This window comes from Oncorhynchus kisutch, linkage group LG23, assembly GCF_002021735.2.
Source record: "Oncorhynchus kisutch isolate 150728-3 linkage group LG23, Okis_V2, whole genome shotgun sequence".
NCBI lineage: Eukaryota > Metazoa > Chordata > Actinopteri > Salmoniformes > Salmonidae > Oncorhynchus > Oncorhynchus kisutch.
The window spans coordinates 1793834-1938012 of record NC_034196.2 but is presented as its reverse complement, the minus strand read 5'-3'; the positions used below and the strand labels follow the sequence as shown (position 1 = coordinate 1938012).

General features: G+C 43.8%; 3 protein-coding genes and 1 long non-coding RNA gene across 15 annotated transcripts in view; 1 reads left to right on the top strand and 3 right to left on the bottom strand.

Annotated features, from left to right (window-relative positions):
- The window catches only part of LOC109868209 (band 4.1-like protein 4), a 105942-nt gene extending 47511 nt beyond the window's left edge, over positions 1 to 58431 (top strand). Inside the window, exons 4-24 of one of the 2 annotated variants that reach the window (XM_031802690.1) lie at positions 9411 to 9462; positions 9609 to 9687; positions 17439 to 17536; positions 19346 to 19466; positions 41938 to 42025; positions 42281 to 42369; positions 43325 to 43388; positions 44535 to 44626; positions 46234 to 46311; positions 47001 to 47116; positions 47725 to 47815; positions 48210 to 48296; positions 50672 to 50782; positions 53943 to 54002; positions 54319 to 54396; positions 54984 to 55103; positions 55579 to 55626; positions 55886 to 55957; positions 56303 to 56413; positions 56843 to 56921; positions 57145 to 58431. In XM_031802690.1, the coding sequence (XP_031658550.1) occupies positions 9411 to 9462; positions 9609 to 9687; positions 17439 to 17536; positions 19346 to 19466; positions 41938 to 42025; positions 42281 to 42369; positions 43325 to 43388; positions 44535 to 44626; positions 46234 to 46311; positions 47001 to 47116; positions 47725 to 47815; positions 48210 to 48296; positions 50672 to 50782; positions 53943 to 54002; positions 54319 to 54396; positions 54984 to 55103; positions 55579 to 55626; positions 55886 to 55957; positions 56303 to 56413; positions 56843 to 56921; positions 57145 to 57258 (1848 nt within the window). In that variant the 3' untranslated portion in view covers positions 57259 to 58431. The remainder of the gene's footprint in view (positions 1 to 9410; positions 9463 to 9608; positions 9688 to 17438; positions 17537 to 19345; positions 19467 to 41937; positions 42026 to 42280; positions 42370 to 43324; positions 43389 to 44534; positions 44627 to 46233; positions 46312 to 47000; positions 47117 to 47724; positions 47816 to 48209; positions 48297 to 50671; positions 50783 to 53942; positions 54003 to 54318; positions 54397 to 54983; positions 55104 to 55578; positions 55627 to 55885; positions 55958 to 56302; positions 56414 to 56842; positions 56922 to 57144) is intronic. The other variant, XM_031802691.1, reaches the window with a different exon arrangement.
- Positions 58432 to 73618: 15187 nt separating this feature from the next.
- On the bottom strand, positions 73619 to 82952 carry LOC109867979 (uncharacterized). Its single transcript, XR_002251869.2, has 3 exons — positions 82601 to 82952; positions 78692 to 78746; positions 73619 to 76821 (listed from the first exon to the last, which is right to left on the bottom strand). It is a non-coding gene; the product is annotated as an uncharacterized LOC109867979 (long non-coding RNA).
- Positions 82953 to 86175: 3223 nt separating this feature from the next.
- On the bottom strand, positions 86176 to 109445 carry zgc:162472 (transcription factor TFIIIB component B'' homolog). Of its 6 annotated transcripts, none has more exons than XM_020457644.2 (27): positions 109324 to 109445; positions 108581 to 108818; positions 106876 to 107566; positions 104227 to 104330; positions 104048 to 104113; positions 103752 to 103895; positions 103469 to 103602; positions 103225 to 103319; positions 99495 to 99549; positions 99184 to 99315; positions 98710 to 98949; positions 98534 to 98579; positions 96743 to 96956; positions 96489 to 96604; positions 95990 to 96404; positions 95408 to 95542; positions 94129 to 94165; positions 92517 to 93991; positions 91352 to 92326; positions 90346 to 91167; positions 89384 to 90205; positions 89226 to 89285; positions 88877 to 89130; positions 88440 to 88702; positions 87954 to 88284; positions 87392 to 87719; positions 86176 to 87215 (listed from the first exon to the last, which is right to left on the bottom strand). In XM_020457644.2, the coding sequence occupies exons 2-27, from the start codon at positions 108796 to 108798 to the stop codon at positions 87081 to 87083; spliced, it is 8307 nt and encodes a 2768-aa protein (XP_020313233.2). In that variant the 5' UTR covers positions 108799 to 108818; positions 109324 to 109445; the 3' UTR covers positions 86176 to 87080. The 6 variants fall into 6 exon arrangements, with proteins under 6 accessions (XP_020313233.2, XP_031658544.1, XP_031658545.1 ...); XM_031802684.1 differs by having other exon boundaries at positions 86182 to 87215; positions 87954 to 88281; XM_031802685.1 differs by having other exon boundaries at positions 86182 to 87215; positions 88440 to 88699.
- A 765-nt stretch (positions 109446 to 110210) lies between these two features.
- Positions 110211 to 124987, bottom strand: LOC109867988 (disabled homolog 2-like). 6 transcript variants are annotated; one of them, XM_031802680.1, is made up of 15 exons: positions 124721 to 124942; positions 123893 to 124060; positions 117760 to 118021; positions 117384 to 117523; positions 117126 to 117224; positions 116767 to 116898; positions 116599 to 116676; positions 116271 to 116297; positions 116132 to 116182; positions 115916 to 115978; positions 114409 to 115023; positions 113638 to 113761; positions 112746 to 113414; positions 110956 to 111155; positions 110212 to 110864 (listed from the first exon to the last, which is right to left on the bottom strand). In XM_031802680.1, exons 3-15 carry the CDS (start codon positions 117893 to 117895, stop codon positions 110793 to 110795), a joined length of 2406 nt encoding a protein of 801 aa, XP_031658540.1. In that variant the 5' UTR covers positions 117896 to 118021; positions 123893 to 124060; positions 124721 to 124942; the 3' UTR covers positions 110212 to 110792. The 6 variants fall into 6 exon arrangements, with proteins under 6 accessions (XP_020312922.1, XP_020312924.1, XP_031658540.1 ...); XM_020457333.2 differs by lacking the exon at positions 123893 to 124060 and having other exon boundaries at positions 110211 to 110864; positions 124721 to 124981; XM_031802683.1 differs by lacking the exon at positions 114409 to 115023 and having other exon boundaries at positions 124721 to 124888.
- Positions 124988 to 144179: the final 19192 nt, after the last annotated feature.

The window sequence follows — 144179 nt, the reverse complement described above, 5'->3', positions numbered from 1 at the left end:
GCTAAAGTTATACTGCATCTACATTCAATCTGGCGACATCATGATCAAAGGTTTTCCTACTAATTATTTGTCTCCTTTTTCAATGTTATCGTATTTCCATGCCAAATCCGAGTTGTATTGATGTACGCTATCATTAGCCAGCTAGCTAGGTAGCTAGCTATTTAAGTATATAGCTAGGTAGCTAGCTATTTAAGTATATAGCTAGGTAGCTAGCTATTTAAGTATATAGCTAGGTAGCTAGCTAATGTCAGCTATGCTAGCAATGATAGTAGGGCTGGGCGATGTGGACTAGAAATCATATCTCCATTTTTATTTATTTTTTATGGGCGATTCACAATATATATTGTATCTTGATTTTTTTTTTATTCTCTAAATAAGCGTTGTTGCACAATTAAAAGTCAATACACTGCATTTCAAACAGTCGGGAATAATCTAATTAATTCAGAGCTTGTAAAATTATACCTAGGCTAAATATAAGCCTTCAAGCATAAGACCCACTAATAATCAAAATAGTTTAACCTGCTTTAATGATCTGTCTTTCAAGTCTAAATAACCATGCACATTCACTGAATGACCAACTTCTGGTCGCAGGCAATATAGAAAATTAACAAAGGTTTCATAAGCAATCTCTCAAGCATAACTGCTAGTGAGTAGCCAGCTAGTCTTTTATATTTTAAGCCTAGTCAACTTGGATCTATTTGCTTGCAGAACAGAACAGTTGAACTGCTATGAATACACCATTCTGTCTGTCTCCAACTGTTTGAACAACATAGTGTATGTAGCGAATTCGGGAGGTGTAGCCCCAACCGGGACTCGAACCCGGGTCCAGTGGCTCTCAAGCTAACACTTTAGCTGTTACACCAAGGTGTTTTACTGTCGCTACAATAGCCTGTTCACTTTGATGAGATGTTGAAATCAAGTGGCCTACCTGGATAAGATGATTATTATATTTTCCTTATTTAACTAGGCAAGTCAGTTAATTAAGGACATATTCTTATTTACAATGACGGCCTACCCCGGACAAACCCCGACTACGCTGGGCCAGTTGTGCGCCGCCCTATGGGACTCCCAATCACGGCCAGATGGGTTCACGGCCGGATGCTTACTTCTCAGAATGAGAACGAGTTGCCAATTCCTTATGTAAATGCAACTTTTTTAATGCTCATTGCACATTTATAAAACACAGACTAGACAGTTTGGCTAAAATTCTGCTAGTGGTACTGCAATGCTGCGCACGATAGAAACTGAAAATGAATTCATACTCCCGTTTTAGTAGGGTCTGCTCGGTTCAAACTTTTGGGAGTTGAGACATAAAAAGGGAATCATTGCAAAGGTTACGTTCTCCTCTATTACAGTCAAATAATGTCTCAATGTTTTTTGGTGTCCATATGACCGATTATGTTGTACTAAACCTAAAATGGAAATAGCGAGTTGAAACTGCTTGTCAGAGATGAAGAAGATTATATTTCGTCTTTGTTGTGAGTGGCACGGGAGGCGCTTGGTGTCTGTGGGAATGGGAAGATGCGCAATGTACACAGCACAGAAGGAGCAAAGGAGACGAAACCAAAAAAGACAAACACTCATAAAAACAACACTCGTAAAAACAGACAAAAATTCTAACTTGATTCTTGAGATGCAGGCATTTGGAACCTCGTGCTAAAACATACATTCTAATCTAGATGATAGTGATAATAATTATCAAAATATACATAAACATATGCATATTTGGTCTAGCTACCGGTATACTCACCACCACTGGTGACCAACGAACTCCAACCACCTATTCCGCATGATACGGTCATGCGGAATAGGCAGGGCATGCAAACCATAGATTTTGGCTGTGCATCTTGCTGGAAGCATGCATTGCATGGTTGATCCGTATAGGGCTTTTCAGTCTCAACTGGCCGTGATCTTTTGAACATGTTGGTTTTGTGCAATGAAAAGAATGAGCCCAATTCAATGAAGGGAAGCGGAAAGGGAATTTGAACGTAGAGCTTGGCAAAAGGGGGCATGATTTTTTGACATAACTGTAATCCAAACGCAACCGATATTTACTTGTGACAAGTAAAGTTCCAAATTCCATTTTAGACCAAAATTATCCTATTTACACTTTGTAGTACATTTTGACACTAGAGTAAATGTTTCTGACTCGTATTGATGCCATATAGGCCATTTTCAAAGGGATTAGTTGTTTTTAAGGGGCAGTCACTCTTTAATTCAGGGTTAGGTTTAAAATCGTATTTTATGACTTTATGGCTGTGCCAGTTAGTGACCACTCTGCAGCGCTGCCTCCTGGGAAAGATTTATGACAATAAATCCCAACCTCAGCACACCTATAATCAAAACCTATCAATTAAAATAGACATCTCTGTAATTTATATGGGACTGCCTGGGGCCATAACAGTGTTAATTTCGGGAACTATTTTAGATTTGGTCTTTTGACTAAAATAACAATTTTAGTCTCAGTCAGATTTACATTTTTATAATTTCATCCTTTTTTAGTTTGAGGTAATATCAGTTAACTAAAACCCTGGACAATTTTAGGCGAGTTTTAGTAAGTCATCTTAGTCACACAGTCACCATTTTTTAATTGATGAAATAATGAATATTTACCTTGAACTTCCATCATGTTCACATTAAGATAGCCTTGTCCTACTATCCCCTCCTATAGCTGGCACATTTCTATTGTGGCAGATTATAAACAATGCCAGCCATGATTTACCATATAGGCTTCGCCTTTGTAACAGGTTAAACAATTTAGGCATACAGTTTTTTCCCCCTCCAGTTATAACCTTGGGATGGGAGTAAATAACAGTGAGATTCAGAGCCTGGGCCTCTCAGTATTGGCCTATTGGAACAGAGTATGGGCCTCTCAGTCAGACCTATCAATCAAACTGTCCTAACTTAACTTCCTATTGAAGTGGTGCATGGTCCGGGCAGCCTCGCCCCATGATGACAGAACATTTTAATTTATTTATTATCTATCTAATATGAATTAGTTCCATTCACTGGGGGACTGAGCAGTGCTGAAGGGAAGAGAGACATAAACTCTCTCATAATTCTCATACAGAACAAGCTCTGATCCCATGTTTTTAAAATCCTTGAGGTGCGTTTGAACAGATATAAATAGATCTAGCGGGGCTTTGTGCAGGTGCCATGAAAGCTGATAGACATAACCCATTAACTGGCCGTACTACACATATACACTACCTGCTTTAATAGATAAGGTTACTGGATAACTAAGGCTAGCATATTCCTTCATGTGCACACCATGATTAGATTTTTCTGTATAACAAAAGAATATTCTTCAGTACATTTTTTTTATTATAACTGCATTATACTGCATTATACCTGCAGGCTATAAAGTATTACAAAAGGTTAATAAGTAGTAGGTTGTTGCTCAGGCTATCTTTCTAAGTGGAACTCCTCTGTCTTTGTCTGGTTGTCCATAGCGATACCGCCTTGTCACTGTCAGCCACTGCTCTATCCCCAACCTCTCATTTGCATTAATTAGCATGCACTGGAACACACCAGCTGCAGTGATGTGATTATTGTAAATTAGATAAGATTAACCAATTCAATTAACTTATTCTAATTCAGTCACAGACACAGCTCTAATCACGTTCCCCTGGTCACCAACATCTGTTCCGGTGTGTTCTGGGTCGTTCATTAGGCACCAAGCGGAAGAAAATGTAGGGAAACCGAGAGGGACTACCTTTCCTGAACATGTCAAATAAGACATTTTCATTTTTAATAGACAAATATAGCAACATGTTTTTCTATGATGTGCCCTAGTGAATATGACCCTGGGCCCATCTTTGGTGTGGTGAGGGTTTAGGTAGAAGGAAATGGGGATGGTGCACATCATCTGTCAGTGGCATATTTAAGTCTGAAATAGGTTATTCAAGGCTAACCTACCTCATTACACTAACATTTATTCATCTCCATGCCCCAAAAATGCCCCAGAATCAAAAGATTGAGCTCACAGACACCTCCCTTCCTCAAACATCCCATGAATTTCCATCTTCATCTTGGCTAGTAGCTACATCTCCAGAAATTCACATTAAATATGTGGAATGCATATAAAACAGAACTTGAAGCTGTTTCTTCATGCAAGGGGTGCGGTTATATCAGACATGTAAGCAGTTTCAATAACATCAGCTCCATGATCTACAGTCATCTTAAAGCATAAAACAGTGGATAATGCTATTTATTGTAGTCTCATTTTAAAACAGTTGAATCCTGTTGCTAAGTTATCACGTTTGTTTTTAAAGTTTGATGCCAATGAGACTTGTTTGTACAGCACTTTGAGATATCAGCTGATGTACGAAGGGCTATATAAATACATTTGATTTGATTTGTTTACCCTCTCTGCGCACCGAACCCGTTAGCGGGATTAAATTCAACAACATACGATGATCGCTACATAAATAGTCATATTAAACATTCATGAAAATACAAGTGTCTCACATGGGTCGAAAGCCTAGAATCTTGCTAATCCAACTGCGTTGTCAGATTTAAAAAAGGATTTACTGCGAAAGAATATGATGCGATTATCTGAGAACAAAGCCCCATTAAAAAACAACTATTTCAACCAGCACAGGCGTAACATCACAAATTGCAATAAAATAAACCGTTTACCTTTGACGATCTTCCTCTGTTTGCAATCCCAATGCTGATTGTTACACAATGAATGGTCTTTTGTTTGATAAAATAAATTTCTATAGCCTAACACGAAACATTTTGTGAACCGCTTGTCGTGAATTCCGTCTCATTCCATTTTCGACGACATTCGATGTAAATACACACACTAAACTTGACTTTTCCAGTCATGTTTGGTTTCATTGCAATCAACTGGTTTGTTTGTAACACAACAAACCAGTTGTTTGTAACACAACCAAACCTGATGGGTCATTTCGCGGGACGTATTGACTGAAATAAACCAATTTGAAGACAACAAGTAATGACATCATTGTGCACCAATGATATGACCGCTGTTTCGTTGATTGACTGTATTTTAACCCAATGACCACTGATCGTCTTGAAATCTAGCTGGGTAGATAGCCAATGAGCTGAGGTAAACGGCAATATGTAAAGTGTATGTGTTGGAAGACCAACCCATGTAGTAAACTCCGGCGTAAAGAGGGTCATTCGCCATTGAAGATTCATACCGGAAGGAGCAACGCATGTTACGCACAGCACTATTTTGGTAAAGCGCATCTTCAGCTGTTTATATATCAATCAGTATGGCGACTAAGTCAGGGAAAGCTAAATCTAAGTCTAGATATACAGATGTACACACAATTTTAGAAGAAATTGATCAGGAAAATGAGACAGAGATTGTTGGAGGATGATTAATTTAGCGATTCCCAAATGGAGGAATATTTTTTGAACGGAGAGGACATCGTTTTGGACTGGTAAGTTCTTCTCATGCTTAATGCTGTTGTTTGAAATTAATAATATAAAATATTAGTTGTGATTTTTAAACATTCTTTAGTAGCAATATATAAAAATGTAATGAAATGTGTAAAGTACACGTTGGCTATACATTGTGGGTATGTTTGTATGTATGTATGACCCATAGTCTGTTTGTGTGTGTATATATACATATTGTGGATTAGAGGGAGCATGGCCGAGATGCGTGTGTCTGCCGCTCCACCCCACCCCCACATGAAATAGCCTATTTGAGGCTGTTGAGGGGAGGGCAGGCCCACAACAATGGCCAAAGTGAAATGGAGACAGTAGATACAGCTGGTCTGTTGTAATATAATAAAGACAGTAGATCTAGCAGGTCTATAATAATATATTCAATCTTATGTTCCCTGTACTCTATATATATCTGTTTATTATACCTGTTGATACAGGGCTCATATGTGAAACTATTCTAACTGAACATTTTATTTCACAGTGACACTGACTCCGAATGGGAGCCCCCAGGGCCAAGGTGTCCATCCCCCACTGAAGCTGGTTCATCCAGCTCCTGCCACAAGTGATGTTCATCTGCCCAAATGTATTTCTGCAGGCATGGATGTGCCTCAGGGCCAAAAGGGCACAGCATGGAGGCGTCGCTGTGTTCTTTGAAAAATGAAGTCCCCCATCACCTGTACCACATGCTTGGTGACCCTCTGCTTTACAGCAGAAAGAGACTGCTATGGCACCTGGCATCAGCAGCACAATATTGTGTAGAGGACTGAGGGTCTTCCAAATATTGAAAGTGTTATTTTGTAAATGTACATATATATTTTTTCATGTTTTTTCTCCATTTTTGGGGGGTGTGTGTTAGAATACCATTTTGGTATTTTGTATATAGTTATTCCATTCAAAATGTATAACTTCACCAATTTGGCCACTTGGGTACATTTGGGCTACTTGTGTGGGACACCTGGGTGACTTCATGATAAATGTCATGTTGCACACTCATTTTGGAAGTTATCATTCTGAAACTTTGCACAAGTACTGTTGCCCTCTTATGTTTTTCACTGAAATTGTCCCCATCATCCTATCTGAATGTTTGTTTTGTCTTGTTCATTTTAAAGATGATGATACAACAATTAAAAAAAACATATGTTTTTTAAATTGTATTATCTAAACCAGATCTATTGTGTTATATTCTCCTACATTCAATTCACATTTACACAAACCTCAGTGTTTTCTTTCAAATGAAACCAAGAATATGCATATCCTTGGTTCTGGGCCTGAGCTACAGGCTGTTAGATTTCGGTATGTCTTCAGGCGGAAATTGAAAAAAGTAGGGGGGGTAGCTGTAAGAGGTTTTTAAGGTCCAATGCAGCCATTTTTATCTCTATCAAATCATTTCTGGGTAACAATTAAGTGCCTAATTGTGATGGTTTTCAATTAAAATGGTCAATAAGTCTCAAGCAAGACTTTTGCTAGGACTGTCTGGGAGTGGTCTGAGTGAGGTGCCTAAATGGTTGAACCTATGGGAGGGATATGTAACCTGAGAACTAGCGGTTATTGAGAGGTTTGAAACTCATTGGTCTATTAATTTATACCATGTAGTGATGTCTCCAGGCAGGCCAGAACCCCATCCCCCCCAAAATATGCTGAAATTTAAGGCAGTCTTTTCAAACAGATCTTACACTAATTGGTCATTATCATAATTTAGCATTAAGTTATTAAAAGAACAGAGGAAGAGAAACAGTGTGGTCTGTTTTCCTCCTTACGATGGTTCCCAAGAGAAGCCTAAGCTGCAGTGACATGAGCTCTGACACAAAATCATAGCAAAGCATGGGCTCACTTTGACCACAATGCAAATAATCATTTTGCAATAGAAGTTTGCAGTCATGATCATAAGAAGAAGCTCGACAACATCCCATCAGATAGACACCACTGCGCCTTAGCTGCTATAACCAATGATAAACACATGAATATATTTATGTCTTTATGAGAAGAAAATATATATAATGTTGTGACATACACTGGATAGATGCAGTGAAATGTGTTGTTTTAGACATACTAGTATGGCACCCAATTAGAGTTAAGTGCCTTGCACATTAACAGATTTTTCACCTTGTCAGGTATTTGAACCAGCAACTTTTCAGTTACTGGCCCAACACTCTAACCACTAGGCTACCTGCCACCCAGTGAATAGACTATATAACCAGTGAACATGTCGATGTGGATTGTTATGTTTGAGGTGAAGACATGATCCAATATCCACACTAGCATACTACTTTGAATGCATACCTTTCCTTCAAAGTCATACATTAATGTGGGTGTTGGAACATATCTAGTTAGCTTCATGTACTGTAGGTTATTCTTGTTTGAGACCTCCACAGTGTTTATATTACACATTGTTACGTAGGGTAATTGTACATTGTGTTCAGAGCGGCATTGAACATGCTCAATGATTAGCCACTGAAAAGGCTGTTTAAAGCAGGATGTTCTATTGTAAACCCACTGCTGAGGTATGTTGGGAGGGATGTCCCTGTACTCTGCTAGAAGAAATGTTTCTATATAGAGCCAAAAAGCACCCTTATTTTAGAAGTGTACTCTGCTTTTCTTTCAACCACTTATGCTATGTCACATTATACAACAGGGTTCCCCAACTGGTGGGCCGCGGGACTAATTTGGCCCGGGGGTGGCTTTGTTTGGACCCCAAATTTTCTGAGCAAAGCAATCTTTTTAGAATTGTCATTGTTGGTCATAAAAGACTGTAAAAACACCAGGAAATCTGTTGCCTATTACTCATAATAGAGAGACACGTGATCATATACAAATGTTAGCAAGGTTTTAGTCAAATATTGTCTCTGTTTGGGCTTCTTAAGGTCAATTTTCAGTCTACACATTTTTGTAATTATGTTCCTGCCCCGTGGCCATCTGCTCAACAGCAGAATCTAGTTGATGATCTCAGTTGTATTTTGCCGAATCAGACATAAGGACATTGTGCAGGCCAAGCAGTCTTGCAGGAGGTACTGTGCTTTTATTTGATTTCGAGCACTTATGTCACATTATAAAGCATTGTAAGGCTGTTGGTTGTAGGTCTTGTAGTTGACAAACGCTGACAATGCGTCATCAGTGCATTCGACTGCAAACTTTAATGCTGAGACTCTGCATAACGGGGTATAAAATAAATAATATGGGGAGAGGGAATGGTGACACCTCCACACACTAGATCATGGCAGCTCTGACTGGTCTTCTAACCAGAAGCCTTTGCTTTAATACAGTAGCCAATTAGAACACAGGTATGGGTGGATCACAATAAAAGTCCTATACATATCACATCACATTCCTGTCCCACAGCATTATGCATCACCACCGTCCCATAAGGACTTTGTGCACAGAAATCCAGGCAGTTTTGCAGGAAGTTACCCAAATCAGATGTTCATTGATGTGGGACCTAGAGGCCCAACAAGATGAAAAAATATCCACCAAAGACTGTCTGCAAATCCAAAATGCCAGTACAGTCGGTATAAGATCGTTCACAAAAGCCAGCATGCTGTGACCTGTCCTAACTCCATGTTTTATTGATGCAGATTTTAATGACTCACACAGTCACGCTCCTTTTCAACAAGACAGTTTGGATAAAAGTTGGTTTTAATGTGGCTTCAGTATTACGCCAGAATTTGCATGACTGAACATCCCCCTCTGGAGCTGCCTGCATTCTGTCCAATACATTGACTGCACACTGCACACACACACACACATTGCACAGATCGCTCAGCCATGATTTGACAAAGTGCATCTTTTTCTTCCAGCCAATTACTGAATACTCATGCTCAAGGTAGCTTGTTACAGAACATACTGTAATTGTTACCGCACACATAGGCTACTAGTTACATATTGAATATTATGTATGGTACTACTTATGTAAACAAATAGTCATTATGGCAGTACTTTTTGTATGTAATTAAATGTCTTCTGTTTGTGTTTTTTTTGTTTGTTTGCAGTATTGGCTTGACCCCTCAAAAACCCTTTCGGAGCACAAAGATTTAATAACGAGTAAGTATCTCCTCTTCTCTCTGCGTTGAGTTGAATGTCTCTCAGCTGTTTGGATACAGTGATTTACAGTAGAAGGTTGCTGCAGTTAGTGAAATAGAAGCCTCTCTCTCCCTCTCTCTGACGTTCTCTCTCTCCCTTTCTCTCAGCGGGGCCTCCATACACACTCTATTTTGGGGTCAAGTTTTATGCTGAGGATCCCTGCAAGCTAAAAGAAGAAATAACAAGGTGTGCATTGTCAGGACTTTTCATGTCTCGCTATTGTGTACTTAATTGGCTAGCACCTCCACACATGCAAAATATGTAGCACGGCCTACATACATTCAAAGTAACGAAAGAAATCATGAAAAACCATTCAGTAAACTTTAATTTATTTTTATTTCACCTTTATTTAACCAGGTAGGCCAGTTGAGAACAAGTTCTCATTTACAACTGCGAAGTGGCCAAGATAAAGCAAAGTAGTGCGACAAAAACAACAACACAGAGTTACACAAATACAAGCGTACAGTCAATAACACAAAAGAAAAGAGAAATCGAAAAATCTGTGTACAGTGTGTGCAAATGTAGAAGAGTAGGGAGGTAGGCAATAAATAGGCCCTAGAGGTGAAAATAATTACATTTTAGCATTAACACTGGAGTGATAGATGTGCAGATGATGATGTGCAAGTAGAGATACTGGGGTGCAAAAGAGGAAGAAGGTAAGTAATAATAGGGGGATGAGGTAGTCAGGTGTGCGATTTACAGATTGGCTGTGTACAGGTACAGTGATCGGTAAGCTGCTCAGACAGCTGATGCTTAAAATTAGAGAGGGAGATATAAGACTCCAGCTTCAGAGATTTTTGCAATTCGTTTCAGTCATTGGCAGCAGAGAACTGTAAGGAAAGGCAGCCTTAGGAAGTGTTGGCTTTGGGGATGATCAGTGCAATATACCTGCTGGAGTGCCTGCTATGGGTGGGTGTTGCTATGGTGACCAGTGAGCAGAGATAAGGCAGGGCTTTACCTAGCAAAGACATATAGATGACCTGGAGCCAGTGGGTTTGGCGACGGATATATAGTGAGGGCCAGCCAACGAGATCATACAGGTCGCAGTGGTGGGTAGTATATGGGGCTTTGGTGACAAAACAGATGACACTGTGATAGACTACATCCAGTTTGCTGAGTAGAGTGCTGGGGGCTATTTTGTAAATGACATCGCCGAAGTCAAGAATCTGTAAAATAGTCAGTTTTACGAGGGTATGTTTGGTGGCATGAGTGAAGGAGGCTTTGTTGTGAAATAGGAAGCTGATTCTAGATTTAATTTTGGATTAGAGATGCTTAATGTGAGTCTGGAACAAGAGTTTATATTCTAACCAGACACCTAGGTATTTGTAGTTGTCCACATACTCTAGGTCAGAACCGTTCAGAGTAGTAATGCTAGTCGGAAGTGTGCAGGCAGCAATCGGTTGAGGAGCATGCATGTAGTTTTACTAGAATTTAAAAGCAGTCGGAGGCCACAGAAGGAGTGTTGTATGGCATTGAAGCTCGTTTGGAGGTTTGTTAGCACAGTGTCCAAAGAACTGCCAGATGTATACAGAATGGTGTCGTCTGTGTAGAGGTGGATCAGAGAATCACCAGCAGCATCATCATTGATATATACAGAGAAAAGAGTCGGCCCGAGAATTGAACCCTGTGGCACCCCCATAGAGACTGCCAGAGGTCTGGACAACAGGCCCTCCGATTTGACACACTGAACTCTATCTGAGAAGTAGTTGGTGAACCAGGCGAGGCAATCATTTGAGAAGCCAAGGCTATTGAGTCTACCGATAAGAATGCTCGGATACCAGATTGCATAGTGGAGAAGGTACAGTGGGATTCGAAATGGTCGGTGATCTGTTTATTAACTTGGCTTTCGAAGATTTTAGAAAGGCAGGGCAGGATGGATATAGGTTTATAACAGTTTGGGTCTAGAGTGTCTCCCCCTTTGAAGAGGGGGATGACCGTGGCAGCTTTCCAATCTTTGGGGATCTCAGACGATACGAAAGAGGTTGAATAGGCTAGTAATAGGGGTTGCATCAATTTCAGCGGATCATATTAGAAAGATAGGGTCCAGGTTGTCTAGCCAAGCTGATTTGTAGGGATCCAGATTTTGCAGTTCTTTCAGAACATCAGCTGGATTTGGGTGAAGGAGAAGCAGGGGATGGTTGGGCAAGTTGCTGCAGGGGGTGCTGAGATGTTGGCCATGGTAGGGGTAGCCAGGTGGAAAGCATGGCCAGTCGTTGGAAAAATGCTTATTGAAATTATCATAGATTTATCGGTGGTGACAGTGTTTCCTATCCTCAGTGCAGTGGGCAGCTGGGAGGAGGTGCTCTTATTCTCCATGGACTTTATAGTGTCCCAAAACTTTTTGGAATTAGTGCTAGCCTTAGCTTTCCTAACTGACTGAGTATATTGGTTCCTGACTTCCCTGAAAAGTTGCATATCGCGGGGGCTATTCGACGCTAATGCAGAACGCCACAGGATGTTTTTGTGCTGGTCGAGGGCAGTCAAGTCTGGGGTGAACCAAGGGCTGTATCTGTTCTTAGTTCTACGTTTTTTGAATGGGGCATGCTTATTTAAAATGGAGAGGAAAGCACTTTTGAAGAGCAACCAGGCATCCTCTATTGACTGGATGAGGTCAATATCCTTCCAGGATACCCGGGCCAGGTCGATTATTAAGGACTGCTCGCTGAAGTGATTTAGGGAGCGTTTGACAGGGATGAGGGGAGGTCGTTTGACCGCGAACCCAGTACGCACGCAGGCAATGAGGCAGTGATCGCTGAGATCCTGGTTGAAGACAGCAGAGGTGTATTTAGAGGGCAGGTTGGTCAGGATGATATCTAAGAGGGTGCCCATGGTTACGGATTTAGGGTTGTACCTGGTAGGTTCCTTGATGATTTGTGTGAGATTGAGGGCATCTAGCTTAGATTGTGGGACGGCCGGGGTGTTAAGCATATCCCAGTTTAGGTAATCTAACAGTACAAACTTGGAAGATAGATGGGGGAGATCAATTCACATATGGTGTCCAGGGCACAACTGGGGGCCAAGGGGGGTCTATAACAAGCGGCTACGGTGAGAGACTTGTTTCTGGAAAGGTGGATTTTAAAAGTAGAAGCTTGACTTGTTTGGGCACAGACCTGGATAGTAGGACAGAACTCTGCAGGCTATCTCTGCAGTAAATTACAACTCTGCCCCCTTTGGCAGTTCTATCTTGTCGGGAAATGTGATAGTTAGGGATGGAAATATCAGGATTTTTGGTGGCCTTCCTAAGCCAGGATTCAGACACGGCTAGGAGTGTGCTAAAGCAGTGAATAAAACAAACTTAGGGAGGAGGCTTCTAATGTTAACATGCAAAAGAATAGATTCAAGGCATAATGTACAGACAAGGGTATGGTAGGATGTGAGTACAGTGGAGGTAAGCCTAGGCATTGAGTGACGATGAGAGAGGTGTTGTCTCTAGAGGCACCATTTAAGCGAGGTGCAGTCACCGCATGTGTGGGGGGTGGAACATAAGGGCTAGCTAAGGCATATTGAGCAGGGCTGGAGGCTCTACTGTGAAATAAGACAACAATTACTCACCAAAACAGCAATAGACAAGGCATATTTACATTAGGGAGAGGCATGTGTAGCTGAGGGATCATAGGGTCCAGTGAGTAGCTAGGCGAGCTGGATGCACGGCGATTAACACAGTTAGCAGGCCGGGCTAACAGCAAGCTAGCAGATGGGCCTCAGGGGATGTCGCAACGGGAGAGTCTGTTGAAACCCCCTCGGATGGTTTCGTCGGCAGACCAGTCGTGATGGATCGGCGGGGCTCCATGTTGGCAGCAAAGGGTCCAGGCCAATTGGCAGATTAGGTATTGAAGCCCAGGAATTATCTGATTGATTCCTTCGGCTAGCCGGGAGAAAGGCCAAGCTCGAGGCTAGCTCCAGGCTAACTGGTGCTTGCTTTGGGACAGAACCCCCCTCAGACGGTTACGTCGGTAGACCAGTCGTGATGGATCGGCGGGGCTCCGTGTCGGCAGCAAATGGTCCAGGCCAATTTGCAAAGACGTAATTGAAGCCCAGGGACTGCTTGATGGAATCTCTTCGGCTAGCCGGGAGATGGGCCTAGTTCGAGGCTATCTCCAGGCTAACTGGTGCTTGCTTCGGGACAGCGACGTTAGACAGGAGTAGCCACTCGGATAGCAGTTAGCTAGCTGCGATGAACCGGAGTAAAGGTTCAGAGCTTGCGGTAGGAATCTGGAATGTGGTAGAGACTGTGGTAGAAACTGAAATAAAATCATTTTAAAAACCTGTTTGAAAAACTACAAGTATACTGAAACTATCTTTGACTCCAAAACAAACTAAAATTAAATAAAAAACATTGTGAATTATGTTCAGTTTAAGTTTTCTTATCTACATTTTCGTCAAAAATCTAATGGGGTTTTCAAGCTTCTGAATTTGGCAGGTCACATTGAGATTGGACGCGTTTGAGTGGTAAGGCTAAAGCACCTCAAGACTAAAGTTGAGGTCGGGGGAGGTGCGGCAGTCGAAAGTCAGGCACTATGTGGGTTTCCAGCAGCAAGGCTCAGAACAACATGGCAGTGTTGCTATTGTTTATAATAAACGTTTTTGTCTCTCTTTCTGTCTCCAACCCCCATATCATATACACTCAAAAGCTGAAATAATGTGGGTGTATGTTGTACAATCAATTTGTGAGAAGGAGATCTAAGAGGATTTGAATGGTATAAGCAACATGATACTTCCATATAGCAAGGGCCAGTCATTTTGCTGACCGTTATTCTTATCAGCAACCAATGCTTTAGCCTACTGCACCAAATTATTAGCCCATTTTAAGGACATTATCAACGTAAATATTTAACTTATTCATTGTCTGTTTTCATCATATGAAAATTATAGTCATTTTATTTAAGAAAATATAACCTATTTCTGAACAAAGTAGCCATTTTCATTCACTATTTCAAAAAAACGTAAACGCTGAAGATATGGCTTTTGCAAGTGCCAGCATCCCTCTCGAAAAGGTTGACAATCACAAAATGAGCGCATTCATTAAGACGCATGTAAAGAACGGAGGCTCAGGCAGAAAGCATCTTCATAACAACGACAAGACCAAAAGTTTCTTCATATTTTGTAGGAGAGCTGGGTGAAGACGTTAAATATGAAATATTTGAAATATTTTGTTGATTGATGTTATCTTGTTATGTAAGGATGAGACTGTAGAGGTAGAAGCATTCTTCTTTAGATGGCTGTCTATCCTGTCTTTCTGTTTATAATCTAATGCTAAATTCAGCTTTTGCTGAAAATATAGTTGTCTGCAAAGAGCGTCCCAGCGGGGTATTGGTTTTCAAGCGATATTGTGATTTTTCTGGTGGGAGTCATGATCTCTCCCCTTTAATTGTCCTAATTGCCTCATTTTTATAACCACAGATGATCAGGGATTGAGTCTTTTGGAGAGGATCAGAATGAGCAAAGTGAGGTGTAGAATTACTGATCTACAAATAGTAGTCCCTGCAATTAAGATTCTTATGCTACGCCTCCCCTGGTTTAAGCGATCCCCCCCCCCAAACATTCGTGCACAACCAGACCTTGAATGATTGATTGGAGACAGCTTGTGTCAATTAAAGAGCATTTATTAATTCTGGAAATACCGGTCAAAAAATTCTATAAATAAAATTAATCGAAATGTCTGGCCCTACACTGCCTATCAGAAGGCAAGTTGGCGCTATTACCATATTGCTTACCCCTGTTGAATTATCTCGGGATCTCCACAAGTGCATAAGGCTTATGGGTCAATTTTGGATGACCTTTGAGCACGTGATTTTTTTGTAAAGTTCATGCAGTTGGACCATGTTTATCCCCATAATGCAACACAATTTGAAAGGCGGTGACCATCGACTTGACAAAAGTGATCAGCTCGAACGCGCCCATTGACTTTAAATAATTTAAAGGTAGACAGCAAGATGACTCCAGCAGTACAGCAGATATTGGGCGCGTTCGAGCGGGTACATTTTGTCCAGTCGGTGACCACCTTTCAAAGTGTGTTGCATTATGGGGACAAAAATGTCCAACTTGCGCCTACATGTTGAATTTTTGATGAAGTTGGCTTCAAGTCGCTGCAGTTGCTTCTCACCAACAGCACCATGCAGCCAAACGCCTGGGTAGTGAGAGGCACTATTTGTGAACCATTAGGTGTCTTTGGTTGACCCATGCGAACGTGACCGACTACGTGACTGAAACAGGAACCAACTTAGCCACTATTATAAAGCTACAGGCAGAACAGAGGATACACATTAAAGTGATATTTGAGACCTCTCTGACCAATTCGTTCCTGTTTTGAGTTTGAGTGTGTGATATGGGAGTTTAGAAAAGTTTTCAACATGTAGAAAGAAACCTTTATTAACAATAGCAGCCATGTTGATCAGAGCCTTGCTGTTAGAAAACCTCAACAGTCAAACTCATTCCACGGAGTACCAATTGTCTGCAGGATTTCTCTCTTCCTTTGTACTTGATTGATGAATTCAGGTCACTCATTAGTAAGGAACTCCCTTCAGCTGGTTGTCTAGGTCTTAATTGAAAGGAAAAACCAAATACCAGCAGACAGTATGCCCTCCATGGAATGAGTTTGACACCCCTGCACTATAGTGTCTGACTTCACTCGTCGACTATCGTCTGCAGTGAGGCTTCGTTAGCCATACTACTACAAACACACCCAATGAGATGAGCGTAAGACTCTGCTCGCACACAGAGTATCTGCGCATGTGGGTACGGGTGCGCTTCAAGCTGCTGTACTGGTTGCTACGGGACCAAAAGATCAGGGAAGTGTATCCTCGCACCGTTGCGGAAATTGACCCACTCCTACTGTTTTCTTTATACATCTATATCATCTCACTGAGTCGACCTTTAAACCTAATTTAACCTATGCTATGACTCATCAGCTTATACATTACCGCCCCACAGTGGCAGGAAGGGATATCCCCAAAAACACAACAACTATACAACACCTAAATGGCTCCTAGCCTCCATGCATTGGCTGCTTTCTGTCCCTAACACTAAAACTGAAACTAAATAATATGAAAACTACAGTTTTTTTTTACATAAAACTTAATGAAATAAGTCAATCAGATCTGAAAACTGAAACTTTTTATTTCATGTTTGTGTATATATATATATACATACACATACAGTACCAGTCAAAAGTGTGGACACACCTACTCATTGCAGGGTTTTTCTTTCTTTTTACTATTTCCTACATTAATTGAAATGCATTCCAGGTTACTACCTCATGAAGATGGTTGAGAGAATGCCAAAAGTGTGAAAAGCTGTCATCAAGGCAAAGGGTGGCTCCTGTGAAGATTCTCAAATATAAAATACATTTTGATTTGTTTAACACTTTTTGCTTACTACATTATTCCATATTTGTTATTTAATAGTTTGTATGTCTTCACTATTATTCTACAATGTAGAAAATAGTAAAAATAAAGAATAACCATGCATTGCGTAGGTGTGTCCAAACTTTTGACTGGACCCGTATATAAATAAAAACAAATCTAAAACATCAAACTATAACCATATATATAACTATATATATAAGCACACACATATACTATATATATAAGCACAGTACACATATACTATATATATAAGCACAGTACACATATACTATATATATAAGCACAGTACACATATACTATATATATAAGCACAGTACACATATACTATATATATAAGCACAGTACACATATACTATATATATAAGCACAGTACACATATACTATATATATAAGCACAGTACACATATACTATATATATAAGCACAGTACACATATACTATATATATAAGCACAGTACACATATACTCTCCATGCTTGGTGGTTGTGTTGTTATTTGCATATTTAATGTGCTATGTGTGTGGGATTTAAGGATGTGTGTCTCACTTGGCCAGAGTCTGTGCCTTGGTACTGTAGGTACCAATTCTTCCTGCAGGTAAAGCAAGATGTACTACAAGGCAGAATTCCCTGTCCCCTTGATATCAGCGCACAGCTGGCAGCCCTGGCCATACAGTGTGAGTACCCATAAAGAGAGAGAGAGAGAGAGAGAGAGAGAGAGAGAGAAAGAGAGAGAGAGAGTCAATTGTGAATGAAAAGAGATTCAATAATTGTATTACAGTTGATGTCGGAAGTTTACATACACTTAGGTTGGAGTCATTAAAACTTGTTTTTCAACCACTCCACAAATTTCTTGTTAACAAACTATAGTTTGGCAAGTCGGTTAGGACATTTACTTTCTGCATGACACAAGTCATTTTTCGAACAATTGTTGACAGACAGATTATTTCACGTATAATTCACTATATAACAATTCCAGTGGGTCAGAAGTTTACATACACTAAGTTGACTGTGCCCTTAAACAGCTTAGAAAATTCCAGAAAATTATGTCATGGCTTTAGAAGCTTCTGATCGGCTAATTGACAACATTTGAGTCAATTGGAGGTGTACCTGTGGATGCATTTCAAGGCCTACCATCAAACTCAGTGCTTCTTTGCTTGACATCCTGGGAAAATCTAAAGAAATCAGCCTAGACCTCAGGAAACAAATTGCAGACCTCCACAACCCTGGTTCATCCTTGAGAGCAATTTCCAAATGCCTGAAGGTACCAAGTTCATCTGTACAAACAATCGTACGCAAGTATAAACACCAGGGGACCAAGCAGCCGTCATACCACTCAGCAAGGAGACATGTTTTGTCTCCTAGAGATTAACATACTTTGGTGGGAAAAGTGCAAATCAATCCTAGAATAACAGCAAAGGACCTTGTGAAGATGCTGGAGGAAAAAGGTACAAAATTATCTATATTCACAGTAAAACGAGTCCTATATCAACATCACCTGAAAGGCCGCTCAGCAAAAAAAAAGCCAGACTAGGGTTTGCAACTGCACATGGGGACAAAGATCATACTTTTTGGAGAAATATCCTCTGGTCTGATGAAGCAAAAATAAAACTGTTTGGCCATAATGTCCATTGTTATGTTTGGAGGAAAATGGGGATGCTTGCAAGCTGAATAACACCATCCCAACTGTGAAGCATGGGGGTGGCAGCATCTTGTGGGGGTGCTTTGCTGCAGGAGGGACTGGTGCACCTCACAAAATAGATGGCATCATGAGGGAGGAAAATTATGTGGATATATTGAAGCAACATCTCAAGACATCAGTCACGAAGTTAAAGCTTGGTCGCAAATGGGTCTTCCAAATGGACAATGACCACAAGCATACTTCCAAAGTTGTGTCAAAATGGCTTAAGGACAACAAAGTCAAGGTATTGGAGTGGTCATTACAAAGCCCTGACCACAATCCTGTAGAAAATTTGTGGGCAGAGCTGAAAAAGTGTGTGCGAGCAAGGAGGCCTACAAACCTGACTCAATTACACCAGCTCTGTCAGGAGGAATGGTCTAAAATTCATCCAACTTATTGAGGGAATCTTGTGGAAGGCTACCCAAAACGTTTGACCCAAGTTTAACAATTTAAAGGCAATGCTACCATATATTAATTGTGCGTATGTAAACTTCTGACCCTTTGGGAATGTGATGAAAGACATACAAGCTGAAATAAATCATTATCTCTACTATTATTCTGACTTGTCACATTCTTAAAATAAAGTGGTGATCCTAAATGACCTAAAACAGGTTATTTTTACTAGGATTAAATGTCAGGAATTGTGAAAAACTTAGTTTAAATGTATTTGGCTAAGGTGTATTTAAACTTCCAACTTCAACTGTATGCGATGTCAATGTTCATAGTGTTATATGATCTCTCACACAGTCAAAATGTGTGTGTTCGTGTTTGGGTACGTCATATGTCTTTCACTCTTTCTCTCCAGCTGAACTTGGCGACTACGACCCGTACAAACATGTGTCAGGCTACGTGTCAGAGTACCGTTTTGTCCCGGACCAGAAAGAGGAACTGGAAGACGCCATCGAGACGATTCACAAAACCGTAACGTAAGGAAGCCCTCTCCTCTTCCATCTCCTCTTCTCCCCCTCACTCCTCTGACAGCCAGTCTAATCCCAGTCTGATCCCCTCAAAACAGATTATACACTATGTGTGTGAAAGGGACCCGTCTCTCGCCACTGTTCTTTGCGTCAGATATCATGTTTGTTACTGTGACTGTACTGTTACAGTGGCTGGGTTATGTAGTCAGTTTCTGTTGGTGTATTTTTTGTCTCTCATAAGGGATTGGACAGGATACAGGATCTGATCTAATCTCAGAAAGCATTTAGAGCTCGCTGAGATATATCAGAGACTACTTGATCTGTAACTGTTTGCTAGTACTGGCACTGTAATACTAAACCCCAGTTGAGTCCTTCATTTATCTGTTCTGAAGCGTTCTGTTGGCTGTCAAAACAAGACTGTTGACATACTGGCACTGTAATACTAAACCCCAGTTGAGTCCTTCATTTATCTGTTCTGAAGCGTTCTGTTGGCTGTCAAAACAAGACTGTTGACATACTGGCACTGTAATACTAAACCCCAGTTGAGTCCTTCATTTATCTGTTCTGAAGCGTTCTGTTGGCTGTCAAAACAAGACTGTTGACATACTGGCACTGTAATACTAAACCCCAGTTGAGTCCTTCATTTATCTGTTCTGAAGCGTTCTGTTGGCTGTCAAAACAAGACTGTTGACATACTGTTATCTATGTTTATATATACAGTGCCTTCGGAAAGTATTCAGACCCCTGGACTTTTTCCACATTTTGTTTCGTTATAGCCTTATTCTAAAATGGATTCAATGAAGAAAAAAAATCCTCATCATCATCAAAAAAACACAATACCTGATAATGATGCTAAAACAGGTTTTTAGAAATACCTTATTTACAGTTGAAGTCGGAAGTTTACATACACTTAGGTTGGAGTCATTAAAACTTGTTTTTCAACCACTCCACAAATGTCTTGTTAACAAATTATAGTTTTGGCAAGTCAGTTAGAACATCTACTTTGTGCATGACAAGTAATTTTTTGAACAATTGTTTACAGGCAGATTATTTCACCTATAATTCACTCTATCACAATTCCAGTGGGTAAGATGTTTACATACACTAAGTTGACTGTGCCTTTAAACAGCTTGGAAAATTCCAGAAAATGATGTCATGGCTTTAGAAGCTTCTGAGAGGCTAATTGACATCATTTGAGTCCATTGGAGGTGTACCTGTGGATGTATTTCAAGGCCTACCTTTTTTCAAAAGAAACAGTTCACGTAACAGTAAAGTCATAGTGTAAAAGCAGGTTATACCTTTTTTTTTTGCCATTCTCTGGTTGACCTTAAAATGACAGAGGTTTTTTTGTAACTAAAAGGAATCACTAATCAAATTAAAATCACACAATAATCTACAGAAATGACCTTGTCAAAGCAACAAAAATAACTTCACAATGATGGTGAAAAGTTTGGGGGTTAAGAAGTCAGAGGGACATGCCAAAACGCAGAAATCTGAATTATACAATTTTACATGTGGTCTGTATTAAAGGGGACTTCATTTAATAAACCAGGATTTTAATGTTCAATATTGGTGCACAATTTCTACCTAAAATATAAGAGGTAAATATTAGAGGTAGTGAAAATGGCCTCATTTCGTGGAACGGCCGTGTGTGTGTGTGTGTGTGTGTGTGTGTGTGTGTGTGTGTGTGTGTGTGTGTGTGTGTGTGTGAGTGTGTGTGTGTGTGTGTGTGTGTGTGTGTGTGTGTGTGTAAGAACGTGAGGTGTGTTTCACTACCTCTCCTGTATCATCGAGAGCATCCTGATGGGTTGCATCACTGCCTGGTATGGAAACTGCTCGGCCTCCGACCCAGTACATCACCGGGGCCAAGCTTCCTGCCATCCAGGACCTCTATACCACGCAGTATCAGAGGAAGGCCCTAAAAATGGTCAAAGACTCCAGCCACCCTAGTCATAGACTGTTCTCTCTGCTACCACATAGCAAGAGTTCTAAACAGCTTGTACCCACAAGCCATAAGACTCCTGAACATCTAATCAAATGGCTATTTGACGATTTGCATTGCCCCCACCCCCCTCTATGCTGCTACTCTCTGTTATGATCTATACATAGTCACTTTAATAACTCTACCTACATGTACATATTACCTCAACTAACCGGTGTCCCCGCACATTGACTCTGTACCGGTACCCCCTGTATATAGCCTCCACATTGACTCTGTACTGGTACCCCCTGTATATAGCCTCCACATTGACTCTGTACCGGTACACCCTGTATATAGCCTCCACATTGACTCTGTACTGGTACCCCCTGTATATAGCCTCCACATTGACTCTGTACTGGTTGTACTGGTACCCCCTGTATATAGCCTCCACATTGACTCTGTACTGGTACCCCCTGTATATAGCCTCCACATTGACTCTGTACTGGTACCCCCTGTATATAGCCTCCACATTGACTCTGTACTGGTACCCCCTGTATATAGCCTCCACATTGACTCTGTACTGGTACCCCCTGTATATAGCCTCCACATTGACTCTGTACCGGTACCCCCTGTATATAGCCTCCACATTGACTCTGTACTGGTACCCCCTGTATATAGCCTCCACATTGACTCTGTACCGGTACCCCCTGTATATAGCCTCCACATTGACTCTGTACTGGTACCCCCTGTATATAGCCTCCACATTGACTCTGTACTGGTACCCCCTGTATATAGCCTCCACATTGACTCTGTACTGGTACCCCCTGTATATAGCCTCCACATTGACTCTGTACCGGTACCCCCTGTATATAGCCTCCACATTGACTCTGTACCGGTACCCCCTGTATATAGCCTCCACATTGACTCTGTACTGGTACCCCCTGTATATATCCTCCACATTGACTCTGTACCGGTACCCCCTGTATATAGCCTCCACATTGACTCTGTACTGGTACCCCCTGTATATAGCCTCCACATTGACTCTGTACCGGTACCCCCTGTATATAGCCTCCACATTGACTCTGTACCGGTACCCCCTGTATATAGCCTCCACATTGACTCTGTACTGGTACCCCCTGTATATATCCTCCACATTGACTCTGTACCGGTACCCCCTGTATATAGCCTCCACATTGACTCTGTACTGGTACCCCCTGTATATAGCCTCCACATTGACTCTGTACCGGTACCCCCTGTATATAGCCTCCACATTGACTCTGTACCGGTACCCCCTGTATATAGCCTCCACATTGACTCTGTACCGGTACCCCCTGTATATAGCCTCCACATTGACTCTGTACCGGTACCCCCTGTATATAGCCTCCACATTGACTCTGTACCGGTACCACCTGTATATAGCCTCCACATTGACTCTGTACCGGTACCCCCTGTATATAGCCTCCACATTGACTCTGTACCGGTACCCCCTGTATATAGCCTCCACATTGCCTCTGTACCGGTACCCCCTGTATATAGCCTCCACATTGACTCTGTACCGTAATACCCTGTATATATCCTCCACATTGACTCTGTACCGGTACCCCCTGTATATAGCCTCCACATTGACTCTGTACCGGTACCCCCTGTATATAGCCTCCACATTGACTCTGTACCAGTACCCCCTGTATATAGCCTCCACATTGACTCTGTACCAGTACCCCCTGTATATAGCCTCCACATTGACTCTGTACCAGTACCCCCTGTATATAGCCTCCACATTGACTCTGTACCGGTACGTCCTGTATATAGCCTCCACATTGACTCTGTACTGGTACCCCCTGTATATAGCCTCCACATTGACTCTGTACCAGTACCCCCTGTATATAGCCTCCACATTGACTCTGTACCAGTACCCCCTGTATATAGCCTCCACATTGACTCTGTACCAGTACCCCCTGTATATAGCCTCCACATTGACTCTGTACCAGTACCCCCTGTATATAGCCTCCACATTGACTCTGTACCAGTACCCCCTGTATATAGCCTCCACATTGACTCTGTACCAGTACCCCCTGTATATAGCCTCCACATTGACTCTGTACCAGTACCCCCTGTATATAGCCTCCACATTGACTCTGTACCAGTACCCCCTGTATATAGCCTCCACATTGACTCTGTACCAGTACCCCCTGTATATAGCCTCCACATTGACTCTGTACCAGTACCCCCTGTATATAGCCTCCACATTGACTCTGTACCAGTACCCCCTGTATATAGCCTCCACATTGACTCTGTACCAGTACCCCCTGTATATAGCCTCCACATTGACTCTGTACCAGTACCCCCTGTATATAGCCTCCACATTGACTCTGTACCGGTACCCTCTGTATATAGCCTCCACATTGACTCTGTACCAGTACCCCCTGTATATAGCCTCCACATTGACTCTGTACCAGTACCCCCTGTATATAGCCTCCACACTGACTCTGTACCCCCTGTATATAGCCTCCACATTGACTCTGTACCGGTACCCCCTGTATATAGCCTCCACATTGACTCTGTACCAGTACCCCCTGTATATAGCCTCCACATTGACTCTGTACCAGTACCCCCTGTATATAGCCTCCACATTGACTCTGTACCAGTACCCCCTGTATATAGCCTCCACATTGACTCTGTACCAGTACCCCCTGTATATAGCCTCCACATTGACTCTGTACCAGTACCCCCTGTATATAGCCTCCACATTGACTCTGTACCAGTACCCCCTGTATATAGCCTCCACATTGCCTCTGTACTGGTACCCCCTGTATATAGCCTCCACATTGACTCTGTACCAGTACCCCCTGTATATAGCCTCCACATTGACTCTGTACCAGTACCCCCTGTATATAGCCTCCACATTGCCTCTGTACCGGTACCTCCTGTATACAGCCTCCACATTGACTCTGTACCGGTACCTCCTGTATATAGCCTCCACATTGACTCTGTACCGGTACCCTCTGTATATAGCCTCCACATTGACTCTGTACCAGTACCCCCTGTATATAGCCTCCACATTGACTCTGTACCAGTACCCCCTGTATATAGCCTCCACATTGACTCTGTACCAGTACCCCCTGTATATAGCCTCCACATTGACTCTGTACCAGTACCCCCTGTATATAGCCTCCACATTGACTCTGTACCGGTACCCTCTGTATATAGCCTCCACATTGACTCTGTACCAGTACCCCCTGTATATAGCCTCCACATTGACTCTGTACCGGTACCCCCTGTATATAGCCTCCACATTGACTCTGTACCAGTACCCCCTGTATATAGCCTCCACATTGACTCTGTACCGGTACCTCCTGTATACAGCCTCCACATTGACTCTGTACCGGTACCCCCTCTATATAGCCTCCACATTGACTCTGTACCGGTACCCCCTCTATATAGCCTCCACATTGACTCTGTACCGGTACCCCCTCTATATAGCCTCCACATTGACTCTGTACCGGTACCCCCTGTATATAGCCTCCACATTGACTCTGTACCGGTACCCCCTGTATATAGCCTCAACATTGACTCTGTACTGGTACCTCCTGTATATAGCCTCCACATTGACTCTGTACCGGTACCCCCTGTATATAGCCTCCACATTGACTCTGTACTGGTACCTCCTGTATATAGCCTCCACATTGACTCTGTACTGGTACCTCCTGTATATAGCCTCCACATTGACTCTGTACTGGTACCCCCTGTATATAGCCTCCACATTGACTCTGTACTGGTACCTCCTGTATATAGCCTCCACATTGACTCTGTACCGGTACCCCCTGTATATAGCCTCCACATTGACTCTGTACCGGTACCCCCTGTATATAGCCTCCACATTGACTCTATACCGGTACCCCCTGTATATAGCCTCCACATTGACTCTGTACCGGTACCACCTGTATATAGCCTCCACATTGACTCTGTACCGGTACCCCCTGTATATAGCCTCCACATTGACTCTATACCGGTACCCCCTGTATATAGCCTCCACATTGACTCTGTACCGGTACCCCCTGTATATAGCCTCCACATTGACTCTGTACCGGTACCCCCTGTATATAGCCTCCACATTGACTCTGTACCGGTACCCCCTGTATATAGCCTCCACATTGACTCTGTACCGGTACCCCCTGTATATAGCCTCCACATTGACTCTATACCGGTACCCCCTGTATATAGCCTCCACATTGACTCTGTACCGGTACCCCCTGTATATAGCCTCCACATTGACTCTGTACCGGTACCCCCTGTATATAGCCTCCACATTGACTCTGTACCGGTACCCCCTGTATATAGCCTCCACATTGACTCTGTACCGGTACCCCCTGTATATAGCCTCCACATTGACTCTGTACCGGTACCCCCTGAATATAGCCTCCACATTGACTCTGTACTGGTACCCCCTGTATATAGCCTCCACATTGACTCTGTACCGGTACCCCCTGTATATAGCCTCCACATTGACTCTGTACTGGTACCCCCTGTATATAGCCTCCACATTGTTATTTTAATGCTGCTCTTTAATTATTTGTTACTTTTATTTATTTATTTATTTAATCTTAAAACAGCATTGTTTTAGTGTTACGTCAGATTGCACAGTGCTGCCAGGACCCCAACCCTATTGGGAGGATTATGGATTAATATAGAATGGAGAATAAACCCATTTTTCCAGAGGAATTTGACCACAGCACACCAAAGTTATCCATCCATCCATTCTCTGTTGTTGTTTGTGTGTTCCAAACAGTGGCTAGGTCCATGGTATTGTGACAGTGAACTGAGTGAAGTGATTATGTGGTTTAATCTCAGTGTGAAACACGAGAAACAGCCAGCTCCTCTTCACTAATGTCCACTACATTACACCAACACAATCTCCCCACGCAGCCCCCGGCAACCTGACACGCATCCACACACACGCACACATACATGTGCATGCACACACTCAGACACACATATTAACGTTCGAGACCCACCATACCCTCTGCAACCATGTCTGGTCCTCTGTCGCTCTGTGGGTAACAACATTCTCCTCGCAGTCAGAGTTTATTATTCTATAACAGAAACCTATCGGGTTGGTCTTCTAAAATTGAGACCGTAATGTGTATTACAGTACCTCTTCAGTGTCAACCCCATAAGTCCTGAAGGGTGTTAGTCAATGATCATATATCCTCTTACTGCTGCTGAAAAGACAACAGTACGCACAGTAAGAAGTGAAAAGGGTTCAGGCAACTATCAACGATTAAGAGACTCTGAGCATCATTGGGCTCTTAGCTCCTCTAGCAGCTCTCTCTCTGTCTGTCTGCTGCTGTGACTGACTGTAATACTGGAGGGAGTCTCAGCCCTCTGGCCTGCTGATGAGGCTCATGCCTCAGTCGTTATTTACGCAGTGAGCGAAGTGTCCCATGGAGAGAGGAAAGCGGAGCAGGCTGTTCTAATTGGAGATCAGCCACTAGAGGGTTCACCTATGCATCCTCCTTTCCTCCCACTGCTATCTGACTGACTGACTGGTCAGAGAAAGACTGGGGTAGGGGGACAAAAGAGAGGTAGCGGGTAGGCAGAGAGAGGAAGAGAGCGAAAGAGAGAGAGAGAAGAGGTGGGAGAAGATGCAGATAGACATAGAGAGAGGTTGTGAGAACAGAGGAGTTGCAGGGGGGAGGAAGAGAGAGAAATGTGTAGACAGAGGGAGTGGCACTCAGGAAGAGAGAGAGACAATGGGAGAGAGAGGGACATAGAGACACTGAAATATGAAAACAAGAAGGGACAGAGCTGAAGCAGAGGGATGAAAAGGGAGACAGGAGCAGGAGAAAGGGCAGAGTTATATGCAGAAAGACAGAAATAGAGAGAGAGTGATATGAGATCTGAGTGGGGATAGAGAGGAGGCAGAAGGCGGAAGAGAGAGACAAAGGGAGCTGGACTCAGATAAAGAGTGGGAGAGAGGGTAAGGGAGAAGTAGATGCAGAGAGACAGACGTAGCGGGCTGAGAATATGCCCTAGTTCTCCCCAGAGTCTGTGGATGTCATTCTCGCTGTGATCTGCTATATAGTCAGCACCAAGAACCCAGCAGCACACCCCCTGTCATATATCTACTGCTCTCTGACACTCTTCCACTTCCTATTCCTGCCTCGTCATACCAGGCGGTCCCGGTCCCATTTGTCCCACAGGCAACAGACAGGCCAGGTGGAGAGACATAGGGCTAACCACACACACCAACGGCACACACACACAGCCTGGCAGACCCGTCCCCGCCTGTCTCCCCCCGCCCACCCCAGAGCGTCCGTAAATAACTCCCCCAGTTCCAATACCATTCGCCACTCGCCGTATTTATACCAGCAATCATCTCAACCCAGTCCCCGGCCCTGGCCACCTATAAAGAACATGTGAACAGAATCCATAATGGACTCGTAAGGAATTCCGGGTGACATTGTGTCTTCAGGGTAGGGAATGAGAAGAGGTAGAGGGGGAGGAGAAGGAGGGGTGTGAGGAGCTCTAGGGGTCATGCTTGAACAGGCTGAATGAGCCTGAGTCTTTGTGTTGCTAATGTGTGTGATCAGAAGATCAATGATACGGCTCGAGAGCAGAGAGTGGAGAGCAGAGAGGAGAGGAGGGAAGGGAGGGGTTGCACCACTCCAAACACAACATAAGAGGGGAGATGTAGAGCACGGGATACTGTGTAGAGTTTACACTGCAGACACACTGCTTATAGTCCAGAGTTTATACTGCAGACACCCAGCTTATAGTCCAGAGTTTACACTGCAGACACCCTGCTTATAGTCCAGAGTTTACACTGCAGACACCCTGCTTATAGTCCAGAGTTTATACTGCAGACACACTGCTTATAGTCCAGAGTTTACACTGCAGACACACTGCTTATAATCCAGAGTTTACACTGCAGACACCCTGCTTATAGTCCAGAGTTTACACTGCAGACACCCTGCTTATAATCCAGAGTTTACACTGCAGACACCCTGCTTATAGTCCAGAGTTTACACTGCAGACACCCTGCTTATAGTCCAGAGTTTACACTGCTTATAGTCCAGAGTTTACACTGCAGACACCCTGCTTATAGTCCAGAGTTTACACTGCAGACACCCTGCTTATAGTCCAGAGTTTACACTGCAGACACCCTGCTTATAGTCCAGAGTTTACACTGCAGACACACTTCTTATAGTCCAGAGTTTACACTGCAGACACCCTGCTTATAGTCCAGAGTTTACACTGCAGACACCCTGTTTATAGTCCAGAGTTTACACTGCAGACACCCTGTTTATAGTCCAGAGTTTACACTGCAGACACCCTGCTTATAGTCCAGAGTTTACACTGCAGACTCCCTGCTTATAGTCCAGAGTTTACACTGCAGACACCCTGCTTATAGTCCAGAGTTTACACTGCAGACACACTGCTTATAGTCCAGAGTTTACACTGCAGACACCCTGCCTATAGTCCAGAGTTTACACTGCAGACACAATGCTTATAGTCCAGAGTTTACACTGCAGACACCCTGCTTATAGTCCAGAGTTTACACTGCAGACACCCTGCTTATAGTCCAGAGTTTATACTGCAGACACCCTGCTTATAGTCCAGAGTTTACACTGCAGACACCCTGCTTATAGTCCAGAGTTTACACTGCAGACACCATGCTTATAGTCCAGAGTTTACACTGCAGACACCCTGCTTATAGTCCAGAGTTTACACTGCAGACACACTGCTTATAGTCCAGAGTTTACACTGCAGACTCCCTGCTTATAGTCCAGAGTTTACACTGCAGACACACTGCTTATAGTCCAGAGTTTACACTGCAGACACCCTGCCTATAGTCCAGAGTTTACACTGCAGACACAATGCTTATAGTCCAGAGTTTACACTGCAGACACCCTGCTTATAGTCCAGAGTTTACACTGCAGACACCCTGCTTATAGTCCAGAGTTTATACTGCAGACACCCTGCTTATAGTCCAGAGTTTACACTGCAGACACCCTGCTTATAGTCCAGAGTTTACACTGCAGACACCCTGCTTATAGTCCAGAGTTTACACTGCAGACACCCTGCTTATAGTCCAGAGTTTACACTGCAGACACCCTGCTTATAGTCCAGAGTTTACACTGCAGACACCCTGCTTATAGTCCAGAGTTTACACTGCAGACACCCTGCTTATAGTCCAGAGTTTACACTGCAGACACCCTGCTTATAGTCCAGAGTTTACACTGCAGACACACTGCTTATAGTCCAGAGTTTACACTGCAGACACCCTGTTTATAGTCCAGAGTTTACACTGCAGACACCCTGCTTATAGTCCAGAGTTTACACTGCAGACACACTGCTTATAGTCCAGAGTTTATACTGCAGACACCCTGCGTATAGTCCAGAGTTTACACTGCAGACACCCTGCGTATAGTCCAGAGTTTACACTGCTTATAGTCCAGAGTTTATACTGCAGACACCCTGCGTATAGTCCAGAGTTTACACTGCTTATAGTCCAGAGTTTACACTGCAGACACACTGCTTATAGTCCAGAGTTTACACTGCAGACACCCTGCTTATAGTCCAGAGTTTACACTGCAGACACACTGCTTATAGTCCAGAGTTTACACTGCAGACACCCTGCTTATAGTCCAGAGTTTACACTGCAGACACACTGCTTATAGTCCAGAGTTTACACTGCAGACACCCTGCTTATAGTCCAGAGTTTACACTGCAGACACCCTGCTTATAGTCCAGAGTTTACACTGCAGACACCCTGCTTATAGTCCAGAGTTTACACTGCAGACACCCTGCTTATAGTCCAGAGTTTACACTGCAGACACCCTGCTTATAGTCCAGAGTTTACACTGCAGACACCCTGCTTATAGTCCAGAGTTTACACTGCAGACACCCTGCTTATAGTCCAGAGTTTACACTGCAGACACACTGCTTATAGTCCAGAGTTTACACTGCAGACTCCCTGCTTATAGTCCAGAGTTTACACTGCAGACACCCTGCTTATAGTCCAGAGTTTACACTGCAGACACACTGCTTATAGTCCAGAGTTTACACTGCAGACACCCTGCCTATAGTCCAGAGTTTACACTGCAGACACAATGCTTATAGTCCAGAGTTTACACTGCAGACACCCTGCTTATAGTCCAGAGTTTACACTGCAGACACCCTGCTTATAGTCCAGAGTTTATACTGCAGACACCCTGCTTATAGTCCAGAGTTTACACTGCAGACACCCTGCTTATAGTCCAGAGTTTACACTGCAGACACCCTGCTTATAGTCCAGAGTTTACACTGCAGACACCCTGCTTATAGTCCAGAGTTTACACTGCAGACACACTGCTTATAGTCCAGAGTTTACACTGCAGACACCCTGTTTATAGTCCAGAGTTTACACTGCAGACACCCTGCTTATAGTCCAGAGTTTACACTGCAGACACACTGCTTATAGTCCAGAGTTTACACTGCAGACACACTGCTTATAGTCCAGAGTTTACACTGCAGACACCCTGTTTATAGTCCAGAGTTTACACTGCAGACACCCTGCTTATAGTCCAGAGTTTACACTGCAGACACCCTGCTTATAGTCTAGAGTTTACACTGCTTATAGTCCAGAGTTTACACTGCTTATAGTCCAGAGTTTACACTGCAGACACACTGCTTATAGTCCAGAGTTTACACTGCAGACACACTGCTTATAGTCCAGAGTTTACACTGCAGACACCCTGCTTATAGTCTAGAGTTTACACTGCAGACACCCTGCTTATAGTCCAGAGTTTACACTGCTTATAGTCCAGAGTTTACACTGCTTATAGTCCAGAGTTTACACTGCAGACACACTGCTTATAGTCCAGAGTTTACACTGCAGACACCCTGTTTATAGTCCAGGGTTTACACTGCAGACACCCTGCTTATAGTCCAGAGTTTACACTGCAGACACACTGCTTATAGTCCAGAGTTTACACTGCAGACACCCTGTTTATAGTCCAGAGTTTACACTGCAGACACCCTGCTTATAGTCCAGAGTTTACACTGCAGACACACTGCTTATAGTCCAGAGTTTACACTGCAGACACACTGCTTATAGTCCAGAGTTTACACTGCAGACACCCTGCTTATAGTCCAGAGTTTACACTGCAGACACCCTGCTTATAGTCTAGAGTTTACACTGCAGACACACTGCTTATAGTCCAGAGTTTACACTGCAGACACCCTGCTTATAGTCCAGAGTTTATACTGCAGACACCCTGCGTATAGTCCAGAGTTTACACTGCAGACACCCTGCGTATAGTCCAGAGTTTACACTGCTTATAGTCCAGAGTTTATACTGCAGACACCCTGCGTATAGTCCAGAGTTTACACTGCTTATAGTCCAGAGTTTACACTGCAGACACACTGCTTATAGTCCAGAGTTTACACTGCAGACACCCTGCTTGTAGTCCAGAGTTTACACTGCAGACACACTGCTTATAGTCCAGAGTTTACACTGCAGACACCCTGCTTATAGTCCAGAGTTTACACTGCAGACACACTGCTTATAGTCCAGAGTTTACACTGCAGACACACTGCTTATAGTCCAGAGTTTATACTGCAGACACCCTGCTTATAGTCCAGAGTTTACACTGCAGACACCCTGCTTATAGTCCAGAGTTTACACTGCAGACACCCTGCTTATAGTCCAGAGTTTACACTGCAGACACCCTGCTTATAGTCCAGAGTTTACACTGCAGACACACTGCTTATAGTCCAGAGTTTACACTGCAGACACCCTGTTTATAGTCCAGAGTTTACACTGCAGACACCCTGCTTATAGTCCAGAGTTTACACTGCAGACACACTGCTTATAGTCCAGAGTTTACACTGCAGACACACTGCTTATAGTCCAGAGTTTACACTGCAGACACCCTGTTTATAGTCCAGAGTTTACACTGCAGACACCCTGCTTATAGTCCAGAGTTTACACTGCAGACACCCTGCTTATAGTCTAGAGTTTACACTGCAGACACACTGCTTATAGTCCAGAGTTTACACTGCAGACACACTGCTTATAGTCCAGAGTTTACACTGCAGACACCCTGCTTATAGTCCAGAGTTTACACTGCTTATAGTCCAGAGTTTACACTGCAGACACACTGCTTATAGTCCAGAGTTTACACTGCAGACACCCTGTTTATAGTCCAGAGTTTACACTGCAGACACCCTGCTTATAGTCGAGAGTTTACACTGCAGACACACTGCTTATAGTCCAGAGTTTACACTGCAGACACCCTGCTTATAGTCCAGAGTTTACACTGCAGACACCCTGCTTATAGTCCAGAGTTTACACTGCAGACACCCTGTTTATAGTCCAGAGTTTACACTGCAGACACCCTGCTTATAGTCCAGAGTTTACACTGCAGACACACTGCTTATAGTCCAGAGTTTATACTGCAGACACCCTGCGTATAGTCCAGAGTTTACACTGCAGACACCCTGCGTATAGTCCAGAGTTTACACTGCTTATAGTCCAGAGTTTACACTGCAGACACCCTGTTTATAGTCCAGAGTTTACACTGCAGACACCCTGCTTATAGTCCAGAGTTTACACTGCAGACACACTGCTTATAGTCCAGAGTTTACACTGCAGACACCCTGCGTATAGTCCAGAGTTTACACTGCTTATAGTCCAGAGTTTACACTGCAGACACCCTGCTTATAGTCCAGAGTTTACACTGCAGACTCCCTGCCTATAGTCCAGAGTTTACACTGCAGACACAATGCTTATAGTCCAGAGTTTACACTGCAGACACCCTGCATATAGTCCAGAGTTTACACTGCAGACACCCTGCTTATAGTCCAGAGTTTACACTGCAGACACACTTCTTATAGTCCAGAGTTTACACTGCAGACACCCTGTTTATAGTCCAGAGTTTACACTGCAGACACACTGCTTATAGTCCAGAGTTTACACTGCAGACACACTGCTTATAGTCCAGAGTTTACACTGCAGACACCCTGCTTATAGTCCAGAGTTTACACTGCAGACACCCTGCTTATAGTCCAGAGTTTACACTGCAGACACACTGCTTATAGTCCAGAGTTTACACTGCAGACACCCTGCTTATAGTCCAGAGTTTACACTGCTTATAGTCCAGAGTTTACACTGCAGACACACTGCTTATAGTCCAGAGTTTACACTGCAGACACCCTGCTTATAGTCCAGAGTTTACACTGCAGACACCCTGCTTATAGTCCAGAGTTTACACTGCAGACACACTGCTTATAGTCCAGAGTTTACACTGCAGACACCCTGTTTATAGTCCAGAGTTTACACTGCAGACACCCTGCTTATAGTCCAGAGTTTACACTGCAGACACACTGCTTATAGTCCAGAGTTTACACTGCAGACACCCTGTTTATAGTCCAGAGTTTACACTGCAGACACCCTGCTTATAGTCCAGAGTTTACACTGCAGACACACTGCTTATAGTCCAGAGTTTACACTGCAGACACACTGCTTATAGTCCAGAGTTTACACTGCAGACACCCTGTTTATAGTCCAGAGTTTACACTGCAGACACCCTGCTTATAGTCCAGAGTTTACACTGCAGACACCCTGCTTATAGTCTAGAGTTTACACTGCAGACACACTGCTTATAGTCCAGAGTTTACACTGCAGACACCCTGCTTATAGTCCAGAGTTTACACTGCTTATAGTCCAGAGTTTACACTGCAGACACACTGCTTATAGTCCAGAGTTTATACTGCAGACACCCTGCTTATAGTCCAGAGTTTACACTGCAGACACCCTGCTTATAGTCCAGAGTTTACACTGCAGACACCCTGCTTATAGTCCAGAGTTTACACTGCAGACACCCTGCTTATAGTCCAGAGTTTACACTGCAGACACACTGCTTATAGTCCAGAGTTTACACTGCAGACACCCTGTTTATAGTCCAGAGTTTACACTGCAGACACCCTGCTTATAGTCCAGAGTTTACACTGCAGACACACTGCTTATAGTCCAGAGTTTACACTGCAGACACACTGCTTATAGTCCAGAGTTTACACTGCAGACACCCTGTTTATAGTCCAGAGTTTACACTGCAGACACCCTGCTTATAGTCCAGAGTTTACACTGCAGACACCCTGCTTATAGTCTAGAGTTTACACTGCAGACACACTGCTTATAGTCCAGAGTTTACACTGCAGACACCCTGCTTATAGTCCAGAGTTTACACTGCTTATAGTCCAGAGTTTACACTGCAGACACACTGCTTATAGTCCAGAGTTTACACTGCAGACACCCTGTTTATAGTCCAGAGTTTACACTGCAGACACCCTGCTTATAGTCGAGAGTTTACACTGCAGACACACTGCTTATAGTCCAGAGTTTACACTGCAGACACCCTGCTTATAGTCCAGAGTTTACACTGCAGACACCCTGCTTATAGTCCAGAGTTTACACTGCAGACACCCTGTTTATAGTCCAGAGTTTACACTGCAGACACCCTGCTTATAGTCCAGAGTTTACACTGCAGACACACTGCTTATAGTCCAGAGTTTATACTGCAGACACCCTGCGTATAGTCCAGAGTTTACACTGCAGACACCCTGCGTATAGTCCAGAGTTTACACTGCTTATAGTCCAGAGTTTACACTGCAGACACCCTGTTTATAGTCCAGAGTTTACACTGCAGACACCCTGCTTATAGTCCAGAGTTTACACTGCAGACACACTGCTTATAGTCCAGAGTTTACACTGCAGACACCCTGCGTATAGTCCAGAGTTTACACTGCTTATAGTCCAGAGTTTACACTGCAGACACCCTGCTTATAGTCCAGAGTTTACACTGCAGACTCCCTGCCTATAGTCCAGAGTTTACACTGCAGACACAATGCTTATAGTCCAGAGTTTACACTGCAGACACCCTGCATATAGTCCAGAGTTTACACTGCAGACACCCTGCTTATAGTCCAGAGTTTACACTGCAGACACACTTCTTATAGTCCAGAGTTTACACTGCAGACACCCTGTTTATAGTCCAGAGTTTACACTGCAGACACACTGCTTATAGTCCAGAGTTTACACTGCAGACACACTGCTTATAGTCCAGAGTTTACACTGCAGACACCCTGCTTATAGTCCAGAGTTTACACTGCAGACACCCTGCTTATAGTCCAGAGTTTACACTGCAGACACACTGCTTATAGTCCAGAGTTTACACTGCAGACACCCTGCTTATAGTCCAGAGTTTACACTGCTTATAGTCCAGAGTTTACACTGCAGACACACTGCTTATAGTCCAGAGTTTACACTGCAGACACCCTGCTTATAGTCCAGAGTTTACACTGCAGACACCCTGCTTATAGTCCAGAGTTTACACTGCAGACACACTGCTTATAGTCCAGAGTTTACACTGCAGACACCCTGTTTATAGTCCAGAGTTTACACTGCAGACACCCTGCTTATAGTCCAGAGTTTACACTGCAGACACACTGCTTATAGTCCAGAGTTTACACTGCAGACACCCTGTTTATAGTCCAGAGTTTACACTGCAGACACCCTGCTTATAGTCCAGAGTTTACACTGCAGACACACTGCTTATAGTCCAGAGTTTACACTGCAGACACACTGCTTATAGTCCAGAGTTTACACTGCAGACACCCTGTTTATAGTCCAGAGTTTACACTGCAGACACCCTGCTTATAGTCCAGAGTTTACACTGCAGACACCCTGCTTATAGTCTAGAGTTTACACTGCAGACACACTGCTTATAGTCCAGAGTTTACACTGCAGACACCCTGCTTATAGTCCAGAGTTTACACTGCTTATAGTCCAGAGTTTACACTGCAGACACACTGCTTATAGTCCAGAGTTTACACTGCAGACACCCTGTTTATAGTCCAGAGTTTACACTGCAGACACCCTGCTTATAGTCGAGAGTTTACACTGCAGACACACTGCTTATAGTCCAGAGTTTACACTGCAGACACCCTGCTTATAGTCCAGAGTTTACACTGCAGACACCCTGCTTATAGTCCAGAGTTTACACTGCAGACACCCTGTTTATAGTCCAGAGTTTACACTGCAGACACCCTGCTTATAGTCCAGAGTTTACACTGCAGACACACTGCTTATAGTCCAGAGTTTATACTGCAGACACCCTGCGTATAGTCCAGAGTTTACACTGCAGACACCCTGCGTATAGTCCAGAGTTTACACTGCTTATAGTCCAGAGTTTACACTGCAGACACCCTGTTTATAGTCCAGAGTTTACACTGCAGACACCCTGCTTATAGTCCAGAGTTTACACTGCAGACACACTGCTTATAGTCCAGAGTTTACACTGCAGACACCCTGCGTATAGTCCAGAGTTTACACTGCTTATAGTCCAGAGTTTACACTGCAGACACCCTGCTTATAGTCCAGAGTTTACACTGCAGACACCCTGCTTATAGTCCAGAGTTTACACTGCAGACTCCCTGCCTATAGTCCAGAGTTTACACTGCAGACACAATGCTTATAGTCCAGAGTTTACACTGCAGACACCCTGCATATAGTCCAGAGTTTACACTGCAGACACCCTGCTTATAGTCCAGAGTTTACACTGCAGACTCCCTGCCTATAGTCCAGAGTTTACACTGCAGACACAATGCTTATAGTCCAGAGTTTACACTGCAGACACCCTGCATATAGTCCAGAGTTTATACTGCAGACACCCTGCTTATAGTCCAGAGTTTACACTGCAGACACCCTGCTTATAGTCCAGAGTTTACACTGCAGACACCCTGCTTATAGTCCAGAGTTTACACTGCAGACACCCTGCTTATAGTCCAGAGTTTACACTGCAGACACACTTCTTATAGTCCAGAGTTTACACTGCAGACACCCTGTTTATAGTCCAGAGTTTACACTGCAGACACACTGCTTATAGTCCAGAGTTTACACTGCAGACACACTGCTTATAGTCCAGAGTTTACACTGCAGACACCCTGCTTATAGTCCAGAGTTTACACTGCAGACACCCTGCTTATAGTCCAGAGTTTACACTGCAGACACACTGCTTATAGTCCAGAGTTTACACTGCAGACACCCTGCTTATAGTCCAGAGTTTACACTGCTTATAGTCCAGAGTTTACACTGCAGACACACTGCTTATAGTCCAGAGTTTACACTGCAGACACCCTGCTTATAGTCCAGAGTTTACACTGCAGACACCCTGCTTATAGTCCAGAGTTTACACTGCAGACACACTGCTTATAGTCCAGAGTTTACACTGCAGACACCCTGTTTATAGTCCAGAGTTTACACTGCAGACACCCTGCTTATAGTCCAGAGTTTACACTGCAGACACACTGCTTATAGTCCAGAGTTTATACTGCAGACACCCTGCGTATAGTCCATAGTTTACACTGCAGACACCCTGCGTATAGTCCAGAGTTTACACTGCTTATAGTCCAGAGTTTACACTGCTTATAGTCCAGAGTTTACACTGCAGACACACTGCTTATAGTCCAGAGTTTACACTGCAGACACCCTGCTTATAGTCCAGGGTTTACACTGCAGACACACTGCTTATAGTCCAGAGTTTACACTGCAGACACCCTGCTTATAGTCCAGAGTTTACACTGCAGACACACTGCTTATAGTCCAGAGTTTACACTGCAGACACCCTGCTTATAGTCCAGAGTTTATACTGCAGACACCCTGCGTATAGTCCAGAGTTTACACTGCAGACACCCTGCGTATAGTCCAGAGTTTACACTGCTTATAGTCCAGAGTTTACACTGCTTATAGTCCAGAGTTTACACTGCAGACACACTGCTTATAGTCCAGAGTTTACACTGCAGACACCCTGCTTATAGTCCAGGGTTTACACTGCAGACACCCTGCTTATAGTCCAGAGTTTACACTGCAGACACACTGCGTATAGTCCAGAGTTTACACTGCAGACACCCTGTTTATAGTCCAGAGTTTACACTGCAGACACCCTGCTTATAGTCCAGAGTTTACACTGCAGACACCCTGCTTATAGTCCAGAGTTTACACTGCAGACACCCTGCTTATAGTCCAGAGTTTACACTGCAGACACACTGCTTATAGTCCAGAGTTTACACTGCAGACACCCTGTTTATAGTCCAGAGTTTACACTGCAGACACCCTGCTTATAGTCCAGAGTTTACACTGCAGACACACTGCTTATAGTCCAGAGTTTATACTGCAGACACCCTGCGTATAGTCCAGAGTTTACACTGCAGACACCCTGCTTATAGTCCAGAGTTTACACTGCAGACACCCTGCTTATAGTCCAGAGCTTAGACTGTGGGCTTCATGATACATACACTAACACCTTATTGACCTAGGAATTCCATCACCCTTCATCCACATTCATGGATAATTGGTAGACTTAGTTGGCTGTTGGGATATGTTTCACCCTCAACAAACATACCGGGAAACCACAGGGAGTTGCTCCATAGCTGTGGTTTCCTTGACGGCATGCTTTTGGTTTTCAAACACGACCCTTTCTCTACGAGACTGTAGTTAATCAGTAATAGAAGATACGTAACCCAGACCACAACATTATCTCACATGGAATTTCAGGAACATGGAAAACCATTCCTGATTAGATGAGGAGGAGAGAAAGTGATGTTACGTTTTTAGTTCCTTTGAATTTATTTAATTGTATTATAATGTTTTCCCCACCTTTATTTAACCAGGTAGGCTAGTTGAGAACAAGTTCTCATTTGCAACTGCGACCTGGCCAAGATAAAGCATAGCAATTCGACACATACAACAGCATAGAGTTACACATGGAATAAACAAAACATAGTCAATGATACAGTAGAACAAAATAAACAAAAAGTCTATATACAGTGATTGCAAATTAGGTAAGGGAGTTAAGGCAATAAATAGGCCATGGTGGTGAAGCAATTACAATATAGCAATTAAACTCTGGAATGGTAGATGTGCAGAAGATGAATGTGCAAGTAGAGACACTGGGGTGCACCGGAGCAAGATAAATAAATAAATAAATACAGTATGGGGATGAGGTAGACAGATGGACTGTTTACAGATGGGCTATGTACAGGTGCAGTGATCTGTGAGCTGCTCTGACAGCTGGTGCTTAAAGCTAGTGAGGGAGGTATGAGTCTCCAGCTTCAGAGATTTTTGCAGTTCGTTCCAGTCATTGGCAGCAGAGAACTGGAAGGAAAGACGACCAAAGGAGGAATTGGCTTTGGGGGTGATCAGTGATATATACCTGCTGGAGCGTATGCTACTATGGTGACCAGTGAGCTGAGATAAGGCAGGGCTTTACCCAGCAGAGACTTGTCAATAACCTGTAGCCAGTGGGTTTGGCGACGAGTATGAAGCGAGGGCCAACCAACGAGGGCATACAGGTCGCAATGGTGAGTAGTGTATGGGGTTTTGGTGACATAACGGATAGCACTGTGATAGACTGCATCCAGTTTGTTGAGTAGAGTGGTGGAGGCAATTTTATAGATCACCGAAGTCGAGGATCGGTAGGATGGTCAGTTTTACGAGGGTGTTTGGCAGCATGAGTGAAGGATGCTTTGTTGCGATATAGGAAGCCAATTCTAGATTTCATTTGGTATTGGAGATGCTTAATGTAAGTCTGGAAGGAGAGTTTACAGTCTAACCAGACACCTAGGTATTTGTAGTTGTCCACGTATTCTAAGTCATAGCCACCCAGAGTAGTGATGCTACTCTGGGAAGGGAAGCTTGTGGAAGTCTACCCAAATCATTTGACCCAAGTTAAACAATTTAAAAGGCAATGCTACCGAATACTAATTGAGTGTATGTAAACGTCTGACCCACTGGGAATGTGATTAAAGAAATGAAAGCTTAAATAAATCATTCTCTACTATTATTCTGACATTTCACATTCTTACAATAAAGTGGTGATTCTAACTGACCTAAGACAGGGAATTCTTACTAGGATTAAATGTCAGGAATTGTGAAAAACTGAGTTTAAATGTATTTGGCTAAGGTGTATGTAAACTTCAGACTTCAACTGTAGATACACTGAGTGTACAAAACATTAATATTATTCACCCCCTCAATTCATTGGGACTCTACATGGTGTGCTGGCCCATGCTTCCCATAGTTGTGTCAAGTTGACTTGGGTGGTGGACCATTCTCGACACACATGGGAAACTGTGAGCGTGAAAAACCCCAGCAGCGTTGCAGTTCTTGACACACTCAAACCGGTGCGCCCTGGCACCTACTACCACACCCCATTCAAAGGCTCTTAAATATTTTGTCTTGGCCATTTCACCCTCTGAATGGCACACACACACACACACACACAATCCATGTCTCGAGGCTTAAAAATACTTCTTCAACCCGTCTCCTCCTCTTCATCTAGACTGATGGATTTCCCAAGTGACATCAATAAAGGATCATACAGTAACTTTCACCTGGTCAGTCTGTCATGGAAAGATCAGGCGTTCCTAATGTATTGTACCCTGTGTTTATGATATGATTTATTTGACAAAAAAAAAAAACACAAACAAGTTTAGAAACGTATTTACATTGTGGTCCTCTTAACAAAATACATCATCTATGAACAGTACAGCCAGGGAGAAAGTCAGCCTGTCAGTCTGTCAGACAAGCCAGGAGCTCTTCATCAGGGCCCATCGCTTTGTCCCAGTTCCCAGTTCCTCCATAGTAACCGCTCCTTTGTAGCTGATCCTCCGTGTGTGTAGCACCCACCTGGGTGATGCTTTGGCTGCAGTAGAGCACCAGAAAATCCACCACACCTCAGCGGTGGTCAGTAACAGTTCCCTCTTCCTCTCTGGCATCGCAGTCTCCACCTTCCAACCGGAGGGGGAAACAAAAAGATGGCGCTGCTGCTGCATTCTTGAAACGGCAACATTAGCCATCCAACTAGCTAGCTAGCCATGGCAAACAAACAGATTTAACATCAAAGTCCCGTAACAGGACATTGAAGACCATGTTTATGTGATGAAAACAGATTTGGAAGAGTAGGGGCAAAAAAAAAGTTCACATTTATATTTACTAAATGTACAGGAGCTCTCTGCCTAGGCGACCTCATGGGCACCGTGGCCATTGTAGTTTGTACCGTCTCTTTGTGTATCTCACGTCTTCAGAGTGAACCCATTGTCTTGTACCTGTCCGCTAGGACAATCACACCACAGTAACTCTAATACACTCCCTATAATGACCTCTGTTGTTGCCCAAGGTCAGGCAGGTCATCATGATAGCTTCACTGTTTATTAGACTGGGGTATTCCTGACGGTTAAACAACTCCCCAATCAATCCAATAAGAGTGAATTACAATGCAATATATATCAACTTTACATTCATGTTACATTTGTTACATGGCTGTTTCTAAACCCTTAGCTTTGGAATAGGTAAAAGCAACTTGACCAATGACGTAGTCTCTATTGTACACTAGATAATATTACACTATGTGTACTTGTAGATACACACTGGATAACACTACATTGTATGGGCTTTTCCGTGGACTGTAAAAGCCTTTCGTGATGCTTCGCTAACAAGATAACATCTCTGTGTTTCAGGGGTCAGGTTCCCTCCGAGGCTGAAGCCAATTATTTAGGAACAGCTAAAACACTGGATATGTATGGAGTCGACCTTCACCCTGTGTTCGTAAGTCGGTGCTGGACTCGCTGACTGTGGAGAAGACTGAGATGCTTGTTAGAGTTGTGTTCTGTGGTTTATCACAAATCACCTTGTTCCTTACCATTTCTCTCATGGCAGCCTAACGTTTGGTTCTGTTTACTGAGAGGACTTTTTTTTTCACCCTTTGACACATACTTTAGTATCCTTACTGTGTTATTTCTGGTTGGCAGTTATTATGTAAATTGTGTTTGGTATAATACCTGTTATTGTGGTGTTTTGCAGGGAGAGAATCAGTCTGAATACTTCCTGGGGCTGACCCCTATTGGAGTCGTTGTTTACAAAAACAAAACACAAGTTGGGAAGTATTTCTGGTAGGTATTGTGTTGTGGCAGTATTTCATGAGATTCATCCACTTTAATTTGCGATCATAACCATGAATACCCACTAAAAAGAAAGAAAACAAGGATCCTTTAAGGGTTCTTCAAATTGAAACCCCTAAGTTCTTCGACAAACCCTTTTTGATGGATCCTCAAAAATCCATTGGGGTAAATATTTGAACTACCCCCCCTCCCCCATATTGTTATTAAAAATACGCATAACAATAACACAATATTTTAAGTTGTCAGTGTTTGATTTAAGTAGAATCCTGATATGACAAACTCCCAGCAGAGCCTCAAGTCCAATGGCAAATGGGAATGGGGAAAACCTTTTATTTTGATAATGGTTTTCATATACATACCTTGTCCATAATGTAGAGGCCTATGGGATTTTCATTGAAGGGAGGAGGATGGTACATGTGATCTGCAAAACACCAATTGACATACCTTTGTATGCCTCTTCGTCTGTATACCTACAGATACAAAAATTGAGCAGTTCAGTCGTCATCTGCAACCAATCCAGCTAGCCTTCAACACGTTCTTATAGCCTACATATTCTTCTCTCTGTTGATTGATATCCATTGAATTGTGTCCATTTTCTGTTTTTAGAAAGATATAAATATCAAAAAGATAGATATTGTTTTTGGATGATACCATCTATTTAGATCATATTCGGGACAAACCTTACCTTAAATTGAGGAGACCTTTACTTTTTTTTTTTGTGCCTGCACCTGATGTCCTTTCAAATTCAAATCAAAATGTTTCAGTTGAGGAGGTTCCTCGGATGAACCTCACCTCCTCTTGGGGGCAAGTTTCAGTGCCAAGAACACGTAAGGTTCTTCAAAGAACTTTGAGGATCTTAGACGAACCCTGAGGATCTTAGAAGAACCCTTGTTAAACCCTGAATTTTTAGTGCACCTCATTTGTTTGATTACATTTATCGTTTCAGGCCAAGGATAACTAAAGTGCATTTCAAGGAAACACAATTTGAGCTTCGAGTTGTTGGAAAAGATGTAAGTTACCAGTTATCTTTCAGTAATTATCCGCATGAGGAATGTTTTGTGGAGTTATTGGACTGTATTTCTACCGTGGCTTTGTGATTCTTCAAGTCATTTTGGCATGTTTCATAAACTCAATAATGTGAGAGCATTCACACGAGCTAACTCGTAATTACTGAATGAATCAAAACCAATTTGTTTGGATTTCACAGGTGTGGAAAGCCTTGTTGTAAAAAATATTATGAGGTATAAAACTGACAATGTTTCCAGGAGTATCTGCAGTACTCCCATGTGAAACCTTGAAATATCCACTGTGGGTTTGATCTTGAGACATTTTGACAGGAACATTAGGAGGATGTAAGGAGAGGAATTAAAGAAACATGTTCAGCCTCGACTCTCCCATCTTCACCAATGTTCACTTCACGGGTGCAAATGAGAACAGATACGTTGGTGTGAAGTGCCTAACTTTCTCAAACAAACCCAGCTTCATACTGAACTTTTGAGTCCTTGGGGAATTTTCTAAGTACATTTTTGGGGAGGATAATGATCATTTGGATCGTTTTCAAAGTGATGGAAAAACTGAAGTGGTGTGGCCTACCCCTTCAGATATCACTAAAGCAGAACCACTTTCCTCTTCTCTCTGTTGAGATAGTTAGACTCATTGAGTCTTGCTGAATGATATGGTTTCCTTTATTCAACCTGAGAGTCTCACTAAGCCATGAATAGAGAGGCCTTGGAGCAGAGACCCATGATAACCCCATTATTGATCATGTCAGAGCAGCTCAGAACTGAGCTTTATTTGAATATAGGAGACCTATGGGCTTACAGTAGCTACCTCCTCTCTGAGACTAGCTGTAAGGGAGTCTAGAGAGTGCAAGTTGTCCTCTCTCGACAGTGATATCCATTTGCCTAATGACCCAACAGACTTCCCATCTAGGTTGAGAGATTACACACTACCTGTTCATTTACATAAACACTTAGATAAAACACATTTAATGGTACATTTGATATGAGTCCTTTCCACCACCACCAACAGAATTAAAGATGAAATGGCTCTTGTTATGATATACATCTTCTTGGTTTGTATTATTTGTTTGTATACGAGATGATGTTGTTGTTTATTATTTATATTTGCGAGTTATGTATGTTGTTTATTTGCAGTGTACAGAGACGTCGTTCTTCTTCGAGGCACCCAATAAGACGGCCTGTAAACATCTGTGGAAGTGCTGCGTAGAACATCACACTTTCTTTAGGTAAAAAACTACAAACGCACACACACAGTCAAGGGCAAATACTACGGTATACTATTGTAACTTTTCAGTTAGAAACTTCGACCACCTTCCACAGGTAAAACCCCAAACTATTTATGCTTCAGTGGAAAAATCGTTCCTTTTATCTACAACACGGTCACCCACACTAATTCCAACAAAAGCCCTTCTCTGTTATCCCCTCAGGTAGAAACACTATCACATACCTCTTAACATGAAGATCCCAGAGTCTCTCAGTCCTTAATCAAAGTGAACAAGGCCTCTGTCTGGCAGCACAGCTCAGTGCGGTCCCTTGTGCGTGTGCGTTGGCCTAATGAGAGCAGACTTACACGGACTGTGCCCTAAAGAGCAGGAGAGGCAGCAAGGCGCGCGAGGCTCTGGATTTACGCTGTTTAATCCGTGTGTGAACCCTGCAGTCTGCTGGGTCCCTGTGGCACAGACAGACCTGGAGCTGACAGGTTGACAGGAGGGGAGGGGGCTTGACAGGTTATAACCCCCCCCCCCCCCCCAGCATATAGTCCTCTGGGGGAGAGAAGGGTGGAGGGGTTGGGAGGTTGGGAGAGAATGTGTTATGCTGTGATGGGACTATGACACGAAGGTGGGAGAAGTGGGCATAAACCATCAGATGAGAATAGGCATGTATCTGCTGCAGTTTTAATGTGAGTGGATATATTATACAAGCCCTTTATAGACACCTGAAGAAAGAGTGAGAAAAACAATGGGAAGAGGTAAAAACATAGGTTCATTTTAGCTTCTGGTTGGGTGTACTGACTACATCCACCTACCTACCTTCAGTCCTTTTTCTCCATCTAACCTTCCATCTAAAGTGTTTTTCAACAGCGACTTGAGTTATCTGAAGTGTTACGGAGCCCTGTGAGCGAGGCCATAGTGGTAGTGGTGTATTAAAGCGGTGTTGGTTTTGAGAGAGGCCTTAGCGCAATGCTGTAGTGGTGACGGTTGTGTTAATAAACACATGGCTGGGTGAGAGACTACAAGAGGCTTTTATAATGGCCTTTTGCTTTACATCTATACGGTAATGGAGTAATGTACCACTAGTACCAGATACACTCACTCTCTCTGACTCGAGAGTTTTGAATTTTAATGAAGCCCGAAAGCTCTTAGAGTGGCGTTCGAGCAGCCATTATGTCATTAATGCAATGATCAGAACAAGAGAACTGCTTCTTTTGTGTGTGTGTGTGTGTGTGTGTGTGTGTGTGTGTGTGTGTGTGTGTGTGTGTGTGTGTGTGTGTGTGTGTGTGTGTGTGTGTGTGTGTGTGTGTGTGTGTGAGATCGCTTCTCTTCCTTTAAATGTATAAAAAGTACAAAGTGGATTCAGAATTCAAACACGCGTCGCCGGTCACCTTTGTGAAAGATGCCATTTTGTTTATTTTCCTTTCAGCCTGAGCATTTTATCCTATTTAACATGGGTTAGTCACATTCTAAACTCATAAAGAAAAAAAGACAAATGTATTACCTGTGGAATAATGTACTGTAGAAATGTGCACACCATAATGAGACTTTAGTGGAAGTAGAGTACTTTTAAATTCTACATCTAGGCCTGCTCCCTCATTGCTGTCGAATGCTTTTTCTAGAATGCCAGAAAATGATTCCAACACACTTACAAGAAAACTATCCAAATTTGGTTCCCTGGGATCTAAACATCGGTACAGGTGAGAGAACCTCAACTCTTTATTCCCTTCAAATGTAGTTCGCTCTGTTTGAAAAGTATTCTAGAAACTGTATAGAATATAATCCATTTGACAGATTATAGAAATGCAACTACACACATTTTTGTTTGGCAAAGCGGGGTGTAGGTAAATCCTAGAGAACTTCTCCCAGCATGCATTCATTCTAGAATCCACAACCTCATGAATAATGTAGACTGTTTTAGTAGAGGAGCTAAAGGGGGATACAGTGTTCAACAGACAGAGAGACTGTGTGTGTGACACCACAGACAAGTTGAAGACCTGAATAATTCAGAGATCACACAACATCCATCTCTCCTTTGTCTGCATTCGGTTGTCTACTTCCTGTATCTACTCAGAGACGACTGCCACTCTGTACACCAGTTGCAATATTTATGACATGATCTACAACTGACCTCTGCTAGGTTTAAGGTCACTTCAGTCACAACCGTGGCTGTGTTTTCTATGTTCATGTTGCTCTTCAACACCTCGTTGCTGCATCAGACTGTAACAGTGTGCCTGACAAAAGGGTTTGACATATGAAAAGGCCAAGACCAGATCATCTCTGTCTCACATAACTTGACAGGCCAGGAACATCTTCCCCTTAAAACCACGAAAAGACAAGATGGACTAAACAACTGTGTGTGTGTGTGTCTCTCTCTCTTTCCCTACAGTGGTAAGACAGCTATGCAGATGGGCAGGGATCCGTCTATCAGTCTGCCCCGGCCAGACCTGCAGGTGGTCAGGACCCGCAGCAAGACCTACCCCAAGAGACCACCACCGACCACAGGTCAGCTGGATGTGCAGCATACCTTGAGCATACACATCATCTACAGACACACTGCACAACACCTAACAAGCACAATGTCACTACGACAAGGGTGACGTATCAATGGTAACTAATGCCACACATCACAAAAAACATTTCCCCTCCTCTCTTCTGACACACAGTAGAACCTCTCAGGTTCCTAATGACAGTTTCTCTTATGTCGGGTGTAAAGCAGCTTAGTTGAGTCTCAGTCCCAGTAAGTTTAGTATTCACTTCCTCCTCCTGTTCCCCCATCAGGAACAACACAGGGCTTCAATTAGCTAATTATATTATATTCACTTCAGCAGTTCACACAGACAGATGCACAGTATGTTGGCATAGCGTGCTTGACTTAGCATTGTTGTTTTCACTGTGTGCAGTGGAAGAGTAATCTCTCTGACACATTCAGTGTTTGAATTCTCTATAATTACAACTGCAGGGCTCAGAAATAGACAAAGCTGTGTATAATATATTCGTAGGAAGGCCACACGTAGTTACGGACGGAGATTGTTCTCGTAATTGAAACGATGGAAAGAGAGAGGCAAATTGGTTCAGTATTCAATGTTACTGAACATCTCTTTTCCTTATAGGACTGAACAATGGGAATCGGTCAAACACAAAGACAGAGAATTCGGAAAAAGAAGGAACGGCTAAGATGACAGCACTGCCGTCTGTGAAGAGGTATCAGACACGAGCAAGACATGTAGAACATAGTGTATGAACGAGAGAGGCAGTAGGACCAACTGGAGAAAGGGAAAACAGATGGAAAGAGGGGGGGGGATTGAGAAGTTGAGGGGGGGGATTGAGAAGTTGAGGGGGGGGGGGATTGAGAAGTTGAGGGGGGGGGGGATTGAGAAGTTGAAGGGGGGGGGTTGAGAAGTTGAGGGGGGGGGGGATTGAGAAGTTGAGGGGGGGGGATTGAGAAGTTGAGGGGGGGGGATTGAGAAGTTGAGGGGGGGGGATTGAGAAGTTGAGGGGGGGGATTGAGAATGCTTCTCCAGTATAAAGTGACAGCTCTTCATAAAAATGCTTAGCCCAGACAAAATACTTTGTTGACCCGTTTGTTTATCTTTAGCGCCAAAGTGACCAAGGCGGAAAATGGTGGTCCAGAAGAACAGCGAGGGAAGCCCAATGCACCGTGGGATGAGAACGCCCCACAAAGGTACAGTACTGTCTGATTGGAGCCCGTGCTCTGTGATGGATCGGTCTTGTCTAATATGTTTCAATTACACTGTTGTCTTATAGACTAATCCTCCCTAATACGGTCTGTGTTACGTACATTATTTCTATTTAGTGGGTTAAGCATGTACACACTGCATGTACACACACGTTGACAACAACGGCAGAACAGAAAAAAGCCCTTCAGTAGTGAAGGAGGCTAAACATAGTACACACCAACTGATTCATGAAATGCACTACTGGAAGAAGTGTGGGAGAGCCCTTAGGAAGCAACACTGATTGACAATAAATTTCACATGCTGTTGTGCAAATGGAATAGACAACAGGTGGAAATTATAGGCAATTAGCAAGACACCCCCAATAAAGGAGTGGTTCTGCAGGTGGGGACCACAGACCACTTCTCAGTTCTATGCTTCCTGGCTGATGTTTTGGTTACTTTTGAATGCTGGCGGTGCTTTCACTCTAGTGGTAGCATGAGACGGAGTCTACAACCCACACAAGTGGCTCAGGTAGTGCAGCTCATCCAGGATGGCACAACAATGCGAGCTGTGGCAAGAAGGTTTGCTGTGTCTGTCAGCGTAGTGTCCAGAGCATGGAGGCGCTACCAGGAGACAGGCGAGTACATCAGGAGACGTGGAGGAGGCCGTAGGAGGGCAACAACCCAGCAGCAGGACCGCTACCTCTGCCTTTGTGCAATGAGGAGCATGAGGAGCACTGCCAGAGCCCTGCAAAATGACCTCCAGCAGGCCACAAATGTGCATGTGTCTGCTCAAACGGTCAGAAACAGACTCCATGAGGGTGGTATGAGGGCCCGACGTCCACAGGTGGGGGTTGTGCTTACAGCCCAACACCGTGCAGGATGTTTGGCATTTGCCAGAGAACACCAAGATTAGCAAATTCGCCACTGGCGCCCTGTGCTCTTCACAGATGAAAGCAGGTTCACACTGAGCACAAGTGACAGAGTCTGGAGACGGCGTGGAGAACGTTCTGCTGCCTGCAACATCCTCCAGCATGACCGGTTTGGCGGTGGGTCAGTCATGGTGTGGGGTGGCATTTCTTTGGGGGGCCGCACAGCCCTCCATGTGCTCGCCAGAGGTAGCCTGACTGCCATTAGGTACCGAGATGAGATCCTCAGACCCCTTGTGAGACCATATGCTGGTGCGGTTGGCCCTGGGTTCCTCCTAATGCAAGACAATGCTAGACCTCATGTGGCTGGAGTGTGTCAGCAGTTCCTGCAAGAGGAAGGCATTGATGCTATGGACTGGCCCGCCCATTCCCCAGACCTGAATCCAATTGAGCACATCTGGGACATCATGTCTTGCTCCATCCACCAATGCCACAGACTGTCCAGGAGTTGGCGCATGCTTTAGTCCAGGTTTGGGAGGAGATCCCTCAGGAGACCATCCGCCACCTCATCAGGAGCATGTCCAGGCATTGTAGGGAGGTCATACAGGCACGTGGAGGCCACACACTACTGAGCCTCATTTAGACTTGTTTTAAGGACATTACATCAAAGTTGGATCAGCCTGTAGTGTGGTTTTCCACTTTAATTTTGAGTGTGACTCCAAATCCAGACCTCCATGGGTTGATAAATTTGATTTCCATTGATAATTTGTGTGATTTTGTTGTCAGCACATTCAACTATGTAAAGAAAAAAGTATTTAATAAGAATATTTCATTCATTCAGATCTAGGATGTGTTATTTTAGTGTTCCCTTTATTTTTTTGAGCAGTGTATACATCTCCTCCAGTTCACAGTATAACCTGGTCCCAGATCGGTTCCCTGCTGTCTTGTCAAACGCTATAGTCATTGTCATGGGCTAAACAATGACCATAGGAGTTGGCAAGACGGCACAAGCAGATCTGGGACCAGGCTATTACAATGAAGTATCTTCTAGGGCCATTTGCATTTCAATAAGCTGTTTTCAACATGATTGAATCTACATATTGATTTGTGCTCCCTTGGTATGGGCTGTGTGTATGCGTGCGTTTGTTCCAGCTTGCGTAACTGTGTGTCGGAGGGGCCTTATCTGAAGCTAATGAATGCAGACAAGGTGTGTGTGTGTGTGTGTGTGTGTGTGTGAAGCCTGGGGTCACTTAGCAGCAGCCAGTGTTGCGACCTGCTACCCTCGGCATTTAGATTTATCCTCTGAGGCCATGTCGTCATCATCTTGGCACATCTGTGGCTAGGTGGACAAGAAAGTTATTGTTGTTTGCATAGGTAGGATGTCTTCATTCACACTAAAGACTGTACTGTGTAGGTCATTTTGTTTGGCAACAGACCACAAGTTAGTTTCATCATATGGCTCAATGTATGTTCAGTAGGAGTTGCCTTGAGCTGCCTTGTTTTTCTCCCCAGTGGACTGTACAACACGGCCAACAAGCGAACAAAGTCGCCTAAATTCCCCACGGCACGTGGACGCACCCCGTCAGGGGGCAGCGAGAACGAGCCGTCCCAGAACAGACGCAGGTGTGTACTCCTCACCTTTGTCCTTTTCACCTGTCAACCTATCTCAACTCTCCTCCCAATACCTTAGCTGACACTGGTATGACCGGTCCATAAATTGTCCAGGTGTCCCCATCACCTTCACTGGTATGACCGGTCCATAAATTGTCCAGGTGTCCCCTTCACCTAGGGCTAGATTCTATCAGTAAAATGTTCACTATGCTGTTTACACTCGAATAGGCGACGGTCTATTGTCTACACCTCGATTAGAATCTCAGTTTAAGCTAGAGAGATATTTTATTTTGCATGGGCTGCGTCTCAATCCGCCGCATCCTCCTATGACGTCCTTCCGCATCTGCCTTTGGAAGCTACAGCGGTGTTTGTCAGACCATGAGACATCAAAAAAAAGTCATTCATTTGAAAAATCCCGAAAACCTTTCCTTCAAAACCTTATTCATTATGTTCCTTTCGTCTTTTAATGGCTTTTTAAAAATCATTTATGAATGTTATTAAATGCGTGTTTAATATTTTTTATTTTATTATTTTGTTCATTTAGTTTTTTTATAGTATTTTTTTGTGTTTCATTTTTAAACATCCTTTTTTTTACCCCCAATTTCGTGGTGTGCAATTGGTATTTACAGTCTTGTCTCATTGCTGCAACTCCCGTACAGACTCGGGAGAGGCGAAGGTTGAGAGCCGTGCGTCCTCCGAAACACAACCCAACCAAGCCGCACTGCTTCTTGCCACAATGCCCACTTAACCCGGAAGCCAGCCGCACCAATGCGTCGGAGGAAACCCCGTACACCTGGCGACCGTGTCACCACAGGAGTCGCTAGTGTGCGATGGGATAAGGACATCCCTGCCGGCCAAACCCTCCCCTAACTCGGACGACGCTGGGCCAATGGTGCGCCGCCCCATGAGTCTCCCAGTCGTGGCCGGCTGCGACAGAGGCTGGACTCGAACCCCGAATCTCTAGTGGCACAGCTAGCACTGCGATGCAGTGCTTTAGACCACTGCGCCTATTCATAGTGTTTCTATGGGCTATAGTAAAGGTCAAATTCAATCTTTTTTTTTAAATGTTATATACACTACCATTCAAAAGTTTGGGGTCACTTAGAAATGTCCTTGTTTTCCATGAAAACATACATGAAATGGAGTTGCAAAGGAATAGGAAATACAGTCAAGACATTGACAAGTTTACAAATAACGATTTTTAATTGAAATAATAATTGTCAAATTCAAAATTTGCTTTCGTCAAAGAATCCTCCATTTGCAACAATTACAGCCTTGCAGACCTTTGGCATTCTAGTTGTCAATTTGTTGAGGTAATCTGAAGAGATTTCACCCCATGCTTCCTGAAGCACCTCTCACAAGTTGCTTTGGCTTGATGGGCACGTCTTACATACCATACGGTCAAGCTGCTCCCACAACAGCTCAATAGGGTTGAGATCCGGTGACTGTGCTGGCCACTCCATTATAGACAGAATACCAGCTGACTGCTTCTTCCCTAAATAGTTCTTGCATAGTTTGGAGCTGTGCTTTGGGTCATTTTCCTGTTGTAGGAGGAAATTGGCTCCAATTAAGCATCGTCCACAGGGTAGGGAATGGCATTGCAAAATGGAGTGATAGCCTTCCTTCCTCAAGATCCCTTTTACCCTGTACAAATCTCCCACTTTACCACCACCAAAGCATCCCCAGACCATCACATTGCCTCCACTATGATTGACAGATGGCGTCAAGCACTCCTCCAGCATCTTTTCATTTTTTTCTGCGTCTCACGAATGTTCTTTGTGATCCGAACACCTCAAACTTAGATTAGTCTGTCCATAACACTTTTTTCCAATCTCCCTCTGTCCAGTGTCTGTGTTCTTTGTCCATCTTAATATTTTATTGTTATTGGCCAGTCTGAGATATGGCTTTTTGTTTGCAACTCTGCCTAGAAGGCTAGCATCCCGGAGGAGCCTCTTCACTGTTGACGTTGAGACTGGTGTTTTGCGGGTACTATTTAATGAAGCTGCCAGTTGAGGACTTGTGAAGCGTCTGTTTCTAGCCAAGAACATTTCACCTGTCAACCAAAGTAACTGACAGTTATATGGGCTACCAATAGCCTTACTAGGTGTGTCCAGGTAGGTGTACCTGTTGCAGGTATAAAGTGAACCTCCGGTAGTGACAAGAGGGGAGAATACATCCACTGCTGTTGCTCCTTCAGTCTTTTCCCTGTTGACAAGTACATTCATAGATGTAGACAGATATTTCATCGGCTGTATAAATGTGAAGCATCCGTTTGGCGTTCCCACTCACTACCAAATATGGTAGTGAGAGGAAGCCTAGTGGCTAGCAGTGGGAGAAGATTGATTTTGGCAGACGTTCTGAATACAGTTTTCTGTTCTTAAAACTATAGGGTGAAGTTTGAAAAAAATGGTGTTGTTTAGGAGTGCAAAGGCGAATTTAGGTATTGCACATGTGCAGTGCACAGAGTTGGTGTTCCCGAACCGAAACATGCAAATATTTGCTAGAACGCGCCAATAGGATCTCGCTAGCTTGTGCTTGGCTCTGCCCACTATGACTCATTTGTTCCCATTGGAAATGACACACTGTGATCCGTCTTGGGTTATAAAAATCTTTGCTACATCTATGGGGTAATGTTGCCTTCTAGTGGTGTCATGTGGAACTGTCTGATTGCGTTTATATTGTGTGTGTATAACTAACATTTTAACCTTGCTGTAGCTCTTAAAATTGTTCCTATACGAGCAGTTCATTACAAAAAAAGATTGTGAAGACATTGTTTAAATTGCCTTGTAAATGCGACAATACTGTGTGGAAGCTACTGAAAGGGCGTAGTAGTATGTTTGTACTAGGCCATTGTAGTAATCAAATCAAATGTAATATGATGATTCATAAAGGTTAGTCTGGTCTGTCTGTTGTGCGGCAGAGATGCAGAGTTTCTGGGTAGAAACAGTGAATCAGGTTGCCCCGAGGGTGCGATGGAGTCATCTCTTTGAATAAAATGGATACTGATGGATAGGTTGGATAGATGCTCTCTGATTGTTAAAACATTTTAAACCTCCCTTTTAATAGTATTTTGTAACATGACAAGTGCCATTCCTCCGATGTCTTATAGTAAAAACATGACAGTGACAATAATATAACATGATCGTGACACTTCTGTGATCTGGTCCCTCAGGAAAGGCCAGGCCAGTGATCCAACAGCTCCCCAGCAGCAGAGCAAACAGCAGAGGAGAAGGTAGACATTGACTCGATGAGTGGAAACCCAGTGAACGGCCCACGTGGTCGTTGACGTGCTGTATTTTGATGTCCACCATCCCAGTTGTACACAGACAACGGTTTACTCATTGTGTGGTTCCCGTTTGTCAGTAGTTACATTAGTCCGGGAGTCATTCCTGTAAAAGTAAGCGTCAACCCCTCTCACTCATCGCCCTCTCCCGCGCACTTTTGTCCTCTCTCCCTGAAAAGGTCACGCACAAACAACATTCCGTCTCATTCTCTCTCTCTCCTCGTCAACCTTTGAACCCAGTTTTATTCACCCCTCCCACCTGCAGGTCACGTTCCCGCGGCAACACCAGTAGTGGCAGCGAGTCTGAGAACTCCACCCGGGATCATCGTAAAAAGAGGAACCGGTGAGTGATGTCACTGTGCTTCCTACAAGTAGACATTACATATTCAAAGCTCTATAGTAAACTACTACTACTTCACCCTCTTATGTTGTCTTGGGAGCAATTCCACCATGGGCTTAGGAAAATAGTTGTACGTGTCTGTCGTGGACGTTGTAAATGGAAGAGATAAATTATCAGGCTGCTATTGTTGTCTGAATGATACCATATCTTATTGAACAGCTATATCATATTGTAGGCCCACAATGGGCCCCCTCACCGGGTCATACGACACACATCAGACCCTCTAAATATCTGAGCGCGTGACGCAGCAAAACGAAAGAGTATATTTCATGGAAACCTGTTGTGACAGTGAAAATGGGGATGTATGTCATGTATCGGTTGGCGAGGTCCCTGAGGGTAGTGTTAGATGGATCATGTGTCATAGTAGTTGCAGCCGTACTGTCATCTCTGTGTTTGCCCGTGCAGATGGAATGAGGTTTTAGTGCATCTTCAGGTCTATCGTGTAGATATGCTTGTTTTGTATTGGTTCTACTGTATAATAACTCATATAACTGGTATTGATTATGATTGTATTATAACTTATCTTCCAGGTCTCGTCAAGAGAATGAGATGGTGGACTCTGGTCCTCAGTGGGAAGCTGTGCTCCGCCGTCAGAAGGAGAGGTCTCAGAACGACCCAAACCACCGCCGCTCACGACACCGCTCTCGATCGTAAGTTACGTAGATACACCTCACACACACGGGGCGGCAGGGTAGCCTCGTGGTTAGAGCGCTGGACTAGTAACCGAAAGGTTGCGAGATCGGATCCCCGAGCTGACAAGGTAAAAATCTGTCGTTTTGCCCCTGAACAGGCAGTTAACCCACCGTTCCTGGGCCGTCATTGAAAATAAGAATTTGTTCTTAACTGACTTGCCTAGTTAAATAAACCTAAAATAAATATATATTTTTTTTTAAAGCACACACACACACACAAACCCTCCTTCCCTGTCCTCCCTGCTCCAGAGACCCCCATCTCAGACCCGACCTGGGGAAATGATTTAAGCGCTTAGATACAACGTTATTGGGTACCGCCTCAATGCCAAGACAGAGAATAGTGTCCATTCATTTCAATACAACCTCCCTGTCAGATGGTCTTTAGAAATAACCCTTCAACTGTTAACCCCTGTAATTCTGTGACGTCCTCCAGGCGGAGTCCAGACGTGCAGGCTAAGGAACAACTGTGGAAACACATCCAGTAAGTCCCATGACTCCAGTTATGAGATTCAACAGTGGTCTTTTAGCAATGGGCCTCTTCATCGTGCGCTATGGAAAGTGAAACGTGTGACACTGTACTAACTTGACTAAGCATTCATTAACTATTTATATAAAATGTGTATACTACTGGAAAAAAAGGTGTACTTGCACAGCCTTCAAAAAGGCTGTTGACACAGCATTGTCTGTTTGGGTTATGGGAAGAGAGATATAACGTGCCCTTGGTGGTCTCGTCCCTCTAGGAAGGAGCTGGTGGACCCAGCGCCAGACCTCACAGAGGATCAGCTGAAGGAGATCCCCTACAAGAAAGTGGAGTGAGTGACTGCTCTTCCCTTCATCATTAGATAGATAAGGATGGAAAAAAAAATGGACAAATCACAGAATTGATCACGCGGAGTCGATATGTTGGGGGTAGGGTGTCTTGATCTGCATTTGGATAAGAAAAGAAGAGATCCAAAGCTCGGCTCATGCCTGAATGATTGAATCGTTGCTTCATCGTCGTCCACCCTGTAGAGATGCATTGTGCTCCAGACAGACCCCTATCTCACCGCCTCTGAAGTTGATGGATTCAGTAGAGAGAGGCCTTATCTCCCTAAGGCTGAATAAGAGGTACACATGAGATGAAGGGAATGATTTTATGTTCATCCTGTTCCTTCCAGAACCCAAGGAGACCCAATAAAAATCCGGCACTCTCATTCTCCCCGGAGCTTCCGTCAGTACCGGCGCTCCCAGTGCTCCGAAGGGGAGCGATCCGTGCTCTCGGAGGTCAAGTGAGTCTAAACTGGTCTCAGGCCAGATCGTATGGTTTTTCACTGTGCAGAGTCTTACTTAGAAATGCATCTCGGGTGGGATTCAATCCGAAGCGCGTTATTGAGGGCTGCCTATAATGCGCCTTTGAAAGCCAATTACCGACGTTCGTGGAGGTCGCATTCGCGGTAAACGCTGCAAATGACTGTCCAATTGGAAGTGACCTTTTCAAAAATGTCTAGCGTGCCGCAACGCGCCTCGAATTGAATCTCGGGCTCGAGCCTAGGTTATTTATTGTGCTGATGGTTCTTTTCTCTATTGTTCAACACCTTTAGACACGATAGTGGGAGTGACGGTACGCTTTATAAGTAATAGGCACTGTATCGTGTGATTCAAGTTTGATCCTGTTTATGTCTTCCAAGTTCTAACACATCCCTCTACCCACTCCACAGCGCCCGGACAGATCTTGTGCCCCCATTACCAGTGACACGAACAGCAGACATCCCAGGTTCCAGCTCCACCCCTGCTCAGGTCAGTGCCACACGTACTACCTCTGACAAAGGCTGTGAGGCAGGATTTTTTTTAGAAATGATTAAAAGTTATACTTTGCAAGCGCATTGTTGATCGCTTTCTTTCCTTTGAATGACAGCGCTACATGTCTAAAGTACAATACTAGATGTTATTACCAGATCCCCCAGGCAGTTGATTCATCTCCCAGCACTGATAATCGGTGTGTTTGTTGTGCGTTTTCCAGAAGAAGCACGGATCCAAAGACACCCTGCTCTCAGAGATCATAGAGCATGATGTGAAGAGCAGCGCTATGGTGGTGAAGACTGTCCACTCTCCCAGGACCAAGGTTGAGACGTGACCTGACCAAAACACAACCCCCACCGCAGAAACAATGCCACAATCTCCCACCAACACAAAACGTCAAGACCACCCTGATTTCTTGAAAGAAAAAAATAACTTGTGAAATACAATGGAGGGAGCTGTGTAGAGTACAATGGCTGTACAGTGCGCCAGTGACAAGCCCCACCTTGAAATAATCCTGTGTGTGTCTATGTACGGTAACGTTATGTGTTAGATAATGCATGGGCAAAAATGTCACTGGTCTTTGTGCCAGTATGCTGCGGTCTTTTGGAACACACCACACTGGGAACCCTGTACAGTATCTTCACATCATTTATACGAGCGCATTTCCGGCTTAAGTCCCTGTTGAGTAAGCCTGGTCTCAGATCTGTTTGTGCTGTATAGCCAACTCCACAACACAAACAGATCTGAGATCTGGCTACTCCTGAGTGGGGGGGGGGGGGATATATACTATATCACAGTTGGTCTGTGTCTAGAGCAAGTCATGGTCACCTGTTCATGCACGTAGCAACAACAGCTGATAATTAAGCGGCAAAAACCTTTTCAGTTATTTTAAACACTTTTTTTCAGTTATTTTAACACTGATAAGAGTTCTACAATAAAACAGAATTTCAGATGTTTTTCTTTAACTGATTTCAGTCCAATGCTCACATGAAGGCTGAGGATGAGACTATGAATTGCGTAGCGAACACTGCACAGTGAGGTCCGACAGATCAATCATGGTCTCCTATGCATTTGCCTCCGATTTGGTTTGCGTTATTATTATACAACACAGTATTAAAACAGTGTTTCACTCATACATGTTGAGCTCCATATGGACACTGAGTGTGCGTCTGAAATGGCACCCTATTCCAGATATAGTGCACTACTTTTGACCAGACCCTTATGGGCCCTGGTAAAACAATGATTTACTATAGGGGATAGGGTGCCATTTCAGATGCAGACTGGGTTATTGTATTATCAAGTCAGGTGTGTTTACTGTAAGTATTCTCTACTGTAGGAACCTTTGATCCTGGACCCCATTTTGTTTTGCATATCTCTGCTGTTTTAAGGTTAAAAACCTGTCACTTAGAACTGTGTAGCTACACTGTACAGTTGTTAAACTGGAATTTCAGTCCTTTTCAATAAATACATTCAATATGTGTCAAACAGCATTCTGTGTTGCCTGCTATTGTCAAACGCTCTGGAGGGGTGGTCCATGAGCTCCAATCTACCTTTTCTACTTGGGCCATCCGCTACTGACTCTGGTTTGGTTTGATTTTGTATCGTTTCGATGGTTAACCTGTCACCGCCAGAGGGAGCTATATGACCACGATTTGCTCTGGAATGGTTGACTGTTGTAAGACTACTTGAAGACTGGAAAACTCGAGAGCAAGATGATCCTGTGTAACATGATAACGCGTTGATAATGGACTGCATCTGTTTCTTGCTTTTTCCTTCTACGCTTTTCAGAAGGTCACTTAGTGTGACCTGATAGGTCAAGAAAAGGCTGACTGCCATGTCAATGTTCACCTATCCCAATAGTGTGCCGTTTGGTTCTTTAAATCTTTATATATTTTTTTAAGCGCATACTTGCAAACTTCCTCATAGTATTGCTGAGTCATTACTTCCTAACCTGGTTCTCTGTGGTGATAGCGTCTGGGATGACTCACTCTGCCTGGCTGGAATGACAAGATAGAAAGGCAGAGGTGAAGAAGTAGTTGTTTAGCAGCTGCTGCAGCAGGGGTAGGCAGCTAGATGCAGTAGTTTAGCAGCTGCTGCAGCAGGGGTAGACAGCTAGATGCAGTAGTTTAGCAGCTGCTACAGCAGGGGTAGGCAGCTAGATGCAGTAGTTTAGCAGCTGCTACAGCAGGGGTAGGCAGCTAGATGCAGTAGTTTAGCAGCTGCTACAGCAGGGGTAGGCAGCTAGATGCAGTAGTTTAGCAGCTGCTGCAGCAGGGGTAGGCAGCTAGATGCAGTAGTTTAGCAGCTGCTGCAGCAGGGGTAGACAGCTAGATGCAGTAGTTTAGCAGCTGCTGCAGCAGGGGTAGGCAGCTAGATGCAGTAGTTTAGCAGCTGCTACAGCAGGGGTAGGCAGCTAGATGCAGTAGTTTAGCAGCTATATGCAGTAGTTTAGCAGCTGCTACAGCAGGGGTAGGCAGCTAGATGCAGTAGTTTAGCAGCTGCTACAGCAGGGGTAGGCAGCTAGATGCAGTAGTTTAGCAGCTGCTGCAGCAGGGGTAGACAGCTAGATGCAGTAGTTTAGCAGCTGCTACAGCAGGGGTAGGCAGCTAGATGCAGTAGTTTAGCAGCTGCTACAGCAGGGGTAGGCAGCTAGATGCAGTAGTTTAGCAGCTGCTGCAGCAGGGGTAGGCAGCTAGATGCAGTAGTTTAGCAGCTGCTACAGCAGGGGTAGGCAGCTAGATGCAGTAGTTTAGCAGCTGCTGCAGCAGGGGTAGACAGCTAGATGCAGTAGTTTAGCAGCTGCTACAGCAGGGGTAGGCAGCTAGATGCAGTAGTTTAGCAGCTGCTACAGCAGGGGTAGGCAGCTAGATGCAGTAGTTTAGCAGCTGCTACAGCAGGGGTAGGCAGCTAGATGCAGTAGTTTAGCAGCTGCTACAGCAGGGGTAGGCAGCTAGATGCAGTAGTTTAGCAGCTGCTACAGCAGGGGTAGGCAGCTAGATGCAGTAGTTTAGCAGCTGCTGCAGCAGGGGTAGGCAGCTAGATGCAGTAGTTTAGCAGCTATATGCAGTAGTTTAGCAGCTGCTGCAGCAGGGGTAGGCAGCTAGATGCAGTAGTATAGCAGCTGCTGCAGCAGGGGTAGGCAGCTAGATGCAGTAGTTTAGCAGCTGCTACAGCAGGGGTAGACAGCTAGATGCAGTAGTTTAGCTGCAGCAGGGGTAGGCAGCTAGATGCAGTAGTTTAGCTGCAGCAGGGGTAGGCAGCTAGATGCAGTAGTTTAGCAGCTGCTACAGCAGGGGTAGGCAGCTAGATGCAGTAGTTTAGCAGCTGCTGCAGCAGGGATAGGCAGCTAGATGCAGTAGTTTAGCAGCTGCTACAGCAGAGGTAGGCAGCTAGATGCAGTAGTTTAGCAGCTGCTACAGCAGGGGTAGGCAGCTAGATGCAGTAGTATAGCAGCTGCTGCAGCAGGGGTAGGCAGCTAGATGCAGTAGTTTAGCAGCTGCTGCAGCAGGGGTAGGCAGCTAGATGCAGTAGTTTAGCAGCTGCTACAGCAGGGGTAGGCAGCTAGATGCAGTAGTTTAGCAGCTGCTACAGCAGGGGTAGGCAGCTAGATGCAGTAGTTTAGCAGCTGCTACAGCAGGGGTAGGCAGCTAGATGCAGTAGTTTAGCAGCTGCTACAGCAGGGGTAGACAGCTAGATGCAGTAGTTTAGCAGCTGCTACAGCAGGGGTAGACAGCTAGATGCAGTAGTTTAGCAGCTGCTACAGCAGGGGTAGGCAGCTAGATGCAGTAGTTTAGCTGCAGCAGGGGTAGGCAGCTAGATGCAGTAGTTTAGCAGCTGCTACAGCAGGGGTAGACAGCTAGATGCAGTAGTTTAGCAGCTGCTACAGCAGGGGTAGACAGCTAGATGCAGTAGTTTAGCAGCTGCTACAGCAGGGGTAGACAGCTAGATGCAGTAGTTTAGCAGCTGCTACAGCAGGGGTAGGCAGCTAGATGCAGTAGTATAGCAGCTGCTGCAGCAGGGGTAGGCAGCTAGATGCAGTAGTTTAGCAGCTGCTGCAGCAGGGGTAGGCAGCTAGATGCAGTAGTTTAGCAGCTGCTACAGCAGGGGTAGGCAGCTAGATGCAGTAGTTTAGCAGCTGCTACAGCAGGGGTAGGCAGCTAGATGCAGTAGTTTAGCAGCTGCTACAGCAGGGGTAGGCAGCTAGATGCAGTAGTTTAGCAGCTGCTACAGCAGGGGTAGACAGCTAGATGCAGTAGTTTAGCAGCTGCTACAGCAGGGGTAGACAGCTAGATGCAGTAGTTTAGCAGCTGCTACAGCAGGGGTAGGCAGCTAGATGCAGTAGTTTAGCTGCAGCAGGGGTAGGCAGCTAGATGCAGTAGTTTAGCAGCTGCTACAGCAGGGGTAGACAGCTAGATGCAGTAGTTTAGCAGCTGCTACAGCAGGGGTAGACAGCTAGATGCAGTAGTTTAGCAGCTGCTACAGCAGGGGTAGACAGCTAGATGCAGTAGTTTAGCAGCTGCTACAGCAGGGGTAGACAGCTAGATGCAGTAGTTTAGCAGCTGCTACAGCAGGGGTAGGCAGCTAGATGCAGTAGTTTAGCAGCTGCTACAGCAGGGGTAGGCAGCTAGATGCAGTAGTTTAGCAGCTGCTACAGCAGGGGTAGACAGCTAGATGCAGTAGTTTAGCAGCTGCTACAGCAGGGGTAGACAGCTAGATGCAGTAGTTTAGCAGCTGCTACAGCAGGGGTAGGCAGCTAGATGCAGTAGTTTAGCTGCAGCAGGGGTAGGCAGCTAGATGCAGTAGTTTAGCAGCTGCTACAGCAGGGGTAGACAGCTAGATGCAGTAGTTTAGCAGCTGCTACAGCAGGGGTAGACAGCTAGATGCAGTAGTTTAGCAGCTGCTACAGCAGGGGTAGACAGCTAGATGCAGTAGTTTAGCAGCTGCTACAGCAGGGGTAGACAGCTAGATGCAGTAGTTTAGCAGCTGCTACAGCAGGGGTAGGCAGCTAGATTCAGCAGTGCATTCCTGGTGATTTTACAACCCCCCATTTTTTTAAATGTTTAATTACTCAACTTGTGTCGAATCTGACCTGCCTATTGCCGACCCCTGTGCTACAGTATATTCCTACGGGGACGCCTTCTACCACACTACTGTTGGATGGAGAAGCAAGTCCCTAATCTAATCTAAGTCAATAGTTTGAAAACAGGCTTGTCTATGAAAAAGAGAAATGAAAAGGGATAACTACTTAAAAACGTGTTATTATGATGGTCAATTAATCCTTAAGAGTCTCTTGACGCACCCACGCAAGTAACAAACTCCCCATCAAAATCCATCAGTTTAAGCTAGATATCTTGAATGGGCTGCGTCTCAGTCCACCACATCCGCCTACAGTGTATATCAACCATTCGCATCTGCGGTGGAAGGTGGCCGAGCTACAGCGGTGTTTGTCAGACCATGAGACAACCCATCTGCGGTGGAAGGTGGCCGAGCTACAGCGGTGTTTGTCAGATCATGAGACAACCCATCTGCGGTGGAAGGTGGCCGAGCTACAGCTTTTGGTTTGTCAGACCATGAGACAACCCATCTGCGGTGGAAGGTGGCCGAGCTACAGCTTTTGGTTTGTCAGACCATGAGACAACCCATCTGCGGTGGAAGGTGGCCGAGCTACAGCAGTGTTTGTCAGACCATGAGACAACCCATCTGCGGTGGAAGGTGGCCGAGCTACAGCGGTGTTTGTCAGACCATGAGACAACCCATCTGCGGTGGAAGGTGGCCGAGCTACAGCGGTGTTTGTCAGACCATGAGACAACCCATCTGCGGTGGAAGGTGGCCGAGCTACAGCGGTGTTTGTCAGATCATGAGACAACCCATCTGCGGTGGAAGGTGGCCGAGCTACAGCGGTGTTTGTCAGACCATGAGACAACCCATCTGCGGTGGAAGGTGGCCGAGCTACAGCGGTGTTTGTCAGACCATGAGACAACCCATCTGCGGTGTAAGGTGGCCGAGCTACAGCGGTGTTTGTCAGACCATGAGACAACCCATCTGCGGTGGAAGGTGGCCGAGCTACAGCGGTGTTTGTCAGACCATGAGACAATTTGTCTTCTCATGAAAACCTCAGTAGCGTCCCAACGGTTTGGTATGCACCCCCTCAAAGGCTTAGACTTTTAGAGGTCAATAATGAATGCTGCCAATAATTCTATACACACCCATATGAAATAGGCCAACAGCAACAACAGCTACTAAATTTTACAGCGAGCAAACTGCTCAGCGATTTGATTTGTCACAGAGTGTGTTGAAGGCTGCGTGATGAATGGCAAGGCGTCTGAGCTCCGGTTGTATCCCGACTTCAACTCAACTGAATGACTCAAGACTTTGTCCTGGGAATCATGATATGATTCTGCCAGCATTCTTCCATTCATAGACAGTGATCTGATATAGCCTCCCTGCCTTCCCTTCTATGGTCTGATGTGTAGCCTCACATCTTCCATTAGATTCATTTCCACTTACCTGATATACCCTGCTACCCCATTCCTCTGACTCGTGTTATCTCCTCACATCTGCACTGGAGCCAGTAACGATTTTAAATGTGTTAAGTCACCATACCGGCAAGCCGTACCAAATGCACTCATTCACCTCTTTCAAGGAAAGGATATGAACAGGACCAGGTAGTAGAAGATTATACTATGCCGAGCATGAAACGAGAGTGACTGTACTTGTGAAGGTGTCATAAGTTAGGCGAGACGGTTTATGTTTACTTGAGACACCTTTTTTTGTTTAGCCTTTTCACGAATGTACACATTCTTTTTGAGAATACAGATCATGTGTGTATTCATTTCTTCTTCCTCCATCATCATCATCATAGCATACCAAAATTATTCAACCAACCAATTACATTGGAATTATATCCATGTCTAATGCCCTGCAAACATCCTTTGCTCCCAGAGGACAACAGCCTATAGCAATAGCACTCGACTTGCTATAAACAGGAAGTGGTAACGTCCCGCTTCTCTTCAATGCAGATTCAATGCTGCAGGATTGTTTTGAGAATACTGATTGGAATATGTTCAAAGATTCATTCACCCATGAATCATCCATCCATTAGGAAAACTCTCAAAAGATTGAATGCTCAAAGCCGCCTGCCCAGATGACATCCCTGGCCGTGTAAGTGTAAGTTGCCCAGCTGGCGGGCGTCTTCTCAGACAATTTCAACCTGTCCCCGTCCCAGTCTGTAGTCCCCATCTGATTCAAGGAGACCACCATCGTCCGTGAGCCCAAGAAAGTGCTTCGAGAGGCTGGTCATGGCCCTCATCAAGGCCAGCATGCCAGGCACACTGGACCCCATCTAATTTGCCTACAGCTCGAACAGATCCACAGAGGATGCCATTTCCATCGCTATTCACAGAGATGAGAACGCTGTTCATTGACTACAGTTCAGCATTCAACAATATCGTTCCCTCCAAGCTTGACATCAATCTCAGAGCCCTGGGTCTGGACACCACACTCCACAACTAAATCCTGGACTTCCTTACCAGGCAGACCACAAGCTGTGAAGATTGGCAACAACACCTCCTCCACACTGACTCACACAAAAACAGGGGCCCCCCGGGGATGTGTCCTCGGCCCTCTGCTGTACTCCCCGTTAACCCACGTTTGCGTGGCTTTGCACGACACCAACACCATCGTCATGTTTGCTAAACAAAACCCCGGTTGCAGGCCTGATAACCAACAGCGATGAGTCAGCCTATAGGGAGGAGTTAAGTGAACTGGCACTGTATTGCCAGGGACAACATCCTCTCCCTCAAATTCAGCTAAACAAAGGATTGTTGATTCAGGAAGCAGAGGAGGGAACATGCCGCGATCCACATCAATGGGACTGCAGTAGAGAGTCAGCAGCCTACTGGACCCCATTCCAACTAAACTACTGAAAGAGCTACTTCCTGTGTTTGGCCCTCCTATGTTGAACATAATGAAAGGCTCCCTATACTCCGCATGTGTAGCAAACTCATTAAAAGTGGCAGTAATATAATAATAAGCCTCTACTGAAAAAGACAAACCTTTAAAAAAAACGGCATATATCAAAAAAGCCGTTTCTCAGCAACTCACTGCCTTCCTGAAAACAAATAAATGTATACGAAACGCTCCTGTCTGGTTTTAGACTCCATGACAGTACAGAGACTGTACTCGTGAAGATGGTAAATTGACCTTTTAGTGGCGTCAGACCAAGGCTCTGCAGCCGTCCTCCTAGACCTTAGTGCCGCTTGACACCATCAAATCACCACATTCTTTTGGAGAGATTGGAAACCCTAATGGGTCTACACAGCTCTTGCCTGATTTAGATCTCATCTGTCGGAAAGATAACAGTTGGTCTCTGTGGATGGTTTATCCTCTGACATTTACTCCTGACCTGTTGCACCCTCTACAACCATTGTGATTATTATTTGACCCGGCTGGTCATCTATGACCATCTTGAAGAACGATCTTAATGGCCATGTACTCTTATAATCGCCACCGTTCTTCTACACCTGCATTGCCTGCTGTTGGGGGTTTTAGGCTGGGTTTCTGTATAAACACTGTGACATCTGCTGATGTAAAAAGGGATTTGTAAATACATTTGATTGACAGAGCAGTTTTAAGTTCTTGTGTCCACATCACCGAGGCCTGGTCATGGACCAACAACCCCGTCATTATTGTCAAGAGGGCACGACAGTGTCTCTACATCCAAAGGAGTCTAAAGAAATTCGGCATGCCACTCCGGTACACTCCAAACACTACTGCTGCACCGTCGAGAGAGTCCTGATCGGTTGCATTACGGCCTGATACGGGAATTGCTACGTCCATGACCATAAGGCCCTCCAGCGAGTGGTGAAGATGGACCAGTACATCACTGGGACCGTGCTCCCACTACTCAAAACGGTGTCTCAGGAAGGCCCACAGCATCATCAAGAACCCCCCCCCACACACACACACACCACAGCCACGAGCTGTTCACTCCCTTACCGTCGTGCAGATGGTATCGGAGCATGAGGTCTGATACTAACAGGCTCAGAGACCGTTTCTATCTACAAGCCATTAGACTGTTGAACACTTGAACTGGACTGACCACCTGCATCTTAGCACACATGCACTCACTCACTAGTGCGCACGCACACACCCCACACAGACATGCACACATCCTCGCACACACAGTATATACATTCATGCTACACACACACACACAAACTGTTGCTACCGGACCCTTATTATGATTGCTAAATATGGCACAATTTAAAACACTTGCCCCCCCCCTTCCTGTATTATACTTATGCTAAAATGTTTATTTCATACTGGGCCATTTACCTTATGTTCTTATTGTTGTTGCATTGTTGAGAAGGAACCTGCAAGTAAACATTTCGTTGGATGGTGTGTATACCATGTGTATCCCATACATACGATTAATATAACTTGAGACTTCTTTCTAGTTTATGATAGACCTATCTATCCAGGCCACTCCTACATTGTTTTGGCTGTGTGCTTATGGTCGTTGTCCTGTTGTAAGGTGAACCTTCACCCCAGTTTGAGGTCCTGAGCGCTCTGGAGCAGATTTTTATCAAGCATTTCTCTATATACTTTGCTCCGTTAATCTTTCCCTTGATCTTGACTAGTCTCCCCGTCCCTGCCGCTGAAAAACATCCCTACAGCAGGATGCTGCCACCACCATGCTTCACCGTAGGGATGGTGCCAAGTTTCCTCCAGATGTGAGGCTTGGCATTCAGGCCACAGAGTCTTGGTTTCATCAAACCAGAGAATCTTGTTTCTGAGAGTCCTTTAGGTGTCTTTTGGAAAACTCCAAGTGGTCTGTTATGTGCCTTTTACTGAGGAGTGTCTTCAGTCTGGCCACTCTACCATAAAGGCCTGATTGGTGGAGTGCTGCAGAGATGGGAGAGCCTTCCGGAAGGACAACATTGGAGCTGGCCGGGCAGCCAGCTCCAGGAAGAGCCTTGGTGGTTCCAAACTTCTTCCATATAAGAATAATGGAGGCCACTGTGATCTTGGGGACCTTCAAAGCTGCAGAATTTGATTGGTAACCTTCCCCAAATCTGTGCCTTAACAAAACCTGTCTCTACGGACAGTTCCTTTGACCTCATGGCTTGGTTTTTGCATTGACATGCACTGTCAACTGTGGGACCTTATATAGACAGGTGTGAGCCTTTCCGAATCATGTCCAATCAATTGAATTTACAACAGGTGGATTTCAATCAAGTTGTAGAAATCTCAAGGATGATCAAAGGCAAACAGGATGCACCTGAGCTCAATTTCGAGTCTCTTACGTAAATATAGTATGTTTAAAAAATAAATAATTATAAATGTGCAAACATTTCTAAAAACCTGTTTTCGCTTTGTCATCAAGTATCGTGTGTAAATTGATGAGGACAATTTTTTATTTAATCAATCTTCGAATAAGGCTATAACGTAACAAAATGTGGAAAAAGGGGAATCTGACTACTTTCCGAATTCACTTTTCACTATAATGCCCAATCAGGTTCATATAATCTCAGACATACATTACAGCAGTTTAAGATCACCCATTGAACTATGTGCCAGTGAAACTGAATTACACTGAATTGTACTTGGAAATTGTATAATTCTGCTGGAGGTACATATCATCTTGTGAAGGCTGTCTGAATTCTGGCAAAGAGTATGTTCTTTTATCTCAGCATGTCTACAGATTCTCCCTTCTCATGGTTTTTGTGTTTGCTTCGAAATGTTGATACTGGGAACTGTTATCAGAAGAAACTGTGTAACCCAGCGTTTATAGCAGCTAGGAAATACATTGCCATTAATTGGAAGGTTGGTTATCACTAGATTTGTTTTCTTACAAGATTAAGGGTATTGGGGGTATACCTTTCATAAGGTCTGGATGCCTATACTGTACGAGTCTGTATGATAACATGCCAGGGGAGATACTTATTTAGGCAATCCCTAGTTGCTGGGTCTACGCGGTCCTGGTCATGGGGGTCTGCCGTCCTGGGGGTTGTCACTCTGGCCTTGGCCTAACACATCCTAAAGCTGAGTGGGGTGTATTGGGGCGCTACAGGGCCATGAACTCCTAGGGGCAGGACGGGGTGACCCAGCCATTTTCTGCGCAAGTCCAAATAGCTCTACAGTACTATTAGGCCCATGATATTAATTATATGGAGGGTGTACTGTTTCTGTGTGTTAATGTGTAGGTGTGTGTGTGTGTACTCATTCAACTTTTGTTTTCCAAACCTTTCCCTTGAGACAACAAAAAAAGAAGATGGGAAGGAAGTTGTGTTGGGGGGGGGGAAGAGAGTTGAGTTCTTGTCCAGACTGGTAGGGGCGTGCAGGCGGTTTGGGCTAGCTGGGCGGTCTGGCTGAAATTTGATATAGAGGATGTCTTTATAAAGACAATCAAAAGTCTTTGTACTTTATTTGTAGGACTTGTTGGTTTGTTAGGCTGTGGGTTAAAAGTGCAACACAATATTGCTTCTTGAATTATCATTGACCTAGTTCAGTCTTACTTCAAAATAATTAATCATCTCTTACCTAGCTTGATGACTCTGGGCATTTTTGCTTACTTTGGTTCATGGTTCTCCCGGTCACGGCCGGTGGCTGTGTCACAGCCTGGGATCAAATCCGAGGCTGTAGTGATGCCTCAGCACCGCAATGCAGTGCCTTAGGTCACTGATTCCTTCCAAACCCATCGTTGTTGAATTTGCGATTTCCAACTTGTGTAATGTTTATGCCCAATGGCTGATGAGCACCGATACGTTTTCTCTTCTATATTTTCTCTTCATATGACAAGGATTAAAAAGGATTTGCCAGTAGATTGTCGACTTGATTCATGATGACTGCTAGCTAAGATTTTGTAAATATGTTGACATGATCAGTCCAAATCAAATATACTGTACATATGTAGTTTTCAACATCATTTAATCTATGGTGACCTTGAGCCATCTTGGATGTGCACTTCTAATGTAACTATTGCAGCACCCAAGGGGGTAGAATTTACCCTGCCCATGAGTGACAGAACACTGAGCCAATCACGACGCAACACTCCGTGTTTTCTGCTGGCTTGCCCCACCACCACAGAAAGCACTGAGCTAGGCTGAAACATCTGCATTTTGGAGCTGCCTTACTCAAGAAAACAAAGAGACCATGTTTGTATGCGGCTTTATTAACTTAATGATATATATTTTTTTACATTGTTTGCAAACGAATGTGACACGGATTAATGCCAAAATGACATGCAAGCCCGTGGGCTCTGCCCCACCTGCCCTGAATGACGGGTCGCCACTGTCTGTCACGCTGATCCTCAACACTGGGGCCCCTTAGAGGTGCATGCTTAGTCCCCTCCTGTACTCCCTGTTCACCCACGACTGCGTGGCCAAGCACACCTCCAACACCACCCTTAAGTTAGCTGATGAGACAATAGTGGTAGGCCTGATCACCGACAACGATGAGACAGCCTATAGGGAGGAGGTCAGAGACCTGGCAGTGTGGTGCCAGGACAACAGCCTCTCCCTCAATGTGAGCAAGACAAAGGAGCTGATCATGGACTATAAGAACATCAACGGGGCTGAAGTGGAGCGGGTCGAGAGTTTCAAGTTCCTTGGTGTCCACATCACCAACTAACCATCATGGTCCAAACACACCAAGACAGTTGCAGGCATGACACATATTCCCCCTCAGGAGACTGAAAAGATTTGTCATGGGTCCCCAGAACCTCAAAAAGTTATACATCTCCACCATCGAGATCATTCTGACTGGTTGCCTCACCGCCTGGTATGGCAACAGCTCGGCATCTGACCGCAAGGCGCTAGAGGGTAGTGCGTACAGCCCAGTACATCACAGGGGCCAAGCTTCCTGACATCCAGGACCTATATACTAGGCGGTGTCAGAGGAAGGTCCAAGAAATTGCCAAAGACTCCAGCCACCCAAGTCAAGACTGTTCGCTCTACTACTGCACAGCAAGCAGTACCAGAGCGCCAAATCTATGACCAAAACGCTCATTAACTGCTTCTACCCCTAAGCCATTAGACTGCTGAACAATTAATCAAATTGCCACCCGGACAATTTACATTTGGGGGAGGTCATTGTTTTTAACCCTGCTGCTACTTGCTGTTGCACATTGTACCAGTACCCCCTGTATATACTCTTTATCGTTGTGTAATTTTCTTGTTACTTTAGTTTATTGGTAAATATTTTCTTAACTCTATTTCTTGAACTGCATTGTAAGTAAGCATTTCACGGTAAGGTCTGCACCTCTTGCATTTTGGCGCATTTGACAAATAACAATAACAAATAAAATTGGATTTGAACTGACAGCCAACCAAAACCCCTCAAGGTCTCTTCCATATCAGATGCCTAAACAAATCCAGAGCTTATCATGAGAGGGCAGGGTCCCCTTTGACGAAATCTTCAGGCACATATAAACCTTTAGCACTAGAGGTTGTTGTGTCGTCACTCCTGCAGGAGCATGTAATCATTGTCACCTATCGCAACAGATACTATAGGTCTAACTAACAGACAGATCTACTCCAAGCCAATGGAAATGCATACGTAAGGGCCAGGATATGAACCCGGGTCTACCATGGGAGAAACCAACGTCTTGACCATTAGACCAAGAGGAATTTCCCAAATGGCCTGAGGGTCGACACCGACTTCGAAGTCGCAGGCGGGGCTACCCATCACGAGACCATGAACGATCCATGTCCGCTACACAGTAATTTACATTGATGGACAGCCAGAAGCAAGTAGCCGGACAGATCGGTAACTTCTGAAGTCATCTTGTGTCACTCCTGAAGTGTAATACGGTCAACCATCTTAGCCAAAAATACTGCATACTCACCTGAGCAATGTCTTTGTACAACATCAAATTTGAATAGAGGGATTTAACAAGATAAATCATATTTGGTTTCATGGCAGTTCTACAGCCTGCTTCTGAGGTATTTCCTGATCCTGTCCTTTTTGTATTGAATAACAGTAAGTGACTGAGATCGTGTTGCCATAGACACTCATGCACTGTGATGCATAGCACTGAAACCCATTAGAAAGGAAACAGAAGCCTATAATTCCATTAGAAAGCTGAAAGGTCCTGGATCATTGATGTGATACTGTAGGTTAGGAAATAGACATGTCCTTTTCCCCCTGAGGATGTGTGTGTGTGTGTCTGGAATGCATGTTTTTCCTTAGGAAGGCTTAAAATGTTATGGGTCTCGGGTAGCTAGCTAATGAAAGGATTCTATGAAAGAGCTGGTCCCAGACTCCAAATGGACCATCATTTCCCATGCTGCTGTTTAGCTAAGGAGTACAGTACACAACAGTGCGTTAGCCTTCACTTGTTCACCGCCCCAATGCCAGAATATGATTTAAAGACGGGCTTGGAAGGCGCCACACAGACTGAGACTACAGTAATTACAGAGAAAAGAGGTCAAATACATACAACTATAAATTGAATGTTATTAATACACAATCGTCTGATAGACTAAATGTAATGCAAACTTAGAATCCTTGGTATTGTTTTGCGAAAGAAAGAGAAAAAAATAGAAGAGGGGGAGATAGAGGGGGAGGCATAGCGAGAAAGAGGAGGCGAAGACAAGAGGGGGAGAGATGGAGAGAGAGAGAATAAGGAGGAGGGGAAGTGAGGAAGAGGGAATTAAAATGAATGAAAAGTGGTGTTTTGGAAGGTGGAGCTGCTGATGAGATTAGAATGAGCTGGTCACCGAAACAAAGACAGACAGCACCAGGGAGCCAGGACTCAGTAGTGGCTCAGCTCTGTCTGACCAGAGCCTCCCGCCACACAGATGTCAGGGAATAATGGGCATGAACCCAACAGCCCAAATCCTGCAGTGGGAAGACATTTTGTGGGCGTAGAAACTTCACACACCAGTTACACAAGAACATAGAGGGAGGTTTCTCAATCTTAAGATCACATGCCTCTTCAGTTAAAATGCCATCGTTCACCAAATCTTAGTTTGATTCAGATTCCCCTTGACTGCATTTCCACTTTCCCAGAATGAAACTCCATAGAGATTAACCTGAATCTCTGAGAACTGCTAATAAGGCATTTCTACGGCATCTCAGTGGGTAAAACTGACCTCAGTATTGAATTAAAGAGGGATGTGGTGTTCTTCTGTGGGTAAATTAAAACACTGCTTTCCATCATGCACAAATCTGCAATATTCTTTGATTTATCCATGATAGTAATCATCTCCGGCTGTGTTTGCCATTTAAGGACAGCTACTGTACTTTAAAATGTCATAGAGCTTAGTGTTTGCCTGTGTTGGTGGGAAAGTATTTTTTGGGGGAAGAGGTTCCTCCAACAACGCAGTTTCTCCTCTGGAAAAATGTGTACTGTAGCGGGGGGGTGAAAGTGTTCCCACCCCCTTGTTTTGGGGGTCAGATCATTCTTATGTTGGACTGAGAAGCTCGGTTCTGGCAACTTAAGAACATTATACCCCAAAATGATTATCAGGTACTAGCAATAAACATCACTTGTAGCCCAACTGATGCAGCAAAGTGCAAATAAATAGGCTGAAGCATGGGGTTGCCTATTGGGCTAATCATTAGTCAGATCCCAAATGTTCTTTTAATTATTTATTATCCTATTGATGAATTTTACATTCCCCAAAAAATTGCATATAAACAGTGAATATAATATAGGCCATAACCCACTGTTCCCAGGCCGTCATTGAAAATAAGAATTTGTTCTTAACTGACTTGCCTGGTTAAATAAAGGTAAAAAATAAATAGTCATCTTGTGCTGCTAAAAACTCTGGGTTTAAAATGGTGCTGTTCGCACATATTTTAGGAGTTGAGAAATAAATAAAGTAGGTTGCGGAAAGTTGGGATTCCCCCTCTAACAAAAGGCAAATACAACTGCTTGTCATAATGCATATTTCCCTCCCCATGACACACTTGAATGCGCCACAAGAGGAATGGTTCACTCCCACAGAACAAGTTATGTACATAGGTGAACTATTCCAGTGGTAATCAAAGTTGGGGTCGCGACCCCTACTGGGGGGGGGGGGGGGGGTCGCATTTTTGTACCCCCCCCCCCCCCAAGAAAAGAGTACAAATTATTATATGGGACAATAAAACATTTGAGAAAGATAATCTAAAACAATACTATTCTATTGAGTAAATGTATGGCTTTATTTTCTTAAATAAACCAATATATTTCTTAACATTCAATTCATTAGTTTATTTATGTAAAAAAAAAAAGAGTTTAAAGGTTGTGTCATATTTGGGCTCGTGAGAATTGGCGGGGAAAAATATGGGGGAAATGGGGTTCCCGCTGAAAAAGAAATTGAAGACAACTCTGTGGTATTTTGTTACTCGTTTTGTTTTCAAAGGGGGAAAAACAATGTGGACTGCTCTAGCATCTTCAAAGTGGGCTTCGGCAGAAATATTTTTCCAAGTTACATATTCATTTGCCGTGACTAATGATTTTGCCTTGGCGCAACTACGTTGTAAGGAATATCCGCTTGGAAGCCATAGGAACTGTACAACCACACTTTGGATCTGCTCTCTGGATACTTGGCTCTCTGCTGTTCGCCACTAATGGCTAAAAACCACAACTTGAAAAAAACATGACTTTTTGAAACTGTATTCCAAGACCAGTTTCTCTAACAAAGCACAATTGCACAAGTTTCCTACAGCACTGGAAAGAAGACTCCACACACATCAACAGATAAAACACCAAATTACAAGCTTGCATATTTATTGCACTACTTCTAAAATTGCCAAAGTAAAGTACATGGGATACTGTAAGTTAAGCGCATCGTTATAATCATTTTTCCAAAGCTGGCATACTGTATATATATTTTTTCAACCTTAGTGGTAAATACTGAATACCTCACGCAAAACATCCAGCCTACGCTATTCACTTTGCTATGTACAAAACAGCATTCATATTAAGAATTGCAAGAGGATATATATATTTTTCTTCACAAAAACAAAAACCACAATGACGAAAAGAGAGCACGCAATTAACAAGACCAGAACATGCTGGTTCAATAGGTCCCAATATCGAGGGAGAATGGAAGACAAAAGAAAACTAAAGTGGGCTTTCAAGTTGGTTATTATTATATTAATTAGAATATTTAACTATATAAAAAAAAGAAGCAAAAACAAAACTGCAAATACTGACATAACTTTGGTGTTTTAAATCTCTAGCAGGCGGCAGATAACCACTAGGCTAAGAGCATTGGGCCAGTAACTGAAAGGTTGCTGGTTTGAATCCCCGAGACAACTAGGAGACAAATCTGTCAATGTGCCCTTGAGCAAGGCCCTTAACCCTAGTTGTCAATTTTTGTTTAGCTAAAATTAAAAAAAAACTTTGGGGTTTCAGTTGTTTAATAAAAAGGTTGTCAACAATTAATTTACTAAATAATTCAAAAGACAATGAAAAATATATAAATTTTTAAAACGGAGATCACTTTATGATACATGTGTGCCCTGAAAATGGTTTTCTAAAACAAGATTATATGCATCGTGTGATTCCAGACTCATGTTAACTAACATTATATAATCACACATGACTCACTATAGCATTAAGTCATATCCAGCTGGTGAAGAAAAGTTGAAACCCTGAACCCAAACCCTAACAGGCTGGGCCTTGACACACATTAAAGTGTGTTCATTCATTTTATAATTTAACTATCAAGTTCTCTCAAGAGCCATTTTCTAAAAATAACCTTTACGTTTCAGTGTTTACTTATGCTAACCAACTTGAAGCGGATATCTGACATTAACATTCTGTGGAGTCTTACAAGTGTGCAAAATCGCTTAGGAGATCTGTTAAACAAACACGTTAGGGGAAAAATGCACTCTTGGTTTCAAGATTGTCTGTCAATCAGAACATAAACAAAAAACGTAAACATTCTCTAAAAAAGTGACTTGTGCTGGGTACAACGTATCCCTTTGATTGCACATCTCAGGGTACTACTGGATACAACGTATCCCTTTGATTGCACATCTCAGGGTACTACTGGATACAACGTATCCCTTTGATTGCACATCTCAGTTTTAAAGGGTAACTAGTGTTAACGATTGCAGTTTTGTGATTGCTCCGATCAACATGGTGTAACCTCATAAATATTCTCACCTAAACCCCCTTCCCCTTTAGTAAAACATTACCATGAAAGAAGTTGATATTTTCCTAAAGTCCAATGAGAAAGCCGCACAGAAAACGACAAGGGGAAAACAAAGCCAATCCAGACCGAGTTACAACAACCAAACGTCAAAGAACCAACCCCTTCCTTAATCAGAACATGAAAGTAAAAAATAAAACCCATCTCAGCTACCTTTCCAAGGAGCAGATTAAAGTCCAAAATAGCACCAATCATCAGTGTCTCAGTTCCGTGGCAGCATCTCACTCACTTACCACAAGGAAACAATGCATTTCTACTATAGCTACTTCTATACATCACACTGTGTCTACACATGGTTTTATACTAGTTTGCAACGTAAACATTCTAAACTTAAAATACTACATAAAAATAAAAAAACACAATAAAATAAAATTAGCTACCAAGCATTTAGTAATCTAAAATGGAAAAAAGGGGGGACTCTTAGCCTCAGTAAATACTTTAGAGTATGTAAATATTTGAGTTTTGAGAATGAGCAGAGGATTTTTGAGAGCTGAAGGGTGTGAATCACCTAAAGAGCTGAAGGATTAGGACTATTAGAGGTAAAATACCGAACCCAATGTTTGAATGGTTATGCATCGAGGTGGAACCACTCCCTTTCAAGATTTAAACTCTGACTTGTTCGAAAAAGACTTAAAGAATGTCACTGTTAGTCTACACCTGTAGTTCATGAAGCATGTCACAAATAAACATTTGATTAGATTTTTTTAAGTGTGTTTGTACAGACAATGATAAGTCTAGGTCTAACTACACACGGTGTTAAGCAGAGATCAATGCTGATGAGTGTGTGAGGTGAACAGAGCAGATAGAACTGGATGAGTGTTAAAACATGGAGGATCCAGCAGCTGTTTCAACTGTGTTCTGTGGAAGAGTGGATGACATGCTGCTGCCTGTCAGTTACTATACTCAGCCCCCCCCAAAAAGGGGCCACCGGTAGAGTTTGAAAACACAGATGTTGGGCCTCTGCTCGCCTGGTTCCAAATCGGTTTGTGCTATCTTGCCGATGTCACGGAAGACAGCACAAACAGATCTCGGGACCAGGCTAGGTCTCAGATGTAGGAGACTCTGCTCGCCTGGTTCCAAATCGGTTTGTGCCATCTTGCCGATGTCACGGAAGACAGCACAAACAGATCTCGGGACCAGGCTAGGTCTCAGATGTAGGAGACTCTGCTCGCCTGGTTCCAAATCGGTTTGTGCCATCTTGCCGATGTCACGGAAGACAGCACAAACAGATCTCGGGACCAGGCTAGGTCTCAGATGTAGGAGACTCTGCTCGCCTGGTTCCAAATCGGTTTGTGCCATCTTGCCGATGTCACGGAAGACAGCACAAAGATCTCGGGACCAGGCTAGGTCTCAGATGTAGGAGACTCTGCTCAAGTCAGCCAGGTATTGGTGTTATTACTACATACATCTTTTCCTCTCCTTCCCGAAATACAAAACATATCGTCAAGGCTTAGAGTCCCTTACAGGCTACTGTATATCGAACATGTTAATAAATCACAGATAAGAGAGAGAAGGTATGAAACTTCAGAGTCATCATGATCTCATCTATACCCCCACACACCAAAATAAAATAAAAAAGTTAGACATGTTAACAAAAAAATATGAAACTAAAATATACAGATTTCATTTTTCCATTTGCTCTTTAGGGTGACAGTGTTTCTTCCAGGAAGGAAGGGAAGGAACGGTGAGCCGTTTCGTTGCGGATCCCCTTTTGTCTGACTGGCAGTGACTTGCAGTCTTCTCTAAGAAAGGCAAATGTTAATTCAATGTTTTAGACATGATATATTGACTGCACATGTGAATACGTGAATGTTGAGACTTGCCAAAAGACGTAAATGCAGCTAAAATGTAAGTAGATTGGGGTCGGACAACACAATACTAAGAAACCTTAACCATAAACCTGCTCTAGGCTAATTTCTCAGCATGTACAGTTAATTTTACATACACCAAATACATTTAAACTCATTTTTGCGCAATTCCTGACATTTAATCCTAGTAAAAAAATAAAATTTTTAGGTCAGTTAGGCTCACCATTTTATTTTAAGAATGTGAAATGTCAGAATAAAAGGAGATAATTATTTATTTCAGCTTTAATTTCTTTCATCACATTCCCAGGGGGTCAGAAGTTCACATCCAAATACTAATTGATTGTTAGCATTGCCTTTAAATTGTATAACTTTGGTCTAACGTGTCGGGTAACCTTCCACAAGCTTCCCACAATAAGTTGGGTGAATTTTGGCCCATTCCTCCTGACAGAGCTGGTGTAACTGAGTCAGTGTAACTAACTCCTTGCTCGCACAAGGAGGCCACTCCAATACCTTGACTTAGTTGTCCTTAAGCCATTTTGCCACAACTTTGGAAGTATGCTTGGGGTTATTGTCCATTTGTAAGACCCATTTGCGACCAAGCTTTTAACTTCCTGACTGATGTCTTGAGATGTTGCTACAATATATCCACATAATTTTCCTGCTTCATGATGCCATCTATTTTGTGAAGTGCACCAGGCCCTCCTGCAGCAAAGCACCCCCACAAGATGATGCTGCCTCCCCCGTGCTTCACGGTTGGGATGGTGTTCTTCGACTTACAAGCCTCCCCCCTTTTCCTCCAAACACAACAATGGTCATTATGGCCAAACAGCTATATTTCTGTTTCATCAGACCAGAGGACATTTCTCCAAAAAGTACCATCTTTGTACCCATGTGCAGTTGCAAACTGTAGTTTGGCTTTTTTATGGCGGTTTTGGAGCAGTGGCTTCTTCCTTGCTGAGCGGCTTTTCAGGTTATGTCGATATAGGACTCGTTTTACTGCGGATATAGATACTTTTGTACCCGTTTCCTCCAGCATCTTCACAGGGTCCTTTGCTGTTGTTCTGGGATTGATTTGCACATTTCGCACCAAAGTAAGTTCATCTCTAGGAGACAGAATGCATCTCCTTCCTGAGCGGTCTGACGGCTGCATGGTCCCATGGTGTTTATACTTGCGTACTATTGTACAGATGAACGTGGTACCTTCAGGCGTTTGGAAATTGCTCCCAAGGATGAACCAGACTTGTGGAGGTCCACATTTTTTTTCCTGAGGTCTTGGCTGATTTTTTTTGTGATTTTCCCATGATGCACTGAGTTTCAAGGTAGGCCTTGAAATACATCCACAGGTACACCTCCAATTGACTCAAATGATGTCAATTAGCCTATTAGAAGCTTCTAAAGCCAAGACTTCATTTTCTGGAATTTTCCAAGTAGTTTAAAAGCACAGTCAACTTAGTGTATGTAAACACCTAACTAACTGGAATTGTGATAGTGTGAATACATAAGTGATATAAGTGAAATAATCTGTCTGTAAACAATTGTTGGAAAAATTGCTTGTGTCATGCACAATTTAGATGTCCTAACCGATAGGCAAAACTATAGTTTGTTAAGATATTTGTGGAGTGGTTGAAAAACAAGTTAATGGACTCCAACCTAAGTGTATGTAAACTTCCGACTTCAACTGTATGTCAGCAGCTATTATTAGCTAATGACATCTTTACAGACCAATAAATACTACAGTAGCCCTGCACTGTCATTCATTAAGGGACTTGGCTGTCGGACATAATTATGACGCAGAAGCTCTTACCTCAGAGGATTGATCATAGCCTGTGTTCATTTCCGTTTGAGGGTTAAGCTGATACCTAAGACCAAGAGAGACAAGCATGAAATACAACTGTTTGATGAATAACAGGAGTTAGTCTGTATTACAGTACAGAAAGTAGGCCAGGCCACCTGTTTAAAGCATAAAGACTGTCCTTTCCACTTCCCTGACTGCAGCTTGAAATGCATTTACCCCCAGCGTCAATCCACCGTACTGAGCCTGACTCGAACCTACTTGACCCCTACAGGCAGCCTTGAGCTAGCAGAGACTTACAGGATACAGACAGTGTCCTGCTTGATACACAGCCCTACAGAGTCTGTAGACACAGCTCCAGCTCATTGACCTATAACCCCAGTCCTGCTCCACTAGCACAACAGCCGAGAAGAAGGGAGGTTAGCCTAGCCAGATAGTGGCAAGCTGAGCAACCTAGAAGGATCTTAGAAGTACAGACAGGAACAACTCCAGTCCTGTACTACATAACGGGAGGGAGGGAGGTAGCCTAGCGAGCAGCCTTGCAGGGTCAGTGCTGCATCGGAGCCTTGGATTTACATTAGCCAGAGCACTGTTCAATGCTGAGCAGCAGTGACGATACTGTACCGGCTAAAGCTGTGATTGGATAAGGGAAGGAACACTGGTATAGATACTTTTGGTATTATTACAGCATCTAAATTGGTGCTGGTTTAGTGTGATGCTGTGATTTGGTTATAGGTTCCTTCCGCAATTGGTTAGATTAAAAAAATATATATATTGAAAAAGATTGCATGGCCGGTGATCCTTGGGCGTGTTTAGATTTTTGAGCAATTTCTCTGTTATGCTAATCGATAAGCAGTTGGCTTGTGCTTGAAAGATTGTTTATGAGACGTGTGCTAAATTTTCTATAATGCCTGCTACAAAAAGTTGGTTATTAGTCGTGGATGTGCTTCTGGTTACATTTGTAACAAAAAGCGCATTTTCATAGACTTGAAAGCCAAGTCAGTAATTATTGCAAAAAACAATGTTTTTATAAAATAAATAATTTGTGTGTTTTACATTTGAAGGCTTATATTTAACCTAGCTGTCATTTTACAAGCCCTGAATTTATTAGACTATTCCCGACTGTTTGAAATGCAGTGTATTGACCTTTACAACAATGCTGAGACAGAAAGTGAATCGCCCCCAAAAGCATGTAGATAAGACTTGAAGGCCATATCGCCCAGGCCTACAGGTCTAATTGGTAGGAGCCTACAACTGCAACATTTATTTTAGGACATTAAATGTACTGCTGGATGAATACATGGCTACTAGCAGTGGGTATTATATTTAGAGTTAGAAATCTAGGGAGAGAAATGTCAACTTTTTCCTACTTCATATTCATCATCTCCAGCACATCCCCAACATCTCTGTTTTGTAGTAAAAAGGAGAGAGGAAGATACATTTCCCAATGACATCATCAGTGTGTATCATGTGATTTTAACCAATGATGAGTAGGCATTGCCTACTAATTGTCTGGTATTTGGCTGATGTCACCCGAAACACTTTTCTTCCTCTATCCTTTTTTATGTTGGGGAGGTGCTGGAGATGATGACTAGGAAAATGAACATTTTTGCTAATTTCCTTTCATGTCGATAAGGCTTAAGCAGACAGGCAGGGCTTCCGTTAGTTAAATATGGAGCCAGACAGCAGCATTTTAATTCACTGGGCATTTGAGAAATGCATTGGGTGCGTAAACGGATTAAGGTATCCACCCACTGTGCTCAGAATGATAGAAACCACATTTAGATTATGGTTATTCATATGAACATGCAAGTCGAGGATGCAACGATGTGTGGTACTTCTTACCAAATACTGATGCCAACTTTTACGATTTTTGAATAACTGTCCACATTTACTTTTTCCCCAGCCAACAAGAAGAGTAACCAACAGCAAAATCACTAGCCTATGTCAATCTACTTTCCACCATATTAGACAAGTTTACCTATTATATTTGTCAGTTTATCGCGAAAGAACTAGACTATTCCAAACAGACGTTGGGACAGCTGTGGGACGATATATCCCAAATTCATACAACCAGTAGGCCTAGACAACAATATACAACAAAAATGAAAATAATGAGTCTGATGCAACAGATCAAAACTTTAAGCTTAAAATGTTGCACTCATTTCTTCATATTATAAGCGCAGCAGGAAAACACCTTTGTTAAAAGCGCACCACACTTGCAAGCGGTTTTATGTTGACAGTGATGAAAATATCTGTTAAGACATTTAGAAAGTGGGGAGATCTAATATACAAAAACTAGCATGGGTTGCTATATGACTAAGATTGTGCCTTTGGCTACTGGACAATGAAAGAAAGTTTATATAAAATAATTGCCTCCATGGATATGGTCTGATTTTGGCTAGGCTACTTTGAAGCAATCCCTCATAATATGTAGTAAAATGTTCAGGTTTCAAACAATTAAGTATATGTTTTCAAAATGCATACTGCCTCCAGCTCATTGCAAAGTGGTGTGTGACGCGCTGATGAAGCCTGCCCATTGTTGCTTATGCGTTCGCTGTTTGAGATGCGTGCAGAGCCTTTAAGCGAAAAATCTGCAACAGCATGTGATAAATAAGATATAATTAATATACTGTATATATATACACACACACCACAATTTAATTCCACTAAATTATGCAAATGAACCCATAGACTGATCAGCATTACCAGTCAAATGTATTTCCATCGACTGGTATTTCCATCAATGAATATGCTAAAAAGCATTATTTTGTATTGGAATTGTTTCTTCTCCTGGACAATTGGCCGGCGCCAATTTTATTTTGCGGCTTTTCTATTTATTTAATCTATCTGCCAAACGCCGCCTATTACCAGTTAACAAAACCCTGAGACTGAGAACAAGAAAAAGCAGTGTGTGATGAGACAGACAAACACACCAGGGAGACAAACAAAATGGCCAGAACAGAGTTACAGTCACAGCGCTAAGCTGTATCTCTAGTGGTGTGTTTACATTTCTTTTAAACATGAGCTGGTTGAATGAAAACGAGGACCACGTCTCGCCAGTCACTGGTACCGAAATGGTTGAGAAACGCGGCACTGTAGTGCCGATGTTGTGTCAGCACTAATGTCTGTGTCTAAGTAGGGTGTGTGTGGGGCTTGAGTTGGCAGCGCGCACAGTGATGTGGATAAAATGTCAGGGACGAATTCTTGTCCCAGTCTGCTTCTCAAGGCACTGCAGACATCATTAAAAAAAAAGTGTAATTCATGCATGCAGTCCATGACAGTCAGTGTACATAAAATAAGCCGCATCTCAATGCACAGTAATGTGCCATGCAGTCAGAGCTTATCAAATGTATTTGTGCAGCAAGCAGACAAAGCACGACTCCATCGGTCTTTGTGTCTAAATATAGATCCACGCAATCCCCGAATTAGCAGCTGCCTAGATACCAAATGAAAATAGCAATGCTGCTGCGTAAACGTAACACATGCTGCTGGATTCTATGGGTTGAAAGCATAATCTAAAGACCTCATATTAAACTCTGGACATCGAAGCCAGTTTCATTGCTTATTTCTCTCCATCCCCCCATCAGGTGGGCGCAATTCATTAGCAGATAGAACATAAAACCATCAGGCTCCGAACCTCGTAGGACAAGAGAGGAATAACCCTGGTCTAAAGGACAGAGTTTGCGTCAAGCAAATTGCAGTGGTCTTACTAGCCTCTCAAAACACAGGGGTTACTATAGTGTAGCTGATGTTAGCTTGCTAGTTTAGCACACCGTCTACGGCTGATAGCGGTGGCTCGCGCTTTATGACAGTGCAGCACAAATTCCATGCCAGTTTGGCAACTCGCTAGTTAACCCACATAGTTAGAGTCGCTAACTAACATAGAACAGACCATTATAATTCGATGTCGCTACTTACGGACTGAAGCCCCGATCCGCTAGCAAATTCTCGTTCGCTAGCCAGCTAGCGGGGGCTGGGCTAGCTCGCGCTGCTGAAGTTCCAATTTTACTGCAACCGTGCTGCATTCGCGTAGGTATAAAATCACATGCAAACTTGCGGGGAGAGAACCCCCTACAAGCCTACCTTAACCAGACTGCCACCGTCTTTAATCAGCTACTTAGCTATATTGTATAACAATTAGCTAATTCTGACGGTTGAGTGCCCGGGGCCAGGCCCCCCATTACAGCCAGTCCGCGGTAACTCAAGGTCCCCCTCTGTCTAGAAGCCAGTTTCTCCAATCAGAGCGAAGGCTAGCCGAGCCAACCTCTAAACATTGAGGGGATTCAATTATTTGGCCCGTGTTACTCCGGTGGGAGGAGTTTGCTATGGGTGAAAAGTGATTGCATTCGTTATGGAACTGGGCTTCCTCCCAGGCTTAAGTCATAGTTACACGTGGTCTGTAGTTGTAAGGACATGTGGATGTACTGCCAAACTCTCTAAAACAACGTTGCAGGCGGCTTATGGTAGAGAAAGGAACATTCAATTCTCTGGCAACAGCTCTGGTGGACATTCCTGCAGTCAGCATGCCAATTGCACGATCCCTCAAAACTTAAGACATCTGTGGCATTGTCCTGTGTGACAAAACTGAACATTTTAAAGTGGCCTTGTATTGTCCCCAGCACAAGGTTTACCTGTGTAATGATCATGCTGTTTAATCAGCTTCTTGATATGTCACACCTATTAGGTGGATGGATTATCTTGGCAAAGGAGAAATGCTCACTAACAGGGATGTATGCAAATTTGTGCACAAGAACAATATGCTTTTTTTGTGTATGGACATTTTCTGGGATCATTTCATTTTAGCTCATGGAACATGGGACCAACACTTTACATGTTGGGTTATATTTTTGTTCAGTGTATTTTATGGAAAAGTGGTGCATGTTTCTGAACAATACAATGCACCATGCTGCCTTGTTGACAACATGACCGAGTGGCGCAGAATACTCTTCGATTTGAGAAGGGCACTCCAGGAGTCGCTCCTCCCTCACTGCTTTTGGCCGTTATGCCACAGGCCATAGACCGGTGCACCGCGGTTCAGTTTAATCGAACTCACTCAGTAGGTGCAACTCGATCTCGTTTGCAGCACATATGATACCTGCATGCAATGGGTGGTGGCTGCAGATAACACTGATCTGGTTTCCCTTAAACATCCACTATCAGGGGAAGCTCTACGACTTCTTACATGCAGGATAATGCAGCAGTTTGGGGGTGCAGGGGAGAAAAATATGCCTGCACTGAAGAGGTCTATATTTGTCTTCTAATACAGGGCTAGTAAAGGCCCATTGCACTACTTTTGTTAATGCATTTAAACTAAAACGTATTTGAGTGTTTACCAGCATTTGTAACTTCAGTCTAATAATTATCTGTACACAAGTTAATCTGGTAATATTGTGGAATTGAAAAATACACGCTTGATATGTTTTCCAGTTTCTTGAAATACGTTGCTAATGCACTTATTTCTATGTGAACTTAAATCGTCTCTTCATTCCTTTTTAGTTGCCACTGTTATCCAGAGTATCTTACATTAGGGAGTGCATACATTTTCATAGTACTGGTCCCCTGTGGGAATCAAACGTACTTTTCTCGCGTGTTATTTGATCAAGAAAAATATGACATTTTAAGTGGATGTTTTGTGTCTTTGCCCATTACTTTGCACCTTTTGATGTAAATGTTTTGAGGACAGGGTTTTGTCATTTCTGGATTCCATTAGAATGGCAATCACAGAAAAGCAACCAACTCATACTATTCCAACTACTGAATCCTGCAAGATACTGTCCTTAAATTATACAACTACCATTCCTGCCAAAGCAGAGATTATGATTTTTGTTGTTGTTGCCTGTGCTACATACGTCTATATTGTTCCGTTAATACTAGTAAAGGCTCACAGTACAACTTTTATTTCATTTTATTTTTATTTTTCTCTTCTGACTTTTCAGGGGGCCACAGCACCCTCAGCTTTCCACTGCTATGGGATACATCATTCCCATATTCCTTATATTTGGACTTAATTGGCTCCTGGGTGGGTGTAATGCACACAATTTGCCATTTTACAATTGCTTGTTCATAATCAGAGACAGACAGTGATGAGTTTATACTGTCTAAAATCATTGATTCGCAAGTGATGCACAGTAGAAGAGGCTGGTGGGAGGAGCTATAAGAGGACAAACTCATTGTAATGGCTGGATTCGAATCAATGGAATGGTACCAAATAGATGGAAACAACACATTTCACACTGTTCCATTGATTCCATTCCAGCCATAACAATGAGCCCGTCCTATATCTCCTCCCAACAGCCTTTTCTGATGCAATGTTTTCATTTTTTTTTTTATCTAGGCAGGATGGAAACGGTTGGAAACCCCCTGATTAATTCAATAGCAGAGTCTATAAAAGAGAATGACCCTATCCGTCTTCAATATGGACCAACAGAAGGCGGGGCACTGCCTGTGAGAGGGTGGAATATTTATGTAGTGAGGTCACCTAGCAACCCCTACGATCTCCCTGCCTCTCTATGCTGCTTGGGAATGAAACATCTGCACGTTCCTCCCCCATCCCCCTTATGCACACACAGCAACAAAAATATGTTTCCATTGAACTTTAAAGGCTTTTGAGATGTGCTCTCTTGATTTCTGTTGAGCCTAACTAAGATATCTGAACAATGTGTTTTTTAATAACTTTGTTACAGATTTCTTATGTTGCCATAAGGTTCTGCTGCATACCTGGTCTGCAAAAAGCAGTCATAATTGTGCAGGTAGACTGCCTCCTGCTGGTCAACTGACAGAAGACCAATGTCAAAACAGAGCTCTACATTCTCACTTTCAAGTCGGCCTCTGCAAAGCCACCTCTCCCTACGAGCTGAGCGTAGGGCCCCTTGGCCGCTAGGGGACCCAGACCAAAAAACCTCAGGAACCCAGTCAGGTTCTTAAAGTACTGCTGAGAATTAGAAAAGTAGAAAACACAAGGTGCAATTGAAAAAATGTGGTAGTACATAAGCAGTTTCCCACTTGTTTTGTCAGTCACTCAATTAGCCCATGTCAGCTAACACTTCTTAAATTGGTAGGTAATCATAACAAAATTACCATCCGGACCGCAGGGCATATGCTCAGGGGGCCTGAACTCCCCATCGATTGTTATTCACTCTCACACTGATATCATATGAATTTGGCATAAATCAAGGGCACCTGAGAGGTGCAGCGATCTAAGGCATCTGTGCTAGAAGCGTCACTACAGACCCTGGTTCGATCCTGGGCTGTATCACAACCAGCTGTGATCGGGCGTCCCATAGGTCGCCGCACAATTGGCCCAGTGTCGTCCGGGTTAGGAGAGGGTTTGGCCGGGGTAGGCCATCATTGTAAAATAACAATTTGTTCTTAACTGAAAAATTACCCACTGCCAAGTGGAGGCACTAAAACTTTTTTTTCTGCGAGGTGGGCAGCTAAATCTCGCTATCAAATATTATTTTCTCATCTGTTATCGCAACACATGAAACATAAAGTAGACATTAACGTATAAAACTTTATTCACATATTTTACATGAGCTACAGAACAGCTATGTTAGTTTGAACCAACAGTGGCTGCAGAACATAATCAATAACTGAGAACTGCAATTGAACTCATGATCTGTGCACTGTTTCTGTGAGTTTGTCACTGTACATGGATTAAACTAGAGGATTCTGTTCCAGCGCCATTTGAAATTATATTTCCTGTATCTTCAGGGAGCATGAAATAAAGAGATATTGCTGTGCTGTCCCTCAAGCTGCAAAGCTGGGTCTTGTTCATGCATGAAGAGTGAAAAACCAAAGTAAATGTTAAGGATACATACCCCTCCAATATATCAGATCTAAATTATAATAAACATATATACACACACACAATACTCATGTTTAGACAATGGCTACCTATGTAAACAAAATCTGAATGTGAAAGTCCCTGTAGTTGAGTGAGTTGCCAGTGATTTCAAGTAGTCTCCTTCTTGCAGATAGAGGGAAATTATCATGAATGTCTGGCTTGGTGTGGTTTGAAAAAATATAAACCAAATAAATATGTTATTAGAATGAATAGATTACTCAATAGGCTAGATGATATGATTGGGGTAAAATAGCCAAAAAAACGTAATCATTCAATATAGGAAAGTAGCTTAAAGGCGCACCAGTTTGGTCCCCCCCAAAATTTGAAGAGGAATTATCCCTAGTTTGGTTTCACTGTTGCCATCTTGTGACCAAATCTGTTCGCTGCAAAAGCATGAAACCTTGTTCGCATAAACACAAGCAAGCAGAAACCTAATTTCAGTGGTAGATACAAAAACATGTTTTCTTAAGTGTTTCACATTATGTTCTCCAGTTTGATTCAAACAAAGAGTCAGAGAGTGCCTTTTTGATCTCCTTTCCCTTCCTCCGTCTCTCATCCCTCATTCTCCTCGACCTCGGTGAAGATGTCACTGAAGAAGTACTGGGACACGTTGATGGGTTCCTCGTCTGCTGAACCGCTGTCCACACAGGGAGACGCACTGGACTGGGCGGCTGGCACCTGAGAAGACTGGTGGAGAGAGATGGGGAGGGAGAGAGAGAGGGACAGGAGTACAATGAGGGTTCTGTTTCTCATCATTTAAAACAACTAAAAATACAAGATCATACCCACAACAGTAGGTTCATGGGTTTTTGCAAAGTTCATAGGTAAAATACTGTATCACCAGATGTTGTCCATCTCTTTACCTCAGTAGCTGTAGTACACAGGGAAGTACTGGGCTCTGGGTCTGAGTGTAATGCCAGGGCATCAGAGGGTTTTTCCTGAGTCACCCTGGTGGAAAAATCTGGCTTAGTGGTGGCCCTAGTGGGGGTGGTGGTGTAATGCATTATGGAAGGTGAAGGCATGGTTCTGGTTGTGGTGGAAGGTGCAGGAGCAGCCCGTTTCCCCCCTGGGCGGGTGGTGTTGACCTGGGGCCTCAGAGCGGCTGCTCTGGTACCTCGGGGGGGGGCAGCTACAGGGGAGGCGTTCTTATTGGACATGAAAGACAGGAATCCTCTGGGTCTCCTACCAGGCCTGTAGGGGGGAAGGAACATACAAAATATTTAAAAACAATCATTATTAACACTCCTAATCAATCGAATCAATGGAAGACAATCGAATGTGTCCTGTCAATTAACTATAATACAACAGCAGGTCCTTTGAGCTACTAACAACTTAATGTTTAATTGAGGATAACTAATAGATAGTACAAACAGGGGGAGATCGAGAGTGACAGGTATAAGAACGAATGCATTTCAGACAAATCACCTGCTCAAGGGGCCACTCATAGCCAGCGGTGTAATTTGACGGGCAGCCTGAGACTCCGCCCCTGAACTATTGTCCTCCCCTCCAGTCGGCGTGTGCTCGGTCTCTGTACGATCGAAACAGCCCACAGTCCCCTGCTGTGATGCAGTTCCTGTGACGGAGGGGCCTGGCTGGGCCAGGGGACTGGAGGCAGTGAGGTGGTAAGTGTCTAGGGTGGTAGTGGTCAAAGAGGGTGTCTGGTCTGGGGTAATGGGTGACACAGCCTCCTTGGCAGGGGCCGAACAACTGGTCTGTTCCCTTACTGCAGTGTTAGGTCTCACCTGCAGTTTGTCTACTTCGCACAAGCAGAGACAGAATTATATTAGGAGAATTGTACACAATAAAATGGATGGACGGATGAATGAAGGGAATCGAATGAATGAACGAACAAACAGACGATGGAGAGTAAGTGTTCTACACATTGGATTAGATGCACTACTCTGTGCCCACCTCTCCTGGCTCTCTCTGGCACTTTCCTCTTCTTAGGAGGATGCGTGTCCTCACTAGTCTCTGCATCAGCCATGGAGTCTTCTGAGGGTTTGGCCGAGGCACACACACCTACTGGACCCGCCGTGGAGCCAGACTCCACTTCCTTGATACTGGTGTATGAGGGTTGAGGAAGGACCTCATCCACTGACATAGGCTCAGGGACTTCACAGAGGACACCAGCATTCCCTTTCTCCAAACTACCTCTGGGGGCAACAATATCACTGCTGAAGGAGAGGAGAAGGATATCCAAGGTGAAGGGACAGAGTGCACAAAAGAGGGACGAAAGAGAGAAAGAATGAGGGGGAGAGAGGAGAAAATGTACATTCATTTGGGAGATAAATTGCATTTGGGGGGGGGCTGAGTGGAAAAGGGGTTAGTGATGACTGACAGGCACTAACCTCTGCTGCAGTTGAGCGCCTGCGTCTGGTAGAAAAAAGAAAGGCTCAGAGAGGGTCTGGGATGTGCAGCCATTCTCCTCCCCTGCGGGGAGCACTGGGATTTCAGTCAGGGAGAGGATGAATATAGGCTCATCCGGGTCTGACTGGGCCTGGTCCAACGGAGCAGTCGACACAGACGTTTCTGAGTGCTGTATGAAGACAGCATCACTTTGTTGCGAGAAAAAGCTTCCCTCCGTAAAGAGAGACATATCGCCCTGTGAATATAAACGTCGGACACACACAGATGAGACGCATATCTTAGGAGCACATTTCTACACGCAACCAGACGGGTAGGAATACAATGAATTACCTGGGTAGAATCAATGACGTCAGTAAGAGGGATGACTTGGTGAATCTGTTCCATTTCCTCCTATGAATACAAACACCACACACACAGATCAGAGACTAAAAACACACTGGGGTAATGCAACCGGCTAAACCAATAGCTGACATTTATAATAGCCTTACCTGGGTCGTATCGATGATGTCACAAAGGGGGGAGACTTGATGGATCTGTTGTATTTCCATGGGAACCTCATCAGCTTCCTCTGGTGTCTGAACTTCAGGGTTTGGCCTGTGTTCTGGTAATTGGACTGCAGAGCGCGTAGCGGCTCTGGCGGTGAGACCCAAGTTGGGTTTGGGTTTAGGTAAACGGGCCCTACGGGTTAGAGGACCTGTCTGTTTGGGCTGGTCTGAGTCTGATGTCCCTGACTGGGACCCTCCAGCATTGAAGGAAGATGAACTATTTTCCTTAGGGCCATCGTGACCTTTCACCTCTCCTGATGACCTCAGAGGTGACTCTGGGACTCTGGGTCTGAGTGTAACTGGACCTGGCTGCTCAAGGCTTGAGGTGGGCTGTGGTTGTGAGAGTATGGTGGTACTCTGTGTGGATTGTTGTTTTGAGAGTGTGTTTGTGGGGGAATTTAGTGTGGGCTGGGGTTGTTCTGACTGTGTGGTGGTATTCAATGCAGGCTGTGGTTTTGAATACGCTATTCTGGTTTTCTGAATGGGCTGTGGTTCTGAGAGTGTGGTGGTAGTCTGTGGTGGTTCTGACAGTGTGGTGGTAGTCTGTTTGGGTTGTGTGGTCCTGGCAGCCTGTCCCAGGTTGGGTTTGACCTTAGGGAAGTGGCTCCTCCTGGTCTGTGAGGTTGTCTGTTGCTCTGAGCCCTCTGACACTTCAGAAACTGATTCCACCTGAGAGGCGTGTCCAATATCAGTCCCCTCCCTCTGTCTGAGAGGCCCCTCTATGGGTGGATGAGGGATGACTTGGTGAATCTGTTGTATTTCCTCCTAGGAATAAAATCATACACACCCTTTAAAAACACACTGTGGTAATGCAACTGTAACACAATCAGACATCTTTGTTAAACACATTCAATTATAAATAGCATTTAGGCTAAACCAATAGCTGATATCTATAATAGCCTTACCTGGGTGGTATCGATGATGTCACAAAGGGGGAAGACTTGGTGGATCTGTTGTATTTCAATGGGAACCTCATCAGCTTCCTCTGGTGTCTGGACTTCAGGGCATGGCCTGCTTTCTGGTACCTGGACTGCAGAGCGTGTAGCGGCTTTGGCGGTGAGACCCAAGTTGGGTTTGGGTTTAGGTAAATGGGCCCTACGGGTTAGAGGACCTGTCTGTTTGGCCTCGTCTGAGTTTGATGTCCCTGACTGGGACCCTCCAGCACTGAGGGAAGAGGAAGTATTTCCCTTAGGGCCATCGTGACCTTTCACCTCTTCTGATGACCTCAGAGGTGACTCTGGGACTATGGGTCTGAGTGTAACTGGACCTGGCTGCTCAAGGCTTGAGGTGGGCTGTGGTTGTGAGAGTATGGTGGTACTCTGTGTGGATTGTTGTTTTGAGAATGTGTTTGTGGGGGAATTTAGTGTGGGCTGGGGTTGTTCTGACTGTGTGGTGGTATTCAATGCAGGCTGTGGTTTTGAATGCGCTACTCTGGTTCTCTGACTGGGCTGTGGTTCTGAGAGTGTGGTGGTAGTCTGTGGTGGTTCTGACAGTGTGGTGGTAGTCTGTTTGGGTTGTGTGGTCCTGGCAGCCCGTCCCAGGTTGGGTTTGACCTTAGGGAAGTGGCTCCTCCTGGTCTGTGAGGTTGTCTGTTGCTCTGAGCCCTCTGACACTTCAGAACCTGATTCCACCTGAGAGGCGTGTCCAATATCAGTCCCCTCCCTCTGTCTGAGAGGCCCCTCTATGGGTGGATGAGGGATGACTTGGTGAATCTGTTGTATTTCCTCCTATGAATAAAATCACACACACACACACACACACACACACACACACACACACACACACACACACACACACACACACACACACACACGTAATGCAACTAACACAATCAGACATATTTGTTGGAACACATTAAATTATAAATAGCATTTAGGCTAAACCAATAGCTGATATTTATAATAGCCTTACCTGGGTGGTATCGATGATGTCAGAAAGGGGGACGACTTGGTGGATCTGTTGTATTTCCATGGGAACCTCATCAGCTTCCTCTGGTGTCTGGACTTCAGGGCTTGGCCTGCTTTCTGATACCTGGACTGCAGAGCGTGTAGCGGCTTTGGCGGTGCAACCCAAGTTGGGTTTGGGTTTAGGTAAACGGGCCCTGCGGGTTGGGGGACCTGTCTGTTTGGGCTCGTCTGAGTTTGATGTCCCTGACTGGGACCCTCCAGCACTGAGGGAAGATGAACTATTTTCCTTTGAACCATCGTGACCTTTCACCGCTTCTGATGACCTCAGAGGTGACTCTGGGACTCTGGGTCTGAGTGTAACTGGACCTGGCTGCTCAAGGCTTGAGGTGGGCTGTGGTTGTGAGAGTATGGTGGTACTCTGTGTGGATTGTTGTTTTGAGAGTGTGTTTGTGGGGGAATTTAGTGTGGGCTGGGGTTGTTCTGACTGTGTGGTGGTATTCAATGCAGGCTGTGGTTTTGAATGCGCTACTCTGGTTCTCTGACTGGGCTGTGGTCCTGAGTGTGGGATGATATTTGTGGTGGGTTGTGATTTTGAGTGTGTGGTAGTTCTCTGTTTAGGCTGTGTTTCTGACTCTGTGTTAATACTCTCAGAAGGCAGTGGTGGTTCTATGGTGATATGCATGGTAGGCTGTGGTTCTGAGGTTGTGATGATATTCAGCATAGAATCTAGTGGTGGTTCTGACAGTGTGGTGGTAGTCTGTTTGGGTTGTGTGGTCCTGGCAGCCCGTCCCAGGTTGGGTTTGACCTTAGGGAAGTGGCTCCTCCTGGTCTGTGAGGTTGTCTGTTGCTCTGAGCCCTCTGACACTTCAGAACCTGATTCCACCTGAGAGGCGTGTCCAATATCAGTCCCCTCCCTCTGTCTGAGAGGCCCCTCTATGGGTGGATGAGGGATGACTTGGTGAATCTGTTGTATTTCCTCCTATGAATAAAATGACACATGACACACCACACACACACACACACACACACACACACACACACACACACACACACACACACACACACACAGGTAATGCAACTGCAACACAATTAGACATATTTGTTGGAACACATTCAATTATAAATAGCATTTAGGCTAAACCAATAGCTGATATTTATAATAGCCTTACCTGGGTGGTATCGATGATGTCAGAAAGGGGGGAGACTTGGTGGATCTTTTGTATTTCAATGGGAACCTCATCAGCTTCCTCTGGTGTCTGGACTTCAGGGCATGGCCTGCTTTCTGGTAATTGGACTGCAGAGCGTGTAGTGGCTTTGGCGGTGAGACCCAAGTTGGGTTTGGGTTTAGGTAAACGGGCCCTACGGGTTAGAGGACCTGTCTGTTTGGCCTCGTCTGAGTTTGATGTCCCTGACTGGGACCCTCCAGCACTGAGGGAAGATGAAGTATTTCCCTTACGGCCATCGTGACCTTTCACCTCTCCTGTTGACCTCAGAGGTGACTCTGGGACTTTGGGTCTGAGTGTAACTGGACCTGGCTGCTCAAGGCTTGAGGTGGGCTGTGGTTGTGAGAGTATGGTGGTACTCTGTGTGGATTGTTGTTTTGAGAGTGTGTTTGTGGTGGAATTTAGTGTGGGCTGGGGTTGTTCTGACTGTGTGGTGGTATTCAATGCAGGCTGTGGTTTTGAATACGCTATTCTGGTTTTCTGAATGGGCGGTGGTTCTGAGTGTGGGATAATATTTGTGGTGGGCTGGTGCTTGGAGTGTGTGGTGGTGGATTGTGATTTTGAGTGTGTGGTAGTTCTCTGTTTGGGCTGTGTTTCTGACTCTGTGTTAATACTCTCAGAAGGCAGTGGTGGTTCTATGGTGATATGCATGGTAGGCTGTGGTTCTGGGGTTGTGGTGATATTCAGCATAGGCTCAGGTGGTGGTTCAGAGAGTGTGGTGGTAGTCTGTGGTGGTTCTGACAGTGTGGTGGTCGTCTGTTTGGGTTGTGTGGTCCTGGCAGCCCGTCCCAGGTTGGGTTTGACCTTAGGGAAGTGGCTCCTCCTGGTCTGTGAGGTTGTCTGTTGCTCTGAGCCCTCTGACACTTCAGAACCTGATTCCACCTGAGAGGCGTGTCCAATATCAGTCCCCTCCCTCTGTCTGAGAGGCCCCTCCTCTATGGGTGGAGTTTCTAGAGTGGGCGTATCACTGCTCTGAGGCACTGGGACAGATGCCGTTGATGTGGTGACTCGGATAGAGGCCGTTGTTGTCAAGGTGACTGGAGGAGAGGATGTTGTCGTGGTGACTGGAACTGAGGCTGTTGCCATGGTAACTATGACAGAGGCTGTTATTTTGGAGCCTGGGATAGAAGCTGTTGTCGTGGTGACAGGGACAGAGGCTGTTGTTGACGAGGCAACAGGTACAGAATCCTCAGCGATTTGTGATGCCTCAGTGACTCTAAGAGATTCAGAAGGAATGGTGCTGGTTTGTAATTGGTCAGTGGGCTGTGGTGTCATCTGGTACAGTTGGTCCTCATTGGAACATCCTTCTGTGATGATATCATCTGCTCCGGCAGTGAAGGCTTCAGCCGCCTGAGACAGGTGGGTGAGGTTGCCGATGGCCAGAAGGGTTCTAGCTGCCTCGTTGTAGCTCTCCTCAGATACTGGAACACAGAGGGGAGAGGAGAAACAGTTGAACATTCAATAGTTCGTGGTGTGAGGGAGAGCGTTTATATTTTGTATATATTTTTTTAACTTAAGAGGATACAATAGATATCAGCTCTTGAAAGGACCAACCTACCTTCCATGTTATCTGGAGACAGGAAGTCTATCACATCCTAGAACGAAGAAAACAAAAACATTAGTCCTCATAACATAGACAGAATCTGGAGCAAAACAGCAGCCGTGCTTAATCCAATTGGATGCTTGACCCAGTGATTTCAATTTAACACCGACAACTTCTGAAAGGTGATATATACTGAATCTCAAATATGAAACTATAACCAGATTTCTATCCAACCATTTAATACGGATGAATTGCCTGACACATGAAGAAAGTCACGAACGGACTGATGGAAACAGTAAATACTGGTACAATTTCAGAAATGTTGAGAATTCGTTCGTTCGACATCTTTTAGTGTCTGGAAAATGTATTCTGTGAGAAATGGCGGTGAGAACCGCCTTAATGCGCAAATAATAATATAATAACCATCAGAACATAGTAAACTTGAGTCACGCGATGATGTGTGGTCCTCCCACTACCAAGCATGCAGTTTATTAGGCTACAGATGAAATACACTTCACAGGGTGGTGAAAGTGCACAGTGATGAGTTTGATGCGCCTTTCCCATAAATATCGAGGGACTTATTCTGGTGACATGATGATCGATGCTTGGCTGCCGTTTTGACAAATAAAAATCCCCTAAAATCCCATAATGTTGGGAGGCGAGCCACACTGTATTTTTTTATCAGTAGAGTTGAAAAGGCGATATAAACCCATTTTACTTGTTACCCCCCCCCCCGGGTACTTGGGACTGAACCATCAGTAGAGTTGAAAAGGCGATATAAACCCATTTTACTTGTTCCCCCCCCCGGGTACTTGGGACTGAACCATCAGTAGAGTTGAAAAGGCGATATAAACCCATTTTACCTGTCCCCCCCCCGGGTACTTGGGACTGAACCATCAGTAGAGTTGAAAAGGCGATATAAACCCATTTTACCTGTCCCCCCCCCGGGTACTTGGGACTGAACCATCAGTAGAGTTGAAAAGGCGATATAAACCCATTTTACTTGTTACCCCCCCCGGGTACTTGGGAATTTAACCATAAAAAGTTATTTTTATGTGCACTACGTCATCACACACAGCCTTTTATCCGCAATAAGTCTGTTTGATTGAAACATCTCTGGTAGGAAAATGCTTATATTTTTTAAATATTTATATGAATTATATATTTGAGAATTTTCACCTGAAAATCTGTCACTAATTGGATGGAAACCTAGCTATTGATGACAAAATGTTGGTCAAAAACATGGATGAAGGAGGGATGGTAGACAGACAGGACAGGGCACATGATGACTTACTACTAACAGGTCCAACTGATGTTCACAGGGCACTGTGCCCATTTCAGCACCCTGTGCCCGCTCGCATGACGAGTCAGGGCAGAATGCATCATGGGAAATACCCAGGACATCAGGCACGTTGACGGAGATATCGAGCTGTGAGCGGCGGAGAGGATGACAGGATGGAAGGGGAGGTTACAGGATAGAAAAACCATGCATGATAAATAAATGAATAAAAAGACATACACAGGGTCGGTTGTGCTGGGTTTCCAACGTGTAGGACAACTAAAGCGGCGTTGTGAATAGCAAGTCGGAGAGTGAATTAAATGGGTAAACCAATGGGATGCAACTGTGACTGGATAAAATAAAAATAAAATAACCTACAAATAAATACAAATAGATCCATTATGTAGGATCTAGATCCCCGGGACAGTAGAATAACCTTTTTCAAAGCATTGAGCCATAGTGGCTCAGATTTGTTCTTTACACATGGACCCTTCCAGCAACTATGGTGCAATTATGGTGGAGCAATTAAAGGGGATGTGTAACCAGGCCAGTGCATTACAGCTAAGCTCAGTTGTGTAAAAATGGTAAGTGTGTCACCCCTTTCACCTCCTCCATGGTCTCCTCAACCTCTGTGGCGACAGGTTGTGGCGAGCGAAGGCTCATGGGGATGAACGCAGGTGCCTGATTCTCCTCCTCTGGGCTTGTGGGATTGTGGGTGTCCTCCTCGGCCTGCACCTCCTCTCTCCATGCTCCTTCTTCCTCATCTTCATCATCTTCAGACTGGGACGCCCTGAGGGTGACCAGCTTGGATTTCCTAGCCGCTGATTGGCCCATCCTACCTGGCAGGGCTGGGCCAGGTTTGATTTTGGCCCTCCTGGTAGCTGGTTTGGATTTGGGCATGGTGGAGGGGGATCCGTCTGAGGCTGGAGTGGGGGCAGAGTCTGAGGGCGAGTCCCCATCCTCCTTTGCAGGGTAATTCAAGAGCTGTGTCTTTTTGGGTATTCTGCCGTACCTGAAATACATGAACATAGTTAGTTTTACTGCCACATGTGGCTGTGACCCTCTTCAGTTATGTAGGATCAGTGTGCGTGTGTACCTGGTGGGTTTGATGGGTTTATCGCTGGCTTCTTCCTCCTCTCCCTCAGATGAAGAGAGTTTACCAGCTTTCTTTTTCTCCTTTTGACTGACTGAAGGGGAAGCATCTGTATCTACCTGAAAGTGAGTTACGGTAGAGGTTGGACCACACAGACACTCAACTACTTTTCAGCTACTGAGGTTCAGACAACAGTCTTAGGGTTTATAGAATGTTACAAACATTTACGATTAATTTGTCACAGGACAAAGACCTACCTGTTCTTCAGACAGCCCTTCTTCAGTGTTCTCCTCCTCTGTAGGTGTGGCCCCATCTTTAACGTTAGGCTTGGTATTGGGCTCGGGGCCCCTCTGGCCCCACTTCCTACCCAGGTTAGGAAGAGGTATCTGGGATCGGCCACGGGACAACTGGGCTGGTTTGATCACCACAGGTCCCTTGGCTGCTTCCACAGGTCCTTCTGCCTGCTTTGAACTAATAAAAAATGCATCATAATTATTAAACCTACAAGATGTAATTTTTTGGGCGACCTGACCAAATTCACATAGAAATGCGAGTTATAGATATGTCATGCTCATCGAAAGCAAGTCCAAGAAGCGGTAGATCGGATCTATGTACATTATTTCTATGCTTCCCATTCTTAAATATCATAATAGTTGATAATATTATAATTTTTTGTGTCTTTCACTTTCAGTTTTGTACACCAGCTTCAAACAGCTGAAAAACAATGTTTGGTTATTTAAAAAATATTTCACAGGGGTTTAGATGGCATAATGATTCTCTACAAAAACTGAAATTAGGCAAACTAATAGACTTCTAGCAAAATGGAAAATGGCAGAGCGATATCTGCATACTGCGCCTTTAAAAAGGGACATTTCTAAAAATGTTCAACATCTCCAGCACCACCCCAACATCAACATATGTGAAAAAGTCTTTCCAGTGACGACGTCGGTGTGCATCATGATATTTTAACCCATTGTGAGTAAGCATTGCCTACTAATTGGTTGAGGATGTCATTAGAAACACTTATCTTTTTCCACACAAAACATAGAAACACTATTTTCATAGAGGACCCTCCATGACCAAAAGTATATGGACACCTGTTTGTCGAACATCTCATTCCAAAATCATGGGCATTCATTTGGAGTTGGTCCCCCCTTTGCTGCTATAACTGTCTCCACTCTTCTGGGAAGGCTTTCCACTAGGTGTTGGAACATTGCTGCGGGGACTTGCTTCCATTCATCCACAAGATCATTAGTGAGGTCGACACTGATGTTGGACCATTAGGCCTGACTCGCAGTCAGCGTTCCAATTCATCCCAAAGGTGTTCAATGGTGTTGAGGTCAGGGCCTTGTGCAGGCGGTTCCACTGCTTCAGAGACCAACGGCGGAGAGCTTTACACCACTCCAGCCACTCTTTACACTTGGCATTGCACATGGTGATCTTAGGCTAGTTTGCGGTTGCTCGGCCATGGAAACCCATTTCTTGAAGCTCCCGACGAGCAATTCTTGTGCTGACATTGCTTCCAGAAGCAGTTTGGAACTCGGTAGAGTGTTGCAACCAAGGACAGACGATTTTTACGCGCTTCAGGGGTCCCGTTCTGTGAGCTTGTCGCCTACCACTACGCGGCTGAGCCACTGTTGCTCCTAAACGTTTCCACTTCACAATAACAGCACTTACAGTTGACCGGGGCAGCTCTAGCAGGGCATACATTTGACAAACTGACTTGTTGGAAAGGTGGCATCCTATGACGGTGCCACGTTGAAAGTCACTGAGCCCTTCAGTAAGGCCATTTAACTGCTACTGTTTGTCTATGGAGATTGCATGGCTGTGTGCTCCATTTTACACCCGTCACCAACTGGTGTGGCTGAAATAGCCGAAATCACTCATTTGAAAGGGTGTCCACATAATTTTGTATGTATAGTGTATGTTGATGTTGGGGTGGTGCTGGAGATGATGAATATGAAGTCTAAAAATTATTTCAGCACTTGACACCTTTTCTTTTAATGTAAAGAACAAAATAGTTGCCATTTACAAACTGCAAGTGTTACCTCTCTGGAGGCCCTGCCTCAGAATCTTCAGGTACACCAGCCTCTTCTGAGGAAGCAGAGGAAACAACGGCAGTAAGTAAGATAAATAATAATGAGTTAGTAGATTTAGTATATTTTCACTTTGTTATATGGCTACTGTGAAAAGCACCACTGAAGTCGTGGAAGTTCTACCGCACCTTGATCACTTGTTATTAGGTCAATCTTCTTTTTCTTTCCATCCTTTGCTTCTTCAGGAGAGGACTCTCCTCCACCATCCCTACTTTTGCGTTTTCTCTTAGGGGTGGGAGCGGAAGAAAGCGTGGTCCCTTCGTTAGAGACGTTCTCGTTCTCCTTCTCTCCCTCCACCTCCTCTGTGTCCATCTCCGCGTCTAACCCCTCCTCCTCCACATCGCTCAGCTGCTTCGCTGCTTTCTTTTCTAATGGACAGTGAGAGCAGAGATATTGAGACTCATACAGGGAGCAAGGACGGATAATGCGTGGGCTGAAGACATTACTACCTTTAAACTATGAATAATGTTCAAGAAATCACAACAATTTCACCAGATTACATAGGTGAGAGATGCCATACTGAGAATTCCAGGCATTGACTTTGTGGTGGAACTCCCGACACGACCAAATAGGTGGTAAACAAGGAAATGTATCTTAGTTACCTTTCTGTTTGATTTTTTTCTTCATCCGTATCTTCTCTGTGGGGGACTTATTTTTGTTCCTCTTTGCCTCTGCAGCCAAGATCTTCTCCAGGAGACTAGTGAAGAACTCATGGTCCAGCCTGCGTTTCTCCTCTAAATCAAATCACATTTTTGTTGGTTAGATACACATATATAGCAGATGTTATTGCGGCTGTAGCGAAATGCTTGTGTTCCTAGCTCCAACAGTGCAGTCAGAACAGAGAAAAGACCAAGATGAACTGGATTCCCGAATCACGTCTACAACGGTAAATCCCTTCTGTTTCAAAACTTACTGAAGGCCTTGTCTATCCTCCAGCTGTTTGCTCTCTCCTCTTTCTTGAACTTGTTCTGAAAGACAAGAAACGGGAGACAAAATTACAAACCGGCAGTAACACAACCTAGTGCAGTTGTATAGTGCTACAGCCACAATCTACAGTATTTAGGGTTGGGCGGTACCCAGACCTTCATATCTTCATTACCGTCCTGGGTTTTATGGTATTAGCAACTTAGTACACAAGAGGGGGCCAAAAACACACAAAAGAAAAGCCCATTGGGCATTACCAGAATGCTAACAAAATGAGTGCAAGTAATGGCGAATTTCCATGGAGGCTGCTAGCTAAATATGCTAACGAGCGCAAATGAAGTCGCTCGGGCAACAAGCCTGCTTGCTCTGCTCAGAGAAGGGGGGGTAGCAGAGAGAGCTGTACAAATAACTCATCCAAAGGGCTTTGACTTCTTAAACAAGGCAGAAAGCTAACACAATATGATGCCCTGTTACCTTAATTATTCAGCCACTTACTTATAACGACCAAGTTAAACTTGAACGTTTAACGCAGAATTTCCCGCAGGAAAAAATAAATATCTTTCTGCATTTTCTAAACACAGACCTAAAATGCTAATTTCTGCTCGGCATCAGACACATTTTATGCTTCAATTGCACTTCTCCACTCAGATGAGAATTCACGAATGGGCATTCTATCATCAGACTGACTGCGCTCTGACTGGTGTAGCTAAAAATTGAAAGATGCTGGAGGAGTGCTTGACGCCATCTGTCAAGCATAGTGGAGGCAATGTGATGGTCTGGGGATGCTTTGGTGGTGGTAAAGTGGGAGATTTGTACAGGATAAAAGGGATCTTGAGGAAGGAAGGCTATCACTTCATTTTGCAATGCCATACCCTGTGGATGACACTTAATTGGAGCCAATTTCCTCCTACAACAGGACAATGACCCAAAGCACAGCTCCAAACTATGCAAGAACTATTTAGGGAAGAAGCAGTCAGCTGGTATTCTGTCTATAATGGAGTGGCCAGCAGTCACCGGATCTCAACCCTATTGAGCTGTTGTGGGAGCAGCTTGACCGTATGGTATGTAAGACGTGCCCATCAAGCCAATCCAACTTGTGGGTGAGAGGTGCTTCAGGAAGCATTGGGTGAAATCTCTTCAGATTACCTCAACAAATTGACAACTACAATGCCAAAGGTCTGCAAGGCTATAATTGTTGCAAATGTGACGAAAGCAAAGTGACAAGGACACAATTATTATTTCAATAAAAAAATCATTATTTATAACCTTGTCAACGTCTTTACTATATTTCCTATTCACTTTGTATCTTATTTCATGTATATTTTCATGGATATTTCTAAGTGACCCCAAACTTTTGAATGGTATCAAATCTTAAGTGTAACATACACATGGATAGCAGATGTTAATGAGAGTGTAGCGAAATGCTTGGGCTTCTAGTTCCGACAGTGCAGTAATATCTAACAATACCCCAACAACTACCTACTACACACAAATCTAAAGGAGTGAATGAGAATATGCACACCTCTCTTTGTTAGTGATGGCTGTTTAACAGTCTGATGGCCTTGAGACAGAAGCTGTTTTTCAGTCTCTCGGTCCCAACATTGATCCACTTGTACTGACCTCGCCTTCTGGATGATAGCATTGTGAACAGGCAGTGGCTCGGGAGGTTGATGTCCTTGATGATCTTTTTGGCCTTCCTGTGACATCGGGTGGTGTACGTGTCCTGGAGGGCAGGTAGTTTGCCCCCAGTGATGTGTTGTGCAGACCTCACTACCCTCTGGAGAGCCTTATGGTTGAGGGAGGTGAAGTTGCCGTACCAGGCAGTGATACAGCCCGACAGGATGCTCTCGATTGTGCATCTGTCAAAGTTTATCAGGGTTTTAGGTGACAAGCCAAATTTCTTCAGCCTCCTGAGGTTGAAGAGGCACTATAGCGCCTTCTTCACCACACTGTCTGTGTGGGTGGACCATTTCAGTTTGTTCGTACGCAGAGGAACTTAAAACTTTCTACCTTCTCCACTACTGTTCCGTCGATGTGGATAGGTGGGTGCTCCCTCTGCGGTTTCCTGAAGTCCACGATCATCTCCTTTGTTTTGTTGACGTTGAGTGAGAGGTTGTTTTCCTGACACCACACTCCGAGTGCCCTCACCTCCTCCCTATAGGCCGTCTCGTCGTTATTGGTAATCAAGCCCACTACTGTTGTGTCGTCTGCAAACTTGATGATCGAGTTGGAGGCGTGCATGACCACACAGTCGTGGGTGAACAGGGAGTTTGTACGGACAAACTGAAATTAAACTGAAACTTGAACATCAAGCCTCCAGCTTGATGATGAGCTTGTAGGGTACTATGGCGTTGAAGGCTGAGCTGTAGTCAATGAACAGCATTCTTACATAGGTATTCCTTTTGTCCAGATGGGATAGGGCAGTGTGCAGTGTGATGGCGATTGCGTCGTCTGTGGACCTGTAGTGGCGGTATGCAAACTGAAGTGGGTCCAGTGTGGCCGGTAAGATGGAGGAGATATGATCCTTGACCAGTCTCTTAAAGCACTTCATGATGACAGTAGTGAGTGTTACGGGGCGGTAGTAATTTCGTTCAGTCATCTTTGCCTTCTTGGGTACAGGAACAATGGTGGCCATCTTGAAGCATGTGGGGACAGCAGACTGGGATAGGGAGCATTGAATATGTCTGTAAACACACCTGCCAGCAGGTCTGCGCATGCTCTGAGGCCGTCTGGGCCGGCAGCCTTGCGAAGGTCAACAAGTTTAAATGTTTTACTCACGTCAGCCACAGAGAATGAGAGGGGGAGCAGTCCTTGTTAGCGGCCGTGACGGTGGCACTGGATTATCCTCAAAGCGAACAAAGAAGGTGTTTCGTTGGTCTGGAAACGTGATGTCGGTGTCTGTGACGTGGCTGATTTTCTTTTTGTAGTCCGTTATTTCCTGTAGACCCTGCCACATACGTCTCGTGTCTGAGCCATTGAATTGTGACTCCACCTTGTCCCTGGCATTTCTCTTGTTTGATTGCCTTGTGGAGGGAATAGCTACTGTCTATATTCAGTCATATTCCCAGACCTCTTTCCATGGTTAAATGCGGTGGTTTGTGCATTCAGTTTTGTGCGACTGCCGCCATCCATCCACGGTTTCTGGTTAGGGTTTTAATAGTCACAGTCGGTAAAACACCTCCAATGCACTTCTTTATAAACGCACTCACCAAGTCAGCGTATAGGACAATGTTGTTCTCTGAGGCTGACCGGAACATATTCCAGTCCACGTGATAAAAACAATCTTGAAGCGTGGTTTCCGATTGGTCGGACCAGCATTGAATGGTTCTCGGCACTGGTACATCCTGTTTAAGTTTCTGCCTATAAGACTTCTTTAAGAGAGGGGCTTTGTATGCATCACGGAAGTTAGAGTAGCAGTGGTCGAGGGTATTGCCCATGCGTGTAGCGCAATCAATATGATGGTAGAATTTAGGTAGCCTTGTTCTCAAAGTTGCTTTGTTAAAATCCCCAGTTACAATAAATGAGGCCTCAGGATATGTGGTTTCCAGTTTGAATATAGTCCAGTAGTGTGTGTGTAATATATATATATATATATATAGCCCTGTGCCTTTACAATTCAGGTTATGTGACATGAACAACCAAAACACAGGGCCTTACTTATGGAGCTAAATCAGGAATAACACTATAATAAATTACACAGGTAAGACTATCAGTGATACCTTGATCTCGGTGCGACCGCGGTGAGGGAACAGCTGTCCAATCATGGAGAAGTCTGTTCCCACCATACTGATGGCCAGGAAGAACATGTCCGTCTCTGAAGAAACAGCACAAAGACTTTGTTTTAGTAGGACTTTTGGTTTCAACATGCACAAACATAGGTAAACTAAGGTGTAACTGATGATTAAGTAAATATTGGGATTGAGTAGAGTTCTATTGGACCCATGTAGTGGTTGTCAGACAGACCTTTGTTGGACCAGGGCTTGACGTGTGTCCCCTTCCTGAAGCTCGAGTAGGTGGTTGTGGAGCCACGCTCAAAGATGGGGTCTCTATCATCAGCTGGGTTGGGCCCTTTCTGCCTCAAGACCTCCACCGTCAAACTGGGACAAACACACATGGGGAGAAAGTTAAGTAACATCCAAACATAACAGGATTGGGGTGAAGTCCAATTCAGTCAAATCAGTGAGTCAATTCAGGAAGTAAATCAAAAAATTGCTTTTCAATGAGGAAACTGAGAGACGTCGCGGACCTCTCCTCATCGATGATCAGAGAGCCGTCTTCTGCCACCTTCACCCGCGGGACCATCACCCCATCGTCATCCTCATCCTCATCTTCATCTCCCTGGCTGGCTATCTCAGCTGGGGCCTCCGGTGTTGGGAGTCTTTCAGGTGACCTGTACAAGACAAATATGATCATTTCAATTGGGTTAAATAGCACAGCTCACTTGGTTGTTACATTGTGAGATGATATTTCACACACTTTATTGCCTGCCTAATATATATTTTCTAGAAATGGAAAATAAACTTGAACATGATACGGTCTTACTCTTCTCTTGGTGGGGTGAGTGGGAGGACAGTCTCATTCTCCTTCTGTTCCTCTACCAGATAAGACCTGGAAGGAAAAGACAACACAGGGAACTTACGCCTCAGAAAAACCTTTAAAATAGAACATAGATTTACACTGACTGTGCCCAACAAATACACCCACTGAAGGTGTAAGCTTACGTCATGGGGTTGGTATCAGGCAGGTAGTAGATGAGATCTCTCATGGTCATTTTAGAGGGATCTAGTGTGTATTCGCTCACACACACCTTGGCTTTGCTCCGTTTCTGCACGTTCAAAACATCACAATGTTAAAATTCAGTGGCATGACAAGCATCTAAACAATGACAGTAAACACTGTGCTCTGCTGTCACCTAGCAGCTTCTCTTGGTGACAGCAACAACTGGTTTAAGTGAAGAACCTCTGCTATCTAAACAATGACAGTAAACACTGTGCTCTGCTGTCACCTAGCAGCTTCTCTTGGTGACAGCAACAACTGGTTTAAGTGAAGAACCTCTGCTATCTAAACAATGACAGTAAACACTGTGCTCTGCTGTCATCTAGCAGCTTCTCTTGGTGACAGCAACAACTGGTTTAAGTGAAGAACCTCTGCTATCTAAACAATGACAGTAAACACTGTGCTCTGCTGTCACCTAGCAGCTTCTCTTGGTGACAGCAACAACTGGTTTAAGTGAAGAACCTCTGCTATCTAAACAATGACAGTAAACACTGTGCTCTGCTGTCACCTAGCAGCTTCTCTTGGTGACAGCAACAACTGGTTTAAGTGAAGAACCTCTGCTATCTAAACAATGACAGTAAACACTGTGCTCTGCTGTCATCTAGCAGCTTCTCTTGGTGACAGCAACAACTGGTTTAAGTGAAGAACCTCTGCTATCTAAACAATGACAGTAAACACTGTGCTCTGCTGTCATCTAGCAGCTTCTCTTGGTGACAGCAACAACTGGTTTAAGTGAAGAACCTCTGCTATCTAAACAATGACAGTAAACACTGTGCTCTGCTGTCATCTAGCAGCTTCTCTTGGTGACAGCAACAACTGGTTTAAGTGAAGAACCTCTGCTATCTAAACAATGACAGTAAACACTGTGCTCTGCTGTCATCTAGCAGCTTCTCTTGGTGACAGCAACAACTGGTTTAAGTGAAGAACCTCTGCTATCTAAACAATGACAGTAAACACTGTGCTCTGCTGTCACCTAGCAGCTTCTCTTGGTGACAGCAACAACTGGTTTAAGTGAAGAACCTCTGCTATCTAAACAATGACAGTAAACACTGTGCTCTGCTGTCATCTAGCAGCTTCTCTTGGTGACAGCAACAACTGGTTTAAGTGAAGAACCTCTGCTATCTAAACAATGACAGTAAACACTGTGCTCTGCTGTCACCTAGCAGCTTCTCTTGGTGACAGCAACAACTGGTTTAAGTGAAGAACCTCTGCTATCTAAACAATGACAGTAAACACTGTGCTCTGCTGTCATCTAGCAGCTTCTCTTGGTGACAGCAACAACTGGTTTAAGTGAAGAACCTCTGCTATCTAAACAATGACAGTAAACACTGTGCTCTGCTGTCATCTAGCAGCTTCTCTTGGTGACAGCAACAACTGGTTTAAGTGAAGAACCTCTGCTATCTAAACAATGACAGTAAACACTGTGCTCTGCTGTCACCTAGCAGCTTCTCTTGGTGACAGCAACAACTGGTTTAAGTGAAGAACCTCTGCTATCTAAACAATGACAGTAAACACTGTGCTCTGCTGTCACCTAGCAGCTTCTCTTGGTGACAGCAACAACTGGTTTAAGTGAAGAACCTCTGCTATCTAAACAATGACAGTAAACACTGTGCTCTGCTGTCACCTAGCAGCTTCTCTTGGTGACAGCAACAACTGGTTTAAGTGAAGAACCTCTGCTATCTAAACAATGACAGTAAACACTGTGCTCTGCTGTCACCTAGCAGCTTCTCTTGGTGACAGCAACAACTGGTTTAAGTGAAGAACCTCTGCTATCTAAACAATGACAGTAAACACTGTGCTCTGCTGTCACCTAGCAGCTTCTCTTGGTGACAGCAACAACTGGTTTAAGTGAAGAACCTCTGCTATCTAAACAATGACAGTAAACACTGTGCTCTGCTGTCACCTAGCAGCTTCTCTTGGTGACAGCAACAACTGGTTTAAGTGAAGAACCTCTGCTATCTAAACAATGACAGTAAACACTGTGCTCTGCTGTCACCTAGCAGCTTCTCTTGGTGACAGCAACAACTGGTTTAAGTGAAGAACCTCTGCTATCTAAACAATGACAGTAAACACTGTGCTCTGCTGTCACCTAGCAGCTTCTCTTGGTGACAGCAACAACTGGTTTAAGTGAAGAACCTCTGCTATCTAAACACAATCAGTGTGAGCGTATGAGATATGCTAATTCATTGCAGTTCTTGGTATCTTCAAACATTGACAGTGGCTAGAGAAGCGTTTAACATAATAATCCTACATTCTGTGCAGATTGTGTGTTATCAAACATGCATAGTGGTGTTAGCTTCACAAGATTACATTATCCAGCCCAAAAAATTGATTGACGGGATCTTAAGCACATACAAATTAATAACATTGTACAAATTGGAATTTGTAAAATACTAATGAATTTTTTAAAAATAAAATCAGGACGTAACAGAGTAAATGGATGATGTTGAATACAGTTGTGCACAATTACTGGGGATCCGTTTTGGCTCGTGAGCGCTACTTTCAAAATTACTGGCTGAAATTATACAAAACCTTTCTAGCATCACTTTATTCTTTGAACTAAAGATCACCAGTGAGACTAAAACCAATCTCACCTTCTCCTTGTTCATCTCCTGTCTCAGCAGCTCTCTGAGCTTCCGGGCCTTAGCCAGCCTCTGTAGGTCTGTTGGGTCATTCAGGAACCTGCTAAGCCTGGACTTCCCTGGTGCCAGCCCGGTGAGCCCACCAGACACAGACCTGGCGACCAGAGTCTTAGCTCTCTCTGATACTGAGATACCCTCTTTGTCTGGAAGGGAGGACGATGGGACCATCTCTAACGGAGTGGATGGAACTTTAATGATTGGTGTTTTTTTCAGGAGATCTGATTGGATGCTGCCTTTGCCTGCTGCCTGCGGGGTCTGTTGTGACAAGGATGAGTTCTCCACTGCCACATTCCCCAGAGAGGTTGTTGTAGGGCCTGGGGAAGCTGGGGACAGTGGCCTGGGTTTGGGCTGTCCTTTGGCCTGCCTACTACCTCCAGAGGGCCTCCGCCTTGGGGATCTCATGCCCTGTGAGGGTCCAGAATCTGTCTGTCTGGGGGCCTCTGGAGCCTCAGGGGTTGGAGCTGGAGTCTCAGTGCCCGCTCTCACAGGGGACTTGGGGGTCCTGGGGGAGGAGCGGGTGAGGGCTGGGGTGGCGGCCACCCGGGGTTTGGCAAGGTTTGGCATGACAGAGAACCGCTTCCTCCTTTGAAGACCGGCAGAGGGGGTGCTGCTGGAACCCTCGCCATTTGGGTCTTTTCCATCCCTATAGCAAAGACAAAAGGGTCAGAGACAATGCAGACAATCAGCTAATACGTGAGCAACACTGAACCACAGTCAGTGGATGGTTGTTGGGGCAAAACCAAGTTTAAACCTAGTCTGATTAATATGTATATACAGCCTGAAACCAATGGCTGCAAAATTGTGTAAATGTTTCTTATGAGCCAGAATGTATAATACATTTAGACTTACTCTCCAGGTGGTCTGTGCGGTTTGTCTTTTAGCTGCTTGAAATGTGAGACAAATCTCCACAGGAAAGTATTATTTACTGTGACAATAAATGATATATTCTGAATCAGGGGAGGATGGAAAACAATCCAGACCTTTTTTATGTGACTTTTTCATTTATTTCTATTTTTTTCTTCAGATGTCCATTTTTTTTAGATGATTATTTTCAATGAAGGTGTGGATTGTTCTACAATACAACATTTCCATTGCCATGGCATGCTTAGTTCAAAGCTATTGGCGAAATGAAAAAAGATCCAATACAAAACTAACTTTACCTTGGTGTCAAATCAAATACCTACTGGCTCGCTAAAAAAACACATCTGGTAAACAATACTTTCCTGTGGATATTTTGTCTCAAATCTTTAGCAAATGAAGGACAAACCGCACAGACAACCGGTATACTAAGTGTAAACGTATTTTTATTAAACATTTACACGATTTTGCTTCATGCTGCATATACAAATGAAGTGTATTACAGCCTAATTCATCAGACTAGTTTAAACCATGTGTACGACCCATGTTACCTTGAGTAGTTTTCAATTCTACAATAAAATTTGAAATCCTACAAGAGATTATAAACCTCCAGAACGGTCACTGACAGCCACACCTCTGCATTTACACATTTAGCTGTAAAAATGACTATAAATACATTTGATTCAATTATGGATGTTGAATAAGGCAGTCCCCTGCACCTCTCTGATTCAGAGGGGTTGAATTAAATGCAGAAGACACATTTCAGTTGAAGGCATTCAGTTGTACGATTCGCACTCACTCTCTGGGTGTGGTGGACTCTGTCGAGGCTTCTAGCACTGCAGTTGTGGTGGTGTCCTTCACGCACTGGCCCCCTGCCTGGGGAAGGTCCTCGGAGGCCTGGGAGACTGCAGCTGGAGCCTCCTGGGAAGGTGGAGTGTCCTGGGAGGAGGCTGGGGCTGGCCCTCTGCCTGCTGGCCTGACGTTCGGACGAACACTGATCCTGGATCTGCGAAGCATTCTGTCCTACTTCAGAGAGGCTGTGACACGGATGATAACATTAGCTATAAGAAACACAGAGCTCAGGGTTGCTAGCAAGCGAACTTTCATTATATATTTGGCAAATGACCATCAATGGCTTGTGTATAAGCTAGTTAACTACTAAATGCATATGTTGGCTGCAGGAAGTCTGCTCAGCTGCTAAATGTCACTCACTGGCTCACTTATCTTCTGACTCAGCTAGCTAACGTCAGCTACGTGTCAGTCACATACCATAGCTGACTACCACGGGTAAGTCAGCTAGGGAAATACACCAGAAAACGTAAAGTGAGATAAAGTAATTACAATTTCAGCTCACTATATTTTGTTAGCTAGCATGTCTTACATAGTAGTAACGACGAATGAGCATTATTAGCGTGCTAAAAGTTGTAAACTTGCTAACAGTTAGCTAGCAGTTACGCTTTCTTTAGACGTCTAGGAAAGTAATGTAGTAATGTAATACTGTCACTTCTCCAAATACGTATCGTAATCCATAAAAATACAAACCTCGTATTTAATGATCAGCTTTTCGACATATATTCCATATGGTCGACGTTTTAATCCAAGTCTAGCACCATGCACAAACACGAGTCCACCATGATGTTTTCGATGACGTCCGTCTCACTCGTGAAAGGGATTGTGGGAATAGTAGTTTAAGTGATTGAAAGGCCAAAAGTTATTAGAACAGCAGCTCGTGTTCATGTTATTTCTACATTGCAAAATTGAAAGGGACAGGTCCACAATATTATTTGAATGCATACTAGCTAGCAGTACTTTGTTTAGAACATTCTTTTAAAGTAGGTATATCAAACATAAGTCATTACATCATAGGGCAGGAATCTTGAGTCAAATTCACCCGCTTTAATTTTTCTTAATCAGGGGCACTAAACTAAAACTCAAAAAAATTACGTGACTTAACACATGAATATTTATTCAAAAGTCAAATCATTTAAATGTCAGTGATTCTGGCAACAGCAAAAAAAAAAAATACAAGTCACACAACCCATTGTATGATCAAAGTGCAAATAGTTTGGGTAATAGTAACCTAGGATTGTGTTACATTTAACCAGGTGCTTTATAGTCGGCACTCATTAAAGTATCTAGAGGCTTATTTGGATAAGGCAAGTATGTATTAGCAACCAAAATTGCATATGAATGAATTCAGCCTTTTCTCAGTTTTAGATTCTGAAGACCCAGGTTGGTAAATGTTACTTCATAGGATGAATGAAACATTGCACCCCACACAAGTACATGTCTATGAAAACTTGTTTGAGTGGCCTATACTAAGACACATGAATGTTGCCCACTTTAAGCAGCCTAAGGTGAGTAGTCTAGGGATACAGTAAAACCCCTTAACATTTCCCAGAGAATAATCATATCTAAGACACGACAAAGACCAATGAAAGAAATGTGTTTAATTAGACAGAGTATTTGTAGGACCTTCCCTTCCATCCATGTTCCTCCCTGTCGGGAATAATTTCATTAGAATACATTTCATTCAGTGGCACTGAAAAGCTACGTGAGCTGGGAACAGAAACTACCACCACCGATTGGGCAAGACATAGATTAAAGTCCTCCGGGCTCATTCATCACCTGATTTACTTAAAGGCACAGACCAACTCCTTGAATTGGCTTACGAGGAAGTTTGCACTCATCTTTTTAAAAAAAAGACAAAAAACTATTTTGCTGAAAACCTTTATTTTTCCCCTTAAGTGTATACAAATGTGGGATATTGTTTTTCCATCAGGAAAAGTTAGACATTTCTGGAGTGCATCTTTAAAGTGAAGGTGGTTTGGGGGAAGCGAAGTAACTGACATCAAAAAAGGCAGGTGAGGAGTTAGTGTGCTTTGGGGCAGGGGCTAAAAGACGCAATCATGTAGATTGTCTGGCGCTCGTTGTAGCAGCTGGTTCTGAAGATCTTATTTGGTCGTAGAGCCTTGCTGCTTATTATCTGGAACTGATGGGCAGGATGTCACTTAGGCAAAGGGGTTGCCAAAGGGGTCTCCGAAGGGATCCGAGCTGCCAGTGGTCTGGGCAACAGGAGTGTTCTGTCGGAAAAACAGTGATACAAAGCAGTACGTTATCGTCAATTGCTTGGCGTTTGATAGGATTCATTGCGATAAGAGTCCGTTTCCGTACCATTGCTAGGAGTGGTGCTCCAAAGGCATTAGGAGTTGCAGTGCCAAATGCATCATCAAATAGGCTCTGGTTGAGACCGGTTGCTGCTGTTGGAGCCAGGCCTGGGGCTAGATTTGGGGCAAAGGCATCCAGGAGCCCTGGAACGGGGGCCGCTGCAGAAGACATGGGAGCAGCTTGCCGTGGGGCCGGTTTGGGTGAGTCTAAAGACAGACAGGAAAGAAAACGGGAGAAGAAAATCAGGTGGATCAAAAATACAATACCAGTCAAAAGTTAACACAGTTCAAGGGTTTCTATTTTTTACATTTTAGGATAATAGTATAGACATCAAAACTATGAAATAACACATTTGGAATCATGTAGTAGTGTTAAATCAAACTATATTTGAAATTCTTCAAAGTAGCCACCCTTTTCCTTGATGACAGCTTTGCACACTCTTGGCATTCTCTCAACCAGCTTCATGAGGTAGTCACCTGGAATGCATTTCAATTAACAGGTGTGCCTTGTTTTTTCCTTTTTAATGCATTTGAGCCTATCAGTTGGTAGGGGTGGTAAACCAAATATGGACTTGGTATTTTACTAAATAGGGCTATATTATGGCAAGAACAGATCAAATAAGAAAAGAGAAACGACAGGCAATCATTACTTGAAGACATGAAGGTCAGTCAATCCAGAAAATGTAAGACCTTTAAAAGTTCCTTCAAGTGCAGTCGCAAAAACCATCAAGCACAGGAAAGGAAGACTCAGTTACCTCTGCTACAGAGGATAAGTTCATTATAGTTACCAGCTACAGAAATTGCAGCCCAAAATAAATGCGTCAGAGTTAAACAGCCACATTTCAATAACAGTTCAGAGGAGATTGTGTGACTGGTCGAATTGCTGCAAAGAAACTACTACTGAAGGACACCAATAAGAAGACTTGCTTGGGCCAAGAAACACGAGCAATGGACATTAGACGTGGAAATCCGTCCTTTGGTCTGATGACCAACCTCAATGTCTTTGTGAGACAGTAGGTGAACGGATGATCGCCGTATGTGTAGTTCCCATCATGAAGCATGGAGGTGTGATGGTGCTTTGCTGGTGGTTTATTTATTCAGCAGCAATACGCCATCCCATCCGTTTTGCACTTAGTGGGACCATTGGTTTTCAACAGGACAATGACCCAACACACCTCCAGGCTGTGTAAGGGCTATTTGACTAAGAAGAAGAGTGATGGAGTGCTGCATCAGATGACCTTGCCTCCACAATCAACCAACCTCAACCCAATTTAGATGGTTTGGACCACAGAGTGAAGGAAAAGCAGCCAACAAGTGCTCAGCATGTGGGAACTCCTTCAAGACTGTTGGAAAAGCATTCCGGGTGAAGCTGGTCAAGAGAATGACAAGTGTGCAACGCTGTCATCTAGGCAAAGGGTGGCTACTTTGAAGAACCTTAAATACATTTATTTAACACTTTTGGTTACTACATGATTCCATATGTATTTCATTGTTGGTCTTCAATATTATTTTACAATGTAGCAAAGTCAAAAAAAATAAACCTTGAATGAGTAGGTGTCCAAACTGTTACTGTACATCACAAACCATCCTGTAACCCAAGCCATAGACTTCACTGTGCTACCGTCCAGGAAAACGGTACCGGACCATGTTATTTTTTACACATTAAGGTCTACACCCGTTGTATTCGGCGCATGTGACAGATTTTTTATTTAACTTGATATTTGCTGGGGCTAGATGATAAATAGGTATTGGGGTAATCTCCTACAGATTTTGACATTCCAAAACAACCACCATTACCATTGGCAACCGCTGAAATCTGACTCTGAATTTCAAAGTCGTCGTGATCCGCAACCTCCTGGAGCATGCCCACTTTGCTGGAGAAGTACTGGGCAAATGCGCCATCCCCATTAGTGCTGGGGGCGGCTCCAGGAGCCTGCTCCCCCTTCCTGGCTGGGATGGCTGGAGGTTTGGCAATCTGGAAGTCCTTGAACATGTCCTTCCCACTCTTCTTCTCTTTCTCCCCTCCCAGGGGGTCCAGAGCCGTGAAGGCACTGGGTTCTATCTTGGCTGGGGCCTCCTTGATTGGGGGCCGGGGTGGTGGCCGGGGTGGTCCTTGTGGCATACCCTGTGGAGGGCCTCCCATCATGGCATAAGGGCCGGGTTGGAAGGGGTTAGCCATGGGAGGCTGGCCCCAGCCAGGTGCAACCATGGGCCCTGCAGGAGCAGGCTGTCCCCAAGCCTGGGTGACCGGCTGGGCCCCATACGGGGATGGAGCCTGCTGGCCCCAGGGGGCCGGGGGTATAGGAAGGGCACCGAAGGCAGATGGCTGGGGGAAGGTGGTCTGGGGGTTGTGGAGTGTTACCCCTCCTGGCATGGTGAACATGGAAGGTCCTGGTGCTGGGACTCCCCACGGTGATGTGGCTGTGCCATGAATGGTGACTGAAGGGTGACCCAACTGCAATGCTCCTGGAGGACAGAGGAAGACCAGGGGAGAGAAGAGGATAAGGTGACCTTTTCATTTAGGTACAATAGGTAGACTGAATAGAACTTAAAACACCATCTAGTTTGCCTCAAATGCAGCATAGCTAAAGGATGATTTGAGCCAAGGCCGATTTAAGCTAGCCAATTGTTTCTCTTCAACACAACATGGGTTCTCACTATCTGGAGCCAATGACGCCACTAGCCTTACCCAGAGCTGCTATGGGAGAGGTGGTGGTCGGACTGTTGAAGAGGTCATCAGAGGCAGATGAGCAGTCAGGCTGACTGAGAGCAGCATATGGGTCGGTCCCAAACAGGTCATTGGCAGGAGGAGACTGGTGGTCAAACCGTAAATAAGGCAACCAAATTTACTACAGGGATATTGAACAATTGACTATCCATCGAGGGCCAGTAAACAAGGGAAAACTGTAGTGAGCACTGAATTAATGGCAAGGTTTATATGGATGATAATGCGGTTGAAAAACTATCACTTATATACTGTATTCACATTAATATGAACCTTTAAACACATCCCTAATAATACTTAAAAAGACAAACACCAACACTTACCTCCACACCTCACTGAAGCATGAATGTTAAGACAAGGAACATATAAATAGATAGCAACAGGAGATAAACAGTGGTTACAGTCAAGCAGAGAGGTTGTTAATCTCCAGGGACAAGCAGGTTAGAGAAGCCATGTGAGCACCACAACATGCAGTTACATTAGAAACCCATACCAGTTGTATCCCCAGAGACAAAAACACCAACCCTAACATCCTTGTACCAAAACCATGTTGGTAAAGACAAAACAGTGCAATGCTACCTGTTGGCCTGTAGGAATAGAATATGCCAGCATGGTATCCCAGTGCTGTGAAAGGGGGTTGTTGTTAGAATACCAATTATGGTTTGGGGAGGTGGTGTGCAGACAGACTCATTCTCATACATGCAGCAACATCATAGGACCTCTATGGAGCTTCACCTTGGCACTCCTCCGACCTCGTCCAGCCTTAGTGCTCTGTGGAGGTGGGCTTATCACAACCGAACCATCCTTGCTAGGACCCACAGGGGCAGGGAGTTGTGGATCGAACACGTCATTACAAGGGAGAGGACTTTTCCCAGAAACGTCAAGAAAGGGGTTCTGTGTTGAGTGCACAGATCCCAAGCCATTCTGGACAGGAACCCTGCTCTCTTCTGTCATCACTCCCCCTAGTGGCCACTGGCCATTACTGAGAGCCAGGATCATGTTCCTATTGGACAACCCGCTCAACTGCTGACCGAAGTTGTCAGAGTCTTCAGTAAGACCAACTCCGCTCCTGATTGGCCTACCCAAGAAGTTAACAGAGCTTTCTTGGTTGTGATTGGTGGAGGGGGCTGAGATCGGAGAATGGGGGGGTGCTGATTGGGCAAGGGGGTCATTGCCAAAAGGGTCAGTGTCTGGGGTTGGAAAGAAGCCAAACGTGGAGGAGAAGGGGTTCTCTGTCTGGGGGGTGCCCCAAGGGTTAGGCGTACAGGAGGTGAAGGGATTTCCCTTTATACAGTTCTGATTGCTGTCAACCTCGGCAGACAGATCCAGCAATAGAGCATCACTAGTCTCCTGGTTATCAAGGGAGGGAACGAGAGGGAGAGAGAAAAAAAATACAAATCACTAGTCTCCTGGTTATCAAGGGAGGGAACGAGAGAGAAAAAAATACAAATCTGTTGCGCTGAAAGAGAGAAGCAACTGTTAACACAGCTAAATGAATAACAAAATGACATGACAAGAGAAGACGGTTTGATTGATAAAACAGTGATGATAGCTAAACAAACATTTAAAACAGGATTCAGAAACTCAACTGTAGGAATGTGCTTTGTCAAGGCACCCGCCTTTGTGTCGAGGGATTACAAGCATTATTCGTGTTGCCATTTAAGATAGCCAGGATTTGACCTTTGTAATCAATCAAAACTACCTCAAGTTAATAAACATACACGTATTACAGACAGACCTTTACAGAGTTGAGTTTGAGAGTCCTGTATGACATAAGATGGTTTGATTGGTTTAAGGAGTGAAGTTACGCAGTTAAGCTATGGTTTTGGGCGAAAAACTGGCATACATCCACAAGGCAGAACAAAACATCTATGGCCAAGGGTAAGACTGAGCTAGCTAGCACCCGAGAGGAACTTTACCAGAGCTTGAGTAGTCAAAGCCACCTGATTATAACATTGGGGGAAAAGATCCTTGTTTGGAATAGGAAAGAGTGCAAAAAAATATTTAAATAAAATACCAGCAAGGTAATTTGTTATCCCTTCTGTCCAAAAAGGTTTACTTCGAAGACACGCATGGCATATAACATAATTGCCAACCATTGGCCCTATCCATGTGCAAAGTCTGTGTTAAGAGCATTTCCCCCAGCTCTAGCACTTTTCACATTATGAGTATATTCCCAGAAAAATATATATATTCCCATAATGTGTGCACATCCAGTGAACACAACAGCAGGCCAACTTACTGTAGGAGAGTGGATGTCTGGGGGGGTGGACATGTCGCCAAACAAATCCAGCTGTTGCACCTCCTAAACAAAAACATATCCATTTTAAGCATCTTAAATATACTGGATGTACCATAAAATGAGACTCAACAGCACATCTACTAGTAGACACTTGTGCCTGGAGAATCCTCGTTGCACTCTTTTACATGCATGATTCCAATATCTTAAAAGACTTACTTTGGCAGCGCCAGCCTGGCCATCGATACTGAGCAAGGCATCACCACCATTCTGCAAATGAAAACACAGCAGTAGGAGGTAAAGGATGCAGTACATTGCAGATGAAGCTTATAGTTAGCCAACATACACAAGCACTTACCTCAGCTACCGCATTATTACTCCCACCCTGAAAAGATAGTGCAAGAAGAGAAACATGGTGAATATTCCCATTGGAGGAATGTCAAATGTTCTCCATTTACTTATTGGAAGCGATTTGTGTGCGATGAGTCATCTCATCGGTATTGCAATGAAAGCTCGTGGTGCAGGACTAATGAAGCACTAGGGGGCAGTGTTGACTACAAACATCAGTCACATGACCAAAAATGTTTGGAAACAGGGCTGTACTACCAGAACAGAGAAAAACATTTAACAGAAAAGTACAATTTGTACAGCATGCCCTAATGAACAACCCCATCATAGTTATTTACCTTCTGTGAAGCCTCAGACTTCTTCACATTGAAGATGACCTGGAATAGATCCTTTAGGTCAATGACCAGGGGCTCTGCCTATATGGAGAGGAGATGAATGGAAAAACAGTCAGACAATCAACTACTTGCAACAATCGAACAATCTACGTGTGTCCCCATGCGTCTTACCTGCTGGCCAGTCTTTATGGCGAAGAACTGGTGCTGTCCCTCGGCCCCACACACGTAGCCGAAGGCCCTGTTATCCGTTACGTCTCTGGCGATGAATGAGATCTTATTCACTATGTGCTCGTGTTCTATCACCTGAGAGGGAGAGGAGATTGACTGTTTTAAAATCAGTTGTCTTCAATAACTTAATAAACACTTGCATTTAGGCCAACATGGAACCTACTCGACTGAGATCATGTCCTGTGTTTACCTTGTGAAAATGTCTCTACAATTCTGTTATAGGAATTGTAGTTGTAAGACATGATTTAGATAGAGGGATGAAGAGGGATGAACTGTGGATTAGAAAGTCAAACAGTTCTCACCCCCGTTTTCTCATCAATGAGCTTGATGCCTGACATGGATATGTTGACCCAGATCCTTTGCTTGTGTTTGCCCTGGGACCGAGAAGCTATTGCCATGCCCTGCGAAGACAACACAATGACATACTAACACACACAGACAGCTCACCACCATATGCACACCCAGAGAGAAATTACCATAGAAAACAGATTAACAAAAGTCATATTCAATTTGCTCTTCACTAACGTGTACTGTAGCATCTGCATCCTAATATCTAGTACCTTAAGTTTCATCATGGAGTCCTGGCTCATCTTGTCCCCTCGGGCCTCTGGAACATAGTCGATGCCGATCAGCTTGGCCTTGTACCGCACACCATCACCCTGGAACCTTGACAGCAGGTACTCATCAGTCTTCTCTGGAGCTGGGCAAAGGGAAGGAGAGAAAAGTGAATCATTGGATCGATTGTCACTTTGTCTGGTTGAGAATGCCATTTATAATTCATGACGTAGCCTCAACCATCACGCCACAAGACGCATGGAAAGCAAGATGTAAAACTTGACCAAAGGTCAAGTCTGACGACTCAGAAAAAGTATGTTCTGCCCATAACACCAAATCCCTTACGTGGGGTAAGAGGGAGAGGCCCCTTGCATATAGTACCTTTTTTCTTCTCTTTCTTAAAGGGGGTCTTGGCTGGTGCTGTGGAGGGTGTGGTGGGAGGGCTGGTTGTGGAGGCGGGGGTGCTGGAGGGGGCAGCCGGGACCACGGATGCCGCGCTCTCCATTTCAGTAGACATGGTGGGGTAGGGGCTAGCCTTACTGGAGTCAGGACAGGTAAACCAAATCAGACGGCAGCTCCTTGTTCAGGCCAGGGGGTCGACTCAGCAAAGAGACTCAGTACTAGCACATGCTCCGTTATGTGCCTGTAGGAGGGAGGGGGGAGAGCAAGAAATAATGCAACTACACTCAGATGTTAAAGCAACTGTCCAGTGAAAATGTCACTAAAGTTATTCTGTTAACTCGTACCCAAACAATGTTGTTGACTCGTATGGTCAAAGCATAAAATTAAATGTCTAATCGCATTAATACTGTTAAAGGCATATGGCCACAGCATTCCGACACAGAGCTGCTTTAACATAGAGCGCCAATATTCACATAGAACTGAGATCTGCCACTCATTGAAAGCAGTGGTAGCTCTGTTCTATGTGCGCTATTTCTATGCTTCCCATTCTAAAGTTTAGTTTTGAAGTCCTTTACACCAGCTTCAAAATACTAGATTTTCAGTTATGGCAAATATATTTCAGTGGTTTAGATGGTACAATGATCCTCTACAAAAATACTTGCTTGTTTTGTCCCAAACTGAAAAAAAGGCAAACTAGAATTTGAGCAACTGGGAAATGGCAGGGCATCTTAATTATTTTTTTTATTCAGAAAGGAAAGTAATCACTCATATTACTACTTATAGGTCATTTCATAGAAATCAGGAAACACTGGACAATTACTTTAAGCTTGTGAAAAATGTATATAATGTAGGAAATTAAATTTCACATAACATAAACTTGTTCACAAAAACATTTGTGATAAAAGAATGATAGCTGTAATGTCTTTGTTCTCCAAACATTTTAAAGATTAACAGCTTCTGCTGGCTTCCGCTACCTGAAATTGTCCCCTAAAAAGGTTTTGTGAGCATCGTAAAAAGTAATATCCCTATAACGATCCACAATGAGGAGCCATGACCCAGTACCTCGTTCTTACTAACCACCCATCATATTGAAGCCTTGCTGTAACCCATTGATAGCCATGCATGTAGGGATGGGAGGTGATTCAACTCTGTGGGGTCTTTAATTAAGACAATGTGTGTGAGAAAGGAACACCTGGAGGGCATCAGAAACAGCAACTAGCCAGGGACACACACACTTCCTCTTTCGAACAGTGCGTCCTGTCAGTCATGTGATTCACATAGGGCAGAGGCCCTGTCCAGTCCAACTCTAGGCTGTCATAAAGATCTTAAATTAAAGCTGTTCCATGTAACCTACAGTGGCTTGAGAAAGTACTCAAGCCACTTGGGGGGGGGGGGGGGGGGGGGTGTATAATTTGATTTACACAACATGCCTATCACTTTGAAGCAAAATGTATTTGATGAAAAACAAGAAATAAGACAATACATAACTACTCACCCCCCCAAAAGCAACACTTTGTAGTGCCACCTTTCTCAGCTGCAAGTATCTTGGGGTGTCTAAGCTTGGCACATCTAGCTACTGGGATTTTTGCCCATTCAAGGCAAAACTGCTCCAGCTCCTTCAAGTTGGATGGCTTACGCTGGTGTAGAGCAAGCTTTAAGTCATTCCACAGATTCTCAATTGGATTGAGGTCTGGGATTTGACTAGGCCATTCCAAGGCATTTAAATATGTCCCCTTAAACCACTCGTTGTGGTTTAAGAGTCATTGTCCTGCTGGAAGGTGAACCTCCATCCCAGTCTCAAATCTCTGGAAGACTGAAACAGGTTTCCCTCAAGACATTTCCTGTATTTAGCGCCATCCATCATTCCTTCAATTCTAACAAGCTTCCTAGTCCATGCCGATTAAAAATATCCCCAAAGCATGATGCTGCCACTACGCGTCACTGTGGGGATGGAATTCCCGGGGTGATGAGGTGTTGGGTTTGCACCAGAGTTTTCCTTGATGGCCAAAAAGCGCAATTTTAGTCTCATCTGACCAGAGTACCTTCTTCCCTATGTTTAAAAAGTCTCCCACATGCCTTTTGGCAAACAAACGTGTTTGCTTATTTTGTCCTTTAAGCGATGGCTTTTTTTCTGGCCACTCATCCATAAAACCCAGCTCTGTGGAGTGTATGGCTTAAAGTGGTCCTATGGACAGATACGCCAATTTCCACTGTGGAGCTTTGCGGCTCCTTCAGGGTTCTGATTGGCTTCTGATTAATGCCCTCCTTGCCTGGTCCATGAGTTTTGGTGGGCGGCACAATCTTGGCAGGTTTGTTGTGGTGCCATATTTTTTAATAATGGATTTAAAATGATGCGCCAATGGGATGTTCAAACTTTGATATTTTTTAATAACCCAACCCTGCTTTGTACTTCAACTTTGTCCCTGACCTGACGCACCACTTTTACATGTATTTTTTTTAAACTTGTTTTGTAAAGTTTCACTTCAACAACTTGGACTATTTTGTGTCCAGTACATGAAACCCAAATAAAAATCCATTGCAAGTACAGGTTGTAAAGCAACAAACAAAGAATAGGAAAAACACCAAGGGGGATGAACACTTTTGCAAGGCTAGTCAGGAAACTATGCTTGAGTATAATCCATTGTGATTAACATTGCTCCTCTTTCAGTGTAGTAAAGACAGTAAGAGGCAGAGTGAGCCATGGAATACCAAGATATTATGTTAAAGGAACACTCAGCCGTTCTGGTTTTAGAGAACGTAGTGACAGCTTCTTAGGAAGTCACACTCAGCTTGGGTCACCCTATCTGAGGCTAAAAGACAGCTGGATACCACCACACTGTCCATCTGTGTGCAACTTGGTCCTCTGGTTATGGTAGGAGACAACATTTGCTATTAACAACTATAGCCACAGGTCATTATTACTAACTCTATCACAGCTGTAACTCGGCCCTTCATGACAAAGACAGAAACCGAGCACAGACAGAGTAGCCTACAGTAAAATATAAAGTCAGTGGCCGACCAGTACTGTAAACTGCAAGAGGAGACTTGACTGCCAACACCAAGCTCTGGAACCATCAACACTCACAGCTGGATTAGGGAACAAAATGGCTTCTTTCTGAGAGAGAACGAGAAACACTACAACAGCACATTATAAAAACCACCATAGGTTGATTTCAGCAGCTAAAACGCTAAGCATTTATTTTCCATATGACACATACCTTCAGGGGCACTTGCAGATGCTGCGTAGATTGCCGCACTACTGGAAATTAGCCTTGACTGACGATGGCAGAGGAGAGCAAAGGTTGGGAGTGAACAAAGGTTGAGCTATTAAATGAAGTTAATCTTACGCTACCTGGTTGGTGTTTAAAACTGGCCATACGCTCCAGTAATCTCATAACACACAGGACAACATGACAGTAGAGCGTGCAATCCACCCTCAGCAGCTGTAGTCCAAAACCTTAAAAAAGGTGAAGACTACAGTGCAAAGGATTGACAATGTATAGTAATGTCCAAGAATGTGACTGAGGCAGGATCGAGAACATAGGCCTGCTAAACTCCATTTCTATAAAATATAGAGTAACTTAGGAATAATGAGACATACAAGGTCAAGAACCAATGTTGCCTCAGTTTTTCAGCACTGAGCAAATTTCAGGTCTGTGAAGTATAAACTTCCAGCTATAACTTTTGCCAATTAGGCTACTTCATCACAATGTAGGCCTACCAGTGGCCTATTAGCAAAAACAATGGAGAAAATGCATCCCATAACATTTTTACATGGAAATAGCTGTTCTATCATTCAGCCTCCAGTAGAAGCCAATGTGGTGTTAAAGCCTGTCTCAAAATACAACACTGCCCCTTTAAGACAAAAAATAAATGCTCTTTACTAGACTTGCTTTTCAAAGATGCCTAGAAATGTACACGTTTTGTGCTCTTGTAGGAAGCAATCGCTCCCCTATTGCTGACTACAAATTATCTAAAACTTGATGAATAACTCCAACTAACAAAGGATATGAACTAAATGAGCACACGTGGCTACATGCCAGTCACGCTTGGATCTCCAAACAAGCATCATTGGAATTTAAAACTAATTGTCTGTAAGTCACTCTGGATAAGAGCGTCTGCTAAATGACTCAAATGTAAATGTTACGCCGCACAGGTCTGTGTAGAGTACGGGCTGAGTTGTGCGTGTCAGTGCAATAGTATCCTACTCCGATGTGTTCGGCATACAACAAATTATTTGGGAATGTTGCAATGAAAGTGGCTATTGATTTGATCACAATTGCCACAGCGAAGGGAAACGTTGATCACTTTCTAGAGTTTCCCCTGTTGACGCTAGAAAGTTAAGTGAAGTTCAATCTTGTGTGCTTTTCTCCGTGGGCTGATATTTCTTCTGCGCGGCAGTCTCGGGCTACTGCTCGCCGCTTACTAGCGGAGCTTAGAGAACATTTCCAAGAACCTCATGTATGACACTGCTCCAGCTGAATTCCCGCCACTCTACATAGAGGCCTCTTGTAGTCCTCTCAGGGTCAGTCTGGGGGGGGGGGGGGGGGAATACTCAAAAACAAACAGTCCATTTCCTGAAAACAAGTACAGAGCTGACAGTCCACAAGCTCTTGTTGAAACCAGTGCACAGTGACTGCTGAAGAGTAGTTAATGTTAACTTGACTCGTCAGGTAAATTCCCCTCTGATGACTTGTAAACACGTTAACATTTAAACTACAGTGGGAGACTGGAAGCTGTTTAAACGATAGGCAAAGCAGCCCCTTTTTCACACTACTGTGGCAACCTGAACATTTATTTTCACATAGTCCTGAACAGGACAGTTCCAGCCACTACAGGGGATGCATAACCAGCCCAGTCCACATTTCTTTGGTGAAAAGCCTTAGATGAAATGATTATATAATGACTGTCCTCAGTCCCAGTTGTCCTCAAGCGATTGGACTAGTCCATATTCTATTAAGATAAGAAATAAGCTCTTGGGGACATTTAGTGCATCAGGCCTGTATGTCAATATCACCTTTAACCATCTAAATCAGTGATATTATAATAATAACACTTACAAACTGCCATTGGAGAAGTATGCAGCTCTTCTAAACCAAACTAACTTCAGCATGTAAAAGTCAGATGACATGCTTTGCAGAGCTACAGTGGCAAATGTTGATCTAACATCTTCTTGCAGAACAAGTTTATAATTGCACGCACACTTAAAACCACAGCCAAATCTCACTCTGCCAGCAATCATGTGCATTATATGGCTTGCATCACAAGAGCAACAGCACTAAGACAATAAAACGTTCATGCATTGGTTTCTGCTATGAGAGCAGATTTTTCTTTGTCGACCTTGAACACAAAGTGCATTCAAGGTCTACAGAAATGACTAGAACAGTTTTCCAGTCATCATATGATAGCTGGAGACAGGGTTTGATTGCATCCCCCACTTTAAGACACACGTAATCTTTGGGGCTATCGGTCACCGAGTAAATGTTCTCACACTTTACATGTGTGTTTACCGGGCCTCTATCACAGAGGAAACAATTATGTTCCTAATAGCCGATAAGTTATCAGATAACAAGCATAGGGGGTTTCCTTTCCAAACCAAATGACTGACTAGATAACCAATCAGATAGCACCACGTGACTGATTGGATCACAACACACCACAGTGTTTGTGTGTCAAGTCAAAATCCCAAGTAAATGGGCAAGAGGGTTATTGGGATACTGTCAGCCAGGGTTGACAGGCTGAACTACCTTTCGGGTGGTGGTTACATTAGGCACATGATGTTAGCTGCTCAGTAACTACCATGGACTGACAGTCCCAGTGACTTTGCCCTAATAAGTGGCCGTGTCAGCAACTTCAGAAAAAAACTCATTAAATCAACTTCAATGTCAGCATGACTAACTAACCTGACAGTAACTGCAGGAAGAGACTGCCCCTAATCTAAGGACAGACAAAAACCATTGGCATCTCCTGAGCAAATACTCAATGCCACAGCTTTAAAAAGGTGAGAGAAGGACTAGCCAGCAGCATGGCTATTTGTAATTAGGCATTTTAAACCAGCCAGGGGACCAACTTTCCAAACACTGGATGGTTACGCTACATCAAGAACACCTACCATCTTTTGGATTCTTCAGGCATCTTCACCTAGTTAGGCTGAAGCCATACACATTTTTTTTTTTTAAGAAAAGACTTCAACAGAATGGCTGCAAAAATGGAGAGATGTCCCAATCCTGGGCGTTGTGTTGCTTCATTAGAAGGAAAAGTGCAGTTCTATTCAGCACATCTGGAGGAGATCAGGGCATGAATCAGACACTCAATAGGATGGTGAAATACCACAACTGCAGCCTAGACCCACTGTGGATACAGACAGTGGCCGAGGCTACAAAGACTACATTCCGACACCGCCAAGCAACTGTCTACTAGGGATACTAACAAATGCTGTTAGTATATGACTAATGAGCTATGGCATTTCATATACACGCAAATATCCAGTTATGAAAAGGATAAATATGGTTGCGCAATGCAAAGAGACCATGATAACCCATTTTGGTAGGCCCATGAAGACGGCCTTGTTAAACAGAAACATTTTAGGTCCCAAAAACATGATTTTAAGGTAGTTTAAATATAATATTCAACAAGTTGTCCCGGAAAAAAAAAAGAGATCTGTTACTCAGCCGAAGTATGTTTTCAGAAAGCTAAAATAGCGACCTCCCACAATTACCTAGCACTAAACCATTACCTTAGCGACGTGTGCATAGCGCGCACAGCTGGATCTAATGGAAAAATCATGGGGGCTTCTTGGATTTGTTTGATCCAGCATGTAAAATATAATTCCAAATGTATGAATTTCCATTTTAAAGTGAAGCATTCCGTGACAGCGAAACACAAATAGCCTTCCCTGCCTGTGAATTAGTGGATGCGAAAGAATGTGGATGTCACGTACCGTTAACAAGCGCTCCAGACAGAATTCCTCATATTCGAGGTTTCTCTTCCAGTGTTCTGAATGTTATTCAAAAGCTATCTAGACCGGTCGAAACGTCTCCTATCCTCTATGAAGGTTGAATCAAACACCGCTTTTTCAGAGATGTGTTTGAATCAGATGTTTTCCGCTAAGAAGTGCCCCAGAACGCGCCGCTATGTGGTGAATTGGTGACTCCCCTACCGCGTACAGGGCTCCTTCTACCTCCCAATTTAACCCCTAGCACGCCAGAACGTCAGGAGGCACGTTGCGCCTGTATAGGCCGCACAACTACACCAATCAATGATGAGACCAATAGGATGATTGCCATGTAAACAGTATTGAGAGAATGCTAATGCGAAGTTAGATGTCATATTTAGAGGTGTTATCTTTATCAGCATCATTAGTTGATAGTAAGTTAATACAACCACATAAAATATGTATCCAAGCCCAACTGAAATCTTATCAGAAACATATTGGGTAGTTCTCACAGCTTTCTATGTCCTTACAACCGGTCAAACTGATGTCATTTGTACATTTTGCAATGAAAATCTTTCCCGTTTTTTTTGTTGTTTATTAGGCTATTGCGTTTTCTCCCCGGTCCCCAAATGTCTTTGCTCCGCGAAAGAAGCAGAGACGACAGAACAAACTTGACCTATTTGAACTCCACTGAAGCAAGGGTTTGTTTAGTATTCTAGGGAAACATTTAATGACAGAAGAGAAGCTGCATGTATCTAATTATAGACGAGTTGATTAACAAATAGCCTACGAAAATGTTGGAAATTATAAGCAGAAACACATCTAAACCAGTTTTTTTTTAAATATCCTGCACCCCCTGTCAAAAAAATCCTTCTGCTATCTCTGACTGTAGCCTACAGCACATTTTCAATTTTAGTTGCATGCATCACTATGCTTTTACAACTCACATCAAACATACTTTCAACCTGCTTTTGCCTTCCGCTTTATAAAAATCTGTGGGCCATGTTACTTAGCTATGGGATCTATGTAGCCTAAGCCTATAGGAACATGATCCGATATTTCCTGATGTTCTTTGCAGATTAAAAAATAAATATTTTGCCCACTGCACTACCCCAGGTTTGTTTGACCCAGATTTAGTAGGTTTATAGTAGGCTAAAGACAAACATTGTAAATGCAATTTACAGTAAGATAACGTATTTCAGTAAGACATGCTGCTTAGAGTAAAATTTGTCAAAACCTCCATCAGACGAAAAAGAAGAGGACGACAAAACTATTTCCTTTTCAACCTTACACCTATTGTTCACAATGGGTATGATGACAGTAGAATGTGTTAGTGGATGTGTCCATGCTTGCATACTTTCATGCATTTGTGCTTCCACATGTGTGTTTACGTGCATGTGTGTGCGCCAGTGGTCAGCTGTTTGTTAACCCACACCCGACAGCAACTGCTAATAACCCATCTGCAACGCCCAACTATGTGTGATGTTTGAGGCCATCCAATCCTAACCCAATAATATAGAAAACGTGCTATAGGCTAAATCCAAATCAAATCAAATTATATTTGTTAAATACCCCGAATACAACCTTAACGTGAAATGCAAGCCCTTAACCAAAAGTGCCGTTAAGAAAAATAAGAGTTAAGAAAACATTTATAAAAAAAAGAAAGAAAAGAGCAACAATAAAATAACAATAAGGAGGCTATATACTAGTCAATGTGCGGTACAGATTAATCAGGTAATTGGAGTATTATGTACATGTAGGTAGGGGTAAAGTGTCTATATTATAGATATATTATACTATAGATAATAAACAGGAGTAGCAGCAGTGTAAGAAAAAGGGGGGGTTTAATGCAAATAGTCTGGTTAGCCATTTGATTAGCTGTTCAGCAGTCATGGCTTGGGTTGGGTGTAAAAGAAGCCTTTTGGACCTAGACTTGGCGCTCTGGTGTCACTGGTGCCACTTGCTGTGTGGTAGCGGAGAGAACAGTCTATGACTAGGGTGGCTGGATTCTTTGGAAATTATTAGGGCCTTACTCTGACACCGCCTGGTATAGAGGCCTGGTATAGTGGCAGGAAGCTTGTCCCCCGTGATGTACTGGGCAGTACGCATCAACCTCTGTAGCCCTTGCGGTTGGAGGCCGAGCAGTTGCCGTACCAGGTGGTGATGCAACAGGTCAGGATGCTTTCGATGGTGCAGCTGTAGAACCTTTTGAGGATCTAAGGGCCCATGCCAAATCTTTTCAGTCTCCTGAGGGGCAATAGGCATTGTCGTGCCCTCTTCACTACTGTGTTGGTGTGCTTGGACCATGTTAGTTTGTTGGTGATGTGGACACCAAGGAACTTGAAGCTCTCAACCTGCTCCACTGCAACCCTGTTTATGAGAATGGGGGCGTGCTCCGCTCTCCTTTTCCTGTAGTCCACAATCACCTTCTTTGTCTTTATCACGTTGAGGGAGTGGTTGTTGTCCTGACACCACACGGTCAGGTCTCTGACCTTCTCCCTGTATGCTGTTTCATCGTTGTCGGTGATCAGGCCTACCACTGTTGTGTCATCTGTGAGCTTAATGATGCTGTTGGAGTCGTGATTGGCCTCACAGTCACGGGTGAACAGGAAGAAAAGGAGGGGACTAAGCACGCTCCCCTGAGGGGCCCTCATGTTGAGGATCAGCATATCAGATGTGTTGTTGCCTACTCTTACCACCTAGAGCAGCCCGTCAAGAAGTCCAGAGGGAGGTGTTTAGTCCCAGGGTCCTTAGCTTATTGATAAGATTTGAGGGCACTATGGTTTTGAACGCTGAGCTGTAGTCAATGAACAGCTTTCTCACGTAGGTGTCTGTTTAATCCAGATGGGAAAGGGCAGTGTGGATTGCAGTAGAGATTGCATCATCTGTGGATCTGTTGGGGCGGTATGCAAATTGGAGTGGGTCTAGGGTTTCTGGGATAATGGTGTTGATGTGAGCCATGACCAGCATTTCAAAGCACTTCATGGCTACAGATGTGAGTGCTACAGGTCGGTAGTCATTTAGACAGGTTACCTTGGTGTTCTTGGGCACAGGGCCTATGGTGGTCTCCTTGAAACATGTAGGTATTACAGACTCGGCCAGGGGCAGATTGAAAATGTAAGTGCAGACACTTGCCAGTTGGTCAGAGCTTTCTTGGAGTTCACGTCCTGGTAATCCATCTGGCCCTGCGGATTTGTGAATGTTGACAAGTACTTATTAGGGCTGTAATTCCGTTAACGGGATCGATATGACAACAGCCAGTGAAAGTGCAGGGCGCCAAATTCAAAGCAACAAAAATCTCATAATTACAATTCCTCAAGCATACAAGTATTTTACACCATTTTAATGATAAAATTGTTGTTAATCCAGACACAGTGTCTGATTTGAAAAAGGCTTTACAGCGAAAGCACCACAAACGATTATATCAGGTCACCACCAAGCCACAGAAAAACACAGCCATTTTCCCAGCCAAAGATAGGAGTCACAAAAAGCACAAATGGAGATAAAATTCATCTCTAACCTTTGATGATCTTCATCAGATGACACTCATAGGACTTCATGTTACACAATACATGTATGTTATGTTTGATAAAGTTTATATTTATATAAAAAAATCTGAGTTTACATTGGCGCGTTATGTTCAGTAGTTCCAAAAACATCCAGTGATTTTGCATAGCCACATATATTTACAGAAATACTCATTATAGGTGTTGGTGAAAATACAAGTGTTACACATGGAATTATAGATATACTTCTCCTTAATGCAACCGCTGTGTCATATTTAAAAAAAGCTTTAGGGAAAATAATCTGGGAACGGCGCTCAGAAAACATTTATATATATCTGCCATTTTGGATTCAACAGAAGTTAGAAATAACATTATAAATATTCACTTACCTTTGATGATCCTCATCAGAATGCACTCCCAGGAATCATAGTCCCACAATAAATGTTTGATTTGTTTGATAATGTCCATCATTTATGTCCAAATAGCTACTTTTGTTAGCGCGTTTGGTAAACAAATCAAAACTCACAAAGCGCGTTCACTAGTTGCAGATGAAATGTCAAAACGTTACGTTACAGTCCTTTAGAAACATGTCAAACGATGTATGGAATCAATCTTTAGGATGTTTTTAACATAAATCATCAATCAAGTTCCAACCGGAGAATTCCTTTGTCTTCAGAAAAGCCCTCTCATGTGAAATGCGCATGACCAGCCTGTGGCACTCTGCCAGACACCTGACTCATTCCCCTCTCATTCGGCTCCACTTCACAGTAGAAGCCTCAAACAAGTTTCTAAAGACGGTTGACATCTAGTGGAAGCCTTAGGAACTTGACCAATATCCCACTGTGTATTCGATAGGGGCTGAGTTGAAAATTGACCAACCTCAGATTTCTCACTTCCTGTTTGGATTTTTCTCGGGTTTTTGCCTGCCATATGAGTTCTGTTATACTCACAGACATAATTCAAACAGTTTTAGAAGCGTCAGAGTGTTTTCTATCCAATACTAATAATAATATGCATGTATTAGTAATTGGGACTGAGGAGCAGGCAGTTTACTCTGGGAACTTCTGGGCACCTTTTCATCCAAGCTACTCAATACTGCCCCTGCAGCCATAAGAAGTTAAAGGTCTTGCTCACATTGGCTACGGTGAGTGTGTTCACACAGTCGTTAGGAAACAGCTGGTGCTCTCATGCATGCTTCAGTGTTGCTTGCCTCGAAGTACGCATAGAAGTCATTTAGCTCGTCTGGTAGGCTTGTGTCACTTGGCAGCTCGCGGCTTGCTTCCCTTTGTAGTAGGTAATAGTTTGCAAGCCCTGCCACATCTGACAAGCGTCGGAGCCGGTGTAGTATGATTCAATCTTAGTCCTGTATTGATGCTTTGCAAGTTTGATGGTTCGTAGGAGGGCATAGCTGGATTTCTTATAAGCGTCTGGGTTTGAGTCCCAGTCCTTGAAAGCGGAAGTTGTACTCTTTAGGTCAGTGCGGATGTTGCCTGTAATTTACGGCTTCTGGTGTGGGTATGTACGTACGGTTACTATCATCGATGCACTTATTGATGAAGCCGGTAACTGATGTGGTGTACTCCTCAATGCCATCGGATGAATCCCGGAACATATTCCAGTCTGTACTAGCATAACAGTCCTGTGTCTTAGCATCCGCATCATCTGACCTCTTCCATATTGAGCGAGTCACTGGTGTTTCCTGCTTAAGTTTTTGCGTGTAAGCAGGAATCAGGAGGATAGAATATGGTCAGATTTGCCAAATGGAGGGTGAGGGAGAGCTTGGTATGTGTCTCTGTGTGTGGAGTAAAGCTGGTCTAGAGTTTTTCCCCTCTGGTTGAACATGTTACATGCTGGTAGAAATGAGGTCAAACGGATTTAAGTTTCCCTGCATTAAAGTCCCCGGGCCACTAGGAGTGCCGCCTCTGGATGATACTTTTCTTGTTTGCTTATGGCCTTATACAGCTCGTTGAGTGCAGTCTTAGTGCCAGCATCGGTTTGTGGTGCTTAATAGGAAGCTATTTAAAATATAAATGAAAACTCTTGGTCAATAGTGTGGTCTACAGCTTATCATGAGATACTCTAACTCAGGCGAGAAAAACCTTGAGAGTTCCTTTATATTAGATTTCGCACACAAGCTGTTATTGACAAATAGACACAGACTGCCACCCCTTGTCTTACCAGAGGCAGCTGTTCTGTCTTGCCAACATAAAACCCAGCCAACTGTATATTATCCATGTCGTCGTTCAGCCACGACTCAGTGAAACATAAGATATTACAGTTTTTAATGTCCCGTTGGTAGGATTGTCTTGAACAGAGGTCATCCAGTCTATTCTCCAATGATTGTACATTGGCCAATAAGGCGGATGGTAGAGGCGAGTTACCCACTCGGCGACAAATTCTCACAGGGCACCCTGACCTGCGTCCCCTGCATCAGCGTCTTTTTTTCCTGCAAATGATGGGGATTTGGACTCAGGTATCTGCAGTAAATCCTTCGCATCCGACTCGTTAAAGAAAAAATCTTTGCCCAGTTTGAGGTCAGTAATCGCTGTTCTGATATCCAGAAGCTCTTTTCAGTCACAAGAGACGGTGGCAGAAACATTATGTTCAAAATAATTTACAAACAACAAAATTAGTTAGGAGCCCGTTAAACGGCAGCCATCTCCTCCGGCTCCATTTTGGCTCCCTAAAAACTTGAGACATCTGTGGCATTGACACTAAAATTGCACATTTTAGAGTGGCCCTTTATTGTCCCCAGCACAAGGTGCATTTCTGTAATGATCATCCTGTTTAATCAGCTTTTTGATATGCCAATCCTGTCAGAGGGATGGATTATCTTGGCAAAGGAGAAATGCTCACTAACAGGGAGAGTAATATGCTTTTTGTGCTAATGGAACATTTCTGTGGAAAAAGAATTCAACCCTTTACATGTTGCTTTTATAATTTTGTTCTGTGTGGTTCTCTTTCATCTCTGCTTCTTTCTTGGAGACGGATGAGTACCAGGGATAAAATGCAATAACTCAACCCTTTACATGTTGCTTTTATAATTTTGTTCTGTGTGGTTCTCTTTCATCTCTGCTTCTTTCTTGGAGACGGATGAGTACCAGGGATAAAATGCAATAACTCAACCATTTACATGTTGCTTTTATAATTTTGTTCTGTGTGGTTCTCTTTCATCTCTGCTTCTTTCTTGGAGACGGATGAGTACCAGGGATAAAATGACTCCAAAGAAACGTGATTTTCTAAATGTCATCAGTTTGATAATTTGTTTGTAAATAGAAAGCTGTGAAAACGACCCAACGTGATTCTGATAAGATTTCTGTTGGGCTTGGATGCATATTTTATGTGTTTGAAATATCCTACTTTCAGCATTTATGATACTAATTAAGATAGTACCTCTAGGCTACAGATGGTATCTAACTGTGTATTAGCATTGCCATGTGTGCTCCCTCTCTGGCCTCTAGGTCACCAGGCTGCTCGTTATGGCGCATACCTGTCACCATCGTTATGCACACCTGCTCGTCATCAGACTCACCTGGACTCCATCACCTCCCTGATTATCTTCCCAATATATGTCACTTCCTTTGGTTCCTTCCCCAGGCGTCCTTGTTTCTGTTCCAGTGTACTGTCTGTGCGTTGTTTGTGTTTCTTGTTTTGTATTTAGTTGCGTTTACTTATTATAACAGTCACTCCCTGAACTTGCTTCCCGACTCTCAGCACACTCGTTACAAGCATTATTTCAAGATGCTGAAGAAAATAGACCATGTTTCTCCACTCCTGTTCCTAAATAGTTGCTAATTTGCTAAACTGCTAAAGTTGTCCATGATGAGATTTGAACTCGTTCCCAGTTAGGCCCTACATTTTAGGCTTACCTGCTGATGCTAGATAGCCTCAAATAATGAAAGACAAAACTCAATGTAGCCTATAGGTATAAATTCCACAATAATTATATAATTGTGATTGGCTACATTTATGGATTTTTAAGGTATTATTTCTTTATTCAACCCGCCACTAGTGATCCGCTGGTTGACTCATAACCCGCGGCCTCTGCGGATATATAACCTCCGTGATTGCGGGTTATGAGTCAACTTGTGATGCGCATGTCCAGATTAGCCTCAGGGGACAGAGCTGTGCAGAGCAGGGGAGACAATAAGACAGAGAAAAGCTTTCCTTCCTGGCTAGGTTTCCTGTGTAGTTCTGCTGACAGAGGGTGTTATTTAGGAGGAGAAAGGGAGAAGAGCCTCTCTGAACCAGATCATTGACAAGCCAAGGAAGAACTTATTTTCCTTTTTTCCTGTCACCTCTGGAATGCATAGCCAGTTGTTGCATCCCAAATGGCACCCTATTCCCTATAGTGCACTACTTTGGGCCAGAATCCTATTGGCCCGGGTCAAGATTTGTGCACTATAAAGAGAATAGGGTGCCATTTTGGACGCACCCAATCAGGCTCAGTGAAGTGGATCAGCCCGTTTCTGCTATGTTAACCCATCACATATGATACAGGGGTACTGCATTAAATTATGTGCAGCTTATAAAGGCTTCGTAAACACTACATAAATGTGTCACAAATCATAAAGGGTTCATAAATGTAGCATAACTGTGTTTATAAAGTGTGGCATAAGAACCACTTATTAAAGGCTTTATAAATCATATTGAATGGAGGGTTCATAAAGCATTTATAACCTTGTCCTGAATCTTGGTAGAGCATTGCAATGCCAGGATAGTGGGTTCGATTCCCGGGACCACCCATACGCAAACATTTATGCACACATGACTTTAAGTTGCTTTGGATAAGTATATGCAAAATTGTGTATATGATATTACTCTAAAACATTTCTAGGATGGCCTGACCTCTGTCCCTGTTGGTTGCATAGCCAATATTGGACCTGAACTCAACAAAAGACATTTGTAGGGCCTTTTAAAATAAGTTTATATTTTTGGCCCAATTTAGTTTTTGGCCCAAATTCAGTTGTTTTCTCAATTTAGTTTTTCCAGGTTTCGCTTCCCCACCAGTCTTTTCTGTTTTTCCTACTTTTTAATAGAAAAACAACCAAATTAGATTTTTGTGTTCACAAAAATACTTAAACCACATCAGGGGATGACATTTAATATCTGGGAAAAATACTTAAACCACATCAGGGGATGACATTTAATATCTGGGAAAAATACTTAAACCACATCAGGGGATGACATTTAATATCTGGGAAAAATACTTAAACCACATCAGGGGATGACATTTAATATCTGGGAAAAATACTTAAACCACATCAGGTACTGTACTGTTGTTTGGTTGGTGGTGTTTCTGTAGCACAGTAAAGTGCAATGTTGTTTGGTTGGTGGTGTTTCTGTAGCACAGTAAAGTGTACTGTTGTTTGGTTGGTGGTGTTTCTGTAGCACAGTAAAGTGTACTGTTGTTTGGTTGGTGGTGTTCCTGTAGCACAGTAAAGTGTACTGTTGTTTGGTTGGTGGTGTTTCTGTAGCACAGTAAAGTGCACTGTTGTTTGGTTGGTGGTGTTTCTGTAGCACAGTAAAGTGTACTGTTGTTTGGTTGGTGGTGTTTCTGTAGCACAGTAAAGTGTACTGTTGTTTGGTTGGTGGTGTTTCTGTAGCACAGTAAAGTGCACTGTTGTTTGGTTGGTGGTGTTTCTGTAGCACAGTAAAGTGTACTGTTGTTTGGTTGGTGGTGTTTCTGTAGCACAGTAAAGTGTACTGTTGTTTGGTTGGTGGTGTTCCTGTAGCACAGTAAAGTGTACTGTTGTTTGGTTGGTGGTGTTTCTGTAGCACAGTAAAGTGCACTGTTGTTTGGTTGGTGGTGTTTCTGTAGCACAGTAAAGTGCACTGTTGTTTGGTTGGTGGTGTTTCTGTAGCACAGTAAAGTGCACTGTTGTTTGATTGGTGGTGTTTCTGTAGCACAGTAAAGTGCACTGTTGTTTGGTTGGTGGTGTTTCTGTAGCACAGTAAAGTGCACTGTTGTTTGGTTGGTGGTGTTTCTGTAGCACAGTAAAGTGCACTGTTGTTTGGTTGGTGGTGTTTCTGTAGCACAGTAAAGTGCACTGTTGTTTGGTTGGTGGTGTTTCTGTAGCACAGTAAAGTGCACTGTTGTTTGGGTGGTGGTGTTTCTGTAGCACAGTAAAGTGTACTGTTGTTTGGTTGGTGGTGTTTCTGTAGCACAGTAAAGTGTACTGTTGTTTGGTTGGTGGTGTTTCTGTAGCACAGTAAAGTGCACTGTTGTTTGGTTGGTGGTGTTTCTGTAGCACAGTAAAGTGCACTGTTGTTTGGTTGGTGGTGTTTCTGTAGCACAGTAAAGTGTACTGTTGTTTGGTTGGTGGTGTTTCTGTAGCACAGTAAAGTGCACTGTTGTTTGGTTGGTGGTGTTTCTGTAGCACAGTAAAGTGTACTGTTGTTTGATTGGTGGTGTTTCTGTAGCACAGTAAAGTGCACTGTTGTTTGGTTGGTGGTGTTTCTGTAGCACAGTAAAGTGTACTGTTGTTTGGTTGGTGGTGTTTCTGTAGCACAGTAAAGTGCACTGTTGTTTGGTTGGTGGTGTTTCTGTAGCACAGTAAAGTGTACTGTTGTTTGGTTGGTGGTGTTTCTGTAGCACAGTAAAGTGTGCTGTTGTTTGGTTGGTGGTGTTTCTGCAGCACAGTAAAGTGTACTGTTGTTTGGTTGGTGGTGTTTCTGTAGCACAGTAAAGTGTACTGTTGTTTGGTTGGTGGTGTTTCTGTAGCACAGTAAAGTGCACTGTTGTTTGGTTGGTGGTGTTTCTGCAGCACAGTAAAGTGTACTGTTGTTTGGTTGGTGGTGTTTCTGTAGCACAGTAAAGTGCACTGTTGTTTGGTTGGTGGTGTTTCTGCAGCACAGTAAAGTGTACTGTTGTTTGGTTGGTGGTGTTTCTGTAGCACAGTAAAGTGTACTGTTGTTTGGTTGGTGGTGTTTCTGTAGCACAGTAAAGTGTACTGTTGTTTGGTTGGTGGTGTTTCTGCAGCACAGTAAAGTGTACTGTTGTTTGGTTGGTGGTGTTTCTGTAGCACAGTAAAGTGCACTGTTGTTTGGTTGGTGGTGTTTCTGTAGCACAGTAAAGTGTACTGTTGTTTGGTTGGTGGTGTTTCTGTAGCACAGTAAAGTGCACTGTTGTTTGGTTGGTGGTGTTTCTGCAGCACAGTAAAGTGTACTGTTGTTTGGTTGGTGGTGTTTCTGTAGCACAGTAAAGTGTACTGTTGTTTGGTTGGTGGTGTTTCTGCAGCACAGTAAAGTGTACTGTTGTTTGGTTGGTGGTGTTTCTGTAGCACAGTAAAGTGCACTGTTGTTTGGTTGGTGGTGTTTCTGTAGCACAGGAAAGTGCACTGTTGTTTGGTTGGTGGTGTTTCTGTAGCACAGTAAAGTGTACTGTTGTTTGGTTGGTGGTGTTTCTGTAGCACAGTAAAGTGTACTGTTGTTTGGTTGGTGGTGTTTCTGTAGCACAGTAAAGTGCACTGTTGTTTGGTTGGTGGTGTTTCTGTAGCACAGTAAAGTGCACTGTTGTTTGGTTGGTGGTGTTTCTGTAGCACAGTAAAGTGCACTGTTGTTTGGTTGGTGGTGTTTCTGTAGCACAGTAAAGTGCACTGTTGTTTGGTTGGTGGTGTTCCTGTAGCACAGTAAAGTGTACTGTTGTTTGGTTGGTGGTGTTTCTGTAGCACAGTAAAGTGCACTGTTGTTTGGTTGGTGGTGTTTCTGCAGCACAGTAAAGTGTACTGTTGTTTGGTTGGTGGTGTTTCTGTAGCACAGTAAAGTGCACTGTTGTTTGGTTGGTGGTGTTTCTGCAGCACAGTAAAGTGTACTGTTGTTTGGTTGGTGGTGTTTCTGTAGCACAGTAAAGTGTACTGTTGTTTGGTTGGTGGTGTTTCTGTAGCACAGTAAAGTGTACTGTTGTTTGGTTGGTGGTGTTTCTGCAGCACAGTAAAGTGTACTGTTGTTTGGTTGGTGGTGTTTCTGTAGCACAGTAAAGTGCACTGTTGTTTGGTTGGTGGTGTTTCTGTAGCACAGTAAAGTGTACTGTTGTTTGGTTGGTGGTGTTTCTGTAGCACAGTAAAGTGCACTGTTGTTTGGTTGGTGGTGTTTCTGCAGCACAGTAAAGTGTACTGTTGTTTGGTTGGTGGTGTTTCTGTAGCACAGTAAAGTGTACTGTTGTTTGGTTGGTGGTGTTTCTGCAGCACAGTAAAGTGTACTGTTGTTTGGTTGGTGGTGTTTCTGTAGCACAGTAAAGTGCACTGTTGTTTGGTTGGTGGTGTTTCTGTAGCACAGGAAAGTGCACTGTTGTTTGGTTGGTGGTGTTTCTGTAGCACAGTAAAGTGTACTGTTGTTTGGTTGGTGGTGTTTCTGTAGCACAGTAAAGTGTACTGTTGTTTGGTTGGTGGTGTTTCTGTAGCACAGTAAAGTGCACTGTTGTTTGGTTGGTGGTGTTTCTGTAGCACAGTAAAGTGCACTGTTGTTTGGTTGGTGGTGTTTCTGTAGCACAGTAAAGTGCACTGTTGTTTGGTTGGTGGTGTTTCTGTAGCACAGTAAAGTGCACTGTTGTTTGGTTGGTGGTGTTCCTGTAGCACAGTAAAGTGTACTGTTGTTTGGTTGGTGGTGTTCCTGTAGCACAGTAAAGTGTACTGTTGTTTGGTTGGTGGTGTTTCTGTAGCACAGTAAAGTGCACTGTTGTTTGGTTGGTGGTGTTTCTGTAGCACAGTAAAGTGTCCTGTTGTTTGGTTGGTGGTGTTTCTGTAGCACAGTAAAGTGCACTGTTGTTTGGTTGGTGGTGTTTCTGTAGCACAGTAAAGTGTACTGTTGTTTGGTTGGTGGTGTTTCTGTAGCACAGTAAAGTGCACTGTTGTTTGGTTGGTGGTGTTTCTGTAGCACAGTAAAGTGTACTGTTGTTTGGTTGGTGGTGTTTCTGTAGCACAGTAAAGTGCACTGTTGTTTGGTTGGTGGTGTTTCTGTAGCACAGTAAAGTGTACTGTTGTTTGGTTGGTGGTGTTCCTGTAGCAGAGTAAAGTGTACTGTTGTTTGGTTGGTGGTGTTTCTGTAGCACAGTAAAGTGCACTGTTGTTTGGTTGGTGGTGTTTCTGTAGCACAGTAAAGTGCACTGTTGTTTGGGTGGTGGTGTTTCTGTAGCACAGTAAAGTGTACTGTTGTTTGGTTGGTGGTGTTTCTGTAGCACAGTAAAGTGCACTGTTGTTTGGTTGGTGGTGTTTCTGTAGCACAGTAAAGTGTACTGTTGTTTGGTTGGTGGTGTTCCTGTAGCAGAGTAAAGTGTACTGTTGTTTGGTTGGTGGTGTTTCTGTAGCACAGTAAAGTGTACTGTTGTTTGGTTGGTGGTGTTTCTGTAGCACAGTAAAGTGCACTGTTGTTTGGTTGGTGGTGTTTCTGTAGCACAGTAAAGTGCACTGTTGTTTGGTTGGTGGTGTTTCTGTAGCACAGTAAAGTGCACTGTTGTTTGGTTGGTGGTGTTTCTGTAGCACAGTAAAGTGCACTGTTGTTTGGTTGGTGGTGTTCCTGTAGCACAGTAAAGTGTACTGTTGTTTGGTTGGTGGTGTTCCTGTAGCACAGTAAAGTGTACTGTTGTTTGGTTGGTGGTGTTTCTGTAGCACAGTAAAGTGCACTGTTGTTTGGTTGGTGGTGTTTCTGTAGCACAGTAAAGTGTACTGTTGTTTGGTTGGTGGTGTTTCTGTAGCACAGTAAAGTGCACTGTTGTTTGGTTGGTGGTGTTTCTGTAGCACAGTAAAGTGTACTGTTGTTTGGTTGGTGGTGTTTCTGTAGCACAGTAAAGTGCACTGTTGTTTGGTTGGTGGTGTTTCTGTAGCACAGTAAAGTGTACTGTTGTTTGGTTGGTGGTGTTTCTGTAGCACAGTAAAGTGCACTGTTGTTTGGTTGGTGGTGTTTCTGTAGCACAGTAAAGTGTACTGTTGTTTGGTTGGTGGTGTTCCTGTAGCAGAGTAAAGTGTACTGTTGTTTGGTTGGTGGTGTTTCTGTAGCACAGTAAAGTGCACTGTTGTTTGGTTGGTGGTGTTTCTGTAGCACAGTAAAGTGCACTGTTGTTTGGGTGGTGGTGTTTCTGTAGCACAGTAAAGTGTACTGTTGTTTGGTTGGTGGTGTTTCTGTAGCACAGTAAAGTGCACTGTTGTTTGGTTGGTGGTGTTTCTGTAGCACAGTAAAGTGTACTGTTGTTTGGTTGGTGGTGTTCCTGTAGCAGAGTAAAGTGTACTGTTGTTTGGTTGGTGGTGTTTCTGTAGCACAGTAAAGTGCACTGTTGTTTGGTTGGTGGTGTTTCTGTAGCACAGTAAAGTGCACTGTTGTTTGGTTGGTGGTGTTTCTGTAGCACAGTAAAGTGCACTGTTGTTTGGTTGGTGGTGTTTCTGTAGCACAGTAAAGTGTACTGTTGTTTGGTTGGTGGTGTTTCTGTAGCACAGTAAAGTGCACTGTTGTTTGGTTGGTGGTGTTTCTGTAGCACAGTAAAGTGCACTGTTGTTTGGTTGGTGGTGTTTCTGTAGCACAGTAAAGTGCACTGTTGTTTGGTTGGTGGTGTTTCTGTAGCACAGTAAAGTGTACTGTTGTTTGGTTGGTGGTGTTTCTGTAGCACAGTAAAGTGCACTGTTGTTTGGTTGGTGGTGTTTCTGTAGCACAGTAAAGTGCACTGTTGTTTGGTTGGTGGTGTTTCTGTAGCACAGTAAAGTGCACTGTTGTTTGGTTGGTGGTGTTCCTGTAGCACAGTAAAGTGTACTGTTGTTTGGTTGGTGGTGTTCCTGTAGCACAGTAAAGTGTACTGTTGTTTGGTTGGTGGTGTTTCTGTAGCACAGTAAAGTGCACTGTTGTTTGGTTGGTGGTGTTTCTGTAGCACAGTAAAGTGCACTGTTGTTTGGTTGGTGGTGTTTCTGTAGCACAGTAAAGTGTACTGTTGTTTGGTTGGTGGTGTTTCTGTAGCACAGTAAAGTGTACTGTTGTTTGGTTGGTGGTGTTTCTGCAGCACAGTAAAGTGTACTGTTGTTTGGTTGGTGGTGTTTCTGTAGCACAGTAAAGTGCACTGTTGTTTGGTTGGTGGTGTTTCTGTAGCACAGGAAAGTGCACTGTTGTTTGGTTGGTGGTGTTTCTGTAGCACAGTAAAGTGTACTGTTGTTTGGTTGGTGGTGTTTCTGTAGCACAGTAAAGTGTACTGTTGTTTGGTTGGTGGTGTTTCTGTAGCACAGTAAAGTGCACTGTTGTTTGGTTGGTGGTGTTTCTGTAGCACAGTAAAGTGCACTGTTGTTTGGTTGGTGGTGTTTCTGTAGCACAGTAAAGTGCACTGTTGTTTGGTTGGTGGTGTTTCTGTAGCACAGTAAAGTGCACTGTTGTTTGGTTGGTGGTGTTCCTGTAGCACAGTAAAGTGTACTGTTGTTTGGTTGGTGGTGTTCCTGTAGCACAGTAAAGTGTACTGTTGTTTGGTTGGTGGTGTTTCTGTAGCACAGTAAAGTGCACTGTTGTTTGGTTGGTGGTGTTTCTGTAGCACAGTAAAGTGTACTGTTGTTTGGTTGGTGGTGTTTCTGTAGCACAGTAAAGTGCACTGTTGTTTGGTTGGTGGTGTTTCTGTAGCACAGTAAAGTGTACTGTTGTTTGGTTGGTGGTGTTTCTGTAGCACAGTAAAGTGCACTGTTGTTTGGTTGGTGGTGTTTCTGTAGCACAGTAAAGTGTACTGTTGTTTGGTTGGTGGTGTTTCTGTAGCACAGTAAAGTGCACTGTTGTTTGGTTGGTGGTGTTTCTGTAGCACAGTAAAGTGTACTGTTGTTTGGTTGGTGGTGTTCCTGTAGCAGAGTAAAGTGTACTGTTGTTTGGTTGGTGGTGTTTCTGTAGCACAGTAAAGTGCACTGTTGTTTGGTTGGTGGTGTTTCTGTAGCACAGTAAAGTGCACTGTTGTTTGGGTGGTGGTGTTTCTGTAGCACAGTAAAGTGTACTGTTGTTTGGTTGGTGGTGTTTCTGTAGCACAGTAAAGTGCACTGTTGTTTGGTTGGTGGTGTTTCTGTAGCACAGTAAAGTGTACTGTTGTTTGGTTGGTGGTGTTCCTGTAGCAGAGTAAAGTGTACTGTTGTTTGGTTGGTGGTGTTTCTGTAGCACAGTAAAGTGCACTGTTGTTTGGTTGGTGGTGTTTCTGTAGCACAGTAAAGTGCACTGTTGTTTGGTTGGTGGTGTTTCTGTAGCACAGTAAAGTGCACTGTTGTTTGGTTGGTGGTGTTTCTGTAGCACAGTAAAGTGTACTGTTGTTTGGTTGGTGGTGTTTCTGTAGCACAGTAAAGTGCACTGTTGTTTGGTTGGTGGTGTTTCTGTAGCACAGTAAAGTGCACTGTTGTTTGGTTGGTGGTGTTTCTGTAGCACAGTAAAGTGCACTGTTGTTTGGTTGGTGGTGTTTCTGTAGCACAGTAAAGTGTACTGTTGTTTGGTTGGTGGTGTTTCTGTAGCACAGTAAAGTGCACTGTTGTTTGGTTGGTGGTGTTTCTGTAGCACAGTAAAGTGCACTGTTGTTTGGTTGGTGGTGTTTCTGTAGCACAGTAAAGTGCACTGTTGTTTGGTTGGTGGTGTTCCTGTAGCACAGTAAAGTGTACTGTTGTTTGGTTGGTGGTGTTCCTGTAGCACAGTAAAGTGTACTGTTGTTTGGTTGGTGGTGTTTCTGTAGCACAGTAAAGTGCACTGTTGTTTGGTTGGTGGTGTTTCTGTAGCACAGTAAAGTGCACTGTTGTTTGGTTGGTGGTGTTTCTGTAGCACAGTAAAGTGTACTGTTGTTTGATTGGTGGTGTTTCTGTAGCACAGTAAAGTGTACTGTTGTTTGGTTGGTGGTGTTTCTGTAGCACAGTAAAGTGCACTGTTGTTTGGTTGGTGGTGTTTCTGCAGCACAGTAAAGTGTACTGTTGTTTGGTTGGTGGTGTTTCTGTAGCACAGTAAAGTGCGCATGTGATGAGTTCGCAAAATCAAAAGGCCACTTTTATTTATTGTAATATTACTGATTATTAATTTGTTTGGAGTAGTTAAGTGTTGAGTTAGAATACATAATTACCCCAATTATTATTTCAAATCATTTTGGTGACTTTACAGCAATTGCTAGCTAGATGGCTAATTAAATTTAGCCTGCAAGCTCCGCTAAATAAAAATCCCCCTAGATACAGCCACTTCTAATAGTCATGTCATGAGATTTGTAAATGAAAGAAGAATTTTATAACATGAGTTTCCCATCTCCCCATTTAGAGTATTTCTGGCACAGCACAGAAATGATCTTATCCAGATGGTGTGACAAAGGCATTTCCTAACAGACCTGTTAACTTTCTTTGTTGTTACTTTTAAGGTTGGAATCAACATGCAGAACCTCCATGAGGAAGAGAGGCAAGAACAATTCATCTGCCAGCTCAGGGACAAGCTACACTATTATATATATATATATACTGCGTAATGTTCAATGTAACTGCATTGATGTACTTTATTTTTTAAATTAATGTATTTGTAATGTAAAAAAAATGAGAAAAAAATGGAAATGTATGGTTTAAACTTTTCTTTGATGTTTATTTATTTTAGGGTATAGTGATAATTCCATAAGTGTTAATACATTTGTGTTGGTATCATTTAGCCTTTATGTATGTGTTATGAATGACCAAAGGTGTCTGACTACATAGCAAGTACACTGACATATGATACAAGGCATGTATGTACAGTACCAGTCAAAAGTTTGGACACACCTACTCATTCAAGGGTTTTTCTTTATTTTTACTATTTTCTACATTGTAGAATAATAGTGAAGACATAAACTATGAAATAAACTATGGAATCATGTAGTAACCAAACACATCTTAAACAAATCAAAATATATTTTAGATTTTAGATTCTTCAAAGTAGCCACCCTTCACCTTGATTACAGCTTTGCACACTTTTTTCTGACAGTCTTGAAGGAGTTCCCACATATGCTGAGCAGTTGTTGGCTGCTTTTCCTTCGCTCCACGGTCCATCTCATCCCAAATCATCTCAATCTGGTTGAGGTCGGGTGATTGTGGAGGCAAGGTCATCAGATTCAGCCCTCCATCACTTTCCTTCTTGGTGAAATAGCCTTTACACGCTTGGAGGTGTGTTGGGTCATTGTCCTGTTGAAAAACAAATGATAGTCCCACTAAGCACAAACCAGATGGTATGGCTATCGCTGCAGAATGCTGTGGTAGCCATACTGGTTAAGTGTGTCTTGAATTCGAAATAAATCACAGACAGTGTCACCAGCAAAGCACCATCACACCTCCTCCTCCATGCTTCACAGTGGGAACCACACATGAAGAGATCATCCTTTCACCTACTCTGCGTCTCACAAAGACATGGTGGATGGAACCAAAAATCTGAAATTTGGACTCATCAGACCAAAGGACAGATTTCCACCATTCTAATGTCCATTGCTTGTGTTTCTTTGCCCAATTCGACCATGAAAGCCTGGGGCGTCAGGGTAGCCTAGTGGTTAGAGCATTGGACTAGTCACCAAAAGGATGCAAGTTCAAATACCCAAGCTGACAAGGTACAAATCTGTTGTTCTGCTCCTGAACAGGCAGTTAACCCACTGTTCCTAGGCCATCATTGAAAATAAGAATTTGTTCTTAACTGACTTGCCAAGTTAAATGAAGGTATGAAATTTACAGTGTCCTCTGAACAGTTGATGTTGAGATGTGTATGTTACTTGAACTCTCTCAAGCATTTATTTGGGCTGCAATTTCTTAGAATGATTACTTTAATTAACTTATCCTCTGCAGCAGAGGTGACTCTGTTTTCCTTTCCTGTGGCAGCCCTCATGAGAGCCAGTTTCATCATAGCGCTTGATAGTTTTTCAAATCAAATTTTATTAGTCACATGCGCCGCATACAACAGGTACAACACCTTACAGTGAAATGCTTAATTACGATCCCCTAACCAACAATGCAGTTTAAAAAAAATATATGTGTAAGAATAAGAAATAAAAGTAACAAGTAATTAAAGAGCAGCAGTAAAATAACAATAGCGAGACTATACAGAGGGGGGTATTGGTACAGAGTCAATGTGCGGGGGTACCGGTTAGTTGAGGTAACATGTCGAGTAGGTATGGTTATTAAAGTTACTATGCATAGATGATAACAACAGATAGTAGCAGCGGTGTAAAAGAGGAGGGGGGGAAATGCAAATAGTGTGGGTAGCCATTTGATTAGATGTTCAGGTTTCTTATAGCTTGGGGGTAGAAGCTGTTTAGAAGCCTCTTGGACCGGTACCGCTTTCCGTGCGGTAGCAGAGAGAATAGTCTATGACTAGGGAGGCTGGAGTCTTTGACAATTTCAGGGCCTTCCTCTGACACCACCTGGTGTAGAGGTCCTGGATGGCAGGAAGCTTGGCCCCAGTGATGTACTGGGCCGTACGCACTACCCTCTGTAGTGCCTTGCGGTCGGAGGCCGAGCAGTTGCCATACCAGGCAGTGATGCAACCAGTCAGGATGCTCACGATGGTGCATCTGTAGAAACCTTTGTGGATCTGATGACCCATGCCAAATATTTTCAGTATCCTGAGGGGGAATAGGCATTGTCATGCCCTCTTCACGACTGTCTTGGTGTGCTTGGACCATGTTAGTTTGTTGGTGATGTGGACACCGAGGAACTTGAAGCTCTCAACCTGCTCCACTACAGCCCAGTCGATGAGAATGGGGGTGTGCTCGGTCCTCTTTTTCCTGTAGTCCACAATCACCTGCTTTGTCTTGATCATGTTGCGTGAGAGGTTGTTGTCCTGGCACCACATGGCCAGGTCTCTGACCTCCTCCCTATAGGCTGTCTCATCGTTGTCAATGATCAGGCCTACCACTGTTGTGTCATCAGCAAACTTAATGATGGTGTTGGAGTCGTGCCTGGCCGTGCAGTCATAAGTGACAGGGAGTACAGAAGGGGACTGAGCACGCACCCCTGAGGGGCTCCTGTGTTGAGGATCAGCGTGGCGGA

Bases quoted from the DNA above. Each gene is read 5' to 3' on its own strand.
- zgc:162472 (XM_020457644.2), bottom strand. From the start codon at position 108,798: ATGCTTCGCAGATCCAGGATCAGTGTTCGTCCGAACGTCAGGCCAGCA. The intron at 96,957-98,533 runs GTAACACTTGCA...ATTTTTTATTAG, and splicing joins GAGGCAGGGCCTCCAGAGAG to TTCAAAGCAGGCAGAAGGAC. The intron at 91,168-91,351 runs GTAAGGCTATTA...TTTTATTCATAG, and splicing joins ACATCATCGATACCACCCAG to GAGGAAATACAACAGATTCA.
- LOC109867988 (XM_020457333.2), bottom strand. From the start codon at position 117,895: ATGTCTACTGAAATGGAGAGCGCGGCATCCGTGGTCCCGGCTGCCCCC. The intron at 116,183-116,270 runs GTAAGTGCTTGT...TTTCATTTGCAG, and splicing joins GTAATAATGCGGTAGCTGAG to AATGGTGGTGATGCCTTGCT. The intron at 113,415-113,637 runs GTAAGGCTAGTG...TCTGTCCTCCAG, and splicing joins CTCTCCCATAGCAGCTCTGG to GAGCATTGCAGTTGGGTCAC.